Source organism: Carassius gibelio, chromosome A23, assembly GCF_023724105.1.
Source record: "Carassius gibelio isolate Cgi1373 ecotype wild population from Czech Republic chromosome A23, carGib1.2-hapl.c, whole genome shotgun sequence".
Classification (NCBI taxonomy): Eukaryota; Metazoa; Chordata; class Actinopteri; order Cypriniformes; family Cyprinidae; genus Carassius; species Carassius gibelio.
This window is the reverse complement of record NC_068393.1, coordinates 22,964,709-23,108,887: the sequence shown is the minus strand read 5'-3', so window position 1 is coordinate 23,108,887 and position 144,179 is coordinate 22,964,709. Positions and strand designations below refer to the sequence as shown.

The following is a 144,179-nucleotide window of genomic DNA, read 5'->3' as shown; positions in this document are numbered from 1 at the left end:
CACTCTGTATGATCGTGGGTAGAATGAGATCAGAGAGAGTGGAAGTGACACGGTTAGCCTGGCCTAACTGACTGTGATTGTCTCTTTCTAACCTAAGACCTCCAGTTCTTGGACTTGACCTTTAACCTCCTGGGGCTAAAGTAAAGAAAAATCACAGACAGGTCTCTTTCATCAGTGGTTCTCAGTTCCAGTCCTGGCGCCCCCCTGTTCTGCATATTTTGCATGTCTCTCTTATTTAACACACCTGATTCAGATCTCCAGCTCTTTAGAAGAGAGCTCCATGCATGAACTGTGCTTGAATTGACAAGGTCCCTAAGCAGTCTTCATTGCTGCATACTCCCTGAGCACGGGAAATCCATTGAAGTTTACATCACTTTGGAACATTCATTTACGGATTTGTGCTACTGCAGCAGCATCATGGGAAGTCGTGGCCTAATGGTTAGAGCGTCGGACTCCCAATCGAAGGGTTGTGAGTTCAAGTCTCGGGCCGGACGGAATTGTGGGTGGGGGTAGTGCATGAACAGCTTTCTCTCAACCTTCAATACCACGACTTAGGTGCCCTTGACCAAGGCATCGAACCCCCGACTGCTCCCCGGGCGCCGCAGCATAAATGGCTGCCCACTGCTCCGGGTGTGTGCTCACAGTGTGTGTGTGTGTGTTCACTGCTCTGTGTGTGTGCATTTCGGATGGGTTAAATGCAGAGCACAAATTCTGAGTATGGGTCACCATACTTGGCTGAATGTCACTTTCACTTCACTTCATACACAGACAAATTATTGCTATAAAAATGTGAAATTATATACCTCTTTAAATAATTGCAATTTAAATTCTTGTCTTTGAATGGAACATATATGCTTTCTTCAAACTGAAACTGTGATGTTCACTTCGCAGGGCAATTATGGTCGAATAGAACACAAGTCTGAAGTGATAAGAGAAACATACAAAATGTGCAGAGTGGGGTCTGGAATTGAGAACCATTGTCTTTATATGAAAGATTTTCTCAGCTGTTATATTGTCTCCTTTGTGAATATTAGGAAAAAGACAAAAACGCGAACATGAATAAATTATCCCGTGCTGTTGTTTTCAAAACTCCTGACATTATGCTTCACTCTTTTGACATCTCTCCTATGCTCAGCTGCTGTTTTCTTGTGCTTTAAAAGGGCATCAGAAACCCATTTTCAATTCCTTCTTGACACAATCCTTCAGCGCTGTGATTTGGTAGCATCTTTGAAGTGCACCGCTGTGTCCTTCAGACTGTAAATGGAAAATAATGCATCAATAACAGGGTGCCCATTGTGAGGAGACCGGTGTGGTGCAAATTAGTAAAGATGTTCCATACGCACACTTCATGCACAATACTTTCACACAATTTCTCCTAAACACACAGAGACACTGTCATTTTACTCTGGGCCTGGTTGCCATGGTGATGCATTGGTTTAGAGGTCTGCATGGACACTTGCAGTTTTCAATGCATTAAGACATAATGGCAGAGCCTGTGCTGGATACGCCAATTTGTGCCTATGCAGCTCAGGCTTATTGTTGCACTCTTCTCTTGTTATTTTCTCTGGCTCTTTCATTTCTTTTCTCCCTTGATTCGTCCTCCTTATTTATACACACACACACACACATGCACACTTTCATCCTTCCAAGTACCTTGAAAACAGTACTGGAGAAAAAAAATTTTGTATAGCGTAGGCATGTTTTCACTTAAAAAAAAATTCTATGGAAATGTATGGTAATGTTACTTTCACTAAATAACAATATAGTGTGCAAAGCTAAATATTATGGTCTGAAAAATCACACCAACAGAGGTGAAGCATCTGCTTTGCTGTTAAATCCAGTTTAAATGGTTTTGACCAACACACCAGCCTAAGGTGGTCTGTTGATATAGATGGCCACCAAAACTGGTGAAGTTGGATAGTTGCCAGCTAATGTTCAAGTCTCAGATGCTCAAAACCACCTCTATACCATCAAACCAGACCAACTTGAGCATTAGAAAGTATTATGGTGGAAATTTGGTGTTTTTTTGGGGGAAGTCGTGGCCTAAGGTTGTGGTTTCGAGTCTTGGGCTGGCAATACCACGACTTAGGTGCCCTTGAGCAAGGCACCAAACCCCCAACTGCTCCCTGGGTGACGCATTATAAATGGCTGCCCACTGCTCCGTGTGTGTGTTCATTGTGTTTGTGTTCACTGCTGTGTGTGTATGTGCACTTTGGATGGGTTCAATGCAGAGCATGAATTCTGAGTATAGGTCACCATCCTTGGCTGTATGTCTGGTCACTTTTCACTTTGCTGGTATATTTGGCCACCAAACCCAATCAAGTTGGGGTTTAGCTAGTTAAGCTAGCTGCCAGCTGGTCTCCAAGCCTCCTAATAATCAAACCAGTCCTTGGTTGGCATTCAAGACCAACACACAAGCTTAAGCTGGTCAATCTGGTGTGCAGCTAGATAACCATCTGGTCAAAACTCCTCTAAACAATCAGATTTGCTTGTATCATTTTTGAATCAGCCTAACTTAAGCTGTGTTACTAACAAACTAACTTTAACTAACTTTAACTACCAGTAATTTTGAAAAAATATTTTGTTATTATTTTCACAAAAAATTTCATGGGCCCCAGAATATTTTGTTGCAGGGATATATTAACACGCAATACATCAAAATAAAGAACAAAACATTTACTTAAAAAAAAAACTTTATCAACACAGCAGCATTTTGAGCAAAAATCTGAGAAAAATTATTTTTTATAAAATACTGTATCTAAATAATATACAATATGGTGGTCAAAGCAAAGATGCAGTAGATTGCTTGTTACACAGTCCTTTATCACCTACTGGATCGACATTTCTCTCCGTAACATAAGGCTTATTTCATTTATATGCTGTTTATATGTTGTTATATGCTGATCATTTATATGCTGTTGATGATCACATTTTTTTCATATGAATCTGCTTACATATGAGATACTTAGTTTCTGCATCTTCCTCACCTGTGTTTTTAGGATTCGTAATAGCACTCCTCAATGTATAAAAGTGAAAATGTGGAACCCAGAAAAGTGTAGAATGCATAAATAACAGAAAATTCAGTGGTTGGCGGAGAAAGAGTTACTTTTTTTTTTTGGAGCTGGGATGTACCCAAAACAAGCTTAACCACCTTAAGTTGTTAGAAGATGTTTTTTGCATGGTTCTGTTGCTGCAGTCTGACAAATCATCAGCTTCCTGTATTTTATTCTCCATGAATTATCAGAATAATATAACCGAGAGTCATATAACCAAGAAAATGTCTCTTCCAGTTGTATGTCTATACCAAGATGCACCATTAAGATGGGGTGGACTTTCTTTTTGGTTCCAGGTCACTGAAATGAAATATGAAGACTTGGATGGTTGAAACACATTCTCTTCTCGTTAATGACTTTGAGCCCTGAGGCCTCAAACAGGAGCCTGCAGACCTTCGGATTGATCTCCTCCTGTCTCCTTCAGGTAAGCCCTCCAGGAACCCCATCCAATCACATCAAATCACAGACGCCAAGTGGTGCAGTCCCGTCCAATCACACTGATTGCTTTGGAAAGTCCTGACCATCCCTTAAGCTAACAGTGCAATTACTGGAAGTGTCTCATAAAGGGAAAGAGGAGATGGAGGGATGGATGGGTGAAGGTGATTAATTGAGGTGGGAGCTGTTTAAGGGAGAAGAAAGGATGTAGGAGGTAGAAGAAGTGAGAGACAAGGGTTTGAGAGAGGGCAACAATCAGATGGATCATGAGAAAAGAGTTCATTGAGGGATCAGGTGGAATAATGGATGGAGGGGGTGGAGAAAAGGGATCAATCAGCTCCACGGCTCATGTGGGAGAGACTGAAAATGGGTTCTAGAGTAAACTCACCAATTGGTTAACAACTGCTACAGAAAAAAAAGGATTGTGGCTTTAAATTGGAATAAAACAGAGTTATTTTCAACTAATAGCTGACTTGAAAAACATGTTCAGGCAGTTTCAATATTTTAGTGCAAGGACATTGTGATGCTTTAAGGTCCACGAGAAAAAACAAACAGACAGCCGATAATTATCATCATTATTATTAACAACCACAATAATAATTATGATAATAATAATCATGCATAAATTAGAGCTGACTGTGCTAGTGTTTTATTGTGCAACATTGTACATATTACATGAGGTTGTTAAATAATTGAATATTCCTTTACATTCATAGTTCATAGGCCTGATTTCATAAACATTTACCAAAATTAGTTTTTGAGAGGAAACATGAGTCTCTAAATATATTATTGGCTTGGTTGATACATGGATGTTTTCAATGAGACTGCATGTGCAAAAACATTAACACACATTGATAACTCTGATCTAAATATCAAAATAGATTGAAAGATTTACTTATTCTCCATGTGTACACACAAAGTGCTTGACATTGTCTACCAAGGTATATTCAGCCTTTTGACAGCACAGGAATAGTATAGAATCACTAAAAATGACTGTGATAAAACAGAATCGTCTGCAGACAAAAAAAAAAGAAGAAAGAAAGAAATAAGACTTGTAGATAGTTTTCCTTTTACTAAAGTGGAATGTCATAGCAGCAGAAAGAGCTGCTGATATTTTCCAGCATTTTCTCAGGGTGGTTTGTGGAAATGCTGTATGACTGTGACGTCCACAGAGTAAATTGTATGGTGGGACGCTGCTGCTCCCCGTGTGCCACTGAATATGCTGCTGTTGTCGTATTCAATAGCCATCACAATAAAGAGAATTCTTTTAAGATTTTTCCCTCCAAATGTCATGGCCATCTTCAAAGGCCTTGAAGGGCAGCTGTATTTTAAAAGCAATATTGGCAGTAAACACACTCTTACTCTATCTGCCTCTATCATCAGTGTGTGTAGGGGTGATAATCGTAATGGGGAAATGGCACCTGAAACGTTTGAACTTTACTTTCCTCATCTATATGGGCCCGCTTTGCCCTGTCATTGTCCTCCCTTTAGCTTTCTTCAGCTGCCACACCACATCCTCGCTTCCCGACCATCAACGCAACCTTATCATCCAAAGCCATTTCCTGTTCGCATGAATGCGTCGCCAAACTTAGCCAAATGCATCTAGCAAAATAGAAGCGGCTCAGGGAGCGTACAATGCTATAAAGTCTTTGAAGTGTATTTTATTTGAGAATGAAATAAGGAATAGGCTAAACTGCCTGCAGGTGAATGCTAGCATGTAAAGCAGACTGGAGCTAGCTGGGTTTCTCTAGCAATGATGTTCTTGTATGGTTGCTTTTAAACATCTACAATAGTTCAGAACTGCTTTAACATCTATCTATCATCTATCTATCTATCTATCTATCTATCTATCTATCTATCTATCTATCTATCTATCTATCTATCTATCTATCTATCTATCTATCTATGTGTATTTCCATCATGTTTGTCTTTGGATTTGATTCTGGTCTGAATGAATGAATGAATGTTTAGATGTTTATACTTTATGATACGGTTCCATTAGTTAACTTTGGTTAATCTGCATGAACTAATTAACAATAAGCTTTAAAGCATTCGTTTTGCTTTGTTAAATCTAGTTAATGCATTGAACAATGTTAACTAATGCAACCTTATTTGTAAAGTTTACTCTAAATATTTATTTGTTTGTTTGTTTATTTACAGAATCTTCTGCAAATGAAAAAAAAAAAAAAATGGCAGACATAATGAAATAAGATTTATCATTGAAGAAAAAAATAATAAATTATTAAAATCAAAAGTTGTGCCTGTACATACTATTTAATGGACGTAAGCTGGCATGAATTATAATGAACAGTTTTCGTTTTATTAACTAACGTTATCAAAGATTAATAAATATTATATTGCTCATTGTTTGCATTAACCAATGTTCACTCTGTTCTCATGAAGTTTTCATTACTTTTTTACACTTATACTATTTATTAAATTCAGCACTAATCGGTTTGATATTTTGCTGTTTAATAATTTGTGTTTAAATCTATAGCGTAAAATCTCATAATAGGCCTGTATCATTGTGACTACGTAATATAGTGTGACAACATGCCCCATTTAATAACCGTGGACATGTTTTTTTTAATTTGTGAAAATTCACTAGTGCGATCACTATCCACATTTTCTCCTATAGTATACTAATGTATTTTTAATGCTATTTTCTACACCAGTGATGTATCACTCTTCCTCTGCCACTAACTTTTTGCAACAAGTTAACTTTTTTCCCATAAAATAGCTTTCTGTACATGCCATGTGTTGCCATGGTAACTAAATAAATGAAGCGGTGCTCAAAGCAGGTGTTTTTACAGCTGTCAAAGTCACTTTCTCTAAGTATACAACCTAATGAAACAGAGATGAGAAGAAAGAAGGTTGCAGTATATCAGCGAGGCATTTGGTTCATGCAAACACTTTTTAAAGTCATCAAATAGTTCTTAAAGAGAGAGTTTTAGTGGTTTTATCAGCACTTTAGCAAACACTCAGTGTTATTTGATGCTGTGTTTTAAGGATGCTCTCAATGATACAAAGACCTGGAGAGTTGGGCCAAAAATAAATATGAAAGAAAGTTTAACGGGTTTGGAATGACGTGAGGGTGAATAAACCTTAGCTTGTTTTTTTCTTCTTATATTAACATTTCTTCAAATATAAATTATACACTAACCCAAACCCTAATCTTTGGAATCAGCAGGATAGAAATTGACAAACATCGTCAAAATTCGTGAGAATGAAAAACAAACCAACAAAAAGACATGAGTGCATCGCATAAAAATGGGTCATTTGTAGCTACAGAGACAAATCGGCGATATTTAAAAGAAAGCGTCCTCACTGTTTCTAAATGCTGTCCTCCTCAGTCATTACCATTGTCAACATAATTATCATTGTTATCACCATCACCATGATTATTCTCATCATTATCTCTCTCTTAGCTAATTGACTGAGCCGTTCTTGCCTCTCAGATAACTCAACAGACGGGTGAGGAGAGTCAACATCTGCGTAGTGAGGTGGACTCGTCTGTCAGCGTAATAACGGCATCTCAACAAATGCGTGCCATTATTGGAGAGAAATGATGGTCGCTGGAGGACTCGAGGCCTTTTGTGGGGTTTTGTTCTCAGGCTGGGTCAAAGGATTTTGAGATAATGGCTAATCTAAAAAACAAAACAAAACAAAAAACCTATTGCAGCTTGAAAGTCAACAATTTGTGTATGAAGTGGGATGGAACGCTACATGATGGGATCAAACGCAAATTCCGAATAAGCTGTTCTTATTCTAAAGAGTAATTATCACATGTTGCCGAGAAGAAATGAGCTAAGGTGAAACTGTGAGATACTGAATGTAGACTTTGACTTTGAGCAGGATAAGCTTTGACTTAACTTTAAGCAGTCCAGCAGAAACATTTATGGATGAATCTCACAGAACATTGCAGGTCGCATCGAAATGTAAAGTAAAAAATGCTAAATAATATTCTGCATGAATAAACCTATTTTTGAAACCATTGTTATTGAATTGTGTGTCCTTATGTTCAGAACAATTAAGCATATTTCCCCCCAGTTAGCATAATTACAGACATTTTTACAGTTCTTTAATTCATTTACAGTTATTAAATTTAGTACAATAATTTTTATTAACATTACATTACATGGAAATAAAAAAATTTGCACAGTAACTGTTTAGCAATGCATTTTTTTGTGAAAAAATGATAAAACATATTAATTTTATATTTTTTTAGTATCCGTACATTTTTTTTTTTCATTTTTGTATAATAGTGTAATAATATACACTATACAAATATATTTAACAAATATATATATATATATATATATATATATATATATATATATATATATATAGTTCATAAACAAATTTGCACTTTTTTTCGTATTATAAAGTCCACATAAATAAGTTTTTTTTTTTATATTTTTATTTATTTATTTTTATATTTTAATTTTATAGGTGTATTGTTTGTATATTCTGAATTGTTTTTATTTTTATTTTTTCGGCTTTTTCATTTTCTCTTGATTTTTTATAATTTTGTTTTGTCATTTTGCCATTTTGTCATTTTTTTAGTTTAGTAATTTTTTTATATATTACTAATTAAGTTTCATTTATTTTTATTCAGTTTTAGTTTTGATTTTATTTTCAGTTTGTAGTTGTCATGAACATATCAAATTAAGGGACAAAATCTGGCAACATTTTACAAAAAGGTCTCATTTGTTAACATTAGTTAATGCATTAATGAACTTAGAATGGACAATACTTTTCTACAACATTAATGAACCTAATGTTAGTTATTAGGTAATACAAATATTCATGTTCATGTTAGTTCACAATGAATTAACAGATACAACCTTTTGATCTTAAAAATGTATTAGTAAATGTAGAAATTTGAGAACTAAAATGAATGAACGCTGTAGAAGTATTTTTCATAGTTCTTGTTACCAAAAATCTTATTGGTTGTATACTTTTCTATATTACATTTTTGTCTTTGGAATGTTGAATGTATGACCCCGACACATTCCTGACAGGAGTTGTGAGATTCACCCTTGAGCACATGTGGAAAGGAAATAAATCTACACAGACCTCACGAGGTTCAGGGAAGACCTTTTCCATCGACATTGTGTGGACGGTCACGTGAGGTGCACCATCAACCTTCTGACTTGGAGCTTCTCCTTGTCACAGTGAGATTAAACCCGTTTGTAAGTCCAGCGGCTGTATGTGCGCTCAGGGTTATGACATCACATACTGTATGTCCTTTGCTGCTGCAGCGGTGGGTGCCTGCGAGACGAGCAGCATTAATAACTGAGCTAGCACTGGGATCAAGCGTCTGATTCTACCCTGCTCTGCAAATCCTTTACGCTGGAGTCTGGTGTCACTGATAATAGGCCCCTCTGGGAGCCCTGTACAGTAGCAGGGCCTGCAAACTGTCTGCATATGAAAGGGGCTCCCACTCACGGCCTACTTCTGTAAAGCTGTCGGCGGCGGGAGGGAGGGGAGCAGCGGATAAGGAGGAGGAGGACAGAATTAGAATGGGGAAGTTCAAACTCATTGATGCGAGACAAAAGTAGAGTAATTGAGTTCAAGGTGAAGAAGTGCAGCCTTCAACTTTGCAAGCGAGGGCTACACTCTGTGGTGATTACATGTTTGGTAGGTTTGTCATTTTTTATTTCATTTTATTTTTTATAAATGTTTGCGAAAGCTTCCCCATAGCCCTGCCGAGAAGGCTAGTATGATTATTGTACTACACTGAAAAAAAAAAATTATTATAAAAAAACCTGCTAGACATATATTTTTTTTAATTAAAGTATGCTTTTAAATATGATGAATAATATATGTTTGCATTATTCTGAAAATAATATATATTTATTTAATAATATCTCTAGAATGCAAGAAACTAGTTGTACCTATAATTAAAAAAAAATGTGTTTGAGGTAACAATATTTTTTTTTTACTTTTTAATAAAGATTATTTGAATTTTACAAGATAATACTACTTCAGTCTTCTTCACGATGTCACTATTAATTAAGTGTGTTACTTGCCATTTTTTGTAATTAATTGTGAAATTTATTAGCTATTTGTGAGTGAAAATTGTTTCTACACCATTTTTTCAGTGTATATAAATAATTGATAAACTATAATCATTTTTATTATAGATTTTTTTAAGCATTCAAATTGCTTTTATTTTTATATTTTCAGCTTGTAATTTGTATGTTTTTTTCCTTTTTTTGCTTGTTTTACTTTTTAATATTATAACGTAAGGTTTTTTTTCATCAGCTTAAGTTTATTTATTTATTTCAAGTTTATTGCTGAAAACAACTTTCGCATTGCTAGTTAATTTCAGAAACAATTGTAAAGAAATGGCAAGTAACACATTGAATTAAACATTGCATTTAAAAAACAAATAGTATTTGCTTATACACTTCAGTAATTTTCTATTTATTTTAAACTTTGAAACTTATTTTTAGAGTTTATCTTATGTAATGAAGGTTTCTATAAGTTTCTTTCTGTACATTTCCACATCTATTCCAATTGCATCCAAGCACTCATTGGAAAAATCGGACTTTTCTCTCGGCAAACAAAGTGATCAGGTGTTTGCAGAGAGATCATTCACCTTGTTGGTTCAAGAGGTTGTTTGAACAGGGCATAGGGCTCTAGAGGACATACTGGCTATTCTCGGGTTCATTAACACTGAGGCAGGTATCAAGCTGAACAAACCCAAGGAACCAAATCAAAGGGAAATCTCTCCCGGCTAGAGGTCATGTGGATGCATGCAGACCTAGTGGAAAACAGTGCCTAGAAGATCCTAAACTGGAAACACTGTGGAAATTACATGTGGCTTTTAAGGATAGTTCACTCAGAAATGAAACTTCTGTTACTTACAAGTTACAGTAACAGTGAGAATAGGTCCCTACTGGTGTTTCCGTTTTTATTTACATTTATCGATATTATTTATATTTTTCCATATTGGTAATTCTTATTTCTAGAGATGCACTGATTTAAATTCAGCCAATGATCTGGGCTGATTATATCCGGTCAATCAAAAGGGGAAAGAAAACATGGCGGACAGCAGTTTTCCTTTCACCAACCAATATTAGCAATGCATCTCTCATTCAGTTATTACAATTGATCTCTGTGCTTTGTCACTTAAGATAAGTCTCAGCTCTCAAAACCTGTCCATAAATATGAACGGACATCAGTTAATTGACATGTGGCCAAGTAGAGATTTGTTTTCCCCTTAAGAAAATGAAACTATCTGTGTCTCTGTTGGCATTGGCAGGCTTTAAGGCTAAACATGATAAACAATGCTTTAAACATGTCTTTTCCAAACGAGACGTTCATTTTAGTTCTTGAAAAAAAAATTTTTTAAAGTAAATATCTCCCTTTGGAGTTGACTTCGAGATTTGTAAATTTGAAGATCTTTTTTATGCCCAAACATACACACTACACACTTCAAAAAGTGAAAAAGCATAATAGGACCCTTTTAAAATCTCTCTGTCTTGTCCAGTGTGTCTGAGTGTGTCCTCACCCTGTATTTAAGATTACAGTTGGGAGACTTACACAGTGAATAGTGATTGTCCTGTAATGCTAGGTTTGTCAGGAAATCAGCAGGGAGCCTGGCCACAGCGGTCACACTCCTCGCCGGCACTACTGCCAGGACCGCCTGCTTCCTTTTGTGCGAAAGAAAGAAACAAATTGATTTTTTTTTTCTATTCTACACAAACCTAGCGATGAAAGTGATGTGAGAATGAAAATAAATGCTTCTTTTACACCTAATAATGTTCAGAAAGGCACATGCATTCACACACAGTACATCATGGGGACTTTCAGTTGGCGAGGAGATCTGTATGCTCTCAGTGAATATCACCCAATTTCTAACAAACACTGAATAATTCATGCTAGAACTCACTCTTCAGAGCAGAACAGACGCCATGGTCAAAATTTTCCTCTGATGATTGTGAGCGTCCACTTGCCCACAGTAACTTCTGTGCATTGGCCATATTTTTATTTATTTAAATTTTTTTGCTCTTGGAAACCAGTTGTCCGATTGTAAAGAAGAGCTAAGATTTTCCAGAGTCTTGCAGTGAAAACGGAGGGTTCATTAACAGTCAATGAGAGAAAACCCTGGAGCTTTGTAAAGGAACAGCTTGATGATTCAATCTGTCCAATCTCTGACTAAAAACTTATCCAATTAGCCAGACAGGAGACAGCTTTGACCCCCATGTTCCCTGACTTTCCAGGGTGAAAACATCTCTTTGGCAGACATTCCACCCAGGCAACCGACCATTGCAGATTTCAGGTCTGGTTGGCCTTGGAGCAAAGTTAAGAGGGCCAATTACACAACCTTTTGGTTCTCCACAAATTCGACTTTGGGTTTAGCAGAAGAACAGGTGCTGAGGTCTTGATGAGAGCCTCGCATCAAAATTAGTCACAACAGTTAAAAAGAAGAGTCATTTGACAGTTTTTGATGAAATATTACAGAGAACACATTTTGTCATTAGATCAACATCAACTATCGACGATAAAACCAGTAAGAAAAGGTCTTCTTTCGGTTTCATGTTTGCTCTGACAAATACTGTTGTATCATGAAAAACAGACAGCTGAAGTGGGAGAGACATTTAGCCTTAAGATGCACCTCATTTTGCAATGTAGCTGTTTAAATTTGTTTGTAACTTACTTGGCGAATCCCACTTTCAATTACATAGGACGTTAGATGCTTAAAGACTCCGATTAGGCTGTTGTTGATACACAGATGTTGGGGCTGCCATGCTAATTGACAGCTAACTGATGTTGGTGAGAGGTGTAGCTAGACACAAAAGAGTTTTTGGAGTATCTGTTTGTTCTTTAGGGATGATCATTTTCCTTTGCTCTTTCTTGTTCTTCACATCTCAACACACAGCCCACACACATACACAGACACAGACTGAGAATCGCTGAGGGTCAGAGTCGAATTAGCACCACAAGCCAATTAGCCTCCTCCCACACACTCTCCTTTACAGATGCTTCTTAAAGCAACACTAAGGCTTCTAATTAAACTCTGAAGAGTGTCTTGTATTAGCCTGCATATGTGTATAAAGTGTGTGTGTGTGTGTGTGTGTGTGTGTGTGTGTGTGTGTGTACGCAAATGGGCATTGGAGCATTATGAGCTAGCATGCCAAAAGAGCAAAATCCTGCTCTTAAAAAAAATAAGATATTGACTCAAAAAACACGCACCTTTCAATTGAAGGTCATGCTGGTTTAAATAATTGCAGTGCCCACACATCACCTCAACACCTCTCACCTCAACATCAGTCTAATTGATCCAGCAATTATTCCTAATAATGCTTGAAAACCCTTCAAATCAAAGCATATTATACCTGAAAGTTTCACTTTATGGAAGCTTTTTTTCTCTCAGTGTAAGTGTAGAAGGAACCACAGAGAACTGAGCAACTTGAAGACGCTGAGAAAGCTTCAACCAGCTTTAACCATGTTCATGTGATAGATGAAATTCTGAATGACGTTTTCTTCTCTTTGACGCCATTCTGTGGCTTTTTTAGATGTTCAAGGACTTTTGACGTGATAACAGTTGGCAAAATTGTAAATATTTTATCATATTTTCTTTGTTTAGTTGTGCATGCCCAGTTTATAACTCGCCAAGCATTGTTTATATTTACATATGCACATATATAGTCTAACTTGTGATTTTCATCTAGTTGAAAACATGAAAAAAAGCTTTTTATGCATACAGAATATCCGTAAAGTCTCAAACCCAAAGAGATATTCTTTATAAAAGTGAACACTCAGACACACCTCCCTAAAACACCTCACTATATATATATATATCACCTGCTTGATTGTTTATATCGTTGCATAACCATATTAATGTCCCACTCTATTATTCTAAATATGATTAGGGAAGAAAAATATTAAGACATGATAACATTAGCGTCATGATTTTTTGTAAAGCTGCTTTGAAACAAAGTGAAATGTGAAAAGTGCTGTACAAATATAATTTGACTTTTCTTACTAAATGGCATCTATAAATTGTTAGCTTATATGTATTTTGTATTGTTTATGTTATTGTATTTAGTTTGTGTATATTTGAGTCAGTAAAGCATAAGACCTTACATAAGCTTCAATAGCATTAACAGAAAACAGTTAGCTTAGAGGTTAGCAAGCAAATGCTTAGCCAAACAGGTTTCTTCCATCCTGTTGTGATGTAACTACGGTTCTGAATTGAATGTTGATGTTAGAAGGAACACATTGGTAACCACATACATCCACAACACATTATCAATGAAGAAGTGAGTTTTGAATGGCTCTAACGTCTTCTTTTCAAAGACATTTTGAGGACAAAATCTAGTTTTACTTTAAACTGTTACCCTAGTGACTGTTCATATTTAATGTACATGGCTATATCAGATGTCCTCAGAGTGACATAAAATAGAATAAAAAGAATATCATAAACACACCTGCTTGATAATTTGATCAGTTTCCATATAAATAAGCTGAAAAAGGAGATGAATATGTAATTAGCATTCAGTATTTTGAGGCTAGTCTGGAATTGTTGGAATTGTTGGAATTGTTACTGTCAGTCAATACACTTCCACAGTGCTATGTTTTTTTATTATTAATATTGTGGACCTCCAGCACTGGTTTTGAGAGCTCTTACAGAGGGACTACCCAAGCCATCTGTGCCTTTGTGTGTGTGTCTGCCACACAGACTTTGCTTATTTACCATTCTGTCCATGCACTCCCAACACACACTCTATCTTTCTCTCTTGCACCTCTTTTCATTCTTACATTTGAGCATCACCATGCTGCTAGCATCTGAGTGATGGCTTCATTCTTGCAGCTCTTCTCTCGCTCTCTCTGTCTGTCTCTCTGCACACAAATTACACTGAAGAAGAAAAAAGTTTGAGCGATGTTGTGGGAGACTAAATATAATTTTCACTCAACTCTTAATGTTTTATAAAAGAGCATGGATTATAATGTTGACAGTGCTTTGTGAAGTGTACTCAGACAACATCAGTTAAGACTTCAGTATACTAGTGACTGAGCAAAATCCCTTAAAACAGCAACTGAACCCGACATGAATCCTAATGCTATCGTTGACTGTTGAACAGGTACAACAGGACTAAAGCCCTTCCAGAGTAAAATACACTTTTCATTTTATTTGCTCCCATAAAACACTAAATGGCATCCAGCTGCATTTTCTTAAACACCTGTTAGTCGCTACTCACTGCAGAAGGGTCTTGATTAGGTCACTGTGTGCCAGCAAGAGGTTGATTTTAAGACAGAATCTTTATTTGATAAATTAGTTATTATGAATACAATATACACACAATGTACAATGTAAAATTTTCTTCTAGCACATTGCTATCACAAATTAGATTTTTTTGTACCATAATAATGATCATATATTGTTATTAAAGTAATAAAATAAAATGTATATTTTAATGAGTAATAAAAAATTATGATGATAATTATAATTATTATTATCAAAATATAAATTATTGATTGCCGTTAATATAATAATAAAAACATAGTTATTTTTTTAAGGAGGCTATTATCATCATTGTAATGTAAAAATATTTATATTATTGGTATTATATTAACAATATATATGAACACAATATTAATATTAAATACATACAAATATTAATATTGTTGGTATTGTAATTAATAATAAATACATAATTATTATTATTTCATTGGATCTATCCATTTCATACGTTTATGCATTTAGTAGACACTTTTATTCAAAGCAACAGTGCATTCAGCCTATACATTTTTTACAAACTTTGTACAAATAAAAAAATATATATGTGTGTGTGTTCCCTGGGAATTAAACCCTGTGACCTTTTGTGCTGCTAAGGCAATGCTCTACCACTTAGCCACAGAAACGCATGCATATTAATATTGTTATTTAATTATGTGTATATAAATTCATAGTGTTAGTAGTAGACGTAGTTTTTCATGCATTTTAAAACTATAATTTTTAATTTATTTATTTCCCTATTGGACCTTCTAAGCTAATATGTCATTATTGTATGAGAAGGAAACCTCACAAATCACTGTCATTGTCACTGTCTCTGTCAGAAATGAGATCTCAGTGGAGAGCATATTTTGACACATGAAGTTTCTAATCTCACCTGTTTCTCTTTAGAGTTTTCGAATAACTCTCATTAATATGCTTAGATTTCCAGAAATAAACTGTGAAAGTTTTTTCTCTTTTCTTTCTTTCAAGAATTATGCTGCGCACATTGATTCTATAGTTCCATAATCTTAATATGGTATTGTCTAATTTCCATGATTTTTTATTTCTAGAAGAAACTCTGAGGCAAAGTTGATCTTTGAAATCAAACAACTAAGAATTCCATTAAGTCTCTATAGCATCTAAGCAGCCATTTTTCCCTCCTGAAATAAGAAACTAAAATTATTTCATCCCAATGATTTAGTCATTCAAGCAGAATATTCTTCACCACCTTCCATTATACTTACACTTAATCCATGTTGAGGTTTTTTTAATAATTGATGAACATGACAGGAGTGTATCATCAGTTTACACTAAACACTGCTCCATATAATGAAATACGGTGTGGGGAGGAATTCCTGGACATCATCCAAGCAGAGAAGCCTGGATGAGCTCCAGACATTCTCCTTCAGTGTGTGTTCGACAAGCAGTAGTCATTGTGTCTCTGAAGGACTCTGATTTATCCTGTATAATCCACACACCCTTGCTTTATGTCCTTGCCAGGCCACCATACATTCACAGGAAATGGTCCTCTTCTGCTGGGCTTGCCTACTGAGTGGCTAGATTAGAAAATGTTATTTTAATATATTTTAAATTGGTTCATCGGTTTGAACTGAATGGATTAAAATGATAATTAGCAGCACATTCCTTTGGGTAATGAATGAATCTGTCTTTAAAGAGATTATTTATTTATTACATTTTCTGAAGAGCTCCAGACATTCATTCTGAAGAAAATATAAGGATGTGTGGCTATGCAAAACGGGCTGCTGTTATTCTGAATTGGTGTGATGCTTTCCAGGATGTTAATATGCACTTTTTTTTATTTTTATTTTTTTCTGAAAATGTAATCTAATTATGGTATATATGCTACAGCCATGAAAAACTTTTTTTGGTCACATTTCTGGAATAGGAACTGACAAAATTGAATAAATAGAATTTATTCATCTCCGAGAAAAACAACATAAATTTTCAAGCTCAGAGCCTCAGAAGCAGGACTCTTGTCATGCACACACATAATCAAAGTAAAGAAATGAAGCAGCTGCAGTGAAAGAAAGATAATTACTTAAAACAAAAAGCGATCACGTAGCGTGTGTGGAGACATGACATTCTGCTTGTGTTCTGCCGGCATAGGTGTTGACAAAAGATGCATCACGCATGTGATTTTCTCTGCCTGTATGTTGGACTGAACAAGGGACCACAAACATAGATGGATGCGCATATCACCATGTGTGTGTGTGTGTGTGTGTGTGTGTGTGCACGCGTGTTCATCATGCATGCCTTTCTTGCCATCTGTAACTCCTTGCTGTGCCAAATCCACTCAAAGGGACCAAGAGATGACAAAAAACGACAAGCCCACACACATTGCACTTGCACATGGTCACTGTGGCGGCCATCTTGAGTCTTTTAGGGCTCCAGGCATTAAATCAGAGACGTGCTATTTTCAGGGTTTTATCTGCCCGTTTGGCTTTTAGGTCGCTTCTGTTCCTTCAATATTGAATTCTGTCTCAGCGTGGACATAACCTTGGAAAACGCTACCCTGGACGAGTCACGGTGGAGTTTTGTAACACTACTTACAATTCTGATCTCGTTTCACATTTGCTGTACTCTCTCTTTTCCTCCTCCTCTCCTTCTCTCTCGCTCTCTCTCTCAGAAGGAAGCTGGTCTTATTTGGGTGTTGCTGTAGGGATGTCCAGAATATTAACACAAACCTTAGAAGCTGTCAGCCATTAATATGCCAAGCACAGACCTCCCAATTAGTGGAAAACATGGCTTTCTTGCGTTAAGGAGTAGACAGGTTGGCTCAACACCAATGCAGCTCTGAGTCGAGTAAGACAGGGGTGAGCTTCTTGTGTGGAAAAATGATGTTTAGGGAGCTTCAAAGCAGCAGTGTATGAAGCTATCAAACGTGCACAAAAAAATATATCACAACTTTATTGAAGTGCCTGGAGTTGGAGATGAAAGGCAGGATTAATAGATTTCTTTATCATGGGAGATAAAGCATCCAGACAGATGTCTTCAGCGCAGAGATGCCCCGCTTGACATAAATGTGCAAAAAAGACTTGATTAAAAGGTACAATTAATGGACGCATCCACCTTGAGGTCTGTGTGTCAGTTTTTACTCTGCGTCACAGCCATAGAAAATGAACAATTTGTTCAAATTTAAAGTAAGTGTATCTGTGCATGTCTGTCTGTCTGTTGTCTATCTGTCTGGCTTTCGTTTTATACGTCTGTCTGTCTGTCTTTCTATCTATCTGTCTAATTTATCTATCAAACTCCGTCTGTCTGTTGTTCTGTACATCTGTTTCACGCTCTATTCATCTGTCTGTCTGTCTGTCTGTCTGTCTCTTTTCAAAAAGTTCAAATGCTTTGTCAACATTCCATATTTGTCTTGACAAACTATGCATTTCTGATTCAATTCATTTCAATTCATTTTAACGTGGTTTCCTTGCATTCAAATGCTGCATTGTTTTGCTGCCTTGAGTCATATTAAGGAATTAAATTGCCATTTAAACAGCATTCTCAATGCAATTCTGTATGGCATACAAACCTGATAAAATGTTAATCCATACGATTTGTGCACTATATTAAAAGGCTTTTAGCGTCATCTTGGGATTCTATGATGGAACATTTAATTACAGTAAATTATAATTATTCACTAATAATCTCACTCAGAGCTCAATTAGAATTGTGTTAAGATTGCAGAAGAAGAAGAAGAAGAAGAAAAGGTGGCTCAATGCATTGCAATGCGCTAGTTCTCACACATGATGCACTATTTAAATAAAGTATGATTTGAGAGATGGAATGGTTTCTTTTTAGAAAAACTATGCATCAAGGTGCAAAAACATCATGATTAAAAGGCACAATTAATAGACACATCCACCTCAAGGTCTGTGTGTCAGGTGAACACTTCACCCTTGGTCAATGCCATCTTAAACTGAATCCAGAACTTGCAGAGAGCAAGGTAGAAAGGCTGCCTGGCAGTCAATGGACCTCAGATCTAATGTTATCCAGCCGGTTCCCTTTTTATTTTGCCAACAGAGTATTTAAGAGCATTACTGCAGTGGCTTCCACTCACAGTTTCTTAGTGAGAAGCAAAGAGTCTCCTGTGGAAACATTTCTCCTCACCTGCTTCTGAGAGTCATTATGTGCCCCCCGCTGATGTACTGTAGACCATGTCTCAGCCCTCGCAGAAACTCGAGTGCTTGTTTGAAATTGATCAATTTGGCTGAAGTGCTGCCTGAGGTTAATTCCTGGCCTCTTTAGGTGCACAATATCACAGTGTTATGATACTCTGTGGTATATCGACTTAAACAGAGAGCCAACAGAGAGCCATTATGTGGCTGGAAAGTTTAAGCCTTTGTCACTTTGGCCATGTTTTTTTTTTTTTTTTTTTTTTTTTTTTTTTTTTTTTTTTATGCACACATACACCTGTAGGGAAAAAGGCCAATTTCTGTGAAAGAGTCAGAGCTTAGCTTCAATATTTTTTTGATATTATACAGTGGATATAGAAAAGCATCACCCCACTTTAATTTTGTTGATTTGCGGCCAGAAATGAAGGCACAGTTTTTGTTTTATGCAGCTGTATTTACTCAGTGCAACTTATAACATCCAAGTGAAATACATAACACTGTCATATCAGTAAAAACTAACTAACTATCAGTAAAACTAACAAGACAATAAAACAATAATAATAATAATAAAAAAATCACTGAGTAAGGAATAGTTCACCCAACAAAGAAATTTGTTATTTTATTTTTATTTTTATTTCTGTTTTTTTTTTTTTTTTTTTAAACCTGCATGCCTTAATTTTCTCAGTGGAATAAAAATGAGAACATACATTTTCAATATACTGGTTGTTTTTGTGATGCAGGTTCTAAGAATAGGTTCATATTTCTAAATGACTCAGAAGCCGTTCAAATGCCTTGTGTGCTATATTTCAAATCTTTTGAAGCAATAATATTTATCTGAGGAACAAACCCAAATGTAACTTATTTACTGCCCATGTTCACTTGCAGTGAGTTGTTAACGGCTGTGATCAAATTTGACTGAATCCAATCAGTCAGTAAATGAAGAGTCAGTGAATCAACTGAAGAATCAGATCAGTCCGATCAGATGGGTGAACAAATCATTCAGATTGAGGTTTTGAGAACCAGAGCAAGAAAAGTTCTTGTGACACTTGAAAGAACTTCTCAAGGACATACATTTTCGTCTACACACAAAGATATTTTATGGCTTTAAAATTATATATAAAGCATGAAAGTCGAATGGAATTAGTTTATAATATTTTTATGTTTTTTTTTTTTCTCCATTATCTGTTGTAAAAAAAAAAAAGAAAAAAGAAGCCTTTTGTGTACGACACAAGAAAGAGAATTTTAATGGTTTTGGAACAACATGACCTGAGATTTTTGAGTGAAATATTCCTTTAAAGAACCAGCTGAGCTCAGGTGCTGAATACATTGGTATTTGCAAAAAAAAAAAATGTACTTGCCATTTTTTCGACATTTTAAAATGCTTGCTTTTAACACAGAAGGTAGGTGTGTTGGTGGCTAATGGCAACAGCAACATTTGTTTAATAAATCTGGACCTCAGGTCTTATTTTCATCATACCTCTGAAAACCTTACATGTGTTTCTATGGTTACCAAGGATAAACCACTCATTGTTATCGTATTCTTGTGAGTTGGTGTTGTTTCAAGTATGCACATTTTTTTGTGTGTGTTTGAGTGTGTTTTGTCAAAAGCTGTTCATAACAATAACCCACAAACTCTGGAATGCTACAAGAAGTCAGTAAGATAGATTCATAAAGGAACAAATTTCATGCAGACATTTTTTTATGTTTTTCAGAACCTCTACCAGAAAGAGGTCTCTTACAAAAAAAAAAAAAAAAGGTAAAATGACAGTGTCAGGTGGTTTTACCATACGGTATGTGTTTGTCTCAATATACTGTTTGCTGGTCCTAAAATTACAGTTGAACATGACCGCCAGTGATGATCATGAATTTTTATATACTGTGTATATATATATATGTGTGTGTGTGTGTGTATATGTGTGTGAGTGTGTTAATTGAATGAATTATCATATAGTTTGTAATTCAAGTAACTTTTTCAATATATTTTTATAATTTGTTAATATTTAATATACAATAAATGTTAATATTTTTATTATCTAAAATATTAATACAAAAATACCCATTTATTTTGAAAACAGTAATTTTGTTTATATATGTTTGTTGTTGCTGCCTATTTTTCTGTTGTTGTTGTTTAATTGGTTTACATTACCATTAGTACCAATAAGTGTTCTTTGAAACTTTTTTAGCAGTTTGCATTCCTAATATATATAGTTTAAGCTTAAAAGAAAAACACTTGGCATAAGACTTCACATATTTAGATAAAGGCAATCAGTTTTGCTTCTTGTATCCCAAGGAGAATGAGAGTGAACAAGATTATTCACTATAAATTATTTATTGCTGCTTGTATAGATGGCGCACCAGCCTTCATCAGTGGTGTAACTCTCAGTAAAGTTGACTTTTTGGGGTTAGTGCTGCAGGAATCCCTCTGTGACTCCCTGTAAAGGCAAACAGATGAAGAGAAACATCACACAGCTCTACAGCAGATTAAAGATCCAGCCATCGCTGTCTGCTCCAGTGCACAGTCCAGCACTCGTGTTTTCAAGATGCTGTCTGGCTTGTGTTCTTATTTTCAAAGTCAAAACAAAATAAAAGGCATACGTTTCAGGCGCAATAACTGCGGCCTTGTATCAACTAAGTTTAAGAGAATTTAAAGTATAAGTCAACAAACTGACCTTGTTTGTAGGGGAAATGTATGTTACACAGCATAGTTTAAGAAATATTGTTTTTTTTTTTATTATTAATTATTTTATTGTCTCAATTGTAAACATTGTTCTAAAGTTATTTTCTTTAAAGCTTTAATTTTTGTTAATATTTTATATTTGTACAGTATATATTGTGCGTTTTATATTATTTTTAACTATAGCATTTTTCGATTAAAAAATACAATTAATATACATTTTATTTTAACTATTTTCATTTTTGACATCGAGTTTAACTAGACAATGGCAAAAAATAGATATTTTACAGTGGTGTACAGTTTAACAGTCAGACCCCCTACAGTTCATCACTTTGACACAAGAAGACAAGCGTGGCAGTCGGGTTTAAAAAAAAAAAAAAAACGTGCCTTTCTTTGAATACGTCTGGAGGATGTATAAACACACTTTGCAGAAAATATATTAAGGAGACGCTCGCCCTATCTTCTCCCTACCCTCGAGGAGGGCTGTAGGTAACAAATCAAACAGGAATCCGAGCCCCAAAACATTCCCTCCTGGAAGCATCGTCTTTCCTGACAATGGTTCTTGCTTATCTCTGCCCAAACACCTGCCATGTTGGTTCCTACTTATCTAGTGATTACAGCTGTAGCCATTTTGCTATGATTCACCGCAAAATTATTTAGAAAATAAATAAACATCCCAAACGTTCAGAGACTGGAGCCCCATTGACTGAACTGCTCTTTGAAGGTTTAGCGAGGGGTTTGGGGGGAATGTGCTTTATATTAATAGCTCTTTCTCCCTTACACGCATGTTCTCAAAGTAATTACCATGGCATCGGTAAGAGCTCTTCAAGGTGACACTGGTCCTACAGAGGGATACAGACACACATCTCTCTGATCTCTTTAATGGGGGTGCCTGGCTGATTTGGGGCAGAGATGCTTTTTCACCCTGTGAACTTTTTAAAATATTGATGTTTCTTATATTCCTGACTGCTGAAGTTATTGATCCAGTGGAAGAGTCTGTTGAAGTGGGCTTGATGCAGAGCTGCTTTACTGAAACATAAAGTAATTACAGCAATTGTAATTCAGACTTTTGCTACCAATTGGTCACATTCAGTTTCAGTGCTCATCATATTTCTCTTTTGAAATGTACTAGAGTGCATCTTAACAAAATAATCAGTGCAGCACAAATATATTCATAGATGTAGTATAACTGTGTTAAGCTACAATATCACAAATCCAACTATATTGCGACTATATTGCACTGAATGTGCAGTGCTCTTAGTAATTATCCATGTTATATGAAAGCTACAAGTCATATTGCTTGTATTCAACAGATGAATAACTTGGCTAATTTATATATATATATATATATATATATATATATATATATATATATATATATATATATATATATATATATATATATATATATATATAGTTATTGTTATTCATATAATCTAATAAAATATTTTGATATGTATAATAATAACTATTATTTTATTATTATTATTATTTTATTATTTTATATTTTATTATCATATTAGAGACAATTAGTTATTTATATTCTTATAATAAACATTGTCATCATCATCATTATTGTTTTATTACAAAAAAAATTATATTTAATAATAGTTTTTTTACCTTATAAGCATGTTATTGTTATTTATGTTAGCATATTATAATTATAACAATTTTAATTAAGAAAAAATATAATAATAATAATATAATTGTATTAAATTAATAAGAACAATTAATCTTATATATTGTATAATAATAATTATTATTATTGTATACATAAAAATATAATTGTATTATTGACTACTGTATAATTATTATTATTATTATAATTACTATTTATTGAACTATTTACTGTTGCTGCCTTAATACAGCAAGTCATTTGCCATGTGTTACAGTGATTTATAGGCTGGTGGTAAAATATTGCCAGGAATTTACAGGATTAAAGAGTATTATTTTACAATAAATTATAGATGGAAAAATTAATGTCACCAAAAAATAAGAAAGGATATTATTAAGGAGCTGGACAATCACTTCCCCTCCATTTCCTCACAGGTTAGAAACCTGGGCGTAATGATGTTTGTCCAAAGAAATTAATTCTGTCATTGTCGTTTTTATCAATTATGGGTCATCTCCAAACTTGAATAGTTTTTGTCTTTTCAGGATTTAGAGAAGGTTATTCATGCTTTTATTTTTATTTAGTTTTTTCGTTTAAATTACTGTAATTCACTGTACTCAGGTCTTCCTCAGTCATCGCTTTCACGCCTCCAGTTGTTACAAAATGCAGCTGGAAGGCTGCTGGCTGGGGCAAAGAAATATGACCATGTCACTCCAATTTTAGCTTCTCTTTCCTGGCTTCCAGTCCATTTTAGAGTTCTGCTGTTTGTTTTTAAAGCTCTTTACAATCAACCTCCATCTTCTCTTAAAGATCTTATTATCCTTTTTCCATCTACCAGACTTTTAAGATCCACTGACAGGGCTCTTTTATCTGTCCCTCATTCCAGTTTTGAAACCTAAGGGTGACAAATCCTTTTCAGTCACTGCCCTCCGTCTGTGGAACCAATTTCCATTACCATTTTTAAATGAAAGTGACATGACATACAGCCAAGTATGGTGACCATTACTCAGAATTCCTGATCTGCTTTTAACCCATCTAAAGTGCACACACACACAGCAGTGAACACACACACACACAGCAGTGGGCAGCCATTTATGATTGGGGCGCCCAGGGAGCAGTTGGGGGTTCAGTGCCTTGTTCTAGGGCACCTCAGTCGTGGTATTGAAGGTGGAGAGAGCACTGTGCATGCACTCCCCCCACCCACAATTCCTGCCGGCCCGAGACTCGAACTCACAACCCACGATTGCGGGTCCGACTCTCTAACCATTAGGCCATGATTTCCTATATAAATAAAATTTACTTACTAATTTAATTACAAAAGTATATTGCTAGATGGCTAATAACCTACTTCTCCGGTCTTCAAACACACAGAAACATTAGCCTTTACAGACATAGCGTAAAGAAAATGTTGTACTATTCAAACAACATAGTTATTTAATTCCCCCTGCATTAAGAAAAAGGGGGATCTGTCTCTTCCAGGCTGTGTGTGGTGCGTCAGTCTGAGTGGAGGCAGGGTGAAGTGACGAGGTTTCGCTGAGAGCTTGAGGATCCAATGGCATTACAACATTCAACTGATGCGCTCTTTTTAATATTTATCATTGCTTAAATATTTGTGAAACCCACTGATTTAAAATAATGAAAAACGAATTATAATAGAGATATGAAGTTTGGATATTTTTTATGGCACACCTGGCAATTGCCATACTCTGCCATGCGGAAATGCCACCCATGAGCTAGAAAATGAAATAAGCTAATTGCCTGATTTTAAGTTAGTCAAACTATTCTTAGATTGAACGTGAAGATTTTATTGTAGCATGCATTAAGTATGAAGATTAATCAATAAGATCAAAAACTCTACACCAGGATCTATTCGTGCCACATTGCACGCTTTGTGCCTTTGGAAACACAGTATGATGCTGTTTGTTTACAATTCATTTCTGAGAGTGCAGTTAGATACAATAGAAGTCCCACCGTGAAATTACTGTGACATGAAATGAGAATAAAATGAAAGTTAATGTTTATAATTTTTAGAACCAATTGTGGCAAGTTTTGAATTTACACAGGTGATATTATAAAACCATGGACATCCTGAATAAGGATATGTTTAGCTGAAGGCGGGGGCGTCGCTAGGCCCTTTTTAGGGGGGCTTCAGCCCCCCTAAACTTATGCCCAGCCCCCCTAAAAATTATTTGATTAATTAATTAGTGATCGCTTCAGTCCCCTTTAAAAACTCATTTGAGACGGTGGCAAGCTGCATCAAGTTCCGGCTCCTCCCCTTATCTGAGTCTGCATGGATTCAGCGCGTTTTTCAATCCACAGGGGCGCCGAGCAGAGCGAACATCAGAGAGTACAAGGTGTGTGTGTGTGTGTGTATATGCGTGCGTGTGTGTGTGCGTGCGTGTGTGTGTTCTCGCATCCAATACCAGTACGTCTTCGCTGCGTTCACTTTCAGCCTTTATCACAGATGTGTGACAGATGTTTTTTCTTCCAACAAAAATGAAGCGATTAACACCCATGAAAACATACTTTAGAAAACGATCATGATTTATTTTAAATTACTTTTTTAAATTGAAAACATATTATTGTGTATTTCGGCATTACATTATGCAGCCATGCAAAATAAATTATTAACGACACACATCATTGTCTGAAAGTACTAAATGGCACAGAGAGAGAAACATCATGTGGAGTTATTTTGTTTTCTATTATTAAACATAATTTTGTATTAAGTAATAATTAATCATTAGTGTATCATGATACATATATTAGAGTAAGAGTAAAGGGATCAGTGATTTTTTTTTTTTTTTAAGTAATTGATTTATAGAAGTGGCAAATTGATAATTATGTTATTTTTAATAAATATAAATAAATATAGAACAGATTAAACATATTGCCAATAGACAATTACATTAATACATGTTTTGTCTATATTCTTAATGAATATTAGCTGGTTAGTTAAATGATTTGAAATGAAATAAATGTTCAGGGGCGACTTGATGTATAACCAACCGTATTGTTGATTATAAAGGCTAAAAAGCTAAAAATTAATAATAATAATAATAATAATAATAATAATAATAATAATAATAATAATAAAATATAATAATTTATATTTCATTGTAGATGGATATACAACATTTTTTTTGTCGTGCGGGAGTAGGTCTGCAAATGAGCAACAGTCAGGTGAGAATAGAACAGACAGCCTCACACACGCACACACAATACCACTGTGTTCCCAAGATTCATTGCCAATTTCCACGTACATTTCATAAGAAAAAGCAGTGGTATCATCAAAGGATAAACATGAATGTCCTAATACTGAATCAGGAAGTCTTTATTTTACAAAAAAAAAAAAAAAAAAAAAAATCTACATTCCCAATTCAAAATTTTCCAGTGACTGGTCACATGTAAAAAACTGTATTAGTTTTTTTTTTACAGTTTTTTTTACAGTGTTATATATGGCTCAGACAGTACTCCTACTCCCATATATGAAATACAGGGAATACAATGGAATAGTGGATTGCAATAAGGTTAGTAGTATACAACCCTACCCTAATAGTAAAATAATATTTTTTAATCATACCCTTATTGGGGGCTGAGCCCCCCTAAAATCAAAATCTTAGAATCGCCCCTGGCTGAAGGACCAGAACAGAGACATCATTCAAGGATCTTGTCCATAATAAGTAACCTATTAAATTTCAATGGCTGCTATTACTGTTCCTCATGTAATATTTATGTAAGTGTCGACTGAGCTGAATGGAGAAGTGCTGGTATTGTGCTGAATGAAAATATGAAGTGCTACCTCTGATTTAGTAAGCAAGACAGATGAAACATGAAGTAGTTATGATTACGTTCACATGGGATGACTCCAGGGCTCTTTTTATAACACATGCACCGCAGTGCAACGAAGACCTCTGTGTTCTTGACATATTTCCACATTGGTTGAGAAGATCCACCTCAGTTTTGTCCGTCTCCACTGGTTTCCCAGCTCAGATTTTTCTGAAGTTAACACTGCCCCCTGGTGTTCATACATTATTACACCTCTACCTCTGTCCCTACTTGCTGTGAATAGAAACCTTGACAAAAAAATCTGATGGTCTGGAAAAAAAAAAGAAAAAAAAAAAACACCCAGAGAGCACAGACACACATTTTAGTTGGAGATAAGATTGCATTTTGGTGGAGCATGCAATGAATCAGCGTTCCTGTTTAGGATTTCACTGGATCAGCTGTGCTCAGATTATTTGTGCCATGGGAGCTTTTGGTTATCAATTACTTAACAGCGGTGGGAAAGTTTTCCCAAAACATTCCCTCTTGATTGCGACATCATAATCAGAACCGCTGCTTCAACACAGGGACCAATTAAAAGCTTCTTCCTTGATGCATTAAGCAGGCGGCGATTAGCGAATCAACATGCAATCTCGAAAAATTTCCGCTTGAGCGATTCATGTTGGTCAGCGAAGTGCCTTCAACTGAGGAAATCTTTTGAAACTCTAATCTTGTCAGGGCCGAGAGCGGGAAAGGTGTTTGGTGTTAACAGTTAGAGAGAGACGAATCCGGTTTTCTATGGAGCGAGATAAGCACGATGAGGAATGTCGTTTAAAAGTACATAGAGGGTTTAAACCGACATATTGATGTATTACAGGAGGATAAGACGGCAGCTGCTAGCTCTTTGCAAGCTACCGCTACAATTCATTTAATGCTAAACACTTTAATTGATGAGTAGGAGTTTCTATTTCAAAGCCTGCCAGAAAATCTTCACTCGTTAGGGAGAATTAAAACATGTTCAGAGTGGATTCAACAGGTGTCTAAGGGGAAATATTCAAGGTTTACTTCCATACGTTTGAAACGCTGCAGTAGTTTTGTGTTTTACCACGGTGTTTTGGTTCAGTTTATGCGGATGCCTCTAATGAGTATAAAAGCATAGCCACCATCTGTTTTAAATGTGCAAGATTTCTCATCCGCTGGAAGTCTCCATGGCTCCCTAGTTAAAACATCACAGGGTAACTGTTAAGGATGTCACATTTGTTCTGGAGAAATGTTTGTGATTTTCATCCAGTGCCAAAGCTTTCAGAGACCACCACTGTGAGAAAGCATTTGCATATCTCTTCATTTGACACATTTAATTTGAGCTCAGTTATCTCACTCGAGCAAAATGAAACCTAGACCTCTTTTTTTTTCCCGATCGTAGGCATAATGGGTTATGAGCAGGACCAAGAGTGAAGGTGAGGACCTCATGCAAATATGAGACTCATAAACACACAACAGCAATTACTGTTTGCATCTTTTGTAACGGTATCTGTCGTGTGTGTGTGTGTGTGTGTAATGACTAATTCCTTAATTTTTTTCTTATGCGTTTGTCATAGTTGATTGCGTATCTATCTTTGCCAGCGCCCAAATTAGATTCCTGCGTCTGCCTTCAAAATCAATTAATGTTGTCCTGAAACTTTGGAAAATGAGGAAAAACAGACATCAAAGTCAAGTGTTAGACATGGTGATGGATTTTCTAGAATAAAAGTGGAAGTTAAATTGATGCCCAGCGTGAAAGCATGAACAATTAACACTTTGATTTAATTATATTTTCATCTTTTAAACGAATGTTTCATTTCAGAGGAGATCAATTATTTCTCTAATGAATCTTTAGAGAAGCTTAAAAATAGTAAAGTGTTACATTTTGATGTAATAACTTGTCGTGCTTGTAATAACTTGTTGTGACTGTCAATCATAGAAGCACACTGAAGAAGAGACCAGAGACTTTTAATTATTTTAAATATATATATATATATAATTTATTTATATTGTATATTATAGTGCTGTAATGTTAATCCACGAAAATGAAAATGAAAATCACTCACTGCTCTGGACTGCATTACTCTGTCCAGATAGAGTAATAGTTTTAACAGTCAAACCAAAAATTATCCAGACACCAGGTAAAATTTTTGATATATATATAGCAAAACTGTAATAATGTGAGAAACGTTGAAGGTGTCTGAATAAATGTAGGTTTGATTGTATATTTATTTTTTTTACATTGAAGACTATCCAGTGCTTTTTTACATTTAATTATTTGGTTTCTGTACCTTGACACCTAAAAACTAAAAAAAAAAAAAAACATTGGTGTGAAACAGGCATAATGTTGTTTGCACCTTGTGCAATGTGGAATTAGTTTACAGCTTTTTCAAGCACTTTGTGATGCATTTTGGAAACAGGAGATGAGATTGCTTCGGGGATACCGCGGCGGAGTAACCCAGTAGGTACCTTTGTGATTCTTCATAGACATAAACAGAGAGAAGTAGTTCCGGCTACGATGTTCTTCCGCAAGACGCAAGCAGTTCTGTTTATTAACCGCTAGAGCGTCAAAAGTTCCCTACCGCAGCTTTAATTGAGATTAATTAATTACACAAAAAATAACACGTTAATTAAGATTAATTAGTCACAGAGAAAAAAAATCCCGCATTTTTAATATTTTTGCACCGCGGAACGTTTCTCACTGGATGAGTTTCAGCGGACCAATTATACTGAAGCACCAACTAGCGTTCGCATATCACCGCAGCACATGATTGAACCTCAAGTATCACCTCAACGCAAAACATATAGCAGCTAGCGTGGACTTTACACTTTATGTTGAACTATGTATTATTTTGTTTGTGCAACTGGCAGTTTATGTTGAACTCTTTATTGTTTTGGCCAAGGTTGTTGAGAGTTAGACTTGAGTATGTTATGGCCTCTGAAGCAACAGAGAGATGTTTTCTAATAGTCAGTGTTTCCAATGTTATGAATGTAATTGACAGTATTGTGTTATACTTAAAAAAAAACACTTTACAGAAGGTTCCAGCACCTATAAGCTACCTGAATTTCTGAAATTTACTATTTCTAAATTGTTTCTAAATATGCTATTGCTACACTTAATGGCAAAAATTGCACTGGTCTGCTAGACTTGGTTGAACAAAAATAAACAATATTTTGTTGCTTAAGCTTATGTATTCAGTCATTATTCAATGGTATACTATAAATCCATGTGAACAAAAAAAATACTTCTCACTGTTCTCAGGTCAAATATTTATTTCCGATTAAAATGCGATTAATTTCGATTAATTAATTACAAAGCCTCTAATTAATTAGATTATTTTTTTCATTGAGTCCCGGCCCTAATATATATATATATATATATATATATTAATTTTGTATATATATATATATATATACAAAATTATTATTACAACACTTCTGGAAAACGTTACTTGGTTGCATCTCAAAGAAAGAGGGATAATTAATTTTGATCGATTTTGTCTTTGTGTTATCCAAAACTCTGTATGATAACCCGGATGCCTGAACAGAATCACCAGCTCAACATGTCCACAGCGAATTCATGACATGGAAGCAGTAGTCTTCTGATTCATTTGTGAAATTATGTATTCATGGGTTTCTCTTCTGAAATGGCATTTTCCAAACAGAAAGCAGCACCCTGTCAGCCTTGAGTGCTTTGTGGAATTGTTTAATTGGTTTGCGCTTTCGTTCAATTGATTGCAGGATTTCAGGGAGAGTGTTGTGATGCAGGCTAAAAGCCTTAGGACAGTGTGGAGAGATGAATTGTGGGACATAAAAGAAAAGGTCAGCGGCTCTGGTGTAAAGGGCACCACTCACTGTGTATTAGAATGGAATAATTGACAGATATGCTTGTTAATTTGTTTTATATAAGAACACACCCTGATAATTGAAAACCGCATTGAAAAGCATGTTTGTAGTGTACTGCGTTCCTTGTTTCTTTTTCTTTTGTGTACCGTTCGGACCATTTAAATATGAGGGTAAACAACATGAACTAGACTTTCTCATGTTTTGAAGAAAATGTTAGTGGCGCTTACATTTGTACAACTCAAATTGAATTAAGGGAAGCAGAATTCAAATGAATTGAAATCCTAAGAAAAGCATTTAAGTTGCTTTTTTTATATATATATATATATATATATATATATATATATATAAAGCAAAGTTTGTTGAGACAAAACTTTAGATGAAGTGTGTGTGTGTGTGTGTGCGTGTGCGTGTGCGTGTGCATGTCTGTGTGGTAGTAGTAGTAATTGGGGAGTTCTGGGTGGTTGCTTACTGGCCCAAGTCAAAAATCCCAAGGCACTATAAAAAAAAAAAAAAAGAAAAAAAAATAAAAAAAAAAAAAGTTTATTTGCCACATGGAAGTACTTCAGCATTTTCCTAGAAGAATCTGTTCTCATTAGTGTGGGTGATGTGTGTGGAGAGGCTGCCATTATGAGTGAATGTCCAAACTTCAGCAAAAATCCATTAATTGTTTGTCTACAGAATGCATGTTTAGAATTTACAAGAAAACACCAGCCTAATCCTTAAGAAAGAGCAGATAGTGAGCTTTCATCCCTGTCCTCAATTCTAATTTAGCACCTTGGCTGCAACTGGATCCTCGTAGATAATTTGCTTTTGGTTTTCTCTTTAACGGTTTCGCACAGGATGTTTGGATAGGTACAGAGGAACACATAACTAAGAGCTACCAACTGCGGTCTTCATCAAACTCTTTTGTAGTCACAGGAAATTATTATTTTTTTTTTTTATGTTTCCTCATTATTTAAACATTCACATCTGTTTTCACAATGGGTGGCACTTAAAGCTGCAGCATCCTTTATCCCTACTGATGGAATGTTCTGACTTGCCCTGAAACACGCTGCTAAAACATTCAAAAGGGGAAAATGTGTTTTAGAACTCAAAATATGTCTCCATTCAAGGAGAAGGAGATATGAGAGCAGCAATAGAGGCAAAGATTTTTCATTGAGTATTAACTTAAATTTGGTCTATTTTGGGCCAGTGTCTTCAAACCTCTCTAAATAAAAAAAAAATAAAAAAATCTATCTATCTATCTATCTATCTATCTATCTATCTATCTATCTATCTATCTATCTATCTATCTATCTATCTATCTATCAAATAAATTCTAAATAATTCCAAAAGTATATTGATTTAAATATATTGGTAAAATTATATAGACAGTATGTACAGAAAATAATTACCCCCCCCTTTAAGATAATCAAATTTTGTTGCTTCGCAGCCTGAAATTAAGACCAATACAGTTTTTGTATCCGAAGTAAGAATTTGCTCTGAGTAAATACAGCTGGGGGAGAAAAAAATTGTTTGTCTTTTTATTTCAGGCAACAAAATGTGATTATTTTAAAGGGGGGTGATTCTGTTCTATACCCACTGTAGATATAATTTTAATAACTCATTTATTTCAATATATTTTTGTAATTATTTAGAATTTATTTGATAGATAGATGGATGGATAATGGAATATAAATAATATAATATGCATAATGTAACATAAACCTGAATTATTTTTGATATAAAATAATAAATTATAAATAATGTGTGTTTGTGTGTGTGTGTGTGTGTATATATATATATATATATATATATATATATATATATATATATCACATTTATTATTTCTTTTTCTTTACACTAATACACAACAAAAATGGAAACTATATAATTATTAACCAATTATTTTTTTATTACACCATTTTTCTCGCACAGTATAAGTTTATCTTAAAAAATATATCTGCTTTTGCGAATCAAGAATGGGTACTTTGCACAGAGATTATCATGTTTGAGGGTGCTTGGGATCATAAAGTTTGTAAACCTACTTTTATATAGTTCTTGGTCCTTTTGGAGCTTGACTTGGTCATTGTGAACCATGAACTGGAAAATAAATGCATTGACTTTCTTCTCCAGTAAATAAAAAATCATGTGGATTTGGACCAGTATGGGAACAATATTTAGTTCTATATTCTTGTAAGATTTAGGCCTCTTAGATCTAGAGTCTAAATCAATAAAGATGCAGAAAATGTAGGTGCAGGCAAGAAAGAGGCCCTATAGAAATGCATTTATTCACTCCCAGAGACATGGTTTCTGTCTTCTCTATGTCTACTGATGGCTGTCTCAGTCCAGTGAGCTCAAATACTCCAGTTCCAGAACAGCAATAAGTGCCCTTATCAAGCAGTCGGTTTCTTTTCTTGTGTCTAGAATATAGGTGTTTACAGGTTATTCGCTGTGAATCTTAACAAGGACTCTTCATTAAAGTGCCCAATTCTATGTTTAGCACATATAGTAAAATAAAAGCTTTCATTTGAAAGAGATTGCGTTAGACTTTAGGTATTGTGCTGGCATTACAAACTTTAATTTGTTATTTTCTTTACTAGGCCCCATTTATATAACTGCTAGATTGGTTCTAAAGCAAGATCTAAACCAGATAGTTCAGGTCTTGTATTAATCCACTGCAAATTGTGTCAAATAAAGGCCTTGAAAATTTTAAGAACTTATTTCATTTATCTTTTTAGCATCCTGTATTTTCCCCCTTATCCCAGACTTAGACTTTCAATCTTAAAATATGTTAAGAGTTTGGTTCCAAAACGTGATGAACGCCATTTTTTAAAATCATTGATGACTGATGAATGTATTTTTAGTCCAGCGCCTGTATTTAAGATCAGTATTGACCAATTTCAGAGGCTGTCATATGTGGATCAACTTACTATTTTGTGAATTCTCATTTGTTTCAATATGAACAATTACTTTAATATTGATTCAATGGATTAATTGCATTTTGAGTATTGATTATATGTATATAAGAAAATAGTGGTTTTCATCCTGCCACTTTCTTGGTAAAGAAAACACATTTTTACTCAAATTAATAAATAAATGAAGAGTTTGGTTCCAAAATGCAATAAATCCATTTTGAATAATTTGAGTAAAAATGTGTTTTCTTTACATTTACACACACACACACACACACACACACACACACACACACACACACACACACACACACACACACACACATCTTCTATCTCCAACACAAAACTATTTTTGCCCCAATATTTTTCCCCCAAATATTAGTTTTACTTTGTTACCAAGGCAACAAGAACCTAAGATGAGGCATATGATGTGTGAGGAAATATTAAATTACATATCACTTTATTTTCACAATATTTTTATTTGTATGTAATTTGTGTGTAAAATTATGAAAAATAAGTTTTAGTGTGTATTTAGGGAGCATAAAATACTAGCTATTAAAAATTAGTCTAAGCAAGACAAAGTAGTCAGCCATTTAACATTAAACTATTGAGAGTGTAAAAATGTTTTTAAGAGGATTTATTTTCTAAAGCTCGACAGGGCCAAAAGTGCCTGTACTTGAATAAGCACCTACTATAAGTGTTGCCCATCATGATGTATTGTGTCACTAAGATGTTGTCTGCTTCATCTGAAAGGTTTATTTCTCCAGCTTGTTAGAGGATCTTTTCAGAATATAATTTATTTTGCTTTAGAACATGTGGTTCAGCTTAATGGAACGCATGTGTAATATATGGTTACGATGAAAGCTTTCTGTGCATGTGGGTGGAAGATAAACCAGTGCTGAATGGAGTTTTTGTAGCATCTATGAAGATGAGTTTCATAAAGCACAACGTCATCGGCCTCTCAGATATATCACTTTGAGAAATAATAATGAATATTATTGTTTTTTTTTTGTTTTTTTTTTTTGCAGGGCCGTGTTGTAGACTGCTGTGTTGTAAAAGGCTGCTGAATCCTGGTGTGGGCCACTTGTCATTGAAAACGTCCCCTCGGCCGACAAGCTGTCATTTACAATGCTTCGGAGATGACAAAACATGATAGCAATTTCACTCGGCCCCCCTTCCCGTATCCAAACACGCATGCATATTCAATGCCATGGAAAAAACACATTCTAATTAACATTCCCACTGACCCGAGAATAAACATTTATTTTCCCATCTTCTGCACACCTCGAAGATTTTCTGACACTGTCCTTTGATAGCTTCCGTGACTAACATTTTCCTTTCCAAAATTGTACTTCCTGCCTGTAATTTATGCATCAGATTGATGCATAATTCATTTTATATTTACCACTGTCTGATTATGAAAGTAGCCAAACAAATTCCACCATTATTGAGGTGTGCCGGCCACCCTCATTAAAAATGTATGTCTTCTTTTTTGAACAATAAAAAAAAATGTAACAACATTTTTGGCTAATGCATCAATCACAGGAGCCTGATTTTGGGCTCCCAAATATGTTTTTTATTGTGTTTTAGCATGTACATTGCATGGTTGGTTGTTCTAATTGCAACCTGATCCAAATGAAAATTTGCTGAGAACCTACCTTAAAACCTTAGGCCATCCAAGATATAGATGAGTCTGTTTCAGCACCAGTACAGATTTGGAGAAATGTAGCTTTTCATTACTTGCTCAGCAATGGATCCTCTGCAGTGAATGGGTGCTGTTAGAATGAGAGTCCAAACAGTTGATAAAAACATCACATCTATCAATTTATATTGTTTGTAAGAAAAAAATTTATTAATAAGGTGTTTTAACTTTAATCCATTGCTTCCGCCAAAATACCAGTCCATAATCCATAATAAAATGTTATTCCAAAATAACTTTTTTTTTTTTAACAATCCAAAATGTGACAACAACCTTGGGTTATGCATCAACCACATGATTTGTTTTCTGTTTAGTCCACCTGAATTATTTTAGTTTTAGTTTGTTTTATCAAATACTAAATTTTCACGTTCTGATTGACTCCTGATGGGTAAAACGGGGTCAAATATCCTGTTTCACTCAATAATTCTGAAAGTAAAATGAATGTGAACAGGAATTCAATCTGAGAAGCATTACATAGTTGGATGTTTTAATTGCAAATTGTTTTAGAATAAAGTGATTAATCTGAGGAAAACGGGGGTCAGGAACCTTACATGACCATAAAACAATCATTCTGACTACTGAAGCTGGGATGAATGAATGCAAATCCATCATGGGCAGGCTGCTTGTGTATGGAAATCCAGGAGGAAGCGTAATTACAGGCTTTATAGCCAAGGAAGGCTCTAAAATATTAAGAGGTGGGATTACAGCCTGAAACATTCAAACAGCTGCCAGCAAGCTAAAACAAAAAAACTTTAAGGGTCAAGAAGAGAAAGCCTGTGAGGGAAATAATAGGTAAATCTCCTTTTGCCGACTATTGCAATGTTAAATAAAAGTTTTAGAAACAAGAAGCCCAATCAGGAGGATTTGTGTTGAGGCACAACTTTACAGTTCATGGGGGGAGTGTGTTCAAGAGAAAGCTACTTGGTTTTGGCCATGAGTAAGGGGTAAATATAAATATTGATTGAATGTAAAAATTAATCAAGTATTAACCACACATTTTCACATTGAGCTTAGCCCTGGGTTATCATCATTTTAAACCCGCTTTTACCCTGGGTAAAGGTAAATTACATACTTTAGATGTTGGTATTATAACCTGTTTTTACCTGGGGTTAGCACTGCTTTTGTGCAGTGTGAAACATTGCTGTGTTAGAATGTAACGGCTAGATGCTTGGAAACAAACATTCAATCGCATGCCTCACAATAAAGTTTGCATTCACTTTCACAGTTTGCATTCAGTTACGGATACACTGCACATTCATTCAGGAAAAGACTATATAGGCTGCAGTCATACAAGGATGTGCGACGCTAAAGCAATTATGTAAACAGCAGGTAGCGTGCTGCATTCGTCCAGTCAGTAGCACTGACACCTCAAATAAGCAAATAAGAGTGTTTTGTTAAATAATTTTAACACTACATGAATCAAGATAAGGATTTAAATTACCCCTGGATTAGAATGACCTGGGGTTAACTATTTCATGTATAAAAAGCCATTTAGTGTACTATTGATGAAGAATATTAATGAAATTTACAGAAAGTGCTTTGTATTCTGAAGATGTCTTTCAGCACCCTGGACAGCTCCTGCTCTGTATTACCTGATCAGGTGGCATGGGTAGGATGGGGACACAAATTAAACCTGAAATCAAAAGAATTCTGTCATCATTTACTTACCTTCATGTAATTTCAAACCTGTTTGTCGAACACAAAAGGAAAAATATCTTAATGTGTTTTGTCCATACAATGAATGTCAGTAGGATCAAATGCTGTTTTAGACTTAGTTGACTTTATATTGTATGGACAAAACAGTTAATTTTATGTTCCACAGAAGAAAGAAAGCCATATAGATTTGGAACAACATAAAAGTGAGTAAATAATGACAGAATTTTAGTTTTTGGACAAAATTTTCCTTTCATTTGTTTAATTAATTGTCAGCTCAAGTAAGTGTGAAGTGTCAAAATGAGCAGAAACATTTAATTTAACAGCATTTATCCTAATAATTAGCTTTGGTTGCTATAAATTAATGTTTTCTTTGTGCATTGTGGTTTTTCAAACCAGCAGTGGCATGTAGTGGCAAGAAGTGCAAGAAACCAGCAGTTTGTTTTTTCTTTTTTTAACAAATTCATAAGTGCTTCAAACTGAAGTATAGTTTTTAATACATAATACTGTTTTTGCTAAACAGCTTCTAAAAAAGAAAAGAAAGAAAAAGAAAAGTTTTTTTATGACAGTTATATGAATTAATCTGACAGGTTATAAAAACAAAAAGCTAAATTACGCTGATTTAAGCAGCATTTTGTCTGGTTACAAGTTTTAGTGACATGATTTCAAACCTCATAGAAAATTGGAAAGAAATGCACATATAAGACCTCAGAGGTTAACAATTTTCTTTTGCAGACCATGTTCTGGGCCTGTTTTGTACCTTATTCAAGGAAAGTCCCCAGTACATATAGTACCAGGCCTGTGACCTACCCTGACTTTTATCATGGTTGCCTGGTCACCCTAAAATGAGGGTAAGTAAAATGCACAAATGAAAGGTGATGGGTGAGGGCTTAAGTGTATAGAAAATCCAGATCAAATTAAAGCAGTCATGTGTCTTAACCTTGCAATTAATAAAAAAAAAGTCTAGGCATGTTTATAATGGAGCTTGTGATTTATTGGGCCTTACAAACGTAACTCTGACCCAACAGGCCAACACAATTTGTCAGTCACTAATTCCCTTTATTGTTAAAGCCAAAAAGCTGCAGTGTGTCCATTTTCTTATATTTCAAAAAAAAGTCATAGTTTGATTTAATGTGTCATCGATCTTTGCCCAAATTAACATCATACAGCTGGTTGGTTTGCTGTGCTGCATAAATACGAGTTCCCTTTTCTGTACTAACTTCTTTCTTTTTAACTTCTGTTCTTTGGCTTTTTATTTGACTGCACTCTTGTAATTCTCTAGAGAGCAAATAATGACTCTCATATGCTGCTCCTGTACAAAACAGGTTCTTTTAGCCACTGTAGGATAAGAGAGCAATCATACTTCAACTAGGAATGTTTTCTAACCGAGAGTGCTTTAAGTAATTTAAACAATAAGGTACATAAGCCTGCTCTAGACTGCAAATAGAGTCTGTTTTGTAATAGTTATATATGTATATATAATAGAATCACTCAGTTTCCCATGAAAATGTGATTCAAACTGTCATTTTTCCATATACCCTGACAATTCCACCCTAAAGCATTTAAAAACAAGTCATTTTCACTCTTTAAATATATATCTGCCACCCCTCTTTGCTCTTCAGGTGCAAATGGCTTCTGTCTTCAAATTCACTGTTTTAAAATCGATTCAGATATTTCACCAGGCTCCAGACGCGCCCGTCCCATCTTCATTTCCGCATCTGTGTGATGCATTTAGTCTGAGAGCACGCAAATCATTTTCATTCCCCACAAAAAGCAGCGGGCGTCTTGCAGTTATTTAGCGAGATTACATGGTGTATAGATCTTTTTCAAAAACGTTTTATTTACTCGTTCGCTGTGGATGGATGAGCTCGACTGAAGGGAAATGAGCAAGAAAAATGGGTGGAATGTTACAACAGACCAAGCAAAGTTTTTTTTGTGATTTGCATATTTTGAGTGCTGGAATCGAAGGTTTTAAGGCTTCAATGCTTCCCTCACTTGAGGTTTCATGTTAGAATATGTGGCATTAACAATAATCAAATGCTGAGTGTTTGGATGTTATCAGGCCAGTATCATGCCAATCCATAGACTTGTATCAGTATCACATGCTAAAGCATTCACTCCATATGTGCATGGTAATCTGTAATGTTTAAAAGTGTGTTCAAGAGGCGAGGGAGGAACAGGGCTGGGATCATAATTGGTGAGAAACTGAAAATGTCAGTTCCGCTAGCTTAGAAATCTCAGTCTACCGTTTACAAGCTGAGCTTTTTAATTCCCTCCGGCCAGAATGCCAATTTTCTGCTATAGTAGTGCTATGTCCCAGGAATTGCTTATGTTAATAAACCCGGTGAAATAACCGCACAATTAAGCAATTTTAGTGCTTAAATTTTAATTTGGAAATGCTGCCTTTCTCTGCTTAGTCATCCGTGGCATGTACAAAAAAAACAGACATGCACATTTTTCATGTCTCATCTTTTTTCCTTGTATGTTGAGGTGAAGGGTAGGTTTGTGTTTGATTGCACAGATTACTAAAATCAGGCTGCTCTTGCTTGATTTTAGTGTTACCGGCGGCCTTTAATGGTGGAGAAACATTTGAGCAAAACAAATACTCAAAACATTCCTTCATTTATTTTATGCCTTAAAGGGATAGTTCACCTTCAGTTGCCGCTCCCTATTGACTTCTATAGTATGGAGAGAGAAAAAAACACTGTGCAAGTCAATGGAGACCAGCAATTGAAGGTAAACTATCCCTTTAAGGGAACAGTCTGTCATTTTTTATTGTGTTTCTATTATTTTGGAGAATTTTGTCCTGAACCAGTATAGCGTTTTGGTGTCAGTGACAGCGCATGGATGGCTGATATAATGTGCTTTTTTGATTTTCACAGATGTGCTCACAAGTAAAAGGTATTTCATTTCCCAGTGAATCTTTTTAATTCATTTACTCGTATTCATATAAAGCGTTTGGACCAATCAGACACACAATTGTTCATTAGATTTAACAAATAATCACAGACCCCTCACTCAGCAACTGTACCAGGACCCCACCTCACCATCCTCTGCATATCCGCCCATGTATGTTATGCGTAAGTTATGTGTTCGTGTTTAATTAATAAAACTTTTGTAAACAAATTACATGAGTTTCTGGCTCTGTCACTGCTTGTGAATAGTGTTCCTTTTACGGTCCTTTACGATAATTATTTTAATTATTTTAGGGTGACTATATGAGCCATTTTCCCAGGACGCATCCTTGCCAGGATTTCTATATTGCCTAAAACATCCAAAGTAGTTTGACCAATAACATACAGGTATGGTACATAATCAACCAATTGTGGCGTGTGAGAAGTTGAGATCTACAGAGAACGATCAAAGCAATGCAAATACACGTACATGTTAGGTGTTTGTTTGTTCATTCAACTTGAAGTGTCGCTGTGCACCGATCATTGCATGACACCAAAGTACCAAGAGAGTGATTTTAATGCATAAGGAGCCGTCTGCTCTGCTCTCTATAGCTCTTATGAATGTCATACAATGATCGATCTGAACAGCACAAACAGCCAAAATATGTTAGGCAATATAAAAATCCTGGCAAGGACATGTCCTGGGAAAATGGCTCAAATGGTCACCCTAAATTATTTGTATAAATTTCCCTCTTGAGTTAATTTGCTACATATTTGTCGATATGTCATTTGAGTCATTCACGCAACTAAATTCATTCAGAATCGAGTCGTTCACAACCAAAATGACTCGTTCTTTCATTGTTAAAGTGAAAGTGAAGTGACGTGTGGCCAAGTATGGTGACCCATACTCTGAATTTGTACTCTGCATTTAGATTCACACACAGTAGTGAACACAAACACACACACCCGGAGCAGTGGCCAGACATATTGCTGCAGTGCCCAGGGAGCATTTGGGAGTTCGGTGCCTTGCTCAAGGGTCTCACCTCAGTTGTGGTATGACCCTGTGGATGCAATATAACAAATGGCGATACACCTCTCGTTCAGTAATATTCATGTCAGCGTATTCTAGTTCACGAACATGATGTGGCAATTATGTTCACGAATGATATTCCTTGTTCTTTCATTTGTTCATGCTAGAAGTAGGTGATCACAAAGTGATTGAGAATGAATCGTTCTCTTAAATAATTCATTCAAAAACACAGATTACTGCATGATGATTGAGAGCTGCTTGATGTGACATTGAAGATGACTGATTGATAGATGTGACAGTGTGTGTACATGTGCGTCATTCTAATTGAATGATTACTGTACTTTTTAATATACCATTTTAGAATGCTGAAAATAGCTTTATAGTAAACTAATAATGCAATGCATTTCTAATGAGCTGATGTGCTATTTAAAATGTTCCGGAAGAATATAAAAGTGAGGTTTAAAATATAACTAACTGTACTTCAAGAAGTATAAATGTTTTAAATAAGTTTAAGGAAGCAATTAAAATTATACTGAAGATACTTGAAGTTGTTCAAAAATACACAGAGCATAGTTAAATAACAAGTGCATCGAAATAAGCTCAACTAAAGTGTATTTCTCTTTTACCTAATTGCAGACACAAATAATAGAAACGAAAAGAAACAAAAGTTATTTGAAAGGCCTGTCCCCTACACAAAAAGTCTAATCACAAGCCTGAATGAAGGACAAAAATTATCAGGGCTAACAGATAATCAGGACTATCCATAGATGCACTTTGGTCTTTGGGTGGATTTTCAAGCTTCTTTAGTTTGTTAAAGGTGGTGCGTGCTCCGTGCAAGCACAGCAACAAAACAGTAATTATCATTTGAAAAAGAGTCAGCCCACAGCAAATCCCTGTCAAAAGCTTTGTGCAGTACCTGGGACTGGAGCCGCTGATCAAAGGCGTATGATAGACTTCTGCTCTGTCATCATGGAACTTTCATAATCTTCTTATGATAATTCACAGAAGGGGGAAAGGAGGAATTTCAAATGGCCTTAGCACATTCAGTCAGGGTTTGTTTTATTATAGAATGAGGATGTAAATAAATAATGTAACGCGACATCATTCAAACCAAAAAGGCTCTCGAGAACTACACAAAGTCCCTTCACTTTCAGTATCAGCCGCTGACTGTAATCCTCCGTAACCACCTTGGCGTAGGAGCGATTTAGAAAATCTTTGACCTGCTCTGATGTGCCATGCACGTGTTCAATTATACACCGCCCTGCAGTTTATCATGCTGAAGTCCTCTTTTGGTTTTGACATCCACCATTTTGCAGTTCTCAGTATGCGTCTGACCGATTCAGATACAGCTGCTAACCGTGTTTGACTGAAAAGTGTGGTAATTTGCCAGTGAAAAGCCGGTAAGTGAGGGCACTCTGGGCATCTCTCCATATAAGATGAGAGGTGATTTGGAAATTAAAAACCTCAATGATTCCCAAAGTCTGCAAGTGTGTGTTTATCCCCCATCAAATGATGAGCTGACAAGAGGAGCGACGCTCAAGTTTGAATGACACAAAACACTCAACATTTTCCCTCAGTGTGGGGCAATTTGGTCCTTTTTGCACTTCTCAGACTTGCTTACAACATCAGCATATTGATCAGCTCCTCTGGTTACTATGTTGAAGGCACGTTTATTAGACTCTGGCATTTTTAAACAAATTTTTTAAGTGTTGCACTTTAGTCCTGTGTGTACATTTTAGGCCACTGCTGCAAGTCCAATGTCAAAACCAATTGTTTGTTGTCACAGTTATGTCATCTTTGCGTCCATATGGTTATAATACGGTTTGTCAGAACAGTTCACCTCTCGCCGAAGGGAATAATCAGCAAGAGAAAGCTTTGAGCGATTAGACACTTAAGTTTTGATGCATGAAGCACTACTGCCCTCTAATGGATCTAGTATGGACGTCATCAGCTATGTTAAACGCGTGTATATTGCATGTAATGTCTGAACGTCTTCGGAAATATGCAATTGCTCACAGCACAAAATCCAATGTTTTGACTAAAATTACAGCTGGGCAGATAAATATGCTTTTTCAGTAGCTCTAAATTCGCCAGAGCATCTGTACAATTGTGAAATGTTTTGTGGACTCGATCTGGTCAATGTGATCTCAGTCTATCACGTGGATAGACGATGCAATCAAAGGGAATTTGTAGTCTAAAAGTAAATAAATAAGTCACTCTCTAAATGCAATACTGTGATTATCAAATAAAAAATAAAGAAACTGAATGGTTATAAACTCTGAACTTTGATTAGACTGGAGTTTAGTGTTGATGCATTCATTTGGAGACAGATGTGAAGCCTTGTTTCATGAAACGATTCCCAATTAACCTTTTCAGTGAACAGTTTCAAAAAGTAAAAAAAAAATAATAATAAAAAATAAAACATTTTTTCTTACTGTGAAGAAAATTATTATCTGTCTAACAACTTTTTAAAAACCTATTGTGACGTAAGATTCCATGGATGTTAAAGGTTCCTCATGGAACACTGATGTCACTGAGTAGAAAAAGTTAGGGCTAAAAAATATATGGTCATTCCGAAGGACAATTAAAGTTTTCAGTCTGGTCATGCATTGTGCATCACAAACAGTCAGTCATCAACCTGTTCCTTCACCTTTCAGTCTCTCAGTCTTTATCTCTGGCTCTCTAAGTGGAACTATGTGAGTCTGATACATGAATTCACTCACAAGTCTCTTCATGTGCGACTAGTGGCCACCAGCCTGTGACCGTCAGAAGAGCTGCGCTCTGCCCTGCTGATTAGTGTGACTACAGTAATCTCTCGGGAAAATCCCATACATGAAGAAGTTACGTCAGTCTCAGTCAGTCATTCTCAGTCAGTCAGACACTAGAATATCCCAGAGAGACTTGAGGTTGGGCTCTTTTGAACTTTTGGTTCAATACCAAACCAGAAATCCTTCAGCAATTGCATAACAATGTGATAAAAAAAAAAAAATGCAGAACACCTTAGCAACCATATAACTTTTCTCATTAGAGAACTGCCCAAAATGACAGCATAGAACATAATAATAATAATAATAATAATAATAACTGAATATTAAAAGCACAGCAAAAGGCTAATATAAAATATGCAAAAAAGTTATATATTTCTGAATATAAACAGCAATGTAGAAACAGCCTTTCTCTGTGTGTGTGTGTGTGTGTGTGTTTGCAAAAAGCTTATATAAAATATGTAAATAAAGCAGCTATATTTCTAAATATACTGTAAACAGCAATGTAGAAACAGCCTCTCTCTCTGTGTGCGTGTGTGTGTGTGTGTGTGCCTTTGCAAAAGGCTTATATAAAATCTGCAAAAAAAGTAGCTACATTTCTAAATATACTGTAAACAGCAATGTAGAAACAGCCTTTCTCTCTCTCTCTCTCTCTCTCTCTCTGTGCGTGTGTGTGTGTGATGGTGAGAAAATGATGACATCATTTTAATTTTGGGGGTGAAATATTTTCTTTAATAAAAATAAATAATGCATGACTAAAGTTGACTTTAAGCTGTATTATTCCTTGGGAGAATGCTTGAGAATGTAAATACTTTAGAATTCTCACCCTAAATACTTTAACACTTCCACTGAATTGCATAAATGATACAAAACTCCATGCGGGGTTTATTCTGTGGGGCTGTGTTTCAGAAGAGAAGCTGAGAGACACCCTGCAGAGAACAGAAGGACAGCCAGAGCACCTCTTAAAGAGTCACACTTTCATGTTCTATTTGAGAGACCTTGAAAGGGCATTCCTGAAAAACATTTGCTATTTTAATATTGCTGTAGGGTTAGGTAAGTCGTGGGCAAGTTTTCATATAAGGGAAGAAAATGGATTGCATTAACACTTGCAAGTCTTAATTACATTCTACACTGTGTTACACTGTGTGTTTTACTTGTGTCAGCATTATTTGGCCCTGAAGGGATATTTGCTGTCTTTTTATTACTCTTTATGTTTAGACTGTAGGACAAGTTTTTTAGGGCTGTCATTAGGGCGGTGCGATTGGTGTGGCGGCCCGGGTCCCCGCTCCAGCTTGGGACGGCCCTGCATAATTGACATTATGTGAACTTCTTTATACAGATGGTCAGATGTTATAGATTGAATTGAAGCACCGAAAATGCATAAGACATGCCAAATACTAAATCAGTTTTCACTCAAATTGCTATGCTGATCATTTGTATCATAAAATAATGTTTTAGTTAGAAAAAAACTAGAAAGGATCAGAGTCTTCACATCTCTTCGGTTTCTCTCTGAACTTTGTAGTTCAAGTTTATTTCTTCTTTTATTTTATATGGAGGTTCTTGACTCTTATGGGATGTTTATTTAAAGGGGTGGTTGCAATATAGAGGAAGTCATTGTTTACAATACAACCGGAGCACATTCTGAGCTTGAGGTGTGTCATTTGTTTAACACTCAAGCATATCTTATGACATATGATGAGTTTCTTGCACACTTTAATTTTCCTGTGACTCCCAAGGAATTCTCTCTTGTTTTATCTGCAATTAATCCTGCTATAGTTTCTTTATTTAGAAATCTGATATCGGCTGATATGCCCATTGTCAATCTAACTGATACAGTATGTGGTCAAAAAATTTTTTTACAGACTAAGAATAACAAATCTATTCGTTCTCTGTTTTTAAAGGAGGTTGCTACCAAGCCTTGCTCTATTTCTTATTGGACTAAATTTGTTAGAAATCCTAAGTGGGAAAGTATTTGGTAACTACCACTCAAGTTTTTTTTTTTTGTTACAAACAAGATAAAAGAAATCGGTTTCAAAATAATTCATAAATTATTTCCTGTTAAACATTTTTTTTTTTCAGTAAGTTTAAGAAGGATATTGATGTTAATTGCTCTTTTAGCTCTTCGCACTTGGAAAATACCCCACATCTTTTGGCATTGTAGTCATTTTAAAAAATGATGGTATGATGTCTCTATGTTTAGCAAAGATAAGGGACTCTTTAATTTTACATTTTGAAAATGTAGTTTTTGGATATTTTGATTTAAACAAAAAAGTTTTTGTTATTAATCTATTTATTTTGTTGGATAAGTTTCACATCTATAATATGATTTCTGAAAAATTTATTAAAAAGTAACATCTGGTTGAAATTCACAGCAAGGAGTGTTATGTTTTATGAACTGAATTGTTTCGAAGTGACGTAAATACATTTTTGACTGCATCATTATTTCTTTATTATCCTGCTCTCATCCCGTGTTTGTAGTGCCACCTGCTGGCTGAGATGGTGCAGTGCAGGGTTCCACTTTGAGCCTGGTTACCTGACAAATTTGGCCTGCACTTAATGTCGAGCCCTCATAATCACAGCTCATTGTCAGGGGTAAGACCTTATGAACTCAAAATGTTTATCCAGTGCTAAACTGTAGAACATATATATCGCCAACATATGATTGATCCTAGTGTGACATTTATTCTAGATGTGCAAGATTATAGATACTTTGTTTTTTTTTATTATTGTAACATGTGACCTTATAAAAACTCTTCTGGACATTTCAGAATGTTTGTACAAAACACAAAGAGAAAAAAAAAACAAAGAGGGTATAATATCTTTTGAAATTATTATTGATTGCGTTTAAGAACTGCACTCCAGTTCTGATGATAAGAAAATCTTCCATCTCTCACCATTCAGTCTCTGCTCAGCCTGCTGTCTCCTCTGAACCTCTCACCTCTTCACGCTTGACCAGTCTGTCACCTTCTCATAGGAAGAGAAGGTTTCCTAATGCTTCTGAATAATGGGAATGTATATATTCTGAATAATGGGATGTATATATGAGGAATTTTAAAGTGTGGATAAAATGTTTAAGCTTCTGAATCAAGAACAATGTTTAAAGCAAGACCAGGGGGAGGAACCCTAACACTGAGGCATACCTTGAGTTTGTTTCCACAGTCCAGTGCCACTGTGATTAACAGAACTTAATTAAAGTCACATCAGCGTTGAAATTGTGTCAGAGCTCTTGGGCTTCTCTCATCTACTTTTTTTTTTTTTTTTTTTTTTCAGAAGTGGACCAAGCCTTGAAAAAATGCACATGTAAAATGATTTATTTATTATTAAATATATTAATTATTTTTAATACTTTATTTTTTTTTTAATTATAGTACGATTTTTAATTAACAAATTTTTTCAAAAGATTTTTATTCAACAAGTATATATTAAATTAATCAAAAGTGACAGGACAGCATTTTTTAATAGAATAAAATAGAATAGAACAGGAGCAAGGTCTTATTTGACTTTTTTTTCTTTCTTTCTTTTTTTATTTTTATTTAGCAATTTCATGAATTATGGATCAATGGTGTCAGTTTCATTCTGTAAATGCCTCACAAACCAACTTTGCTTAAAATTGTAGCTGGAAAATCACTAAAGGAAAATATTAATTTGAGGGTATCTCTGATCTCAGTGGAAATCTTCAAAGATATGACTTGACTTTAAAAAAAAATTAATCACATTTATTTTATTGACATTTTTAAGTGTTAAAGTTGCATGAAGTATTTTGTGTACGATAATTCATTGAAATGTCAAAAAAAGAAAAAGAAAGTTGCAGATATTGTAAAAAAAAAAAGTGTACTTTAAACAAAAACAAATTAGGGATTTCTTATGAGGTCAAATCTAATTTGTCATTTTAAGTCATTTTTGAATATTTTGTGAATTAAAAATACATTTTAATGCGTTGACTTACATATTAAAGGGTATCTTAAGTACTTGTTATTTAATGCTACATTTAAAGTAAATACATTTTAAATATGACAAATTGCGACTTTCATAGTCAATTGATACATTTCAATAACATTTTAAAACCTAAATTTCAAAAGTAATGACATTAAAGTATATTTTTGTTTACTATAAATGCTTGTCGACAACTTTGAAAGCACCCTTTAATCATATTTCAGAGAAAGCATAAGTAATAAAACGCATATAAAAATAAAGAACACTTAATATAAATAAATTTTAATGTAAATAATACATTTTCATTTAACTGAAAATATATTGGGGGGGAGGGAAATGCAATTACATTACGCACTCAAATATTTTATTAAATTATGTTATTCCCATAAGTAATTTTAAAAGAATGTACTACTTTAAGCATCAATTTTGTGCGCGTGCATCAGTTTGGGTGGTTTATGAGGACACAAATTTATATAATGACATGGGAATGGCATATTACAATGTAGGTGGTTTATGAGGACACTTCCTCTGGCCCTCTAATTCAAAAGCCAAGCGTCCCCAACTAAGCAAGCCAAAGGCGACAGTGGAAAACATAAAAAGCATCTGCCAAGTGCATAAATGGACAGTACATAAAGTGTGTATGTTTAAATAAGCAAACCCACAAAGTATCATCAAACTTGGCCCATGAACTGGATTACTCAGTCCCACAGCGCTGACCATCCTGACTGGAAAGATACGGCCACATATCAAACATTTTTATGATTTGTAAATGTACGTCTTTTATTACTTGCTACTGTAATTATGGTTATTATAATATATTATATTTTGCATGTATATAAATAGTAAAACCCCATTTCTTCTGGGTCATTTTGACTCTGAATTAACATGAACCTGACCAGTTGTTTATGGACTTTGACTCTGACCTGAAGGTTTATCACTATCACTGACCTCCATTGTTTAAAACCTAATATAGGTAAACTGTAGCAACCTGAAACACTAGCATTTCTGCATTCACTATCTGTGTGCTCAAAAGTAAATTATATATGCATGCATGCTTGCTTGAGGTGGACAGAAGGTGTGGCTGGATGTCAGTGATAAAATCATAGAAACACTTCTATGCTGCCTGACAAGTTTTCAGTATCGTGAGCTGTGCTTAGGTTATGCAAGGTCAATTCACCAAACCTCAAAGAGAATTCAGACTCACCATATATAGACCTAGCTAGCTCTTGAAGTTTGAAGACCCCTGGATTAGAGAGGAAACAGTCAGTTAGAATGTTCCTGTATTTTCCACCAGATGTCACTAAACATACATTATTATGACAAAAATGTATATTTTGACACTTAATGTATAGCCTAGTAATTTAGAATTAGGCACGCTTATAAAAGTGTGTGTGATTTATCAGACGGAAAAGTCTGAAATCTTAAAAATAATGATATAGAAACAGGCTAATATAATAGCTATATCTTTAAAGATATTAAAGTAAATTATTCATGTGTATACTTTCATTCAGAAACGTCACAAAAACACTTTTTTTTACGAGTTTTACGTTCGCACGCTAGAGGGGTTCCAGTTGTTGCGTCACATCCAGGCCCCCCTGGGCACTCAGCTCGATGCTAGTGGGGCGTGACGTCATGCACGAAACTTTGATACAATGCCCTCCATATTTTCGGGCAAGTTGAGTTCAAACAGACAAGAGCAACATGTGACGTAGCGAAGGCATATAGATTGTCAATGGAATTTTTGCATAATTGACGCGACCCGCTCGGAAAGCGAAGGCTCGCTGAAACACAGCTGGACCTGTTCGGTTTTTTTTAGGTGAATGGTTCGTGTAACACCCAACTGTAGAGCGGTCTGTTCTCGGGTAGACACGCGGGCTGCTTTGGTAAAGCGTGTAACGGAATCTGTTTCCACCGAGTTGTTTTTGGGTTTCTTTTTAAAATGAGGAGCCCGTTGGACAGACGCTTTTAGGATTGTTCTTCGGTGACAAACAGCCCTTATCGGACCTCTGTCGCCGGGCGAGAGTCGGGCATCGTCCTTTGGAGGAGTATCAGAATGATAAAGCCCAAAGTGGGTCGGATGTTTCTGGCGACATGCGTCGGCTCGTTTTTCATTCTTATATTATACTTCCAGAACATCTCAAGATCAGGTGAGTCTTGATAATAAACTAGCGATGTCTGGTTCATTAAGGATTTGTTCTTTTAAATTGGATCCTTCGAAAGAATTGGGTCACAAAACCGGTGTGAACAGTTTGTTCGCAAACTGGTTCTCGAATGACTCCGACAAGCCTTTCCAGTCTGACATGTTCGATTCATATGATTAGATGTCAATAGTTTGACTCATTAAATCGTACAACAGTTTTGTCAACACATAGGCTAACAGATATGGTTTTCAGAATTTAATTTCAATATGCATATTTGTTTTTAACTGAGACATTATTTTTTATTGTTCAGGGTAAATGCTGAATGTGTTTATGTTCAAAACAACTTCTGCTGAGTTTTGGCTTCAGTCGACGGATGAACTGGACACATTAATTACAATTAAAATCTTAGTATAGCAAGTAATCACATGATTCATATGTTGTAGCGGTTTTTTTTTTTTTTTTTTTTGAGTATTGTACAATGATTTCTGCATTATTCAGTGGTAAACGTATTGGTGTACAGCTCTTCTTCTTTTTCATTCAGTAGAAAAAGGAAGTTAGATAAGTTTCATCAGCCAAATCTAGATTACAAATCAGACTTTTTGTAACAGACCATGACCACATACTATATTCGTTCTTGGATTGATGACATTCATCTTTTTAAACGTTAACTGTGGGCAATGATGATGCAAGTGCATTCTGACTTGTCCTCCCTGGTCCGGACATCCTAAATGTCTGGGATCAGTGCCATCAAGGAACAGCATTGTTATTTTGCTTTGGCCTGTTAAAGTTACTAAATGTCACTTTGCATTAAGTGGTCTGTTGGTTTAAAATCTTGGATGATATCGAAAATGTTGCTGGTTTGAACTCCAAACAGGTCGTTCTACTCTAAACTAAGCTTCTTTTTTTCTTTTTCTTTTTTTTTTTTTTTGCAGGCCCTACTGTTCACTTTCACAGTTATAAGTTAGTGACATTTGGAGTTGCATTTTCACCCTTTCTCCCATTTTTGTCTTCCAAATCCACCAGAATTACTGTTAAAACCCCTGTCAAAAGACTTAAAATGACTTCTTACTATGCGAGAACTATTAAGATGTACACAGTGTTTTCAGTGATATGATCACATTATGAGCTGAGACACATCAACGATTACACCTGGTCTTTACATGCACTTTAAATGCATTTCCTGTGGCCACATGTGTTCGGATTTCCTCTTATTTTTTTCCATCTTATTCTGGCATACTTGTGTGCAGAGCATGAATATGATTGAATGACCAAAGCTATTATGCTGTTTACATGCTAGCAGGAAATGGAAGTGAATGGAAAGGACACGGTAACTACAATTTCAATCGTAATCTTTGTGTGGCACAACATAGCTTAGTTGGAATCAATTGTTTTGGTTTGCTTTCTCAAAACACATCCCATAATGCTCACATGTTAGGTCTACACTACAAAAGGTTGACTGCTTTTTCGACTTCCTCTAGAAGTGGCGGAAAATGTTTTATTTTATAACCCATTTACACCTGTATTTAAACGTGTCCACTTGTGATCTCAATGAAAAGCATCTTAAAACCAGGTGTTGACAAGACCTTAAGCAATGACTGCCTTTTTTGATGTCAAAACTCAAGATGCTGTAAGATCATTTTAAATTCAGTTTGGACAGAAATTTCTTCCGGTGGTAATTGGGTGAAAAAAGGAAGTTAATCCCACACTGAAACTGGTTTAATAATGTAGATTTAAGCCAATATGTTTGACGTTCATTTTACATAAAATCAGTGTCATGTCAAGTGTTTAAAGTCAGTTTGATTTGCATATTTGACCTGTTTTTTGTTATTTTTTTTTGACGTCAAACTGACATCTTTTCAACATCAGTTGCTCACTGGGAAAGATTTAGCGCATTGTCTTCACTTCCAATTGACAAGCTTAAGTAAATAATGCTTAGATAACATAGACAAGCATGCCACAAAAAAGCAGTTCCTCTGACTTATTAAAAAGGACATCAGACTTTAGAGTGCACACATTTAGACTTTAGCCAGTTTAGAACAGCGAACAAAAAACGGCTGTTGAAACCCGCTGAAACAAAGCAGACAGAGAGAAAATCCGGAATGTTTGGAAAGCCCCCACTGGGACACTCTAGGGCATTCTGAAACCTTTTAAACCTTACCCTGATGCTTCAGAGAAGAACAGATCACCTTGAAGAAGGATAGTGTGAGATTTGAGAAGAAGGGGGAATTAAAGGTCAGTGGCTTTGACTTTCTCCAGAGTTTTGGGAAAGGCTTCATGTGACCATGTCAGATTTTTCAACCAGAGATTACTTAGGTTCATGACAGTTTATGGAGCTAAACCTCTGCTGTGACAGTAATTTATGAAAATCACCTGGAAATGATCAAAAACAGCATGGGGCAGTGAAGTACAGTATGTAACCACAAAAGATATGTAGATGGTGCTTAGTTTCCTGTGAATTATAGATAAGAGTCTTTGAACAAATAGAGATAATCTTGTAGTCATAGCTAATTTATATTCTTGTTATTTTGTGTTGTAAACAAAACTTCATTTTTTTCTCTTCGCCCAGGAGAGTTAGACTAGAGCCAAGTTCAGAGTATTTTGGTAAAAATGTTATTATACTGCCAAGATTGCAAAGCTGGTGTTGATGAAGAAAGTTGTTTTTTTTTTCTTCAATTAAATTAATGATCCACTTCCCCTTACTAGATTTGGCCCTATTGAACCATTCTTGCCCAGGCTTGTTAGTATGGAGTAAGGCAGCTTTATGGTCCATGCTGCTCAAGGATAGTTCAGAATCTGACCCTGGAAAATCTTTCTGCCTGGAGCAAATAGATTGTCTATGGCAAAATAACATTGTGTAATATTTCACTGTCTCTCCTTAACAGGTGTTTGTAGATCACACCTGCATTTTTGAAGGCGCTTCTTTTGGTGGACCTCTTTACCCTTCACTTGCTCCAAACCTGTTTGTTTCTTTCCTCTGTTGAACAAGAAATGAGATATTTTGAAGAATGTGGGTAGCCATTGACTTCCATAGTATTTTGTTTAGTATAGAAGTCAATGGCTACTGTCAGCTATTTGGTTACTAACATTCTTCAAAATATCTTCTTTGTGTTCAACAGAAGAAAGAAACTCATACAGGTTTGGAACAACTAGAGTGTGAGTAAATGATGACAGAATTTTCATTCCGTTAATCTCATTTTAATGTTGATGTATCAAGGTGAATCATTCAAAACTGGGAAGCTTTTATATAGGCTTGAATGTGCTTAAACTCATTCTAGGCTCACATTTTCATACTGTGCATTATTTGCTTAAAGCTTTTCTTGTTTGGCTCATGGACAGTTGTTTGCTGAGCCACACCCCTTCAATGGTCACATGGTCACACTTCACAGGAAGTTTGGCTATGCTCTATACCACTGTCCTCTTTGCTTCTAAAAAGTGGTTCCAATAAAAAGAGCTGATACAAGTGATCTTAAAAGTAGTGCTTTCTAGGTGTCTTGGCCTAATACTTGCAGCAGCTATCAGTAATTACTTTAAAATGGCTTTTGTATTTATGTAATTATACTTCACAGAACCACTCATGTGTCATGTGTGGTAACCGACCTCATGTGTTGGCCATTTATTCTGTTTAATTACTGAATATTGAATTTCCCCTTATTCTTCTGCTGATACGTCATCAAGAACAACATCAAGAAAACTTGTCCAGCCAAAAGGCAAATGGTGAGGTTCAACTCATGAATGTTTATGGCCAAACATATGGAGCTGCTTCCCTTTTTGTGCAGTAATTGACTTTGAGTCAGAACACAGGGGGTGGGGGTCATTTCTTTGACATTGGCTCCATCACACGCACTGTGGGCAATTTGAAACTGAGATGATGTCAACTTCATGTTCTCCTCTGATAAAGGCTGTGTCTGCTGTGTGCAGCAGTTTCATTGCTTATCTGACCACCATCACTTAACTGCTGTTTGTGTTTAAAGAGGCAGTGTTGCTGAATTTGCTGCAAGTCACACTTCTTTTTGCTTGTTTAGTTTGACACAGCCTGATTAATCTCAGTCAAGCATTTTACTCCGCTCCCTTACAGCTCGCTCTGGTAAAACTGCTTAAAATAAACTAAAGTAGTTATTCTTGATGTTGACTGTCACAATTGTTTATTGCAGCTATAAGATAGGTCAAGTAATCCAATTTAGTTGTCCAGCTAGTTGATTTATTATGTAGGGCTAGTTTCTTCATGGATATAAAAAACAAAACAAAAAAACATTTACACCACATGGCTGTAAAACATGACCTAATTCTTTACCATCAAGCAAACCTCAAATTATCATACATGGGCCTGTTCGAAAAGCTTATGAAGTCCATTAATCCAGAGGCCTAGAAGTGAAACTCTCTTTGATCTTTGAAAATTGAGTCACATTATGAAGTGATTGAAGGTCAAATTAGATTTTGGATTTGTACTTTCTCCAGTAATTGTTTCCTAAGTTGTTTACGCGTCTTTTAAACATTTTATGCTCTAGTTGGAGTAAACTGGAGTGATTGAGCCTTATCGATTTTAAAATAAGCCACAGGTTGGGACAGTCCAAGACTTTAGATTGAAAACCTACATTTAACAAACAATTTGAAGGGATAGTTCAACCAAAACTATTGTCTCTTACTGAACTTCATGTTGTTTCTAAACCTGTATGACTTTGTTTCTTCCACTATAACACAAAAAGAAGGATTGATTTTTTTATCTATGTTTGTTTTGGACCCATCTAGCTTATGGGCGAAAGGACGCTTTTAAAAAATAACTTTTGTGTTCTAAAGAAGAAAGTCATAAAGGTTTGCACTTATGTAAGGGTGAGTAAATGATGACAGAAGTTAGATTTTTTTTCATTGAACTGTCCCTTTAATGTTTGATCCTCTTTCCAAAGCATGGGTTTTGATGCTCTCTTAAACAGATAAACAAACAGCAGTTTAAAAACCACTTTCTGACAGTATCCTTCAGGCACATGTGTTTAGTATAGCGTCATCAGCCATTGCTGGTTTGTCTAAGCATTCCATTACCCATAAAATGACATAATTCTGGGAGTCGTTCTGCCCTACAGTGCCAAGTTTCCCAATAGACCTGTTTTATATTGTATGAGGAACTGCGCACAAGATGCTTTTGATTTAACATGCTGCCGGGGCATTGGTCTGGTCCCGCCAACCCTCCTGATCCTTCGCTCTTCCTTTCGGACAGCTGAGACTGGAGACAGATTTTAAGCCGTCAGAGATTTGGATCGAATAAACAAATCACGCAAGTGACATGAACAGACTGTTTGATTGCCAAACACTGGCCCTCCTTTGGATAGAAGGCAGATGTAGAACAGCTTGAGGGTCACAAGGTTGTTGTGTCTTCTCTTTTGTTTTCATAATTTGTTCACTCTTCAGGCCTGGGAAGGAGAAAAAGACTGCATCCTTTTAATAAATAAGGGGAAATTTCCAGCCTAAAATGGAATTTGGGGATTTGGGTTGAACAGTCACAGCTCTATGATAGAGTGACACCCTCACATTGAGGCTCTAAGGAGAAAGAGAGAAGCACAGTCTTTCATCAACTTTTCATACTATTTGCATCTCTTTCTCTCTTCTCAATTTCATCTATAGTTTTGAGAGTAAAGCTCGTGCTATGAATGGAATACTGTACAGTAAGACGCCCTGAGCCACTATGAGTGGACATAACTCTATCCAAATCTCTGATTAAGCACATTCCTCACTCGGTAATGGATTCTGCTTTATGGCATATTAAGGCACCCATTGGAGTTCTACTTCCTCTAGTGTACTTGGGGCAGAAAGGAAAATTATTGCTTTAGTTCGAAAACTGTTCCCTTCTTCCCTAAGAACGCTTTATGATAAGTAAGACTCATTTTTACAGAAACGGGTCTCTGTAGGTATTCATTAGAATTTCAAGCTAAGCATTTTAGTAATTTTGAAAACTTATTTGATCAAATCAGTAATTCTCAGTCAAGTTCATTCTTGTTTTAAAAATGTGTCTTTTATAGCTTAACCAATCATAACTGCCTCCATTTTGCAGCTCCCAGAATTATGGGATGCTTATACAGAATATCCACCATAACTGAACATTCAAGGTTTGACCACCATCATTAAAATACTTACACAAAAATGTAAAGCAGCACAACTCTTTTCAACACTGATAATAATAAGTAATGTTTATTGAGCTCCAAATCATCATAATATTAGGATTTCTGATGGATCATGTGACGCTGAAGACTGGGACAATGGCTGCTGAAAAGTCTGTATTGTCAGGAAAAATAAATAAATACATAAATATATAACATTTTTATTTAAATTGCAAAAATTTTTTTACAGTATTACTGTAATTACTGTCTTTTTGATCAAATAAATATAACCTTGGTGATCCTAATTTACTTCTTAAAAAAAAAAATATATATATATATATATATCTTTATTACGTCAATCTTTTTGAATGGTCATGTAAATATGGTTAGTGTTGAGCTCCAATATTGTACACAAAACACCAAGTACTTGTGCCCTACAAGGTACAAGGTACACTGATCAACTCTATAGCAAGATAGTAGAGAGAAAAACAAGGCAAAAAACTGAAATTACAGTAAGTCAGTTTTATTCTTTTCTGCGATACATTGTAATAATAATTTTCATCGTACTACTGAAAATTATTTTTGATGTAGTGTTTTCTTGGAAACATGAGTCAAACAGACACATGGCAGATGGTTTAATGCACATTTTACATGAATAATAACAGCTTGTGAAATGTTCTCATTTCAACATCAGACTGGTTTCACTTCTAATTCTGATGGGTTTCATGACACATACATAATGCTTCCTGACATCACCATGAGGCATGAGCACTTATGTTTCCACTGTTGTTTTAAACAGAGAAACATGACCCTCAAAGTCATTTGAATGTGTTTCCATGTACCACAGTCTAATTATATTTAGACTATAGGAGCGAGAACACCAGCTGTGAAGACTATTGAGAAGATAAATCAGTTGATTTCAGGAGTAAAGCAAAAACTCAAATTTTACCGCACAGAACATAAAAAACTCTCTCCGCACGAGGCCAAGCAGAATTCGATCAGTAAGCGTGCAGTTGCAGTGCCGCAGGAGGGCTTCCTGCCCAATACCTTGTGAACTTTTGATAAAAGCCTGCTGATTTGTGTATTCCCCTCTATAAACCTTCACAAAACAACATTATTGGCCACAAGCCTGTGTAGCATTCCAGCAAACAACGTTTGTTGTTGCCGCCTGGCCTTGGTTGATTTGTGGAACCTCACTCATATTGCATACTTACAAGATTTTAAAAAAGAGACCTCATTGTTGCCTACCTTTGGAAGCCATTTAGTGTTTTTTTTTTCCTACTTCGTAGCTTAGGATTGTTTGGAAAACTCATTTAGTCAAGTCAAGTATTGTTTAGCATTTCAAGCCAAATTAAGTATTTCTTTGGGGTGATACTATGTTATGTCTCGTCATCATTTAACTTCAATTTTGTATTTTTCTTCTAGCAATTCTCTATAGATTACTGTGTCACTTTGAAAAATAAAAATAAAGTCACAAGAGGAAGTTAGCTTGCAAGTCATTCTGTGGTTGTGAATCTAACAGCCTCTTGCACGTACTTTCAGACTTCCTTTATAAAATATTCTCATCTGTTGATTATATGAGTATAAAGTGAAAAGACATAATTTTGCGATGGCAGCTCTGATATGCTTGGAATAGACATCGAATTATGGCATTGTGTAACATTAAATAGTTCTATTGATGACTTTGCACACTACCATTCTACCATTGGTTACCTCACAACTACCATTATCTGTTGAGAGGTAACCAACTTCAGTGAGTCATAAGATTTTGGAGCAGATAGGAGCATTTTAAAATTTTACTTCAGATATTTCACATTTAAAGTATTTGAAATGTGTATGAACAGCACAACTCAAACCTTTATGCTAATATTTTTTTTATTCACTGAACAGGTCTAATGTATTGGCTGAAAGGCAGACATTGTTGAGGGGGCGTAAATCATCTGGCTAATTAAACAATCATGAATATTAATTACGTTTTGTGACTAGATGCTCCCAGAAGGTTACCAAGCAACATCTTCATGAACTAAGTGAACTAAGATTCTACTAGTTGTTTGGAGTACTCACCTTTTCACTCTCTGTTTGATTTTGAAAACTTAGTAAAGACTTGTGCAAAATCAGATCGCTCCCATTATAAACAAGACTATTGGTAAATTTTCAGCATTTCACTTGAAAATGTTGCACTGTCACTCTTTACTGTAATTGTAATACAAGTCAAAAAGCCCCCAAATAAAAAGGCACATTTAGACTTGATTTTCACTGTCGGCTTATTTGCAGTTTTGTATTAATTGAATTTTTCCATTTGTTCGGTTGAATGATGACTGTATATAAAGGCTGGGAAAGCCATCAGCGCCTGCTCGCATAGCACACATTTTGGTCTGTATATGTACTCAACCCCCTCCACTTTTCCTTCTTTCTGCCCCTTCCATGTTATATCATGTTCTTCTTTTCTTCCATTTTCCATCTGATCCTCATATAATCCATGTTTTTCTAGTACTGTATGTCTTCTGACAATTTCCACAAAAGGTTCAAATTGGTGTACCACTAATTCTTTTTAAGCTTTTTTAACATTAGATATTTTTGATAAATATACATTGTTAATCAGTCCCACGTGACCGTATTTTACCAAATTAAGTATAATTTGAACATTTAATTATCATATTTATTTTATGTTTATTGATAGAAAATTATAAAGGATAAGTTCCCCAAAAGTTTCAATGTTTTAAGTTTGTCTGGATAATGATGATCAGCATCTTTTGAGGGTTAAGTCTTTCATAGACCATTAACTGAAAAATGTCCTTTTTTTTATATTTAACTTTTAAAAAGTTATTAATAGAAAGTGCCTTTTCTCATTTTGCCATGAATGCTTACTCCTCCACTTTCTCAGTGTCCAGACTTGCTAGCTTATGCTCTCTGAGTATTTAAAGTATCCCTTTGACTTTGCTGGCACATGTGCAAAACCAATCACTTATGTTAGCAGCCAGGGCCCCAAAGCAGACTGAAGGAGTGTGTGTGTGCGCGTGAGTTTGTGTGTGTGAGTGGGTGGGAAGGGGAGTAAGGGGGGAAGTGGCTTGGACTGAAGAGAACAGACTGTTCCTATAGAGAATACAAATGTGAAGGAGGAATTTTATGGCCTATCAGCTATAGGAGCAGGAGTCAGAGAATGCAGTAACTGTTTGGTCCCAAAATGCTGAAAATGAACTGCTTTAATCTTTTACAGTTTAATAACATGACCATTCAGACAAAGTGCTTTGATATCTGCTCTCTCCACACAAGATCACACAAGTCCCTTAACCACAAAGAAGCTCTTTCTTCTGAGGAAAATTTGAGTGATGCTTGAACATACAAAACTTGCAGTCACAGTGCTGGGATGTTGTGAGTGGTTGTCAAGGCATTGCTATGTGGTGGCTAAGGAGTTCACAGTGGTTTTTAGCATATTGCTATGTGGTTTCTAGGTTCTAGTTTCTTTCTTGCCCACATCAAAAGACCCCACCTCAGAGTCATATTCTGGTCAATATAAGTTCCTTTAATATAAGCTAATGCACTCGTTATATTATTAAAAAGATATTTAGCATAGATAACTAGCCCCAATTTGATGTATCAGTAATTTTCAATAGCAGTGCAAGATATACACTGAAGATTTTTAAAACCTACAATGACCATATTTAATAGCAATATTTTCTGTTGCCTAAAAAGCAATTAAATGTTTTAACGGATGTCTGAATGTTTTGCTTTTGGAGCCATTATTTTAGTTTTTTGTTGCCATTTCTCATATTTTTGCATTTGTTGTGTGCTTGTAGCTTCTGAACAGTTTTCAGGCTGGAACAGTTCTTCAGTTAAATCGGGAAGAAGCCCTTTGCAGTCACTACAAGAAAATGAACAGGTATGTATTTCAGCAATGAAATCATTAAAGATGTTGTTGATTAACGGTTCTAAAATACGTTACGAAATGTTTAAATAAGACAACGTGTACTTGATGATACATTTGCAAGCAATTTTGAAGTATAAATTATATGGATTAACAGAGGACAGAGTGAATTCTTTGGGCCCCGGTGTTGAAGGGACAGATTTTAACAGCAGTGGAGGATGAATTACTAAAATAACAACCTCACATTCCTGTTGGGGCTCAATTCATTCACCCTCAACACCTTATTTTTACACAATCACCATCTTATTAAAACACATGCTAACCATCTGACAAAATGAAATTATATGCATCACTGCTATGCCAGGGTGTGCGCTGCACTAAATGGTGAAAATTCTTTATTTAATTCATATTAAAATGCTTTTGTTTGCTCACATTTTCCCAAATTTTTAAGACCGACTTTCTTCTACTGAAAAGAAGAAAATGCTGGCTGCTTTTTTAAAATAATTCAAGTAAAAGATAGTTGGGTCTGTCAAATTTCAAAATTGGCAAACATAATATAAGAAGATTAATCCATGTGACTTGTGCACCATATAAATTTTTTAAGCCATACCATAGCCTTTGAGATTTACAGACACTGTTCACTGTGTAGTGGAAGCAAACTGCCAGAATGTTCTGCTAAACGTCTGCTCTTATGTTATACTGACAAAAGTAAGTTGTACTGGTTTGGAATGACATGACGTAAATTATGGCAGACTTCATTTTTGGGTGAACTATCCCTTTAAAGTTCTCAGTGGAACGTTTAGATAAGATCCTTCTTGTTGGAACACTACCAGCTTATCAAATCCTATTATATTGCCATTATTAAACACATCTGTGAATCATCCCCCAGGCAAAAATGATACCCTCCTTTTACCGCTATGTGCCTCATTGTTTCACAAGAACTTCCCTCAAACAACAACTGTCATATCATATAAAATCACGCAAAAACTTGTAGTGGAACCTGTCGTGGTGCACTGATAAGAAATCTGGAAATTCAGTTTCAGAAGAAAATATTTTTAAAGCAATAGTTCACCCAAAAATTTTATTCCGTTCTGAACTCATGTGACTTTTTTTCTTTCGTGGAACACAAATGGTGACTTTTTTCCAATTCCATTTCCTCTTATACCATTCCCTTCTGTCATCCAGCTGGAACAGTCTGCAGTGCAGGCCACTCTGCAGGGTCGAAGGGAACTCCTGGAGGAAACCTGTCGCACCCACACCCACAAAAGACGCGTACTCAGCCCGGAGGACCTCCGCCACCTCATAGTGGATGATAAACACAAGTTACTGTATTGCTATGTCCCCAAAGTGGCATGTACAAACTGGAAACGTGTGTTGATGGTGCTAACAGGAGATGGGCACTATCGCGAACCACTTGCTATTCCAGCAAACGAGGCTCACATAGTGGGCAACCTGCGTTCACTCTCGGAGTACTCCACAGCCGAGATCAACCAGCGGCTACGCACATATCTGAAGTTTGTCTTTGTGCGTGAACCCTTCGAAAGACTTGTCTCTGCATATCGCAACAAGTTTACCCGTAGCTACAACACGGCATTCCATAAACGCTACGGGACCAAAATCATCCAGAGGCATCGTGCGGACCCCCAGGCTGAAGCACTGGAAAAAGGCAACGACGTCTCCTTTGAGGAGTTTGTGTATTATTTAGTGGACCCCCAGACTCAGAAAGAGGAACCGTTTAATGAGCACTGGGAAAGGGTTCATTCACTTTGCCACCCTTGCCTGATCCATTACGATGTGGTGGGCAAGTATGAGACTCTTGTGCAAGATTCACGTTACATCCTGAAGTTAGCAGGTGCTGAAGAAGAGGTCAAATTTCCCGCCATGTCCAAGAGCACCAGGACCACGGGTGACATGACTGCTAAGTTCTTCGACAACATCAGTCCATTTTACCAGAAGAAACTCTTCAACCTTTACAGAATGGACTTCTTGCTTTTTAACTACTCTGTGCCGGCTTACTTGAAGTTGAGATAAACAGTTCAGCGAGTTTCAACTGATCATAAAACTTGTACACATGGATGTGAATCTTGCGGGCAATGACTAAAATTTAGCTTGTGTCTGGATTTGAGTGAATCGCCTGAGGGAACCTGTAGAGGATGCACCTTGGATATGGCGTCTCCATTGGTCTTTTGAAGTGAAATTCAGCACTGTGAACAGATTAGTGCTGGGTGGGGTGTTGCATACCATCCCAAATGTTCACAAAATACTGTCTGTAATTCCTTTGGCAAATGTCGACTGAGCTCCAAGTATGTGCCTTTGTCCTTCTGAATGTTGATAAGTGAAGCAGGATTCTTCATCAACAGACAAATGCTATGAATGTTTCTTCACCATCCAAAATTATATTTATGGTATTGTTTACGTAGCATATTTATTGTGGATTTTGGTGTTGAACTGGAACCAGCAAAGCCTTGACATTAATCTCGAAGCGATTCCATGAAGCTGATCTCAAAGCCTCCTTTCTAACATTCCCTGGATATATGGGCCTTTCGCACTACTTTAGTTCCAGAACTAAATGTACAGTTCTAAAGTACTGGGACGATTTTGCGTAAACTATTTCCAAGTACCATTTAAAGGGTTGCATTCGCACTGATGGTGTGTACTAGGACGTGACGTAAGCTGGTCAACAGCGATGCCATTTATGCATGCCGTTCAACAATGAAAACAAAAAAGAACAACGTTAACAACAGGAGGATGGAATATGCTGAGATTGGAGCTGTGTTTTTGTTGTGTCTTGCAGGTTTCAAAATAATGGGAATGGAATGTCGACATATACATAAAGCAATTGAAAGAACGGAAAGGAGGACTAAGAATCTCCAATGACAACTGGCAGCGACAACATTTGCTACAAGTGCCTGCGCTTCAGCATCCATCCATCTATAGCTGTTCATCATACTCGCGAAATAAATTGACACAATGTTTACAGTATGTTTACACAGCATTTTAAATCATGGCGGGTGAGGGCGTTTTTGAACGTGTCTGGCCAACCAATGTATACTTACATCATGGATAGTACCAGTTGTACTGGTTAGACCCTGCTCTGGAGTAGGAGCTAATTTGATTTTCGAAAAGTAGGAGCTAATTTGATTCTCAAAAAAGGCAGTCCGGTACTAAAATCACACCTGATTCCGGCAGTGCGAAAATGCCCCAAAGTGGGTAGTTCCACAAGTAGTTCTGGTACTATGAAAAGGTTCCGGCGGTGCGAAAGTCCCTATAGTTCCAGACCTCAACCTTACACTCAACTCAACATGAAGGTAGTTTCCAAGTCTAAAGGTCAACTGGTTCAAGCAGATTGCTGGTAATATGTTGGAGGGAGTCAAAGGTGAGGGATGAATTTAGACTTCTCTTTCAGTCGCAAACTGGACAAGGCTGTCTACCTTGGGCAGTTTAGATGTTCTGGAAATAAATGGCGTTCTCATAAAGTCTCCACTTTATTTAGCATGCAACGGGCTGTGTAAACAGTGCATAGCTGTGGTTGGAGAAAGGTAGACCCTCATCAGTGCGGGTCTTGTTGAGCTATGGATGCAGGGTGAGGTGAAAACTACTCGCTTGCCATTGCAGGTCAAACATCAGCATGATTCTTGGAGGAAACACTCGTTTTATTAATTTGTAATAAGGGTTGAAGTGCAATACAATTTTTAGAAAGGTACCAGTATGTGTTTGAGTTAGTAGAGGATTATCTTTCCCTTAGAACTCTTAAAGTGAGAGAAAATCAATCTCTGGCAGTAGAGTTTTACATCTTATTAGTTTTCGCGACTATGTGAAATGTTCTTTTAGTTCATTAGCATTTGGTTGAAATGACCCTTGATAATTTAGGTATGTCGTCTTGTCTGCAAAAAAGCCGGTAACACTTTATAATAACTGCACACTATTAATCATTAATTAAGCATTAGTAAACAGATAATTCATAATTTATAAACATTAATAGACAGTAATAATCAGTTTATAAATACAGATATAAATGCTTTATTCTTGATTTAAAAGCATATCTATAATCTGTAATTTCATACTTTATTCATGATCAATTTATCATTTCTCAATGAAGTATAGCATTATTTACAAACCAGTTATTTAGGAGTTGCCAGTGATTCATAAAATCACAAGAAATTTAGTAAATTCAGGTAGTTATAAAGCATTTAGTAGTGGTCAGTTAACTATTTACGTGAGCTCATCTAAAGTGAGGACTATGCCTTGTAAAGCATTTATAAAGGATATTTAAAGGCTCCGTTATCTTCTAAACAAAAAACAGAAACAAACACAACACAGTGATACAGAACATTGAAATATTAACAGCCTTTAAATCTCAGTTGTAAAAGCTTTACAAGGCATAAATAGTCCTCACTTTAGATGAGTTCTCAAAAATAGTTAACTAACAACTACATGAATTAAACCTGAATTACAGTAGAAATACATGTTAATAAACCATTTATTAACACTATAAGTAGCTATTACTAAATGTCTGAATAAAAAAATGTATGAATGCACATTTAAATAGTTTATTAATAATTTAATTACAATTTCTAAGTGATCTTATGAACCACTGACAACTCCTTACTAACTGGTGTGTAAATAATGCTATACTTAATTTAGAAATGATAAATTGATCATTAATAAAGTATGAAAAAACAATTATTAAATACATTATAGATATGCTTTTAAATCGGGATTTATATCTGTATTTATAAACTGCTTATAAATGTCTATTAATGCTTTATAAATGATGAATTAACTGTTTCCTAATGCTTAACTAATGGTTGAAATCATGATGAAATCTTTAGAGAAAGGGATAGAATGAGTCATCTGACTAATATCTGGCGGACAGGTAGACATGTCCTGGTGCACAATGGGTACCTTGTGTGCCACACTGCATAACGAACCTTCCAAAATTGCTCCTGGAAATGTTTTGTTGGAAAATATTTTCTGTCTTGATAGTTAGGCTGTATTTCAGTGTTGAGCTGGAATCTTTCAGGTTTTTGTAAGGACAAAGAGAATCATCTATATGTCTTGGTTTAAAATGCATTTAAATGAGCGATATATATAATCATTTGAAGAGGAACGTCATGTCTTGATTTGAAAGTTACAGGAGTGCCAGTGCTTTTGTCCTATTATAATGTCATTATTCTGATGTAAAGTTATGAATGTTGTTTGAATGGGTTGATTCATATGAGAGATGTGAGTGTGGGAATGCCTGACTGTATGAGCTGAGCTTTTGAGAGTGTGGCAACCGCGAGTGCCATTTGTGATGTAACTAACAGTTTGCACCTGTTTTGAAAGCTTGTGTGCATACATGTGCTGCAAAACTGTGAATGCCAATGTGCACTAGACAATATGGAATCTTGCTTTGAAGGGTAAATTATCTTGTTTTCCATGTTTTTGTTTTGTTTGTTTTTTCCAGGGAATACATCTACCAACAGTGATTTCGTGTGCTTTCATTTTTTGTTACATAACATTTTATAAAACAAACTGCCTGTGGTACGACAGTTAACTCAAATATGTAATTATTATTATTTTTAATGTTTTAGGGACCACAACACTTAAACTGTAGAAAAATCATGAAAGAAGGTTAATTCTAATTCAGAGTAAAGATATTACAAATGTGTTGAATAAAATTGCCACATTAACAATATCATTGTCATCAATTCATTCAAGTGAACAACCAATTACATTCATTATATAAATTAAATTTAAATGAATGCATTTAGCAGATGCTTTTATACAAAGCGACTTACATTGCATTCAGGCTATCAATTTTTACCTATCATGTGTTCCCGGGGAATCGAACCCCCAACCTTACGCTTGATCAAGCACTGCTCTACCAATTGAGCTACAGGAACACTATATAAATATAAGATTTTGTCTTTTTTCAAAGTGTAGTATTTTGAGAAAAAATATTTCAGGTGCAAAAAATTACAAACGGAGAGGTACGTTACACCCCCTCTGTATATGAGATATAGTATCCTGTAAAAATATCTAGCAGCAATTATGATTTTGTATGTAGTTACTATAACAGCAAAGGAATGACCTTTAAAATTTTGAGACTTTCGATCCTAAATCAGACACTCAAAAACAAGATTTGACTAAAACAAACATCCCAGAATCCTTCAAGGTTTTAAATCTTGTAAACTTCAAATTCAGTCTATACATGGCACATAAAAAATTGTGGCGCACCTAAAGTTATACAGTTATCAGGTGGCTAGTGTTTATGAAAGCAGCATCACTGAGGCAACAGGACAACACACCAAGAGTATAATCATATTACAGACTGTCAGATATTAAGTCCATACCTGCCGATGTATTTCATATTTCCACTCAACATGTCCTGTAAGCACAGAAACAATGTGGCTCATTTTCTGTCTTTAGCTTCCCACAGACAAGTTCGCATCTCCAAAGCATTGCAGCCAGGCTGGGTGGCAAAGGTCCTGTGAACTGGGAGGTGGGAGGGGGGGGAGAGGAGGTCTAGCATTTTACAAACCGAGCTACTCCACTAACATGACCAGACGGAAACACAAGGCCAGGAAACCCGTGCCCAACAGGTCTCCCAGTGCAGTCAGGTATGGGATGGAGAAGTTATCTGGGTCCAGACCTTTTCTCCACATCAAACGCACAATCAGGTCTGCTGTATAAATGAGGATCCCGACCTGCGAGGAAAAACAAGATTAAACATTACATATATTGTGACAACTTACTTCAGATATTAAACAATATTAATTGTTTAATAATTTATTATTTTAATAATACTTCACTTCAGCAAGGAGGCATATAAATTATTAAAAGGGACAGTAAGGACATTAATTTAAATTATAAATAAATATTTTTTATATAAAATATACATTTTAAAAATGATGTTATTATGAACTTTCTATTTATCAAAAAACCACAAAGCACTTTTTTTTTTCAGCACTGATAACCGTAAAAAAAATGTTCTTTTAGCACCAAATTGGCATATAAGAATGATTTCTGAAGCATCATGTGACACTGAAAACTGGAGTAGTGATGCGGAAAATTAAGCTTTGCATCACAGGAATACATAACACTTTACAATATATTAAAATACAAAACAATTACTTTAAACTGAATAACATTTCACATTATTACTGTATTTTTGATCAAATAAATTCAGCCTTGGAAATTATAAAAGATGTCTTTTTTTTTTTTTTTTTTAAACCAAGTAAAATATTTAAAAACCACAACCTATTTTAGGGGAAGTTGCCTAATGGCCTAATGGTTAGAGAGTCTGACCCGCAATCGAAAGGTTGTGAGTTTGAGTCTCGGGCCAGCAGGAATTGTGGGTGGGGGGAGTGCATGTACAGTTCTCTCTCCACCTTCAATACCACGACTGAGGTGCCCTTGAGCAAGGCACTGAACCCCAACTGCTCCCTGGGCGCCGAAACATAAATGGCTGCCCACTGTAATTTGTTTTAGAATTCCGTTTGCCAGCACTATTGGTGTGAACATTAAACAATTAAGCTTGAAGCACTAAGGCTCACCTGAAGCAGAGCAGCACTCAGGTAGCAGCAGATAAATGCTGGTGTGATGGCAGTGTGGCCTCCTTGGAGCATATTAATGGCGAAAAGAAACAACAGATGACCTGGAACCACCAGGAGGAACAGCACCCGCGCCGACTTCGAGTTCACACCTGAGGAGAAATGGCACTAGCTAAAGATATCATCATTTTTCAATTATTTTAAAAAGACCACAATTACAATTTTTGTTTTTTCAAAGGTGGTTCTTTACTAGTTTCTGACCTCTCCTTCAATGTACAATTTTGTAAAAGCATCGTCTAACCACTTAAGAAAATAAATAGCACACCACTCCTCAAAATACAGCAAAGTTTCAGATATCACTCATGTTTGAAACACAACTGGTGCAGATGATTAATGTGCTGAAGTGCAAATATCAGAGTTCATGCTTTGTGCAGCAAGAGTGAAGCTTGACTTAGCAAACGCTACTAATGACCCACTTTATCTCAAACATCTGAAGGAGTGAATTAATCTGAGGAGCACAAATAGTTTGGCAGTGATCTCACCTGAGGAGAAGAATGTGGCACAGGGGTTGGGCCAGTGCTGTCTCATCTTATAGGGCAGGACTCCAGGTACGCTCCACAAATGAAGGTAAGTGGAGATCCGACTGGCCTGGATGGCCACCAGATTCCCCCCCACACCTGAAAAGTTCAAGAAGGAAAGAATGTGAGAGCTTTCCAATCATTACACCATAACGAATCTCATATTCTCCTCATTTCAGTCACAAATGAAAAGTGTTGGAACGCAGCATGCAGCTAGAGAAGTATGTACACTGACATTTGTCAAATATACATTGTAAATTTGAGTATTTTGTTCACAATTCATAGCTTTTCCACATTTTCGCTCGATGCAAACCTGGCAAATGACGCTCTATGGGGAATAATACAGCAGGAGGGCAATCTTTGATATGGATATAAAACTAGGTACTGAGGTATCAAATTAGTCTTCATGAATCACAGCCACCTTGTGTTCCTCTTTAAGGGCAGTTTGTCTCAGGATTGGGCTGGGAAAAAATAGGGTGCCAGATCCAGATAAACAACTAGAGAAGACGTCAGAGAAGTTTTTGGCTGAGCAATCACAGCTACTACTGGATTAGGCCGCTTTTACTACACTGACATGCTCTATTCCCATTGGGTTGTGTGTAGTTTCTTCCAAAATACTGTTAAGTCATCGTTCGAGAGGGATGGGATGTTGGTAGAGCACATGTGCAGCTGGGAAGGAACAGAACGAGTGAGGGGAAATCTAAACCAGATTGCTTAAGTTGAAAAATCACCACAAGTGATATTTTACGTAAAAAAAACGGGGTTTTAAGTCTATTAGTAACTCCCATCAAAATACTTGACTTCTTTCATGTGCAATAAAATGCCGCCAGTAAAGAGCCAGTGCTCTGATTTAATGTGATGATTTGGAATGAGATGGTTTTATTTTGGCAGCGCAGTCCAATCGTCTCCCTGAATCCACCAACTGAGCTCCAAATGCAGACAGAGATGTGATCAATTTTACTGTAATGAGGAGCTGAAGAGGGAAAAGGGCCTTAAATGAAGTTTCTGGACTTTTTTTCAGGTTTGCTGTTACTCTGTATTGCCTAATGTACATTAAGCATGATTCAGAGTATGTTCTGATTGTTATCCGCAATACGTCTATAGGACGTTTCCTATCAGATGTCAAATAGACGTTTAGAAGATGTCTTTAAGATGTTTATGAATTAGAGTGTATGTAAAACTGACAGTCTGTCAGATGTTTTTACACAGCAGAGGCTTTCCAGATGAAGCGATCTTTAACAGACATCATGCAGACGTGCGTGTGCTGTCTGGGATTGACATTTACTCACCGTTTATGACTGGTGTGAAGACTGCCATGCCCTCAAAGTTCGGATCGCTCACAGTCTTATCAAGAATAAGGCCACCGAAACTGAAATTGGGAAGAGTTTCATGATAAGTTGATCCACAAATGACATTTCTGTTGTTACTTTGTTTCTAAACCTGTTCTTCCATGAAACCTAAAATTAGTTATTTTAGTGGAATGTTTACAGTACATATTGAATGAGTAATGCCCTATACAGTCACCTTGATGGTATTTTTATTCATTTATAAGCACATATTAGCATGCAGTTATATGCTATGCTATGTTTCAGTAATGTCAAAATCAATAGTCATTTTCAACACAAATTAGTTCTATTTACTGTAATGTAATCTAGCAGACTGCACATTTTAGATAAATACATTAATCAATATTTTAGAGGAGAAACACAAACAAAGAAAACTAATTACATTTTTTCTTGTTGTTTTCTTTTCAGTGAATTTTAAGTATAAATCTTATATTTCAAAATTATTAACAATGTTCCCATACCTTTAGGGCAAGTAATTTTCATTAGTTGTAGTTATCTAGCTAATCTAGCTTTTTAAAATAATTTCCATTACTTTATCAGATCTAAAAGAAAAAATGAAAAAAAAAATCCCTAATATGTACTTTTATTTAATCCTTTATTACAGGCACAATTATTTAGTTATTAATTAATATGTAACCATTTTCATGTTATTCTGACACATTAATAGAGGACTGTGTCTCTGTTTGCATGTTTGTACCTGCTGATGGACATGGCCACTAAAACAGGCTGCCAGCCCAACTTCAGAACCTCTTTAATCTGTGGACTCTTTCTAGCGATGAACACCCAGAGAGGAATGAGCAGCAGGAAGAAGACACACACCAACGGGGACAAGTACCACACATCTGAATACACAAACATTGTAGATTACCCTGATGATGTATGCTAGACATAATAAATAGTTATTTCAGAAAATGTGCTGTGATTTGTGTAAGTCCAGATTTTAAGGACTTTTAAATCTGCATAGTACATACAACTGTGATGTTTCTAAACAAAGCAGAATGATTTTCCTAAGGGGAAAGATTCCCACTATTTAATGTTATCTTTAATCATGGAAACCATGTGAGCTAAAAATGCACATCTTTGTAAAAAAAAAAAAAGTCATATTTTAGTGAATTTCTACTGCCCTCTTCTGGTACATTTTAAACAGTTCACACTCATTTAATAAGCAACATTTAAAGGCTCAAAAAGAAAAAGTGATGTATTTTTAATTAAATATATATATATAATACAAATGTAATTTAATATAATAATTATATTTTCATTTTATCATTTAATACAAATATAATTATACTATTATATATAATTAATTAATAATCAATGAATATATATAAAGTGATTAAGTTATGATTTTTTTTTTTACAATAATTAAGGATGTTCATAAATATCAGTCTGTTTTTTAACAATATGTAATTAAAAAGTACAGTTTTTAGTTTTTAATGTAGCAGTTATTTTTTAATGAATACATGAATAACTAAAAGGCCCCATACCTCTGTACTGGAACAGTGTGCTGCTGACTCCAGCCAATAGAGAAAGAGTGATGAGATCTCCCAGACTGGCTGCTATTGGTGTGGCCACGTTATCAGGGTTGATGCCCACCTTCCTGGAGCCGATGATCACACCAATCATCACCAGACCTGGACACGGAAGAAAGCAGAAGAGTCAGTAACTGACAGGGTAATGTTAGAGTGTGATACTCAAAGAAGTGTAAGATTGAAAGAAAAAAAGACTAAATGTCTGTGTCTTGCTTTTTGGCATGCAAATGCTTTAAATAAAAAATTAGGGACACTGAAACCACAGTCTGGGTGACATTTTTTAGTTTAAAAAATGTTATGCATTATTCAGAAATGTATTACACACATTGTTGCTTTGCACATCATGTTCCAGCTATGAAAGCCATTCCAGAACATATAAACAACATGAATTCCCATCACATTTCCATTCAAATTGTCCAACAGCAGCTATTACTCCTCTCTTCTGTGTCACATGATCCTTCACAAATCATTCTAATTGGCTGATTTCATACTGCTTAATATTTTTGTGGAAACCGTGACAGATTTCTTCAGGGTTCTTTGTCGAGTAGAAAGAACACACATTTGTGTAACAATGTAAAAGTCTTTACTGTCACTTTTGGATTTAATGCATCTTGCTAAATAAAAATATTTTTATGAAGGTAGTACATTTTGATTTAATGTTTTAAAGAGATGTACCTAAGGAGAGAGCTGCCACAAATGCGGTGGTGACACTGCTAGCACACAGGACAGCCGCCTGGTCCAGCTCTACACCCCCTCTGGACAAAGCACCAAGACCTACGGCCGCAAGAGCTGCCAGGAAGCCCACCACAGTGGCCTGAACCTGAGGAAGACAGCAGAGGAGCTCTACAATCACAACTGCTTATCAGAGCCTCTCCTGCAGAATGAAGTCTCATAGAGGAATTGTTCCTATTCTTTTATACAGTATTTATTTAAAGTTAAATGAATTGTTAATTCATGTTCATATTGTCTAAATTATCAGGAACTAAAGTCCTATTCCAGTGTATTATGTAAAATATCAATAATATAAAACCTCTGTGTGTTTCTGATTCACCTACCTGAATGAGAGCAAGATTACAGGTCACCATCAGCCACTGCTGTTTGGGGTCGTCCATCTGTCCGGTGTTAGCCTGGGGAAAACAGGAAACAAACTGCAGTCAAGCAAATTACTTCTTTTTGATTATGAGACTTAGGGCCATCTTAGGACCATTAAAGGTTATAGCATGAGATAGATCATAAGTAATATATACATGCAGTAATACATATATTATCCAGTTTATAAGTATTTTTACATACAGCAGTAGAGAGACGAGATGCGAGAGTCATCTCCAGGTTTCCCTTGAGCCCGACTAGAGCAGGTACCAGGATGAACACCTCTGTGATCACTTTAAACACATCCCAATGCTAAAACACACAAAGAGGAGATATTGGTGACCACAAAACCAGTCTTAAGTGTCAATTTTTCGAAATTGAGATTTATAGATCATATGAAAGCTGAATAAATAAGTTTCCAATTTGTGTGTGGTTTGTTAGGATATGACAATATTTGTCTGAGATTAAACTATTTCAAAATCTGGAATCTGAGGGTTCCAAAAAAAATCTAAATACAGAGAAGATCAACTTTAAAGATGACTTAAGACTGGTTTTGTGGTCCAGGGTCACATTTCTAAACAGTCTGAAACAGCAAGTTCTCCATTACACCAGGGTTGACCTGGAACTGTGAAAACACTATTTGTAAAATGAAAAGAGAAATGTGCAATCAAGTCATTTACAACAACAAAAAATTTATTTCAAGGCATTTTAAAACACAGGTTTCCCCCCTGAGTGTGATCTGAAATTTTGAGCAAATTCAGAAAGATTTGTAAAAAAATTACTAGATTTCAAATATGTTGTAAAATATTTTATATGACATTTATCAAAGTGGTATTTATGAAGACAATGTAATTTATGCAGATTTAAAATACATTTAAAAAACATTATGTAAAAAAGTCATTCAGGATTATTTTTATTATAGTAGTAATTGAATAATGACACTGGGAGGAAGGAAAACATATTGTAAATAATAAATAAATTTATATAATACATATATATAATACATTTCTTCTGATAAACATACAAATTTAAATGCATTTTTCATTTTTTATGGCACCCATTAATTTCAGTATGCTAGTATTTTCTTATGAACATAGCCTAAGAATTTCAATCTAAACTAAAAACCATTTTTTTAACCCATTCATTTAAGAAGTCCGTCGATAAACTAGCTCTCTGAAATGAAACGGAATTACATCACTATTAATTTGGAGTGCAAACCACAATGAGGGTGACACTAGAAAATTCACACTTGAATTGCATGCTGGGAACCCCGCCCCCAGGTCCATAAATAAGTACTGAACTTTTAAAGAATTCTAAGATAAACAGATACTTTACACAGAACAGATCACTGGCTTTCCCATAGATCACTGGTCAATATTTTTGAACAGAGTGGCGTCTCGATGTACATGCCATAAACTGGGATGCTCTCAATCAAATGAAAAATACTTCACAACAGTACTACATATTAATTTAAACTAGGTGTCAGTTTCATTTTTTTTTCTCTGATCCTTCCAGTCAACAACACGCAGACTAGTCTTGAGCACAGTCATAAATATCATCACATAATGGGCAAACTGACAAAAGTGTCACAGTGACTCACTGAATATGAATGGCTTCGTGTGCTGTGCGAGAGTGCGTTTATATTTAGTATGTGTCAGTATACGAGTTGAGCACTCCTCTCTTCACAAACCCACTTATGCAGTTAAAAATAGCCATAATGTTTAAATGAACAGATAAGAGACCGGTGCCAGCCAGCCAGGGGCCGGTATTTTTACCACACACACAGTCCAGGCTGTTTCAAGGGGCTGGTGTCACGTCACAGGCCCGTCCTGGGATCTAGCCCACTTCTCTTTTAGAAACAAGCTTTCGTTCTCTCGCTCGGCCTATCTCACGCACCCCCATGAGAATTCAGTTAATAGACACAAAACACATTCCATGCCAACTGCCTCTATATCTAGAGGACAGGAACACAAGCAACCGTTACTGGAAGATAGCATGTGATTATGTATGTGTGTGTGTGTGTGTGTGTATATATATATATATATATATGGTGCAATTATGGTCACTTTAAGTGTTATTTCTGTACACTGTAAAACCGAACAGTGAAAATTAATTAAAAAATGAAAGTTAATTTCACTCAAATAATAATGAAGTTCTTAACTGAAATGAGTTCTGTAAACTCAAAATGCTGTTGTAGTAAGGTGACCTTAAAATTATTGTGTTTTCTAGTTCCCAGCATGCTTTGCATTAGCCAACAAGGAAAATAAATGTAGAAATTAAGTGTTTTTTTGTGTTTTTATACAAGATTAGCATACAGAGACATAAGTTAGCACTTAAATGTTGTGTTATGTTAGGATTTACATAGTTTTCTGTTATGTTGGTTGTGTAGTGCTACCATTGTTGTGAAGTGGAACCTGTGATTAGGTTGAGGATGGAAAGCAAAACTTAAAGGTTATATATACTGCATGATGTTTAAATATTTATAAGCAAGTATTGTGAGTCTTTTTGATAAATATGTTAGTACATACCAGTGTGCCTTTTGCTAACTGGCACTGAACTATAAAGATCTAAATGAATATGCTGTTAATGGAAGTGAGTTGTATATGATTATCATTGTGATGAGTGGGGTAGGATCAAGTTGAGAAATATCAACATTTATAAGATAACATTGCGATAATTTAAGGCAACTGGAAATGTAATTTTTATTTTATGTAAGCTTAAAACATTTAAAAACATCACTTATTTTTTTTTTTTTTATCTGTTACAAAATATGTTTTAGGATTTTATCTTTTATTAGGGTTTACAATGTAGTACTATTACAAAAGTTATTCATATTTGGATTTTTTTTACATTTACAGTTTTTTTAATTCTAGTTTACACTTTAGTAATTCTGTTGAGCTTTTGTTATTTTTATTATATACAGTACATGTACAGTATGTAAACACATTCTAATCAGCTTTCATTCATTCATTCATTCAGTTTCAACTTAATTTATTTTAGTTCCCAATTAAATGTTTTAAATGCAAGTTTTTCCATTTAACATGTATATTTTATTTTATTACTGCTTTATTTAAACTACATTATATTATTTATTGTATTAAACATTTTTATTTTTGTATCTATATTTTTTTACATATTATTCCCATTTTGAAAATAAATTCATACATTTTATCAAACTAAACAATATTTACAATACAATATTTATTTTTTAAAAATTATTTAGTTATCATGATGCTGTTGCTATCATGTTATTAAAGCATTAAGCCATTCAAAGCCATGCATCACAGTAATTTTACATAGATTACGATATTTTAAGATTCTCTTGTTAACCTGTCTTATTTCTTTATTATCTTACCTTCAATATTTGCATTTTAACAAAGTAAAAAAAATAAAAATTTAATTAAATTAAAAAGTCTTGTTTGTAGATATGTATACCAGAGTATTCTTGAAGTAACATAAACAAACTATGTCATTTGAATATGGTAGTACCAAACCCTGTGGTCCTCCCATGGTATTTACATAAAACTACACGCACATGTAAAAAGATACTTTTTTTTTGTAAGGTATGGAGCCCCGCGCATGACATGAAAAAATAAAAAAATAAATTGTTCGCACAATTTTCTAATTTGTTCCTTCGATGTACTAAAATGTGCACATGATTATTATTTAATTCTCTCGATTTGCTAAATCATGCGCACAATTTTTTAATTCTTTCTCTCAATTTATAAACCTTATGCACGATTTAAAAAATTGAGGAAACAAATTAGTAAATAGTGCACACCATTTATAAATCGAGGGAATGAAATAGTAAATTGTACACATGATTTAGCCTACAATTTTTTCCTGCATGCCATGTGTAGGGCTCCATAGTAAGAGTCAGATTTACCAAAGTACTGTTTTGATCCCATGGTTCTGCCAGTACTTATCAATACTGGAAAACAGCATTATTTACAGCTGCAATAACACATACAACCAAGAAATACACCAAATCTAGATTAAATAGCTCATACTTGGACAATATCCATGACGATGCCGGCCGCCACCATACCCAGCCCGCCCAGAAGAAACGGCAGAAAGACCTGTGCAGCAATGATGTAAGAGCTCTCTGGTAGGAAGCCATGAGCTGACCGGGTGAGCTTGCAGGTGAAACCTCTGAGCTTCTTCCCCTGATAACAGAGCTCCAGCTCTAACTGTGTGACCACCATCTCTCTGTGTGTTACCCCATTCCCCAACGATGAGAGCCACGGCTGAGATTGACAAGGGTTCCTTGAAGCTTTTAACACCTTCTAAGATGTTTGAATGCTACTTTCTTAATGTCTCGAAACTAAATAAGAAACTAAAGACAAACGAACAAGAATCAGGTTGGGAAGAAGAAAAATAATACGCTGACTCCGAAAAAACAGGATGTTTTTAAGATTAAACGATGAGGCAGTTTAGTATCTTCAGATTATCCCATGATAGCAAAGACCCAAAAAGATGGCTAATGCACTCACTATTTCATATATTTCAGTTCTTCTCAAAGATGTTATTTGTTCATCTATCAATGCCACAGGGGTTTTCGAACAAAATCCAATAGGAACCTTCACATTCAAAAAAGTCTCAGCGGAGCATCTGTCTCCACAGTTGGTTCTCTGAATGTCAAAATCCACTTTTAAAAACTTCTTGAGACTCGTCTTATGCCTGATAAGATGAAGCATCGAGTTGTTATACACAGCTGTCCTCCAACAATAGTTCTCAAGCTGGCTATTTTTTCACCCGCAGGTCGCTGAAACATCCATGTACATGAGCACTACGTTCTCCGGAGTGCGTCTTCTCTCCGCCACAGGAGTCGTGACTCACATAATAACAGTCCTTTCCGTATTAACGTCGATTTGAACACCTCTCCGTCATCGGGCCTGGTCTAACAGGTCCAGAACGTGACAGAAAAACATGTTGAGGCTTTACTTCCACTCGTTCCTGTGGGCAGTCCTCTTTGCCCCCTCCTCACCGGTGCATCAGACCCTCGAACAGTCTCTCGTCTAACCTTTATTACTTCCCATCAACCGTTTCATCTGTTTAGAGTCTTGCGTCTGTTCTCCTTGTCCTTCTCTCTGCTAATGTCTCCTCTGACGTATTACTGAACCTGTCTTATCAGCTGTGAATGGGCTGAGTGCTTAGCAGACGGGCTAGAGGGGGGACAGGAAAAGAGGAGAGGAAAAGACAGATCGAGATAGAACAAGTGTGCTTACGAGAGACAAAGAGACAGATTGAGAACCCATGTGGTTGTAAAAGCAGCATTGTTCGATTAGTCACCACTCTACGTTGAGGACACATTGGAAAGAGGGGCATGATTCAGCTAAAAAAAAATAAAAAAAATTGCTTGGATGTGAGCACAGCAGAGTGACGCAGCAAATCCAGCAAATCTCATTCATTAAAACAGCATCAGGACACAGCGATGATAACCAGTTCTATGACAACACATTTTAAGATCGGACATAATATTTAAAGTAATAGCTTTTTTGGAAATATTTACTTACCCTTATATGGAATATTGTTTCCGCCATGGAATACATTTTTTTAAAAAGTAATCGCGACTTTTAATCTCCCAATTCTGTCTCTTATGTCTTGTTATTTTAAGTTAAAATCTTTATATATTATATCTTGCAATTATTCACATTTCACAACTCTTACTTTTTTCTAGCAATTTAGAGTTTACATCTCACAGTTCTGTTTTTATTTCTCGCAATTCTGAGTTTATATCTCGCAATTTTAAGTCAACATCTCACAATTCTGATTATTTTTTTAAAAAGTAATCGCAATTTTTAATCTCACAATTCTGTCTCTAATTTGTCGTTTTTATTTCAAGTGAAAATCTCAAAATTCTGACTTTATTGCTAACAATTTTGAGTTTACATCTCACAATTCTGTTTCTTATTTCTCGCAATTCTGAATTTATATCTCGTAATGTTGAGTCAACATCTCACAATTCTGATTATTTTTTAAGAAGTAATCGCAACTTTTAATCTCACAACTTGTTAAAAACTCAAATCTCACAATTCTGACTTTATTACACACAATTTGAGTTTACATCTCACAATTCTGAGTTTATATCGCGTAATTTTGAGTCAACATCTCACAATTCTGATTATTATTTTTAAAACATCACTTTTAATCTCACAATTCTTTCTCTAGTTCATGTCTTTTTTTAAGTTAAAATTTCAAAATTCTGTCTCTAATTTATGTCTTGTTATTTTAAGTTAAAATCTCCCAATTCTGACTTAATTTCTCCCAATTTAGAGTTTACATCTCAAATCTGAGTTTATATCTCGTAATTTTGAGTCAACGTATCACAATTCTGACTTGTCTTCTGAAAATTCCGGGTTTATATCAAGTCAGACTTATTTCTAGTAATTCTGGGTTTATGTCTTGACTTTTTCTGACTTTTTGTTTGGAAATCTCGCAATTCTGACTGATTTCCTCTGAAATGTGAAGTTTTTATCACTTGGTGAACAAAAGGATCAGTAATTATCACAAAATGTGTTTTTCGTTCAATAAATATTTTGGCACATTTAATTTTGTAGGGACTGGAGTTCTCCAGCTTCAAGAAGGGACACGGTTCACCACCCTTTATAATATCTCGTAACTAAATAAGAAGCTCAAGATGAACAAGCAAGAATCAGGTTGGGAAGAAGAAAAATAGGTCCTAAAAACCCATTCAAAAACTATTCATTTATAGCCTGGTCATCTCAATTTGTGTTCCACAAAACATACAGGTTTGCAATTATTTTAAAATGACATAATTTTTGGTTGAACTACTGCTTTAATACTTTACGATTGGAGTGTTTTTCCAGTTCCTCGCCTTACGAGTGAATTTTAATCATCACATTAATTTCCCTCACACTCTGCTTCCTCTAAGTGAGGACCATAAATATCAGCACTTGACACGCTGGATAATTAAAGTGGGCACATTAACTGCTAAAGCATCAAACTGTTAGAAAGTCATGTCAGGCTATAAAGTGTTACAGAAAGTTGCAGAAAGTTCTTCAGAAGTCTCTTACCTGTACACTGTCCAGCACCATGCCTGCCATCACCATCCCCATCCCAGCCAGCAGGTAGGGGAAAAGCACCTGGAGGCAGATAGAAATGGCAGACTCATCCTCTATCTTAGCCAGGGCTGTTTTGGTCCTCTCCTCCATAGGCTTTTTGGGTGGTATGGTGGGAGGTTGTAACAGCAGGTCATTCTGCCCATCTACACTGCCAGTCCGATCCAAACCACCCTGCCCCTTCCCTTTCCCCTTTTTGGACTTCTTGCGGCCCCCTCCTTTCCTCTGCCGAACTTCGTCTCCTGCCATTTGTGGAGTCTCCGATCCGCTCCTTCTGACTCTGAGAAAAAGAAAGTCAAATACAGCTCTTCAACACTGATACATCCAAAAAAAAAAATAAACTAAGACAAGATACTTCTTTTTTTCTTCTAGTTTAATACATTAATGTTTGTTCTACATGATAATGTCAGCAAAATAATTAAAGTGAAAAGCTGAACAACAAACTTAAATATGTGCTGATTTAATGAACATTAAACTGAATTCTGATTCTAGGATGTCAATGCTAATAATTATTAGTGTTAGTATTATTTTTGTAAAGAAAAACACTGAAAAAATGACTAAATGTGTGGCTACAATATAATTTTAAATACATAAATATATAATAGTATGTAATAAATGTTTATATCTTAAATGTTAAAAATCAATACTTATACAACCAGGTTTGCTTTGTTTTTATTTTTTTCTAAAGAAAAAAATGGACTTTTTTATTAATAAGTTTATTATATTTCACTAAAACTAATAACACACACACACATACAAGTGAGGATAGCAAAATAAATTAAACTGTGACATATTATACCCATAAAATCTCATAGTGGACCACCAGTAAAACTGACAAACAATTTGGGGCACTAAATTCACAAAATTCAGACACTTTGACCGGACCATGCTTAAGTGTTATCTAACATTATCAAAATTAATTTGCTCCGACACAGTTTAACTCTGAGTTTTTTATTTTTTATTTGTTTTATTACCATATTCCGTGAAATGTTTAAGGTGTCTGAATACATCTTGGTTTGACTGTATACATATTGTATACAACTTTAACTACAATTAACATGAATATGAAAATCAGAAACAAAAACCGGCTGGGAAAATAATCACCTACATTAAAACTGTTTCCATAATTATTTTACATTCTGAATCCCAGACTCTCAATGTGGCTGCTAAATGTATAAACTTGTAATTTTCCACACAACATTAATTTTAAGTGATTTATCTGTAAGTGACTTTGAACATGAAGCATTTGTAAAGAGTGGAGATGCAGAAATGTTACTGCATCTGTTAATCCATTCAGTACAATATTAATCAGTACAGAGATTTTGCATCAGCACTTTGGAAGTGAGCTCTTTCAAACTACTCAAAACAGAACTTATTATCAATTTAATCATCTAAAATTTATCAACAGTCTGATCTGAGCTTTCACTTCCATCTTTGATCGATGATGATTATGGTTTGGTCCATAAGCGCTGATGACACGTTGCCATAGCAATATCAAGTCGCACATTCCCACAGATATTATTTTTAATGACAAATCTCAAATCTCACAAAACCGTTCCTCTAGCAAATAAATGTGTCACGCACGCGTTTGTGCATCGAAACTGAATGTTATCGATGAGAGGGATAGATGCGGTAAACAATGATGGGTTACACACGGATGGCTCGTGCTCCACATCAGCAATAGAAAATCACGTAAAGAACCGCCTACCGTCTCAAATTAGCCCTTCTCCTGTGTTTATATTCATCACATTCTATGAAACTTCGCTGTCGATAACGATATTAATCACTATAAATGCTTAAGCGCGTTGAATCACTACTCGAAATGTTTAACTTCCTAGATAGGAAACGAATTCACCAATAGTACTACAGAGAAAGCTTAGCTTATGAATATTTATTAGTCACGTGAGGGGACGCGCTGGAGAGCCGTTGGAAGGTTACAAAGCAACGTCTGCATTCTTAAATTAATATTCATGAGCGGATTCGTGATTTTGGGCAACCTATGCAATTCGATAGAGCTATTCCATTATTCCATTGTATAGTATATTACTTTTGAAAATAATACATTTAAAATTTTAAATTAATTTTTTTTATATAAATCTTAAATTATTTGTCAGTCTACTAAATTATTTTAAAGCGGGTTTTATCAACGCATGCTTGCTTCTGTCGTCAGTCAATAGCGTTTGGGATTTTTTTTTATTGACTGACGATAATCTTTTAACTGCGTTCTCTGTAAAGAAGTATTTCACGTATTCATAAATTCGTTTAGTGATACTTTCTGTCGATTATATCAGGTAGCGACAAGCGAGTATTTTCGTTTTTAATGGCGAGTCGTTCGAATCATTAAAAACTGAAACGACACGTTTAATAATAATAATAATAATAATCGTCTTGCTAAATTAAATACGCCAGTAACAGAATATATATTTTTTTATGTTTCAGTACTGTTCTTACAACTTTTAATTATGTATAACCATCATTTTTATATATTCAGAATCATTATTCATCCGCACTCTCTCGTTGTGACTTGCTAGTGAATAGAACGAATCGTTCAATTGGTCAGAAGATCATTCAGTTTGGTTGAATTGAGAAATTAATACTATTGTCCTTGTTATTTATAAGTTATAACTAATAAATATATTTAAATATTAAGAGTAGTATGCGATTCCTAATCCAGCCTTAAACTAGACACTTCATTCTCAAATCACTGAGACTGGGAGTGAAGGAAATCGCGTGCTCCAAAAGAAAGCGACTCAGTGAACTAGTAACATGATTCATTCGAACCAGATTGATTCATTCACTTATATGATTAAAAAACGAAAGACCGCTGCTTGCTAGCACCCGATTCAAGCTCAAATCTCCTTTAAATTAGGTGATCTTGTAAGTTATAAATTTCGTTTTAATGTTTTTATACATACAGTTGTTTTATTTAGTGCATAACACAACCTTGTAGTGATAATTATATTTGTACTGAAACACGATTTTAAGGGATGCGAGAACAAACATGCTGTCTACTTCTAAAGTTAAGTATAATAAAGTGACTGCTCTACCTTGCATTTGTCCACATCGCAGGTGTCCACACATGCATATAGCTTCCAAAGGTCATGAAAAGTTGCAAACCAGGCAGACAACTTTATAATTGAATGTGTGAACGGTCCATTTCATGGGAAGCTGATAACACAAATCAATCTCAAATACAGCTAATGTGTAAGTACAGCACTGATTTGTCCATGCAAATCGAACAAATAAACGTCTTACCTATCACAATGTGGCAAAGCGAAGGAAAGTCGTAAGTGACCAGCATAAATCTTAAAGGGAACGGAGAATAACAACGTGTGAAGTCTGATTGGAGAACTCACCGATGGGGGGCTTTGGAGAGTGTCTTAAATTTCATCCTGATGGCAGTTTAGAACGGTCCCCTCCTGTCTGACCTCATCTAAAACTGAGAAGATGGTGTTGACAGGGAAACCCACATCTCCTCTCCCTCCAAAGAGCAAGTTAACTGCCTTCCATACACAGTCACTTCACTGCCACCAAATTTAAAATGACAGTGTTTGCATTCATAGGTTTTGAAAAAGCTTTTTACCCACATTTCAATAAGTCCCTTTACCCTGAATTTACACTGCGGCACTTCTGTTGCTTTAAAGTATTGTCTCAATTGGCTATTGCATAAACACATTTTCAAATTCGTGTTTTTATATATATATATATATATATATATATATATATATATATATATATATATATATATATATATATATATATATATATATATATATATATATACAGGGCTCCAGACTGCGACCAAATGGTCGCATTTTGCGACCAAATTTTGAGAGTGTGCGACTGAATTTTACATCCAGTCGCACATGTGCGACCAGTAGATTTGCACACGCACGCACGCACGCACACACACTTGCACACACACTTGCACACATACTAATGAGACGCGAGCACACACTCGCGTCTCATTGAGTGATGCCTGTCTGTGAGGCGGCAAATGCGTGTGAGAAGAATAGGGAATGGCCACTGCAAGTGGCTAAAATGTGTGGATGGGGAGGGGCCTAGAGATAATTGAGCGCGCGTAAACATCTGTGGGAAGGAAACAGAGACAAATATCATCACAACCTGATATGTGCGTGCGTCTGAGCTATGAGCAAGCGAACTATTGATTCGTTCTTCCGACCTGCGGCTAGTGTACCAGTGCCAGAGTCTACAGTGTCACCGTCAGATGATGATTCAGAGTCAGAGGTTGGTGTGGCGAAAAAAAGTCCGCACCAGGGCCGGTGTCCTGACATTTTATCCTACCCTGTCAGATTTTCCTACCGAGGTTTACTGCGCACGCGCACATCAATATCGCGTCCTTTGTCTCATGCTAAACAACGATATTTAATGGATCTGCATTACTGTAAGGGTAGGTTTAGGGTTGGGGTAGGTGTAGACTTTAATAAAAACGCAATTTAATTGGTAGAAACTAATATTTATTGTTGGTTTCCTGTAACTGTATCCCTTCTAGCTACATCCGCGAATATAATACATAATTACTGTATTTGTAGTACTGTAAGGGTATGATTAGGGTTGTGGTAGGTGTAGACATTAATAAATCATAACTTTACAGTAGCATTTTTCGTTGTACCCACTGTTTTAGTGGGAGGTAGGAAAATCTGACAGCGTAGGACAAATCGACAGAACACCGGCCCGCGGCATAGGCAAATGCTAAGGGCGCCACTCATCCATAGGGGCGCCAGAATGAGTGAACTTTTTTTTTATTTTTTTTTACCTATATTTTTTTTATAATAGGATACTATTTAAAAACCAATAATTCGAAACACTTCCAAATAAAGCAAAAAAAAAAAAAAAAAAAAAATCTGGCTCTTCAATCTTCCCCCACCCATCGAGTGCTTGAAGTGCGTCAGAAACAGAGCGCGCGCACGATTAGTTGTTGGTAATTTGTTGTGTAGCGTGCCCGACGCCACATCCAATGTAGACAGCACTGTTTTTGTTAACACACAGCTCGTAGAAACGGGCCTGGCGGCTCGCGCCCGTTCTAGACACGGTGAAAGTTTCCTGATTGTGACGCAAGGCCGAATTTACATGACACATTATAAATGATCATAGTCTGCGATAGATACACTGCCAAAAAGAAGAGAAGAGGATAAAGACAGAGGTAAAGAGATGTAGTGAAAGAACAATTTATTGAATAGGAGTAAGATACTATAATTTCATGGCAGTTATTTTTACCTTAAACTTAATGTTAGCAGTTGTTCTGAGTTCTGAGTCCCCAGACTGTGATTTTGTACAATCTTGTCAGTTTTAAGACGCATTTTTTATTATCACTTTTTTTAAAATAATGTTTTACTCTACAGTTGTGCAGTTTTGGGGGGATACAGTACAGGCCAAAAGTTTTGAAACATTACTATTTTTTTAAGTTTTTGAAAGAAGTTTCTTCTGCTCATCAAGCCTGCATTTATTTGATCAAAAATACAGAAAAAAATGTAATATTGTGATATATTATTACAATTTAAAATAATTTGTTTTCAATTTATTATACTTTAAATTATCATTTATTTCTGTGATGCAAAGCTGAATTTTCAGCATCATTACTCCATTCTTCAGTGTCACATGTGACATCCAGTCTATCACATGATCCTTTAGAAATCATTCTAAAATGATGATTTATTATGAGTGTTGGAAACAGTTCTGCTGTAGTGTGTGTATGTGTGTGTATATATATATATATATATATATATATATATATATATATATATATATATATATATATATATATACATACATGTGCATACATACATACACATGGGGCGCCAGGTAAAATCATGCCTAGGGCAGCAAATTGGTCAGGGCCGGCCCTGATCCACACTCACCATTTTCGAGAAGACTGGCTGTAAGAATTCAGATACTGAGGTACTATAAGCATTAGAACTACCTTTCACCAAATACAAAAGCCAGCTCGACCTTCAAAGGAAGAATGGCTTAAAACTTAACGAAACATACAACAACGATACAGCATGCACACAAACTTTTTTACTATGCACATATTTTATTCTGAGTGTATGGAATTTTGTTTACTATTTGTACTGTCTTGACAGCGATGGTGCTGTCAGTTTACCTTGTTGTTGCATCTTCAAAAGTGCAGAATAAAATGTGACACTGAATTTGAAACAGCACATTGTAATTTCTGCATCTATTATTAAAGTATTTATTAGTAATACAGTGGAAATTAGTAGATTTGGTTAGCATGTTGATTTACGGTGTGCGCCCCTAAATTTTCTGGTTGTGCCCCTAAAATTTTCAGTTGGGGGCCACTGTGCTCCTAGTGAAAAAAGTTAGTCTGGAGCCCTGATATATATTATAATAACAGTATTATTTCATGTCATTCTCATTTGAATTGTTGTCATCAAATTTTGTTATTTATTTTTTGCAGGAACAAGAGAAAGAAGCCAGACTGTAACAGAATCTAAATCTTAGATCGAAGATTCAAGACTGTGTTCAGATGGCAATATTAGCTCATTAAATACCACACAATCCTTCAAAAACAGCATATACAACAATAGAGTAAACATTCCAAAATATAGTATGCAACATATTTGTCACATGACTCACATTATAGGAGTGTTACGCTACGATTTTGGAAATAAAATGGGTACTTTGCCTTTTCAATAAATATATCAGATCAAATATTGTGTCTAAAAAAGATGCTAAAAAAATATTATTTCATCACACTGGAAATGGAATGTCAAGTCAAACACATTGCATTGTGGGATACACTATTCCATTCACTACAGTTATTTGCCAAGGCACCTTTTTAGATTTTTCTTTATCTTTTTAGCTTTAATTTTAATATAAAGCCCTCTTCGGATGGTAATTGTTTCTCAGGGGAACATAAGGGATTTTCACCATTTACAGGGGTTAGTTGGTGATTTTAGTGCGGTCGGAATCCAGGATGTCAGTGTTTTTCTCTCACCACCCGCGTAAAATCCCCAGCTGAATAAACCTACCATTATCTTTTTGGATAAAAACCAAGGTCGTTATTGTTATTATTATTATTAATAATATTTATAAACCATTTAATAATGAGCCTTTAATTACATACAGCCTAATAAGCGCTCAAGCGCATGTCAATGATCATGTGACTGACTGTAAGAAATGCAATTCCGGGTTCATAGGATTACAAACTCATGCTGTGTCCCAATGTGCCTACTTATACTACAGCCTAGAAGTATGTACTTTTTAGTGAAGAAAAAGGACACACTTTTGAGGGAGTAGTAGATTAGGAGGCAAGCTATCGTGTCCATACAGCTGCGTCTTTAACGGACTGCTCTGTCGCAAAGTTACACTGTAGACTGGCCTGTCAATCATCTTGTCACAGTTAAAATCCACATTTTATTTCATTTAACTTCCTATAACATATCGGAGAGAAAAGAGTGTAGCACGTTCATCTGCGAGCCATGGATCTCCATGCAGAGAACTGCTCATATTTTCTGCATAATCTATTAAAAAATGAAAACAAAAAAAGTCTGATCTATTTAAAAGTGCTTGTAAAAGTATCCATTGTTGTCGCAGATGAAATATAACACAGATAAGATTAAATAAATCCTAATTTTGTTGATTATTAGTAACTCAAACCCCTTTATTTAAACCTCTCTACTTTTGTAGTTCTCAACCGAAATATCGTCAAAGCGCAATGGATTGTGGGTAATATTAGCCATTAAAGTGTGCATGAATCCACACTTCGACCTGGAATAGTACACCATATGGGGACTTTTGGCATACTCTTTTCAACATACTATGCTTTCTGGGTCACACTTAGGCTGTGTTCAAAATGGCATACTTGCTTACTGCCCAGTACAAAGGGCATACTGCCTACAATTTTTTTTTTAAGAATAGTGTGCAAAACAGTATGCAATAAGCAATAAATGTTTCAGAGTAGTATGCTTAAGTGCTGTCACATGGCAAACGCTGAACATTAATTCAGCACAGCTGTAAAGGTTGTTACATTAGAAACAAATGAGCTAACTCTTCTTTTTACAAAGGCTTACGGTATTTCTCATTCATTGCTATGGTATCTGTAAACAGCGACTGAGTGTCACACAACTCCAACCGACTGTGATTGGTTGTTAAGGCACACATGATCGAAGTTGACCGTTACACTTTCTTCAAAATTAAGTTATACAGACCATCTTATCTCCCTACATTAAGACAATCTCAGCTCAGACATCCACTGCAAATTTATATTCATCCAAAAGCATGTGTTTAATCACTGAAAAGCTTTAGAGATTTATTTTTACAGACGTCCCCATGAGAATTACCCTCTTAAAGCTGCGGTAGGGAACTTTTGACACTCTAGCGGTTAATAAACAGAACTGCTTGCGTCTTGTGGAAGAACATTGTAGCCGGAGCTACTTCTCTCTGTTTATGTCTATGAAGAATCACAAAGGTACTGGGTTACTCCGCCGCGGTACCCCCGAACCAATCTAAAATAGTCCGAATATAAACACTTATTATAGGTGTACCCTAGTGATTCAGGACAAGCCAAAAACACGGTTTGGAAAATGGATTCATGGTGTACTCGCTTATTATGTTCATTTTTCTACATTTTGAACACAAACAAAGTTACGGACCGCAGCTCTGATTGGTTGTTTTTTACCGGGAGCGCATGACTTTCTGCAAATGGCAATAGGACCACTGGGAGGAGCCAGAGGAGCTTGATTTTTTTCACAGATTATCTGTCTCATATTCTACTGTCAGGACCAGGGTTCTAAATTAACACCCGCCAACCCGCCAAATGCGGGTTAAAATTCATTTTGGCGGGTGTTAATTAAAACTTACTAGCCAGTTTGGCTGGTGATGCATGACATGAGGCTCTGTTCTCGGTCATTTATCCCCCTGGCAGAACTTCCTACATTTCCCATGAACACTGTGCTGTAATGCTACGTGATGACATTTCATATGCTCATTGGCTGCACGCAGTTTGCAGGGAAACCAGCGCGAAAAAACATGGAAACGAATAGCGTCCATCAGAAAACACAAGGAATGGAGCCAGAGCAGGGAGCATAGACTGAAAGAGGAGGGAGTTAGCTATTAAAGAAAAAAATTAAGATTAAACTAAATGCGGCGGTGGTTGGGACAGATTTCTGGGGGTGAAAAAGAGGAACGAGGCAGGGGATGAGGATATGACGGAGAGCCCCGCACGTCACCTGTAGGAGAAAAAAAATCAATCTGTGACGACGGTTTTGCAATCCGTCCCCTCAGTTTATAAACTGTACTCACAAATTCACAAACTGTTCCCTCGGTTTAACAAATTGTACCCAAGCATTAACAAACCGTGCCTACGAATTCCCAATCCGTGCGCTCAGATTTTGTAAACCGTACCCTCGGTTTTTAAATTTGTACTCACGAATTCATAATCCGTGCGCACACTTTCACAATCCGTTCCCTCGGATTTGTATTTTGTAAACTGACACGCATTTGTAGCTCCGCCCCCACCAGCAGATTCAATTCTGTTTATTAAACATTATTTTCATAGTATCCAATAAGTCTTCATGCATGTTAAGAAAGAATTGTACACAAGCATTTACAAAACTGTGAAAGTTTATTTAAAAATAAAGCAATTCATGAATTATTTTCTTGTACTAATTTATTAAGCTTACAAATTAAGATTATTCCTTTATTATTATTAAACCTATTCCACATAATAATATTCAATAAAACTGTGTGTTAACAGGAGCTTGCTGCATGAATCCGTGAGTAAGGTTTACAGATCCGTGGGATTGCGAAAGCGTGCGCATGGATTATGAATTTGTGGGTACAGATTCAAAAACCGAGGGTACAGTTTACAAAAACTGAGCGCACGGATTGGAAATTCGTGGGCACGATTTGTTAAACCAAGGTAACAGTTTATGAATTCGTGAGTACGGTTTATAAACTGAGGGGACGGATTGCAAAACCATCGCTACGGATTTATTTTTTTCCTCCTACAGGTGACGTGCAGGGCTCCGTAGGATATCGACAGAGAAACAAAGAAAAGAAAATTAAATTCCAAATGGCTGACGGGTCATGAATGGCTTGTGTTTGATCACAAGAATGTCGTAGTGCTTTGTCAGGATTGCCACATGTAAGTTACGCGAAATAAAAAAAAACAAAACAAGCAATTTCGTGGTGGGAACTAATCATTTTAAATTTAAGTCGGTGTATATTTTGTTGTATGCTTTGTACTTTATGTGTTTTTCATGCCAACAATGTTAATAAAATTATCAAATGCATTCAGTGGCACTCATAATTTTTTATTTTTACCGGAAAAAAAAATGGCTAGTGGTAATTCTGATTGGCTGGTAACTTTAGAAAGTAACCAGCCACATTGTCTGGTGATAAAAAAAGTTAATTTAGAACCCTGGTCAGGACATAATGACAGGTTTAATAAATATGTAAAAAATATTTTTTTACAAAAGTTCTCTACAGCACCTTTAATAGGGCTTAATATCTATACTTTATTTTAGCCTTATTTCAATTGTCACAGCAAACTAATATAAGCGCGCTTTATACTGCACAATTTGCCAGATGTAGTAGAAAATCTAAATATTGTGTGCATGCTGAAAATGGCCATACTGCACACAGTATATACTGCAGAAATAGGAAGTACATGCTATTACAAATATTCTGTAAATCAGGGGTCTCCAAACTCGATCCTGGAGGGCCGGTGTCGTCCAGAGTCACACCTGCCTGGAAGTTTCTAGTATGCCTAGTAAGAGCTTAATAGTTAGCTGGTTCAGGCGTGTTTAATAAGTTAGTGGCCCTCCAGGATCGAGTTTGGAGACCCCTGCTCTAAATATTTCTGCTTCCTGTGTGATGTTGCAGTCGTCCACTAGGTGGAAGTAAAGTACAGCAGAACATGTGCTTCTGTAGCTGAATGGAAATAAGCCATGAAGGTTATTTAGGAGAAATTGTGTTTTCGTAATTATGTGCAAATAGTACATGAAAATTGAAATGAATCAGGTCAGGACAGTTGAATTACAGGGTTTGCATGTTAATCAAGAAATAGTGCAAAATAACGCATCGGTGGATGAATTACAAATAACAAGAACTCCCACAATGCCTCTCAAGGACCTCTGACGTTAAATACCAGATAAAATGCAGTAAAACAGAAACACACAATCACGTACTGTAATTATGGGTTTGCTGTTGCCTGACAGGAGTGGTGGAAACTTGTCAGAGGTGCTAAATATAGCTGCTGTCCCTTTCCAACAAGACACAGTGGACACCTGTCACACACACACACACACACAAACACTTACCCACAATGCTTAACTTTCACTTTGCACCACCTCCCACACTCTTCCTTTGGCTTCAGACGTCCCAGCTGTTCTCCCCTTCATCTCTAACTTCAAAGCAAAAAAGAAGGAGGAAAAATGAAGGAATGTTATGTCGGGAAAAGCGCACCGATCCTGTATTTATCAGTCTGCAACACTGCTTTACGACAAAGGCATTGCTGTACATGCTATGCCATTTCAAACCCATAAATGTCCATTAAAGTCATTAATTAAAATGATGACAAGTGGCGTCTTCCCAATTCTAAAGCAGGAAAAGATGGCTAATTGCTTCCTCAGAGCAGATCACCTCAAACATACCCCATAAAACTGTCACATCAAAAAAATCAGTGTAACAAGTAAACAGGACCAGTTTCCACAAAAATTACAAGGCAGTGAAGCTTTTAGTAAACCCATAACTACATATGTTTAATCTCTAGCATACTTCACTAATACCATGAAGAGACTCCAACAGAGGGAATAAACTAGACTTCCAAGAAACACATAACCCCTAACCTTTCCTGAAATGCAGTGGCTTCGCACGTTAACAAGGTCTTAGCGGGGAACAGATAAATCAAAATGTATTCGATGGTTTAATAGCGTAAACCGAAATAGGATTAGTGTCAACACATTCCAAGGAGCTTAGCAGCACCTGCACCGGACTCGTGTAAAACCCTCGAAACCTTTCTTAATGAAAGAAACCGTCTCGATGCACATTCTATAAGAAGTAAAGAAATTACTGAAGCAGAAGCCGCACAGTGATTGTGAACACTACATGTTTGCTTCTCCCTGAGCTCAGGGCTAATAACAGTTTCTCAAATGACCTCTCGGTGATCACATGGCTCCGATTCCAGGCCTCTGAGGTCATATTCTGGATGTGAAGTTCAGGAGTGTGACTGACAGCTTTCTACTATGAGCTGCTGAAGACGACGGGCAAACTTTCAACACACACTTTGTTTGTAACTCCATTAATTCATTTTGAGTGGCATCAACACTGGTTCCTAATTGAGCGACGGCAGCACTGTAAGCCTAACATACCTGATGTCTCATGTTTCTGAGTCATAACGTGCACGAAAACGTGATTTGATACAAGTAAGAAGATGCCTGCCATGGCACATGCTGAATGCAGGATATGTTTGGCACACAAGTCTTGAAGCCGTCAAAAAGCCTGCCAAGAAGAAATCAGTGCATTTGTGATTAACAGATTTTGTCTAAGGATAGAATATGGTTATCGGTTATTACCAAATGACCAGCCTGTGAGATGTTGCAATAGAATGATGCCATGATTTTATTATAGTGACAACTCCCATTGAGAAAGCTGAGGTTAAGGGCCTCCTCAAGGGCACAGTGGTGATGAATCTTGGCTCACCCCTTACAGGGAAGGAACCACAGAGGTCTGTGATACACAGGGAAAGTCATCTGATAGCATTCAACTCAATTGCAGTCGCTCAGCTACTGTAGCACATGACCCCCTTGAAGTATGCAACCTAGAGGATGCCATCTTTGTTTCATGGCCACTCAGTTTCAGAAACATGTGACTAATTACTAGTCAAAAGCAAAAAAAGTTCATTTCGTGATTTCAAGAGCCCTGCAAATATAACCGCTCCCTGGGAAAACATTTTCTATAATATAAAGACATATATGTCTTGGGAAAAAGCAGTTTCAAAAAAGAAACATGCTTTTTGACAGCATAATGATGCAGTTATGACTTTTTCAGAGGCCTTGGTTCCAGAAGTATTTTCCCCATTCATTTTCTCATTAAAACTTTTCTTTGATTAAGAGTTCTCTGCTGAATCACAGCATTATAAACTTTTATAATCAAAAAAGCATACTAATATAATGGTATATTAATATTCTGTATTTTATTATATATTATATTCCACAAAAATATTAAGCACAACTATTTTCAGCGTTAACAATAATAAGAAATGTTTCTTGAGCAGCAAATCAGCGTATTAGAATAATTTCATGTGACACTGAATGCTGAAAAGTCAGCATGGCATCACAGGAATAAATTACATTTTTAAATATATTCAAATAGAAAAGAGTTATTTTAAATTGTAATAATATGTCACAATATTACAGTTTTTTCTGTATTTTTATAAAAGAAAATGCAGCCTTGTTGAGCAAAAGCAACTATTTTAAAAACATTTCCAAAAAAATAAACAAATCTTACCAGCCCCGAACTTTTGAACAGGCTATTAAATATTATTATTATCCTAATAATGTTAAAATTACACTGACTGATTGCTTCATCTGAAGCATATAACATTGATTAATAACCTCCAAGCTCATGGTTTGTCTGTTTAAAGGTTTAAACATAATCATTAAAAATCGATTTCTCTATGAAGAAATTTAATGGGATTTTTATTTCCAGAACCCAACCCTGGAATGTTCCGTTTACAGGCCCTGCATTATAACTGCTACACCAAAACACCACCACATTACTGGCTATCTGTTAAACTGAATGTGTACGGAGCGCAAACATTATGCATGGATTCACACATCAATATAAGCGCACATGCCGACGAATTGTTGACTTTGTGCACTCCAGATCTCTGAGTTCATTATAATACAAAAATCATCCTGACTATGCCCATCATGATCTTAGTCGCAGGATAAATGCAGTGTAACTACTTTCCACCCCTACTCCCACATTTCTTCTCTTTCCCACAGCGCAGCTTACTCTTGCTTAGCGTGCTCAGATCGGCCGCAGCTGTTCGTGTTGGTCTCCACCCTCTCCAGCAGAGCTCCATTACATAACATTACAGAGTGATTGATGAGCTCTCAGATTTCTGCGCACTGCCAAGTGTCCATTCTCTCTGTCCTCGGTCCAATCTTCTGCATAAACTTTCCCATCTCCTGTCGCTTTCTCACCTCAGTCTTTTCTTCTTCAGAATTGGACAACGGGGAGAAATGACACAAGTGCAAAATCTTAGTCATCCAGTTTTATGAGCTTAATCTAATTCATGTCACAACATGCACCAAGCTGATTAAAAGGACATATATTGCACTTGTTGCACACAGATCTCCTGAGGAGACTTTTTTTCTAGCAAATGTTACACTTCTTGCATTACTGCTCACTCATTACTGGGTTTTCTGCACTAACCCGAAGTGTTTCTCAATTCTGATATGTGGCCAGATCATTAAACATCAGTTATCAGCTTTTTTACACTCTTATCATATCGTTATCATGATATGTCCTTATCATATCAAATATTTGAACATTACGGTGCAGCAGGAAAGAAACGAACAGAAGCGAACTTTGCAAGAGAAGAGAGACATGGAAAACATCTGTAATGGGTTTCATGGGGACAGTGAGCCGTTCTTTCTTTGACGTCACGTCTTTGAACAGGACACTCACCTTTAGAACAAGCTTTAGTGCTTTTTAGGGACTGTTACGGCACTCAGAAGTGTAGAGAGACATGCTCACTCTTAATCAAACTTTCAGCAGACTGTAATAATTTACACTGAGAGGTGACAGCTGCTAAATCATATTCAGTAGCATTACTATTGCTTTAGCTCATAGAGGTAAGGATTTGAATCTTAACTCTTAAGTACATTACATTTGAGCACATAACTCATCCTGCACTCTTTGTGCTATACGCACATGAGCAGTAGCTCAACTATTTGGCTTGTGGTGTAGTATTACATACATATTCAGGAGATCAGACATAACTTTCACCTAGCAGGTCATAAAACGGCCAAAAAAATCTCTTTATGTCAGAGATATAGAAATAATTGTAAAAGGTAATTGTAAAATAAATAGGTAAATAATAAATGGTGCTTGGTATTAACTAATTAAAATGAATCTGGATTGCATAATCAGATTACAAAATTAAAGTACATGTAATAAAATTCCTGGCATTTTAAAATAATTGGACTACCATTACGTATTCATATGTTGGCAGTAAATTAATAATTTATAAATTCTCTGATGTGGGCTCATGGTCACATGACATAACACATTTTTTAGTTTATTTTGATTGTCTATAATAAAATAATTTCTTTCTTTAATTTAACATTTTTACGATACATTGATTATTAGCTTTTTATCAACTCACAAACCAACTTCCTTCATGAACCCCAATTTGGTGTACATCATGTTGTGGATAAAAATGAAATATCTTTTCTTTCATTATAATTTTATGTATTATATTTTCTGTTTTCATATAGATCTTTTCTAGCATTTCTAGTTGTTTAATAAATATGATACAAAATCATTTTTATTTATATGAAATTTGTGATAAATGAGTATGCAAAAAAGAATAAAAAATAGTCAGAATATATTACTTAAAATGTAATGTACTTCAAATTGATCACGTAACAATAATTTTTGTAATGCAATTTGTATTCAACAATGAAAAAAAAAAAATTTAAGTAATAAACCCATCACTGAAAATAAAACGTTGTGTGACTATTGTGAGATATAAAATCACAATGTGTAATATAATTACATTTAATACAAAGCTAATATTACAACGTTAATCTAAAGTTCTTTATTTATTTATACTCTGAGGCATAAATGTGATTCTATATCACTGAGATTTAGGTGATTATTTTTTCAATGTGCTAAACACCTCCCATTACAACATTTATAGGCAAGAACCACTAATGTTTTCTTCTGAAAAATCAAGTTATACTTAGTCAAATTTAGTCCTTGTGCTGGGAGTATTTGGTAGAATCTTTATGGTTTACACAACTGGAAAAAAAAGTTTTCAAACATTCACTCATCTTCCATTTTTGATAAACAGGTCATGCCATTTTGTCCATCTCAGTTGGGCCACCCAAATAAACACATTTTAATTGGTGCTTGTCCTTTGGTGCAGAAACTTGACTTTTTTTCCCATCATTTGCCAAAAATTTCATGTATCAATGAGGGTCACTAGAGAAAGATGTACAGATTCCAGCTTACAAGAAATTAATAATTTTCATAATTTTAATGTTGGCATCAGCACAGGTTTTAACAGATCTGTCATCTATCTAAAGAGTCTAGTTTCTGTTGTAGTACAGCATTGATTTAATCAAATTTAATTGTTGTTTTTATGATCTTTAATCTGCTGCATTTGTAGCAGTTGTAACAGTTACTGTCCCTTATTTTGACTGTCTTTAAAGTCACCTTGGTAGCAGGAAAACCTGTTCTTCATTTGATAAACAAACAGGCCCAGAATTGACTTTTAAAAGTGCTATACAAAATAAAGTTGTTATTATTATAAATAATAAAAGCATCCGACCACATCATCCAATAAATGGTGAAAAATCAAAGCGTACACAGAGCTTTTAGATTAGACAGAGAGATTTGAGATTATTTCTACAGAGCCAGCAAACATTCTTGATAAGAAAAAGGTTATTTGCTGAACTCAATAACCTGCAAAGGCCATTGATAACCCTTTATTGTTAATAATGTACAGCCAGTTGCATGCACAGTCATTCATAGAAGAAGCAGGCAAATGGCAGAGCGCCTCTGTCTTCTGGTTGTGATTTGCTGCAGTCATTATGACATTAAAGCAGGCTGGAGGGTTGGCCTCAGCCTTTCTCGGAACAGGAACATCAGCATCTTCACACTCTTAAAATGGAGGGGAAACACAGAGAGGGGTATTCAGCACACGGAAGGGTAACATTAACCGTGATATGCAAGATGATGTTGGTCTAAAGAACAGTACGTATGGCTCCATCCAACAGCTGTTACATAAGTTACTCTGAGTACCCCTGCACCCCTCGGCTAGTGCTGGTTGTCTGAATGTTTCAAATCAAAATGACTCTTAGTCCTCGACCTTCATTCATAATGGAAGCATTTGTTCAGAATCCATAGGACCAACGGCCAGCAATCAGACTCATTTGAATCAGCCCCACTATCGCTCCAAACCATCAGTGTTGGACAACAAAATTACGTACAATCTGGTGTAGTTTCAGTCCAAAAGCAGCTAATGCTGGCTCTCCCTTTACATACACATCTGGGCTCCATCACGGTTCTCTTCTAGCCATCTGGGGGTGTTTAATTTCTCTCTCTCTCTCTGAAAGCAAAAGTAGTATGAAGGTCTCACTAGATCAACTGGTTCCAACCATAGCGTAAAATGATCTCACTTTGAGCAGTGCAGCCACAGACTATAGACAATGTCCTAGCACTGGAGAAGCTATGAAGATAATGATTTGAGTGTGCTGATAGTGATTTAATACATAAAATGCATAGTGCCTGAATCACAGAACTGAATTGGGAATTGTGCAAATCGAACACAATCTCTTGCCAATTTGTAACTAATTTATGCTTTATGCAATTATGTAATTATGTTGGTGCACTACAGCAAGTTTTTTATTTTTAATTGGCTCAAGTAACAAAATATAGATGTGAATCATTACCCTAATTTATTTAATTGGATGAATGAAAAAAATAAGTAAAATCAATGCACATTGTAATATACCAAGTCACGTTATGAGATATACTGTATAGTTACATTGTGAGTTATAAAATCACATTGATGTTACATCCCAAGACACAAAGTTACATTTTGACCTAGAATGTACATTTATAACTCAATATCAGCAGTTAGTGCATAATATTTGCTGTCAAATACGGTATCTACAGTTAATTCACAAAGCGTCTATTTAAAGACATCCTGTGAAACTTCACACACCTTTAAGCAGTAACTTCTCAAAACCTTGTTGCTCAGTTGAAGTTCAAAGGTCAAATACACAATCACTGATCCGTTGTTTTGCCCTCATCATCTGAAGGTTGTCTCAGTGGGTGCTGGGAACGGCGTGGCCCTCCATTAGCTGAATGTGATCGCTGTGCTTGAAAATGAAACATCATTGAGGTTTCGCATGAATCAGACTACACAGTTGGAGCTTTGGGTTCTGTGACTTGAGTCTCTGATAGCATTTCCCGAGAGACAAACCTGCAGAGTGAGGAGGAAAAAAGAGCCTTTTAACCGGAGGACTGATCTCTTCTGTGAAAAAGTCAAGCTCACTGGAGTGATGTCAGTGCAGAAAGCACACCCACGTCCCACTCCAACCTAAACAAACCTATGAAATAATGAGGTACACAAGCCAAAAAACGCTGACGCTCAATGAAAAAGGGAAGAAAGAAAAGATGCAGGAGACAGATAAAAATCAAATCTCAGGAGGGCGAGTTGCCAGACCTCCTAAAGCCAAAAGTTGAATGCTGGAAGCTTAATAATGTCACCTTTCAGAAAACTGTGAACAACAACTGTTCTCAATTAGCGGGGTGGTGACGCAGCATATGAATTAACTTTAATTGAAATAGCACTCACATTTGGTTTGACTCGCAAAAAAACTAGTAAGTAGTGTGACAGAGGAGTTAGATGATAAACAGGGTGATCTGATGCCAAGAGTTTTGAAGCGAAAGTGTTAGAGTCCATAGTATTGAAGCTTGAAGCAATAAGCTGTGTTTAAAGAGGCGTTTCAGAAACAAGACTCTTGCAATGCTGTGATACATATGTCATTTAAAAAAAAGGATTTGTTTAAATGCATTCAAAATGAAAATACATGCAACGGATGACCATCACAAAAACACTGCATAATGAACTGGTTGTTCAAAACAATTAAACAGGAAAAATTTGCTAAATATGCAGCTACTATAGTTGTGGCACTTACATGTACAATGCAAAAACAATTGTCTTTTTGATTTTCCAGTAAAAAATATATTTTAAAAAATCGTAATAATAATAATGAAATAAAAAAGAACTATATATATTACAGCTTTGCATTGATTATATCTGTAATAAACAATTCAAATCAAATTCTGTTCAAAAGTTTAGGTAAAAAACTTTTTTTTTTCATAAACATACTTTTATTTAGCAAGAACAAATTAAATTGATCAAATGTGACAGTGAAGAAATTGTTATTTGTATTCCAAATAAAAAAAATTCTTCAGGTCCCATAAATTCTTTTGTTTTCCAGCATCTTTTGCATATTTGAAACCTTTCCAATGATGACTGATTTTGAGATCCATCTTTTCAAACAGGACAATGAGGGACTCAACTATTACAAAAGGTTCAAATAGGCAAAAAAAACAAACCAACAACAACAAAACAAAAGTCTCCCAATCTTCATTCAGTTCAAAAGGTACACACCACTGGCTCTTAATGCATTGTGTTGCATCATTCTCTGTGTAAAAATATGGATCTCAAAATTATACAGTCATTGTTGGAAAGGGTTCAAATATGCCAAAGATTCTGGTGAACCAAAGGACCTGAAGGATGTTTCTGAAGAAGAGCTTAACTGTTTAACTGTTTAGGACTCAGCTGTGGAACATCCAGGTAACAACATAGTATTAAGAATCAAGCACATGTAAACTTTTGAATGGGGTCATTTTTATAAATTCAACTATAATTTTCTCTTGTGGACTAATACTATGTGTAAACATCTTTTCTGTTAAATATCTTATTCAGGTAAGTACTAAGTAAAAATAACACTCCTTTCGTATGATTTCGTATGACACCTCTGCCGTTGTCTGTGGTTCAGCAAATTCCTTGACACGTCTGTGTGTGGTGGCTCTTGATGCCTTGACCCCAGCATCAGTCCATTTCACTATAGAAATTCACTCAAATTCTTGAATTGATTTTGCTTGACAATCCTCATAAGGCTGCGGTTCTCTCTGTTGGTTGTGCATCTTTTTCTTCCACACTTTTTCCTTCCACTCAACTTTCTGTTCATATGCATGGATACAGCACTCTGTGAACAGTCAGCTTATTTGCCAATGAATGTTTGTGGCTTATCCTCCTTGTGAAGGGTGTCAATGATTGTCCTCTGGACAACTGTCAGATCATCCTCCCCATGATTGTGTAGTCTAGTGAACGAAACTGAGAGACCATTCTGAAGGCTCAGGAAACCTGTGCAGGTGTTTTGAGTTGATTAGTTGAATGGCGTATCACCATATTCTAATTTGTTGAGAAAGCAAATTGGTGGGTTTTTGTTAACTTTGAGCCAGAATCATCACAATTAAAAGAACCAAAGATTTAACTACTTCAGTCTGTGTGCATTGAATTTATTTAATGTTTTTCACAATTTGAGTTGAATTACTGAAATAAATGAACATTTATTACTACACATTAATAGTGTAGTAAGAACATTTACATATAATCCAAAAGAGAATACAACAGAGCAGGTATTCCAAAACATTTTATAACTCTCTACTGGAGCTGAGGATGGGATGACTGTGTTAAACCTCACAAAAAGGTGCTTGATTAGGGAATACTGCTCCAAAGATGCCAAATCCCTCCTTTGATCCTCAAAGCAGAGCAAACACTCCAGCTCTGCCTTGGCTTCTAGCTCAGTACAATAGTTCTCAACAACATTATGTAAATTAGTAAACTATTTAGCCTAGGCAACTAAAACGAACACCAACATTTAACACGAACTGTTAAAAAATATAGCAATTTATGCAAAAAGAAAAACAATAATAAATTTGATGGATTTACGAAACAAAAATACAAAATACAAATACAAAAATATGAAACACTGAAGTATTTTGATACAAAATACAAAACCATTTTCATTAACCCTATCAAATAGAAATTACAAAATACTATTTTCAATTTGAAATACATGTATCATAAATACTGCCCATCCCTGATTATAGTAATACCATGTTTTTTATTTTAAGGTCAGTTCAGGATCATGGTGTATTCCAGAGTATTATTACCAAAATATTATTTCTGACACCATCACTGAATTGTGGCTCCTCCATAGTCCTTTTATTTTATTTTTTTTGGACATGTTAAAATTACCTTATTCCTGACATACCTTAGAGCAGTGGTATGTGAAAAGTTACTTTAAAAAAGTTTTGGAGCCGCTTCTGTTCTCCACCATCTCAGGTGTCTTTAGCTGCCCACTCTATTGTACTTTCTTTTATTTCCACTGTAAGTCTGTTTACAAAACTGCCAAAGCCACAATTGTTAGGAGACCCATTGTCAAGATTCCATCGCAAATTATATGTTGTGGTACAAAAAAAGCTTCTCTTGAAATCCAAGTGTGTGTGTGTGTGTGTTGTTTCTCCCACAGACATTCTTATGGAAGTCTCTGGCAAAATATCAGCCCTGCTCTGGCAGCTCCTCTTTTTTTTTAGCTTTTTTTGCAGCAGACTATTCTCTCTGTTCAGTCTGTCTCTCTGTCCCTGCAATGGTCATTAGGATCAGTATTCAAAAATACAGTTTAAAGGATTCAAAAGCAACGGATGGAATTCAGTTTAAGCGAGCTGTTGCGTGACTGCAGAGAAAAGCAAACGCGTGCTTTTATTGACCAATAGAGACACATGGTGTGTTGGCTTGGATCGCTCTTTGTTGACTATAGCCTAACATATGATGTTCAGTATTAATGTTTTTGATCAATTATTCGTGAACAGCTCTAACAGCTGCCCATTTATTTTGTAATAAAACACATCTCTCAGAAGTGAATTCATGTGCGTGCGTGTCTGTCCGCCGATTGATCAAACATGATTGGACACCATCTTATTCTGCTTTACCAAAAAAAAAAAAAAAAAAAAAAGAAAAAAGAAAAAACTTTATAAATGATGTTGGAGCATTGATGCAGACAGAATAATCTGTCCTTTTGTCTTAATGATGCATGAAAATACACGTTCATCTCTCATTTGCAGGATGATGAATAGAGTGTGTCCCGTTATATTCTGTCATTCAGCCCAGTACACACTACAGAGGTTAAAACTATTCACAATTACAAGCACAAACACAATAGAAGCTAAAATGTATGGTCTAACAAAAACCACAAACGTTTCGCTGCTGGAATTAATCTTTCATGACCAGACAACATTTCGAACAGTGGAATATAATCACAGCATATGTTCAGATATCTCCTCTTATATAATGAATACACGTAGACCAATAATGACAAACTACTGGTGCATTACAAATGCTTATGAAACGGGACTGTCTTCTTGCTTCTTTACTATATGTTAAGTGTCATCCACACCAATTTGTGTGGTTCTCACAAAGGTGCATTTTTTCATGTAGACACTGAAATGCACAATATTTACATATTTACAGCATCTAAACACACAGACATTGATTTGTGAACTTTTCAGACGAACAAATGTTTATGTATCATTTGAGGTTCATTGAGTTCATGGTATTAATAGGTTGATTGTGACAGCATAAAACATACAAATCAGTAAAATTGTAAAATCTACACTATACATTGATGTCTAAGCATACAAAAATGTACACTAAAAAGTTTGGGGTTCTTCAAAAATTGTATTTATTTTTTTATCTTTTTTTGAGATAAATTTTTTTCAAGGACACGTTACCTTGATCAAATGTTACAGTAAAGATATTTATAAAATTGTTTTTGACCTTAGATAAATGTTCTTTGTTAACTTTATATTCAACAAAGAATCCTGAAAAAATTTATCACTGCTTCTACAAAAGATATTAGGTTTAACTTTATTATTAAGAAGAAGAAATGTTACTTGAGCAACAAATCAGCATATTGTGATTTATGGAGTAATGGCTGCCCCTCACAAGAATAACGTATTATATATTCAAATAGAAAACAAAGTTTGAAAAAAGTTTAAGGTACTGATGTCAAAACCATGATTACTTTAACAAATGATAACCTAACCACCTGCTAGCCTACATATCAATGCTATTCATTAACTGGTTTCCCCAAGAAGGTCCATAATATCTATAAAAAACTATCCGTTAGATTTCCATTCCATTCATTATTCAGCTGCTGCATGATTCCCCTGCAAATATGGGACCTGAATATTGCAGTCTTTGCTCATAGGCACAGATGCAGGTTTGTTTTTGCCAATGGCACCACAAGAATGTGTGTTTGTGTGGCTCATTTTGATCCCCACTTCAGTCTTGGAAGAGCATGTATCAGATCCATGCTGAGAGCTTATAATAGTGTGTGGTAGGAGTTCAGTTTAGTTTCATTTACACCAACTCCAATAAGTCAAATTGAAACGCTCGCCTGCCATTTCCCCGTGCTGTATATTCAACCCCATACAGTGAATATAAGTGGGCAGGGGGTCTGGCATGATTGTGGGCGCTCAGGAAACAGCACCTCTGCCTTGGGCCATGCTGCGCTAAGCAAACATGTAATGAAGTTATGCAGCCTTAATGTATTTTAGGACTGCAAGCTTTCAAACCACAGCTCTGTTACTGCGCCTGGCAGCTCCAATCCAGATGGATACAGTAAAAAGAGAGAACTCATGCACCACAAATCAGAATTTAAAACCCCATCAAGATAAATGACCATGTTTATAAGGTAAGATAATCCTGGGGTACACAAAGTCCTCTTTTTCTCTCTATTAACCAGGTATATGTATTTGTATTTAGCTATATAAAAATCAAAAAAAAAATTTATGCATTTAGCAGACGCTTTTATCCAAAGCGACTTACATTGCATTCAGGCTAAAAAAATTTCCTAACCTGTGTTCCCTGGGATACGAACCCCCAACCTTGCACTTGCTAACGCAATGCTCTACCACTTGAGCTACAGGAACACAATATATATATATTTATACACACACACACTGTATAGAGATACTGAAATATCTTAAGTATCTTCAATGTAATTAGCTCATTTTTGTCAGTAGCATGAAGAAAAGAAAACACGACTAACTGTATGACTTTAAAATATGAGTAGTTTAGTACCAGTATTGTATAAAGCGCTAAACAAATTAAGGTATTATTAATAATAATAATAATAATAAACTATTTGGAAAGGCAGGAAACTATTAATTTTCAGAGCAGTGAAATGCTATATGTTAGTACTTTGATTGAGTACCTATTGCCAAAGGTCATGAGCGATGACGTGCCTTCAGACGTTGCATGTCTAATGAATACCAGCCCATAATCACATGCTTTTTGTATTAAACAAACTCCTCTTACATCTTCAACATGGGACATTGGCCACTCTCTTATCTAAAGCCCTGATCATGAATATAAAGAGGCTCCGCATGGGACTGCAACACTGCAAAATCTGCAGAATTAGCTTGTGTCTCAATCGTAAAAATGATGCTAACTCTTTCAGTCAGGTTTTAAAGCACCGTTCCAAGGCTTGCAAAGTATATAGGATCGAGTCCCTGTGATCCTGGCATAGGTTCAGAAAGCTTGTGGAAACAGTGGAGAGGGGGAATGTCCACTGCCCAGAAAGCCGCTCTGGTATCCAGCCACACTTATCAGCTGACTGTCACACCACTGGGACTTAGCTGTGCGTGTCCTTACATATTGTGCATTGGTCAGGTACTAGACACATGTGACTGTACTCTGTCACATTCATAGGTACAGTTTCATCACTCTTACATGGAAAAACAAACACTCAAGACTGGCTGCACACTTCGATTGCTTTTTCCTAAACCCAAGTTTGATTGCATTACTCACTCTGTCTCTGCAGGTCTCTTTTCTCAGTTTATTTTTAACACAAAACAGGCATCAAAACCTAGCGAAAAGCGCCATTTGTTTGTTTTTCTCATGTTTCTGGTTCATTGATTTTACTAGCAAAAGAACAGAGGAGAAATTAGTTCATTTTCTTGATAGCTCACCTCCACAAATTGGCTGGGCTCACAAATTGGGCTCAAAAAATGTATTTTAAAATGTTAAATATATCACAAACAAGTCTGTGATGTCTCTTATGCTCAACAAGAATACATATATTTTATTAGCAATACATTAAATATTATTTCAATTTTAAATAACTATATGCTGTTAACATATTTTCAAATGTAATTTATTGAGGTGATGCAAAGCCAGTTTCAGTTTCACCATCCTTTTGAAATCATTTACATTTAAAGGGTTAGTTCGCCCAAAAATGAAAATTATGTAATAAATAACTCACCTTTATGCTGTTCCAAACATGTAAGGCCTCCTTTTATCTTCGGAACACAGTTTAAGATATTTTAGATTTAGTCCGAGAGCTCTCAGTCCCTCCATTGAAGCTGTGTGTACTGTATACTGTCCATGTCCAGAAAGGTAAGAAAAACATCATCAAAGTAGTCCATGTGACATCAGAGGGTCCGTTGGAATTTTTTGAAGCATCGTAAATACATTTTGGCCCAAAAATAGCAAAAACAACGACTTTATTCAGCATTGTCTTCTCTTCCGTGTGTTGAGTTCAAACAAACCAATATCCCGGAGTAATTCATGTACTCAAACAGTACATTGACTGAACTGCTGTGATGAACACCGAGCCGAGCCAGATAACGAACAATAGACTGACTCGTTCACGAGTGAAGAACCGGTTGCATCGGTGTTCGGATCACCAGTAGTTCTTTCGGACAGTTCGATTCAATAAACCAGTTGAAGAAAACGGTTCACCAGTTCTATTGCGCTCGACGTAATGGCGTCATTGGCGATGATTGCCCTTGATTTAAGGCTTTAGTTTACCCGCGCTCATAACACTAGCACAGAATCAGTTCAGAATCAATCACCAAAAGAATGAGTTCAGTTCAGACGCTCTGTGTGTCGGTCTGCTTCACGCTGAATCACACATGCGCAGTATCGTCAGCTCCTCGGTTCACAAATCGGACACGTCTGACAGAAACGGTTCTTCACTCGTGAACGAGTCAGTCTATTGTTCGTTATCTGGCTTGGCTCAGTGTTCATCACAGCAGTTCAGTCAATGTACTGTTTGAGTAAATGAATTACTCCGGGATATTGGTTTGTTTGAACTCAGAGGGAGTATCAGCCACATTAAAAAAGTTAACATCTTAAGTCATTTGTGGATTAATGCCTATTAGAGATGCGAACCGTTTAAAACGATTCAGTTCGATTTGGTGAACTGAATGATTCGTTCGCGAACCGGAAATCCAGCTGCTTTGATTTGAACTCTCTCTCACACAGACACGGAAGAGAAGACAATGCTGAATAAAGTCGTCGTTTTTGCTATTTTTGGACCAAAATGTATTTTCGATGCTTCAAAAAATTCTAACTGACCCTCTGATGTCACATGGGCTACTTTGATGATGTTTTTCTTACCTTTCTGGACATGGACAGTATACCGCACACACAGCTTCAATGGAGGGACTGAGAGCTCTCGGACTAAATCTAAAATATCTTAAACTGTGTTCCGAAGATAAAAGGAGGTCTTACATGTTTGGAACAGCATAAGGGTGAGTTGTTAATGACATAATTTTCATTTTTGGGCGAACTAACCCTTTAAGTTTCACAAGACACATACATAAATACATAAATATATCAAACTGATAGCTCATGATTTTGAGACTGACTGATGAGTCTTTCTGTCCAATTCACTAAAAAGAGTCAATCAGCTCTTAAGGGTAATTTGTGAATCAAAATTGACCGATTCTACCATGCGTCTGTTGTTTGTTATGTCTGTATATACGAAATAGTTCAGACATAATTACAAAGAAAGATGAACAAACAGAAAATCTTCAAAATCCTTTGGTTGCAGTGCTATTGTTGTTGTTTTAAATGGAACCAGTTCTTGATTTCAGACCCCTACTGTCAAGTGGCCTCGGGTGTAATTTCTGGGTGTACAGTACACCTCATTTTGAAAAACAGCTTTTAAACCAATTAAGCTAACTCAACTCTGATGTCAATGAACTGTGAGGCGCACTAAAACTGTTCTTATTCTCAAATGTGCACACGCACTCTCGCAAAAACACAATGCATTTTCTAGTTGGTCTTTAACCAGTGGAATAGTAATGATGATTACAATGATCCATACAGTAAGCCTCATTCCTGCTTAATTGGCCCCATACCCACTGGTGGGGCTTACAAGCTGTTTTACCTAAACACACTGCTGTCAGCCAAGAGCAATTACTGCTGGGACAGTTAAGGCCGCAGGGACCCAGTGGGGAATGGTGTAGCACAAAAAAAAATCCCTCAGCTTCAATTTAAGCTACACAAATGTTCAGAGAAACTGCGATGCTGTGCACTGTAGGAAGTGGAGGCTTAGTTTCAGAGTGATTATTTGAACCACACTGTGTTGCTATAAATCAAGTGTTTTTTTTTTTTACTGATTTAAATTAATCTAGAGTTAAATTTAAATCTAGAATTTAAAGTGTGAAAGTAAGTACCTAAAAATTATGGAATTAACTGAAGTTTCCGGCCAACTCTGAGGAAGAGTGAATTGTAATGCTAAAGATTTGCAATTCCAATAGAGTCTAGTGGTACAGACCTAACTTTTTAACTAGAGTGCTGCAGGGATGTGGGCCAAAAACCAGAAACAGTTCTGGTACCATTTGATCATTTTATTATTATTATTTTAATGAATTATTATTTGTTCTATAAAACCTTTGGTTAAATGCCTAAAATAAGCTGGCTAACATTACAAAACTACACTACGACAAAAAGCATTTACTTGTCTTGAAAAAGATTCTTGCTAACAAGTGACTAAATTGTTCTACAGAGTTTGTCAGAGACAAGTAAACTCATCTTCTTACTAGTCCACTTTCACAGTTTCTTTGTGTTTATAACCCCCCCACCCCATCGACCTTTTTTTATTTATTTTTTTTCATAACAACTGAAAACTGAAGGAGGTGGTGAAGTTGAAGTCCATAGTGCAACCATAGTGTAGTTTGTTTATAGTCTGTGTTTACAACATACCAGAAGTGGAACAAAGTACTATGCCACAAAACCAGACAAGTGCCTCCTCCTTACTCTGCATCTGCTTTTTACCACAACTAAGGCATCAGATTAGATTAGTTCTGCTATCTTCAAAACCAAAGAGCTGCTATGGTACCTTTAGATGAATTTGTATGAGTTAAAAAATCTTGAAAAAAATTATAAAATAATTATAGACGTCTTCCTAGTGGCCGTGATTCAATTATAACAAAATGGAAAAAACATCACACAATCCGTACTGAAACCACACAACTGAACAAGAAGGGCAATTGTCAGAGAAGTGACCCAGCAGCCAGAACTCTTTGGATGGAATGGAAGAAACTGGATTTCTGGACAATCTCTCAGCATGTCACAGATTTGGCCTTTATGTGTGAGTAGTAATAAGGAAGCCACTATTGAGGAAGCCCAACATGAAGTTACTCAGTTTACCGCAAGATATATGAGGATACATTTTACATCATGAGCTCTTTGTCTCGAGAAAAAAGCTTGATGTTTGGTACAGTTTAAAAAGAGCTTTTCAAACAAAATTATGTCCAAGAATTTATCATTTTCTGGAATTGCCTGAACATGAACTTAATCTGATTAAAATAAGTGAATAAATTTGGATACTACCAATGAGCTTAACTCAAGTAAACTTGGAATTAAAAAAAAAATTATTATATATATATATATATATATATATATATATATATATATATATATATATATATATATATATAAATTATATGCATTTCATTTATTTCATTTCATTTATTTTTTATAAAAATCTAAATAATTCATAAAATAACAAAATAAATGTGCAAATGTTAACAATTTGGAACAAAGTATGACTGAGGAAATATATATTTTCTTTTAAATAAAGAAAATACTAAACAGCTGGGTGAAGCTCTTCCCAAGGCACTATAAATGATTTGCAGCAACATTTAAATGAAGTGTAACATGTCTGGCAGTTATTTTTATGCAATATTACAGGTTCCAAACCATTTATTTTGTAAAAACAGGCAGAATTTTCATTAAAATCAAAACGAACCGTGGTTATCAGAGGTTAATAAGTCTGAGGTTCCGGTTGTTTTAAATGACTCAAAGTGAGTGGCCTTTAGTTTAGCATTTACGACAACTTCAAGTATTTTAAAATTACGCTTAATGTAATATACCTGGTGTTGACGTCAATCCTACAAGTCCCTGATGGAAATTTTGCACTGTCTGCCCTGTCCCACACCTCCAGACCCGCATTTCCTCGAAGCTGATGATGATGGGTGCAGCCGGTGCTTTACAGAGACCTGTTTGAGGTGTTCAAAAGCTGCATTCACTCACCGCACTCACCGGCCTGAAAAATGTAGCTTTTAGCATTAACACTCGAGTAATGTATCACCTACAATCTTAAAAAACTCATGATTCAACGCTCCTTCTATTCAGAATGTTTAAAATTAGACCTCATCAACCCTGAGACACAAACGGCCAAGTCACAGAAGTGGGCTACTTATTCTGATATTTCCAGTCCATCTGACCCTCTCGTGCTTGTGTGTAAACAACCCAGAGCAGCGTGTAAGTATGCCACATACCTCCACTAAAAGCTGTGAGCACACCTGTACACCCCTTGAGCACACTGCGTCCTGCAGTGGAGGAAGTGTAAACTCTTAAGATCGCTTACGGACTTTTGCCATATCTAAGTTAGTATAGTACTTGCCTGAAGTTACATAAACTGAGGTGTTTACCTAATCTCAGATAACCTCAAGGTCTGTTCCAAATGCAAACGCTGAGCAAGCACCTTCAGTTAAAACCAACAGTCACAATAACCGACAATATTGAGGGGGAAAGACCACACTGTATTTAACCACATAGATAGCTATGAATTGAAACATAACACATTCTAGAAATGAAAACGTTTTTGGTCATTTTGTTAAAATAGTATTGTAGTGTCATTTGTAGAGGCAACTTGCTGTAAAATCCTTTGGAAACATTCTTGCATACTTTGCAGGACCTTAGCATCCTGGCGAGACCGGCACATCAACAGCAGCCAACCAATGCCATATAGGAAACCTGTCTGAAAACAAACATCACTTGCATGGCATAACTTTGCGTTTGGTTTGAGCAAATTTAGTTTTCGGGCTGAAGAAGGCGAGTTGGTTTTGAGCGGGTTTTATTCAATAATTTAAATATTGCATGAACGAAGCATGAGGCGAGCTAACCAAAGTATTCTGGCTCAGACAACAGATAATAAAAAAAGAAATGCACAGTACTGTTTATTAGAACTCAGTGGGAGTTCGGAACTAGATGGGTCTCCCTCTGTCCGACCACTCAAACACACACATATACAGATGTGCAGAAACACACATGCACACGGTGAAAGAGCTCACTGTTTCCACTTTTATTTTCCACTGAATAAACAAACCTGTTAAGGGCAAACATGAGCCTCACCTTCAGAAAAGCACAGCATGAGGCACATTCATGAGGCGAAAACAAGCAAAAAAAAACTCATTTCATACCATTGCAGACAATCATAAGCAAGACTATTGAATTCCTGCTTGATATGCATTATTGAACAAAACTGATAATTAATTTCTTTCTTCTTTGGCAGTACATTACAATACACAAACACTCACTGTCTGCTTTACATTTGCAACAAATATGCCTCAAAAAACATGCAGCTATAAAGCTGGTTTTGCATTAATTTAACCGCTTCCCCGCTGAGCATATATGAATATGTGTGTGATCGAAAAGCAGCCATCGCGCAAAATGTTTCCCTGTACAAACTGCACACAGTGGGGTCCATACATTCATAAAAGTTCCTTGAGAGGGCAGAGAGCACGACTTTACCGCCCCAACATACAGCATGCATTTTTATACAGCTTTACCTTTGGCTCAAGATGAGAGTTGTTTTGAAAAAATAAATGAAAAGTGAATGTAAATAACATAAAACAGGCCTCATGTCCCTGAGCTCATAAATTACTGTGAAATGCAGCACTTTATGGGCATTCTTTTGGCCTTTACAAAACAGGCCCCCATCCACCCTCACTCACACAGATGGGCCTCTCTCTCTCTCTCTCTTGCTTCCAACTGTTATGTAAGCGGGATCATTATCACCTATCTTTGAAGTGAAGCAAGGGAGGGGGCGGAGCTTCTCCAGCCCCTCGGATTCATTCTTGTATATAGTTACTGTTGTCACAGTGATAGCAGAATCCCTCTATCTCGGTCTTTAGTGCTTTTAATTCCTCGAGCAGTATTTCATTTTCTTTTTTTCATACTGGTTCTCTAGGGATATTAGGTTTCGTTGTTGTTGTTGTTTTTCTCTCCGTTCACCACTGTAGCTGGCAAACTTCCTCTCTTCGCCCAAACTCTTTCCTGTTTCTTGCACTTAATATTTCCATTTCACACTTAACAGCCTTTTTCCTAATCAAAATTTTATGAGTGACTGAAATAAATTAAAATAAATAAAAAAAACAGCGTGGAGACACATTCTGCAGCATTGACAGCAAATAAAGATTCAATTAAAATAGACATTTATGTTGTTCTGGTTACTTTACATAGCTTGAGTCCCCAATTTTTAAATCTTTTTTTTTTTTTTTTTTAGCTGCAGTTAAAACTGTATCTGATCACTTAGAGAAAGACTAGCACGCCTCTTCACAAAAAGCCGTAGATTTTGAGGTATCATTCATGTATGTTGCACAAACATTGTGGGTGCAAGACCTAAATTTAATTCTTCTGGTTAGGGGTTTGTTCAGATCAGTAAACCACACATAAGCAACAGTCACAGTATCGCTTGCCTCAGCAAACACCTCTAAAAATGTAGGTCATCATTAACAGGGATCATTCTAGATAGAAATACACTGTCTAATACATGGCTGTGTTTACTTTTTTGGGTGAGTGACTTTTTTTTAGCCTGGTAACTGCATGGGTTTGTGGTGACACACGTGAGTTTATTTACGAAGCAAGCTTATTTGCAGTTTGAATTTGATTTGAATCCGTGCTGTGCCTCTTGTGTGATTTCCACCACTCCTGGACAACTAATGCTTCACAGAGCTGCTGCTATCAGATGTACTGTAGCAGGAGAGTCTATAACGATCCAATGATAATAATGTAATTAGGGGAGATTCAAACACTTAACAGTTTTTTTAATTTATGCAAGACACCTTTGCCTCAAAGTCTTCTGAGGACATGATGAGGCCGGACCATACAGCATGTTTACAGATACTAACACAGCTTTTTGCTCAGACAACGGGCCTCACAGTACAAGCATTGTGTTTACTGAGAGAGTGAGAGAGAGAGAGAGAGAGAGAGAGAGAGAGACAGAGATACAGACAGGGAAAATTTGGACAGACATAGAGAGAAAGAATTGAGGACATACAGAAAAAGCTGCATGCGGGTCTCAGTGAAATGGTGGAATAGGATCCTGTTGTCAGGAGTTTTGGCAAAGTGCCAAAGTACCAGTGGCCACAGATTGAGACATACTGCGGTGACGAGTCGACACTGAGGGATTTATAGAATACTACCATAAAATGACTTTATGGACTTTACTATTAGGAAGTTGAATCAAATCAGGACATATCAAAGGACTTTTAGTTATGCCACAGTTATGAACTTATATGTGGTATAAAGAGGAGGAACATTCTCACTCTCTACATGAACCTGTGTAGCAGGATGAGTCAGCAAAAGTTATAGAGTTTTCCAAAACACTGTGTATACAGTATATCAGCTGAAGCCTCAAAGCTGAAACAAAACATGTGTTACCAATTATGACTGTATAAGCATGCAAATAGTTCAAATCACTCTAAAGATGATAACTGATCAATTAAAATTAAATTATGAAATTCTATTTAATTAAAAAATCGAAGACATTCTTATTCTAGAATGAAGTTGATTAAGTGTATAGTGCAGAATGAGTCAGCAAAGTTTGTATTGTGATTTTTCCAAATACAAAATTGTATATGTGTATATTGTGAATTTTTGTAAACCTTGAAGCCGGCACAAAACTCACGTTACAAACAGTTCAGATCACTCAAAAGATGCTAACTGATAAATAAAGTAATATTAAATCAAATCAAAAAGTAGAAAAGACAAAAGTTGACTTTTAGTCATGGCATTCATTGTTTTTAAAGACCAAACAGCAAGGAAGGAAATAATTAAGTGAATTCATGGTTAGTAAATTTCTCATGTTTTCCATTTAAAAAATCCCCAAAAACATCCTCAACCCTGAGAAGCACAAATGCATTTGATATTTTCTCTTGTTTTCATTGCACAGCAATTTGAAAGAAAAAAAAGAGGCTGTAATTTTCTTCCTTTCATTTCACTCATTCACTGGAGCCAGACTGAGTTTTGAAGGTAGTTTTCAAGGCACAGACTTTCAAGTCTCTAACGGAGCCAGGACGTGCTTGTTTTGAAATGTGCTGAGTGAAAGACTTGTGGAGCGTGTTTGGGCATGGGGATACAGGGCCCCACAAAACCCCTCCAAGCTATGAAGGGCCCCAGCAACATCCCCCTCCCATTCCTGAGGAGAGACAATCTACGGCCCAAATAGAGCTTTCGATGTGAGCTGTGCTGTATTGTGCTAAGGAAATGTGACTAACCCCTGTGTTAGCGTTCTCTTTCTACAACCCCTTCTGTGATAAGAATAATATCATCAGATCATGAGAGACAGTTCCTTGGCTCTTGATTGGCCCAGAGCGATGACATCACATTCATAACAGCATGTTAAAGGGGGCAAAAATATATTGGAGAAGGGACACAAACAGCCTTTCTTTTGTACCTTTCTGTCCCCGAGAAGTGCACAAAATGTCCCGTACAGCATACACTTTGTATCACAGAGTATTTACTGTGCAGATACTGTGTGCCGCATTTAAAACTGAAAATTTAGATACATCTCAGAGGCCACTAATTCCTATACTCGATGGTCATAATGCCTTGTTTTATTTTTAAAAGCAATGGAGCGGGCAAATACGAAAAACAGGAGTAGGAAGGAACCACAAAGGGCCTCCTGGTGCCCGTTTGTAGCCAAAGACACAACAACACCGATCTAATTTGATGTGTTTGGCAGCGAAGGGGCTGTGGAGGGCACAAAATGTACCAGTGTTCTCTCTCACTCTCAAAAACACGTGAAGACCGACACACATACGTATACAGCAATTTTAATCATTAACTTGTCCAAGGAATGATTTTAGGACTGCATTCACATCAACATCAATCAAACTCCACAAATATGATTATAAAGATAATGATCATTAGCAAAACTGTGTTATGAGCCATATGTGCTTTTAATGCAATAATATTTCTCTCTCTATGTATATATTAATTTGTTTGGTTGTTTTTCCCCTACAGGTCAAAAGTTTGGAATAATTGATTTTTTAAAATGTTTTTGAAAAAAATTATCTTATGCTCAACAAGGCTGGATTTATTTTGAAATATTATAACAATTTAAAATAACTTTTTTTATAATGTAATATATTTTATTAAATTACATTGTAAATAAATTACATAATTTAATATATTTTATTTAATTACATTTTATTAAATGTAATTTATTATTGTCATGCCAAAGCTGTGTCACATGATCCTTCAGAAATAATTTTAATATACACATTTGATTATTATTGGTTCTCAAACATTAAGAACGGTTCTTATAATTATCAATGTTGAAAACTGTTTCTCCTGCTTAATATTTTTTTGGAAACTGTGACACTGTTTCTTTGCTCAGTAGAAGCATAAAAAAAAACCCTGAATATTACTGTTTTTAATAAAACGGGGAAAAAAATGCAGCCTTGGCAAACATAAGCAATCTTTTCAAAAACATAAAACAAAAGTAATTATTCCAGTTTTTTAATGGAAAAATAAATAAACAAAACTAAGTAAACAAACAAAATGTACTTTTTACTTACTGATGAAGCCAATAACAGAAACTGTTAGTAATTTTCTTAGACAAGTAAAAACAAATCTTTATCATATGATACCATATTAGACTGTTGGATCCCAGATGCCCCTACAAGAGAAAAACACTTATTGTCCCAGTTCTGTCCCAGTGTTCCAGCAACATGCAAACACACACACACACACACACACACACACACATACAAACACACACACAAACAGAAGCCTGTGGCCTACTTCATCATTCTTTTCAACCAGCTTGTTAGAAGCTGATGAGGTCAGCTATTTTTGATGAGCTCTGACAGAGTGAATTAAACAGGATGCAATCAAAGTCTTCCATTATCTGTTCAGTGTTTTCTCTGGCTCACATTCTATTTTGGGCACAAAGACTGAAATCCGGAATTCGTTCCTTTTGAAGCAGCACAAAAGCATGTTATGTTGGCAGTACTTCAAGATAAGACATTATAGTTCTAGCCGGGACTCATTAACAAAATGCAGTAATAAGCATAAAAGTGTAATTTACAAAATTATATAAGAGATATGAAGTGTGTCCCCAGATATAAGGTGTACCAGGAGTCTAATCTTCTTTGCAAATTGCACAATGAAAATGTAATATAATAATACATGGGAAGTTATTATAAAGAAATGATAAAAATAAAGGGAAAATGTGTACTATAACAGATTAATGGCATTTATTGTTAAAACATGGGGTGCCTAAATTCTTATTTTCCCTTGAAAGTGCACTGAGAAATGCAATTTAAAAAAAGTTTTTTGCAAATAAACAAACTGCACTTCTGAGAAATGTGATTAGAATTACATTTAATCACCTAAGATGAAGAACAGAGTCCTGTTAGTCACATAAAGCTAACTTTTTTTCAGTGCAAACACAGCAGATGGCCCTTTCACAGACAGTGTCATGTTAAGGTCACATCATAACCTGCCATAACCTGCAGCTGACCAAGCAACAATACAGCCAGTGCACAAGCCACATTACAAAGCATAAACATAAGATTGTTGGGTTGAATCCAAGTAATGTCAATTTGAATAATACGTGTAGTGTGAAACAACAACAGATCAAAATATATAGGCCTGTAGCTTCAATCTGAACTGGCAGCAGTTACTGAATAAGTTCAAAACCACTGGGACATAAAAAAAAAATAGAGATAGAGCGAGCAAAATCATTAAAGCTGAATTAAGTAAAATGAGTGCAGCCATTTTAAATTAAAATGAGCAGCCATGTCTTACAAAACATAAGCTTCAAGCCAACTTACCTCAAATTCCAGTATTTTCAGACTGTGAACTTGTCTGGTTGTGCACAGGCCGACCTGCAGTAAAATCACATAAACGCGTGGATTCTCCAGACCTGATGGAGGCTGCAGAAGGGCTAACGCGGTTTCAGACAACACTGAACTCCTGTTGGAACTGGAACTGAAGCTAAAGCTTCCCTCAATCCTCAACCGACAGCTGCCCAAGTTTCTATACTCTCAAGTCTGAAAACAAAGCAGATTTTACAGTAGTGCTCAATAAACTTGAAAGCACTAGCCAGGATATTTTCTTTTTTCCACTCACTTATGAAAGCATGTTGCCATTAACTTTGCAAATGTCTAATCCAGCTAATATATTTCCCTCAAAAGCACTCATTAAAAGCCTGCTCACTTCTGAACAAATCTCAACTCACTGGAATGAAACCGGCATCAGTATCCACCTTATGTTGCATCATGGAAGTTATGAATGTGCATAAATAATAGCCAAGTGCACAAAATGGTAAAACTATTTACGATACCAACTAGTTTGTTTAAATGTAAAAAAAAAAAAAAAACTGCATTAGCATTACAAGTTTGCAACATCAAGCAGCATATTGTTTTAGTGTATTAAAAAAACATAGCAATAAAAGAACAAGTCTTTTGATCATTGGAAATGCCTGAGGTTGTACGTAAATAATTTTGTATTATTAAAAATGAGCGCTTGCTCATTTATTTCATTGCAACAAAGTATAATTAGTTTCATAACATCATAATCAAAAGACGGGTCCATATGCATAACAGCGGTCTGGCTTAGCTCTGAATATCCACTGACCCTAGAGCCGTCTCTGCTCTGTTCAGTGAGCCAGTAAAACTTTTCAAGATGTAGTCCATCTGTTCTTTGGACCACTAGCTCTCAGTGTGAAATGTATTCAGCTATCACCTCAGTTAGGCCTTCAGATAGCATTTCTGCTATTCAAAGAGGATGAATGCATCACACACTTCTTCAGAAGAGAGATCCATGATTGTGACATACAGCTGCGGGCAGCTTTTGTAAGATCAGCAAAAAAAAAAAAAAAAAAAATGGCAATCACAAACTCTCAAGTGAAGCAAACAAGAAAGGCTGTTATTGGACGTAAAAGTGTTGTTCCACTGCATTTAGTAACTTAGAAAGAGCTTTATTTAAAGTTGAAGAGAGCCCATTGTATAATGTTACACAACACTGAGTAATTCTCCACAAGCTTGTTGGCACAATTGCTCTATTTCTTTCTAAACTGTGTTTCTGTGTTGGTGGTTCAAAACCTTATTATACGATCAGTAGTTTGTCTTAAGGGAATATACTTTGCCACTAAGTACTGTGTTGATTTTGGCTTGTTTCTACTCTTGGGCAAGCAGAGCTATTGTATACATGCTTAGATTGGAGTATTCCATCCTTGCGTGAAGATTAATGAGATAAGATTTATGCTTTTTTTGTGTTTTTGCCAAGTGAGTGTTGGCAGATCATAACCTGGGTGAAAATAACTCTTCATTGCTGTACTGTTTGAGGTACATGTGCACATACAAAAACAGGTAGTAGTATATAGACTTGTACATTATATGGATAAAAAACGTTACAGAAATGTTTTCAGTTGTTATGGATCTATTTTCCCAACAGAAATATTTTCATATTAAGTTATAAAAACATTATTTCTGTATTTCAAACTTTTTTTTCTAATGTTTTAAAAATGTTTTCATGGTTATGCAAATGTTCAATTTCATCATTTTGCAAACATTATGGGAACGTTGCTTTGAATGTTGACTAAACATTTTGAAGCAAGTAGTAGCCTAACATAAAAAAAAAATTAAGTTACACAAATGTCCAATTAATTTAAAACTTGGATATGTTCATGGAACTACCATATACAGATTATACAGGTACGGATATTGAATGACTGGCAATGGAGGAAGATGCTTTTTCTAGTCAGATGTTGTAATTACAAAATCTACCCGAAAAGTGCTACATTGGCTTAGTCAGTGGTGTGAGTTTGGGGGTGGGACTATTTGTTTAGCTGGCCAATGGGAGACATGGGAAGTGTTCAGGAAACCTGCTTGACAACAGTCACTGTTTTTGCAGTTCTCTTTAGTGGCACTTCTAGCACAGAATTGACACACATCAGCATTCGCCATTCTTATAACAATGAATAAATAAATGTAAATATATATATATATATATATATATATATATATATATATATATATATATCAAGACAGCAGCTTGTGATCAAAGAGTGATTCCACACCATACTCTCACCAAAGAAGGAACGAAAGCTGTCGCTGGTGTGGTGCCTTTCTTGATTTCTGAGAGTGTACAGGGCTTGTTCTCATGCATCATTTTGTGACAAAAATCTTTAGCAACCTGAATTGTGTCATCACCATCCAGCGAGGTGAATACGTCCCTATGAACCATTTATCTGCCAGAGAGCAGACTGTTTGGAAATCATTTACGTCACCACTACCTGAACACCAAAGGTTCACGAAGACAAATATTGATTGAATCTGAGCTCTTACCGTCACTGTAAACACATGATCGATAACACAGAGGACTGAGAGAAAGTTGTGTCTGGTCAAGCGACAGAGGTTTCTGTTTGTTTAAAATTATATATTTATAATTTATATATTATATATTTCTGAATTCATTAATCATGGCTGACATGATATATATATATGCTATGTAAGAAAATATTCAAATAATATTAGAAAATATGATAAAATTGCATACTATTTCTACACTATAATATGTATATACTGAAAAAATATAAAATTATATATATATATATAGTTCTTCTGTACTGGATCCAGTCACACTGATGGCATTAAAAAAAATTCCAAGGTCAGCATATATGCTAAATCCATATTAAGTTATGTAGGTCTCCTGTGTGTAAAATGAACCACAGATAATAGTGTTTTCTAGAGCTATGTGTCTGTTATTCTAGTATAGACTTTGATTCCTCAACCATCAAATTATGGCCACCATGTAAGCTGTTGCAAATTGCTTTAGCTCTATATGGGGAAATGCTCTCAGAGACCGGTCTGTCTGCAATACAATATGACCAGTAGCATTTTATGTTAGAAAAATCACAGCCACAATTGCAGAGTTTCACTGAGCAGGTCAAGAAATGTTCAAGAGAACATTTGATGATTAAGTTAATGTACATTTCTTCCACATATCAGGAGAATACTTGGCATGCATCATAGTGCTGAGAATATACTAGAAGACAAATTGCATCTGCTTCGGATATGAATACTTGAACACCAGATGTGGCCAAATGGATCATCTGGAGTTATTGCTTTATTTGATATTGATTGCACAGTTCAAGTGTTGAAACCACACAGTTCCCAAGGGCAGCCCAAATACACTTTGATACACGCAACATTTTTCATCAGAATATTTCTGAAGTTCCAAGGGAGGTCATGGGTTTGGAAATCTTCTGCTCTGGTGTCACATGGAAAATAGCTTTCTTAGATAATTAAAAAAAAAAATCTTAAAGGGATAGTTGACCCAAAATGAAAATTCTGTCATTACTCACCCTCATGTCATTTCAATATTGTGTGACTAACTCTCTTCTGTGAAACAAAGAAGGTATCTATGTTATTTATTTATGCAATGAAAGGCAATCTTGTTTGGGAAACCTGTTTGAAATTAGTCATTACACTTGCAATTCAGTTTTTTTTTTTTTTTTTGCTCATTTATGTACTTCGCCTTTAAATCTAAAACCTTCACCTATCATTATTACTCAAAGAAACAGGTAACACAGTAATGCATTCTCAACACTAATATAAACACAACATACATCTATGGATCAGCTGAGACAGACTAAAGTGCATGTCTCAGCGATGCAAATGTTGCACAGCTGTGTGAAATGAGGCCATCATGTTATGCAATATTAAACAATCTTCAGAATCCCAGCAGTATCTCTCTCTCTAGCCAATAACCTTCAGCAGATTGACGTTTGTGTGTGTGTGTGTGTGTGTGTGTGTGTGTGTGTGTCTTTAATCTCCTCTTGTAACACCATATTGTTCAATGATAACCCTGTCCATGCCAGCCTCAGTCAGCTGGTAATATATTTCTTAATCTGTATCGAAGTGGAACAGAGGTGCCCAGGGGTTTATGAGTTACTTATTCATTCCCAGTGTGAAAAGTAAATATTTATTCTGTGCAGTGAAATTAAATATAATACAGCTTTATATCCAGTTCATCCAAATATTAAGTTTTAGGTTTTTATAGTCTCTAATGCTAACCAAGGCTGCATTTATTTGCTTTATTTGATTAAAAAAAATTAATATAATTTATTCCTGTGATGACAAAGATGCATTTTCAGCAGTTTTCAATGTCCAGTTTTCTCCCGATTTCAGTGTCACATGAGTTGTGCTGCTTTTTATTTTTTTGGAAACCATGATACATTTTTTAAGATACTTTGATAAGTAGCGAGTTCAAAAGAACTTTGTTTATTTAAAATTGAATTATTTTGTGCATGTAAAAGACTTTCGGCCTTCTTTCACTTTTTATAATCCTAATACACCCTTTTTGATTAAAAGTATCTCTTCATACTGACCTCAGACTTTTGAAGAGTAGTGTGTATAGCACTGATGTAAGATATTAGACAGGGTTTTCTCATGCGGTTTGACATCTTCTATTGTGTTGCTGTCCTTTCCCTTCAGCGATCAATTGCCTTTCTTTTGAACTGTGAAAAAAAAGGCTACACAGTTAACAAATGCACTTTTGTTATCAGACTTGTACTCGCCAGGGAAAGGAATGGCTGCCAAGTTTTGAGGCATGACTAAATTGTTGAAGCTTAACAGTTTTGTTCCTTAAACTTAGAGCATTTTATACTGTGTAAGATATATATGTGTTGTTGTTGTTTATTATATGTCCACCAATACATTCAAGTTCATTTCTGCAAACTCAGTATTGTATGTGAACACAGTAAACATTTTTTTTACACAACAAAATATGACTGCAACCACCAAACTGGGCTTAAGCTGCCTCCCATCATCCCTTCAGACTAACAGTAAATTAACATGGACAGTTTTATTTCCGGAAGAAAAGAATGTGGCTCAGGTTGGAAACAGAGGAGAGACGAGCTGCCAACATCTCCTCCATTTCTTCAAGATGTTTCTCGACTTAGACCTTGATGAAGAGATCAAGTTTACACACATTTATAAAATCCTAAACCCTCCTGCAAGACAAAATGAATCCCAATCACATGAAGTTTAGATATAACTACAAGAAAGCCTTCAGAAGACTGACTGCAGCAACAGTGTTCAAATCTGGGTTTTATTATCTGGGATGAATCTGATGGTAATGTTGCGGTCAGAGGTTCGAGTGAGAATCCTACAAATGTTCCCCACAAAGCTGTGAACTATAATGAAATCCTGTGTAGAGGGAACAAAAGCAAGGCAATGTTGTGCAGGAATATTCATAAATCATCTCATGACGCAACACATGTACGCCAATAAGATGTTTTTCAAACTAAAGCTGTCTGTTTCTAATGAGAATTAAACATGCACTGCTTTCTCATTGTTAGTTGAGTCATTCAGTTTAAGGAGAATGGTTAAAAAAAACAACAACAAAAAAAAACATTATATTTAGGCTAATGGTATTAACATATTTGTTTTTTTGTTTTTGTTTTTTTACAAAAAAAGTGTTTTAAATAAATATTTAACAGAATATATACAGTTTAATGTGTATAGACACTCAACAAAAATATATTCTAGAAACTTTATTACAGATTTTCTTTTATCATAGAAAATTATTATTATTATTATTACTAATTTAAATATTATTATAACTTTTCTTTGAATTCTTTTTATATTAATACAGTTAATTAATATAATAATAATAATATAATAATATAAATAATCAATATTTTATTTTAAAACATTTTTATATGTACAACCAGTCAGTCAAATGTTGTTGCTGAATATTGTATTATAGAAATTATGTCATAGAAATATTATAATACAGATTATATATATATATATATATATATATATATATATATATATATATATATATATATATATATATATTAGAAATAATAATATTTGATATATTAATTAAAAGTTATAATGAACTTATACTTAAAAACGGGATGAAGTACCTTTTAAATAAATATTTTAATGGAGCATATCAATTTTTACATACATTTTAAATATAATGTTTAATGGATCTTTGTGAATTTTGGTTTCCACATCAAACAATTTTTTTTTTACTTTGAAAAAATGGCAATAAAAAGGAAGTGATGTCATTTGAGCTGACATTTCGATATTTAAAAGTTCAAAGTTTGTTAGCTTTTCATATTCATCTAATGACGATGACAGAATGTCATAACGCCTGATAACTGGAAGAACTGGAGATTTGATTTGAAACGCTCCACCAGTTTGCTCAGTGCAATTCATTAACACTTAAAAGACGTTTACTATCGAACAGCAATTGACCAAATGGAAAATGCAGCCTTATCCAGGTTTCACCGCATGCCTCATTTGTAAACAGCTGCCTTTTAATTGTTAATAGAATAAGTCACCGCATCATTTCCTGTGGCCGGTCATTCGCTTGACCTAAAGTTACCTTGGTGGCATGACAGATGGATCTACTCTTTCCAACAACAGCAAATGTTCCAAAAATAAATCTGTCAAATGGTTGGAAGACCCTTGCGTCTCCCCGAGCACAGCGCGAGCCGGAGATCTGAGGAAAAATATAGTTCCCTAAACAACAGCAAGTGTTGACGCCACCATATGAAGACTGATTGATAGCTTTAAACTGAAATGAGATCATAAAACACGTTCATTTAATAAGTTGCCAGGATAGTATGATGAAAACTGCTGACCTTAAAAAGAGAAGAGGCTTTCATGAATGAAACAGAACTGCGTTAATTACTGCAAATGATACACTGAAAGGTAATCCTTTATATGAATCTGAATATGGCAGTACACAGTAAACAACCCTCCTCAAAGACCCCAAATGATTCCTCATAGCCCATCTGAGCTGTATGATATGCAGCAAGTTTCTACTTGAAGAAAAAATGTAGAATGAAGGAAACATTTTTTTTGGGGGGGGGGGGGGGGGGGGGGGTTCAAGAAGCAAATCTGGAGTCATCCAGACAGGACTGCCGTTTATGGTCAAGCAGGTCTTAGATCATGTTAGCTAACGTCTGGAGATCCTGGCAGTAGTCTGAGGATCTCCTTCACATCAGTGAGCTTGTATAACATATGGCCATAAAAAGTCCATCACTTCACTGCATTCTTCTCTTCCTGACTCCCTCCTCTCATCTTCAGGAGTGCCACATGTGGCCGGGGGCTCGTGAAGGGAGCAACATAAATTGGAGTCGTCAGCCATAAACGTCAGGGCCCTTCACAAGCATCATGCTCAGTATGTCCTTATCCAAGGTGACTCAGCATAAACAAGCATACGCACCTGAGTTCTGGACTGGACTCCTGTACTATTGGTTGTTGTTCCTGCTGGAGCCATGGTTTAGAGGTTAGTGCATGTCCTGATCTGATTATGTTGCAGACACAGGTTCAAGGCTGGCCTACATAGAGTGATCAACACTTTATATAAATTAATTAATTCATGAAATATATTAATATATATATATATATATATATATATATATATATATATATATTTTTTTTTTTAATTATATAATCTTTATCTATCATCATTTACCTCTTATATATTATATTTTATATATATATATATATATATATATATATATATATATATATATATATGGAATTATAAGGCACAATTTCTATCTTAACCCCTTACATAGTATTTTAAATTGGTATGACTATAATTAGACATCACTGGTGAGACCATGCAGTGCATTCCAATGCAACGGTGTATAAAGCGAACACAGGAGTGACACACTGCAAGCACAACTATTTAATTAAATTAAAGACTCACTGATGGAGTTCAAACTGGAAATAGAAAACCTTGCATTAATACAGTGCATAACTAAGTTTTTGCATTCGCATTAAAATCAATGCAGCTTTTGCATTCACATCCTATTGCATAAAAAATGTTATCGCCTGTAAAAAAAAATACAACACAAATACAAAAACAAGTTCTTATTTTCTATTTATTTGTAAATGCATCTTATGTATATCAAGAAAAATATATTTTATATATATATATATATATATATATATATATATATATATATATATATATATAATTGTTATGTACATTGGTTTACATTTTACAGGGGACATTTATACAATCTAAGACGTGAGACACGTCAGTAGAAGAATATCCGGTACTCTCTGATCCAACGACATTTTGTACAAAGTCTGTACATACAGTATACATACATTCAACGTTGGCCATAAGCACCAGTTTCACCAAGAATTTCATGTAGACGGCAAGGAATGCAACGCTAACAGTACGCAACCTCCGCCTGAGTGTCTGTGTTACTCGAGATGTATTTTTAGTGACTTTTAGATGAGTGGCACTTTAAAAGAACCAATCACGTATGGCCATCTGTTTCAGAGAGCAACAAAAACATGTCTTGAGAGATACTGATCCTCCGTGGCACTGGTTTGTATGTTAAATGGGCACAAACAGCTGCAAAACATCCATATCATATACGCAGACAAATGTGTTTCCTTCATTCCTACAGGACTCTTCTGGTCTGCGAGAGGTCTGAGTTTTTCTGGTTTCTTCCCGTTCTGCAATATCTGATCCGAGATTGGATTTCCTGAACACAACAGTTGCTAAATATTATAAGCAGAGCAGCAAAACGATACCGTAATCATTTCTACGCTTTCCTCCAAACCACAGTCAAACCATAGAGCAAGTAGAGAACCAGAAGAGATTAGTTCCTGTCATCACACTAAACATTTGTATATATATGTGAGTGCATCTATAGTTGCCGGCGGCTGTTGTGCCTGTTGGAGCAGTAGAAAGAGCAATGAGTTGATTCATCACCTGAGGCACTCTGGGTAAAGTTGTAGATGTTTCCATTTGGGCTTTTGTTTTGGCAAAAACAGACTACATCGAACAGACTGCATTGTCAAGCTTGTTCCAAAGCTCTACTCAAAATCCGATCCAATTATACAACCAGGTATAATCTTGTTAAATATTAGCATTAACTATCAGCACCCACTGGATATTACACACATTCTTTAGCGAACACATAGTCAGCATGCCCTATCAGCAGTCAAGCTGTTTTCATGACTACAGTTCCCATGAAGAATGTCCTCTTTCAACTCCAGATGTGTCCCAGACTACATTTCCCAAGCAGGAGGATTTGTCCTGCAAGCGTCCCCTGTACAGGAGCTCGCTGTTGAGAGCAGTTAGCACCTTGCAATTCCAGTTTCTGTCATTCAAGCTCGTCTCGCAGAGACATTTTGGCAGATAGTCCCAGGTTAAAAGGACTGTTTGAGGCAGGTTAGAACAGGTTTGATCGTCTGTATTGACCTAGTTTAGCTATCAACTTACTGACTTGTATCGTCTGATTTCTCAGGTATGAAGTGTGTTGCATTGCTGTCAAAAATATCTTCTAACCGCAAACACTTAACCACAGGTGCCTTGGCCCCAGCCACAAACATTTAGACTAGAGAAAGGCCCAGAAGGTATCTTGTTTTAATTTTTTTATGATGAAAGCAACCAATGACAAAAAAAAAAAATGAACAGGTTTTGTATTATCAACTAAAACATCAGAGAAAAATTCAATACTGATCAGAAGGTCCATTCACATCTGTCAAATGTGCGTGTTTTGACTTCCGTTGATTCGCTCTATGGTCTGTCCAAGAGGCGTTTCACAGTTTGCTAGCATTCAACTGAAAGTCAAGAGGAAAAGCCTCTGTGTTTGCCAATAGCTTATAATGGCACAGTCCTACCAATGATCAGTAGTTCAAATGAACCCCAGTTGTTTTTGTTTAGTTTTTTTGGTTTAGAGGAGCTAAACACATTACGTTGGCAAAAAGAAGCGACTTCACCGTGATTTTGAACAAGGAATGTTGATGACTGGCAGATACATCAACAATTCATACCTCAAAGTACAACAAAAAAAACGTTTTGAACATTTTGTTGCGAAAAAAAAGAAAGAAATTGTTCTCAAAACAAAGAAACAACTATGAACACTACAAAAATACAATCTACGAAGCTTGCGACATCTGTGAGGCCGACGAGTCAAGTAACCGTTTCAGAACCAACTCTTCTTCAGTTCATCCGAGCCTCGCGTAATAAATTATCACAGTACCACAAATGAATCTGTCTTTCCCTCTTTCTTCTGTTTGTTCATTCTTTCTCTCTCTTTCTCTCTCCATGGCGGGAGGTTGTGTGGGGTCAGTGTGCAGTGCGCGCTGTCCTGCTGCTTCGTGGAAAGCGATGGACTTTGATGTGTTTGGACAGGTGATCGCTGCGGGCAAATTTCTTCTCGCAGACGGGGCACTGGTACGGCTTAACTCCAGAGTGAGACCGGCGATGCCGTGACAGCTCGTCCGATCGGGAGAATCTGCAAGAAGAATCCAGAGATAAAGCCAGACATCAATGGTTGTGCACTGATCCAGTTCATTTTTGTTTTTTTTTTGGGAACAATATGCACTGTGGAAAACGCACTTTGGCTTTTTGGTTTCATTGGTATTTAGTTTTATGACTGTGTCTAAAAAAAGCAAAGAGCCTAAATGCCTCAATTCCAGTTATTTTGAAGTCAACATGGTTCTTATTTACTCTGTACATCTTGCTGGTAGGACTGTGTCATCTTGCTTGCACCTCATTGCTCTTTGTAATCATTAATCTAAGTATACCAACTTATACCACTTCTGAACCTCATGATTTTCCTAGTTAAATATCTTATTTCATAAAGAAATACAAAAAAAAAGGAAGGAAAAAAGTGTGATAAGGCCACAGACAACATTTATCATTGACACGCAGTGCCTTAATTAGTCAATCATTGGATAAGCAAAATGGAAATACATAATAGAGAGCAAAACAGATAATAAATCAAAGCCTATTTGGACAAGACAGCTCATTATTAACATGAATAAACCCTACTGCACGTCTTTTTGTTCCCTTATGTTTGTGATATTGTAAGACGGGCAACCAGCACTGTGAAATCGGACAAAAGGTGAAAACGGTGCTGGAGTTACTGAGTAACAAAAATGAAAAGCACTGAATCAGTGACAGTTAAATCTCTTTCACAGACTTTGAGGCGAATACTCTGACACAGAACGCATGCAACGTCAAATAAAACTGTCAAACAATTGCTCCGTGTCTTCACTACCGAGCAACAAATGGTTTGAGCTCAGAGCAGATTTAATGAGCAACTATATTTAACCCGGCGCTTATCCCAGTGCTCAAGTTCCAAACGAAGATTTGCACCACATTCATGGCTGTTAATGTTTTCTGAAAGCAACCAGAACAAAGACCCAGGAGAAGGGAAAACTCACAGCTTGTTTTAGAAAATATGGAAGCATTTTCCTTAACTTAATTTGCAGTTCTCTCTAAATCAAGTTATGCCATATACCCTGCCCATAAAGTAATAGAGACTCCTGGGAAATTAGGTATATAATATCTCTGGTGTACAAATAACTATCAACTTTAATCCTTTATACTACCAATAGACATCTCACTCAATAATACACATCTGAATATGGTGTGCAATTTTGTTTGAAATGAGAAAACAATAAACTCTTGCTCAACCCCATACCATGGTTTCATATGAAGCCATAGGCGAGTTAGTATCTGTTTCTAATGTCCCGGGAACATGTGTAGAGTATTTTCAAGGTTATAAAAAAACAGTCTCTCTCTCTTGTGTTTGGCTTTTCTTCCACTTTTACAAACAGCCTAGACAGGAACAGTACATTTGTAGCTATGCTAACAGTAATGTGATAACTTTGTGCTGAATTTTTTTAATTCTCATTTTATAATTAAAAGAAAACATATCAACATGTTAAGTCACATAGCATATGCTTACTCTGACGCTAACTAAACCATCATGTTTTTTTGACTGACAAAGTATCTCACATGGTGTATGGTATGCGAGCAAGTCTTTGAAGTATGTTGGGATGGGACGGTGGTGGACTAATTGTTGCCCTGTGGGACAGGATGGGACGGGGTACCCCTCCTTGTTGGACGTCAGAGCTCACAAACAGAGCTGTTCTGGCACGCTCTAGAGCACATGCTATTAACTTCTATTCAAATGCCTACATTTTTTCATTTTGGTTGAAGAGTTTTTCCCATGCAGCCAACTATAAGTGTGCTGAGTGCTTGATTCCGCCTTGCAAATCTGTATTTTCCATTTCAAAACAAAAGGAGTTATGCTAAAACAATTTGGTTCGCTCTACTACACTCACATGTTGATACTGCAAACTGTATCAGTTTAAATAAAGCTTTTCATGCAAGTTTTGTCCTCTATTAACCTTTGTGTGCAAGTTGCATAAAGCAAAGTATGCACTTCCTGGTTTGTTTCCTGGTGCATGTGTTTCTAAAGCAAAGCACAGGACGTGTGAGCAAAGACGTTACCATCTAGACGCCAAGCCAACTAGTGTGTTTTCTAGTCAAGTACCAGTTATTGTGTAAGCTTTAAGATCTAAGAAATTTCCAATGTAAGTGTGAGTATGGTTTTGTGTGTTTGTGTCACTAGGACAATTTTATTTGCGGAGTACCAAAGGAATGCTAAAAATGCTGGCAAAGCATTGCCGCAGCCAGGCTTGAGGCAGCCAATGGAGCATTCTTCTATTGCTTTCTTCCCTACATAAATTTCCTGACAGTGTTACGGAGACCTCAGACAGACTCACAGACTGCGGAAGGTCAGTCACTGCCAACTGCTATCCAAAAGCAAGTTTAACCAAGGTCGCTGATAACAACAGACCTCTCAAAACAGTAAGTCTTATAATACTTGACTAGAGGCCTATTTCTTGGCAGCACTAACCTACCGTTCTGATATTGTATTTATTTATTTTTTATAATAATTAGGTACTCTTGGAAAGGTCGTACATGAAACTAAATAGTTAAACCAGGTATACCACTACGACCAAGTGCTTGAAGATTATAATTACTCAAAGTTTATAACTAATGCAATCAATTCAAGATTACACTTGAACACCCCCAAGCATGCAAAATACAAGAACCAAACTCTTTTCTTTCTAAGACTACCACTTAAATCTTTATCTATACTGTCAATCCTGACCTCACTACAACCGCTGGTGCACTTTAAACAGTATCCAGGCCTTGTTCAGAAAGATTGAAGCTGGACATAGACTAAGAGTAAACAATTGAAGCAGTGAACAGGGCAAAGTCTGCCTCTTCAAAGACTTTATCTAATCTCCCCACAGCAGAGATAACACAAACAAGACCCAAAATCTAAGGACAAATTGTGAATGAAATTTTACAGCTGCAATTTAAAGTGATTATCAAGCAATGTTGTGGAGTCACTAACTAAAAGTAGCGAGGCTATTAATTAAACTACATTTATCAGTAATGTGAACATAGTTCAGCTGTTTTCAAAACAGCATATTTTTTGCAGTAACAAGCTAAAGTTTCCAATGAGTAGCAGTGCAGAAAGACCCACCTGCATGCTAAATCACATTGTATTTCTTTTATATGTAACACTGTAAATTCTGATCAATTCTTGTGAATCGGTTCATGTCATACAGGGGTGTACAATCCTGCTCCTGGATGCCCACTATTATGCAAAGTATAGCGCAAATACTAATTGAACACACTGAACCAGCTAATTAAGGTCTTCAGGAAAACTAGAAGCCATTCAAGTGTGCTGGGGCTGGATGGGTTAGAGCCAAACTCTGCAGGACACTGACCCTCTAGGAGCTGGCTTAGAAACCCTTAATGTAACTGGTTCTTGACAACTAACATCACATTATACATTAACATAAATAACTTACAAAATGTCTCAAATGCAAGGGATATTAGTGACAGATTACCATATCTTTAGATTTGGCTAGTCCACATACTAGAGCTCTATCTAGTCCCTGTTTGAAGTCCATTCATGAATGGTCAACAAAGATAGTGATGTACCACAGTGATTTCGCAATAACTACAACTTACTGGAGTGAAAGCTCTTTGTACACAAGCAGACCTTGACAGCTAACCTCTGCTTCAGTGAAAAAAAAAACCTGTACAGAACTAAAACACTCACCTCCAGCCACAGCCAGGCCAAGTGCAGGCAAATGGTTTCTCGCCCGTGTGTCTCCTCAGGTGCGCCTTTAGGTGACTGCTCTTGGTATACATCTTGGCACAGCCAGGGAAAGAACACTTGTGCATTTTAATAAGATCAGCTACCGAACTCTTCTGGAATTTGTGACCCCCAGCTACAAGCCCTGTTCCCTGGCCATCAAATGTTCCGTTCTCTCCAAGACCTAAGGGCTTAGCGGCAATGGGAACAGGGGCAATACGGACAAATTTGGAGGAAGAGCTGTTAAGGCTGGCCGGTGGGGTCACCTGAGGAACCAGAGCGAAGGTTTGACCCTGGATGTTGACAAGGAGCTGGGTTATTTTGATGTCTGAGGCAGGTTGAGGTGTTGGTGTCGAGGGGGCAGTTTTAGGGCTCAATTCCTGTTTGACTTGAATGGGTTGGAGCTGTAGGATCACAGGCATGCTAGGACTTTCCACCATCACTACCTTCCCGGAAGAGTCCTCGTTTTTCAATGTGTTTTGAGGATTTGCAGAACCCCCTACATTTTTAGGCTCAGAGTTGGCATCGACTTTGTCACTTGAGACAGGCACTGTTTGGTCTAAGTTTTGAGGCCAAGGATCTAATGTAGGTCCTTGGATGCTTTCACAGGTCACAAGACCCTCTCCAGCTTCCTCTTTCAAGGCCACCACTTCCATGTTCTCCTCCAGGAATTCCTCGATCTCCTCCAGAGTGGGCTGAAACAGTAGCCCTGCATGGTCCTCTAAGTCTCCAGGGAAAACAGGGAACTCAAAGCACTCCTCTTTGGTGGTGCGGTCCCGTCTCGACTCCCAAGCCAGACCCATGGGAAGAACAGGGGGAACCATGGGAGACACCATGTTTGAGGAGGGCGAGTTTTGGCTCACAGTTAGGGACTGAGAGTGAAGGAAGTCAAGGAGGCCATCTTGACTTTCTCCACTTGAGTTACTACCACAACTAGAGCTCAACGCCTGAGACTCAGGGCTGGAACAGGAACGTTGGCTAGATGAGTCACTCAGGTTATCCTCTGAGAATGGTGATGGAAGCATATAGTACACCCCCTCGTCTGTCACCATATCCGGTGGGTTGTGAGCCGGCAGCAAATACGTGTAAGGAAAGAAAGTCTCTTCATCAAGCAGCAAGTGATCCACCATTCCTGGCTACTGCCTGTCCAATGTGAGGAAACCACTTGTACAGCTCCCTGCTATGATTGATTCAGGTTTTCGGTCTATAAAAGCAAGAAACAAAATCAGGATTAGCAATAATTTGACATTTCATTGATGCATAACATTCAAAGTAATTTACAGTATAATAGTTTTAATGGCTGTCCAACTGAAGAAACTTTGAGAACAGACTTTTAATAAAGATCTCAGTTATTACAATAATTTGTAAAAAGCTTTGGTCCAACTGAATCCATACTAGTCCATCTTTTGCAAAGGGATTAACAAACCCAGATACCTTTACTTCATTCAGTACGTACTGTATAGACTCCATTTAGCACTGGCAGTATACACACATCCCAAAAGCATTTAATGTGCAATGTGCAATGTGCATTTAATCCTTTAAATATTTAATGACTTTGCAAAAAACAGCTGTAGTCATATTATTACTATGCATGTAAACAAACTCGATGCTAGGCTGAATGATAATTAATTGACTCTTTTCCACTTCACAGGGACATTTTAGACCCAAGATAAAGGCTAAGCTATCTTCAATTCCTGCCTTGTGGATGTGTGAGACACTGGAAACAATTTACTGTAATAGCTGTATACGTCAACGTTAAAATAAGGATGTGAACATGTTACTCCCTCACACCAAGATTTGCAATAAAGCTAACCATTTAGACAAGATAGCATTGTGTGCACACAACGAGTCTTAGATTATTGTGTTTGATTGGAAACAGATGATTATTGGAAATCAAGACTCTTGCCAAAGGAGCACATAAAATGAAGCTGTTATGTGTGAGACAACTCACCATTTAATCAATAAACTGTGTTCAATACCTTAACGTTTTCTCCTTTTTTGGTCTGTGTTGTACTTGATACATAAAAAATATATATATTTGGTTTTCTCTCTCTCTTTCTCTTGGTGTTTTTCTTGTTAGCATAAAAGACTAACTGTAGTGCTGCTATCTGCATATCAACCATAAGACATTCAAGAAGGCAACAGTATTAATTTCTGGGAATTTGACCACCAGAGCCTTAAATTCTGCAGCTAGTAATTTCATTATAGCATTCCTTGGCTCTTGCACTGAAAAGAAAAGAAGAATCTGTAGCTAGAGCAATGTAATAACCAGTCCAACAGAGACTTTACACATACTGTCAGAATAAGAAGTGGAATAAGTGGACTGGGGCTAGTTGTCACACTTTTGACTCTAGTGAATACTTTTGTATAGACACAAATTTGGCCACACACACACAAAGGTGTAATAAAAAGATACAGCTAAATAAACATACTGAGCTGTTGAGCCAATAGTGTGGCATGTGGTCATTGTTACTGAGTGACAACTACACCCAATCTTTGTTTAAGAATAAAATAAAAGTCTATCACATCTTTAAAACACCCACTAGAGTTCTAAGTCTATAGAGCGGTCAATAAGCTTGCTCACAGTTTGTTCAAGTAGTTCATTAGTCAGTACTGGAAGACGATGTTTAATCGCGGCGGTGATTCTAGCGCCCCCTGTCGGTCGCAGAATGACCGATAATAACCCTGACATCTACAGGCAGTGTCAACACCCACATGTGTCCACAGCAAACTCGGGAGGAGACATTGTTTTTTCAAATACTCTTAGACACCTTGAAATCACTTTAAATATCCCTTTAATTACATCACATTACACTGTCGTCATCATATATTAAAACTCAAAGTGGTGTAAATATGCAGTGAACTAACTTTCTAACTAAACATTTAAGTTTAAATTTTTCATGTGAAGACTGATACAAAAGTAAGAGAACTACTGAAAATTTGCTACATTATCATCATTGAAATAAATTATAAAACATATGTGTAATTAAAACAAAGTTTAAAATATGCAACATGTGCATGCTTTATGCAACATGAAAAAATGTGATCTTGATCTCTCTTTCTTTAAATGTTTAACTGCATACATGAATCCTGGCTATTCTAATTTATATATATTATTATTATTATTACCTCACGTTCAGACGCAGCAGCTAGTTGCGTGCAGTTTCCGCGCGTGCCACGCGACTACTCGACGCGCTAATAATAATAATAATAATAATAAAAGAATAAAAACAAGCAAACTTACCTCTTTAAATCACGCGCATTAATCCTTGCTGTTTAATGTTCGAGGACGATCCGTTTCTTTTTGCTGAAGAATGCTTCATTAGCCGTCAAACGTGCCCTTGAGACATGGAGCGTCTCGTGGCAGATCATGCTCTCGTCTCTGTAGTATTACGCTGCTGTCACACGATCTCGTCTTGTGGGCTTTAAGAGTAGATTTGGGGAAGGCTGCTGAAGGCTCGTCTGCTCAACACGCTGGTATTGGTGGAGCCGTGGATAGAGGCAGGACTCTTTCCTTTTGTCGTCAATGAACAGCTTTTACTGAAGTACACTGTTGCTTCTGTCAACTGACCGACGGAGCGAACTTCAACTCTTGTTGCAGCGGTGCTGTAATATCAGCGCATCTGGCAAAGAAAGTTGATTTAGACTGCAGAAAATGAGGTGCAAAAGTTGTCATAAATGGGAAGATCATTAATGAAGTGGATCTTTTTTTTTAATAACAGCACTATAATACAATAATCTAATGGTGTTGTGAGATTAAACTGAAAAGATTGCTACTGGCAATTTAATATGGGATTAAAGTAAATACTGACCTCATAAAGACAAACTGCATTCCACACATTTGAATGTGATAACATGTTAATGACTTTCCTATTCATACCTTTTCATTGATAAATAAGACAAGGTTCCAAAAATATTCCTGTGCCTTGGCTTAACTTTTAACCTATCTTAAATGTATGGGAAGGAAGGAAGACTTTAAACCATTTTTATTTATTTATTTTGCAGCCTTTCCAGGGTGTGTCCAAAGATCATGACAGAAGAAAACAAGTCCATTCAGTACAAAAAAGTAATGATAATAGGCACTCAATAAGAAAAATTAAGCATTAAGCATGGAGAAAATAAGCATTACATTAGCTGCTCACCAGTGGATCCTCTGCAGTGAATGGGTGCCGTCAGAATGAGAGTCCAAACAGCTGATAAAAACATTACTTGGATCACTGTGGATTATTGTGATGTTTTTATCAGCTGTTTGGTGTGTCATTCTGACGGCACCCATTCACTGCAGAGGATCAACTGATGAGCAAGTGATGCATTGCTTAATTTATCCAAATCTGTTCTGACAAAGGAACAAACTCATCTACATTTTGGTTGGCCTAAGGGTGAGGAAATTCTCATCAAATTTTTATTTTTAAATGAACTATTCCTTTAATGAAACAGATTAATCAAACAATCACATTATATTAATAGTCAATAGACAAAAAAGTTTTGTTAGGGATCCTCTTGGAAGCAGCTTACACACGAGGTGTTGTTTTCCACTTGTGGCTATATGAAGTCACACAGTGTATTTTTAGTAGAGGGATCAAATCAATCTCAACTCACTCACCTCTTCAGTGCTTACTAACAGAAAATGCATTTTGTCTTTATATGGTTTGCTAGAAGCCAAACAAGACCCAAAGGTCTTGAAACTCAACAGTGAGCGCTTTTGATACTTGTACTGTGCAGCGTGTGATTAAGTAAGGACAGAGGGCAAACACAGACCTGTCAGCTGAAGAGAGTTAACCCTTTGTCTGCATGACTGACTCTGTGAACTTGAAAGCATATCTTTGGTCAGACATAGTCTGAGGTGTAGAACTTTCTTAAACATGGTGTAGTTTTGGTATGGTATGTTTCTGATCTGCCCGTCTAATTGCCCATGCATGTAAAGTGTTAATTTGTAAGTATTAGTAACAGTATTAAAAAATAGTTGCACTGGACAATTGCTAATTTAGCATACCGAAAGCCACCCACAAATTAAGATTTTTTTTTTATTATGATTATTATAAAGGAACTAACAATATTAATAGTGCAGCAATACAGAATTTGACACTATATTGAGCACAAATGCCCAAGCCAGAGCCCGTGGGCCACAACTAACCCTTAATTACCTTTAATACGGCACACCATACTATAGTAAGAAAATAGAGAATATATATAGAGAGAGAATATATATATATTTTCTTTATTTCTTTATTTATAAATATATATTATGCAAAATTAACTTTTGCCCCATGGACCCTTAGTCAAGTTTTATTTTGGCCTTTTGTATTAAAACATGTTGGCATCTCTGCCATAGATGTACCCTGCAAAACAAAAGAGAAAACAGACAGAAACACCTCAAATATGTCAAATTTCAAAGTAAATAAATAAATAAATGATTAACAAATTAACCGTGAATCAAGCAAACACCTTTCTTTTGTATTATCTTTTACTATTCTCATACAGTATAAATAAATCTTAATATACATTGTTGCTTCATCATTATCTCTATATTTGGGGGTTTTGGTCTTAAGAAGTTTGAAATCTGCTGTTTTAGAGAGAACAAGGAACTCAAAAGATCCAGGCGCCCAGATCTCTTAATCAAACTTCTCTATGACTTCTCCATAACTGCACACATGCACCGACTGCTTGAAGAACCAAGAAGGAGAAAGCAGACTGAATCCATCAGCTGAAGAGACATCAGGACACAGCCGACATCAAGAAAGACAGGGAAATCTTGAGTCATGAGTCCAAGTGACTCTTATTGTTCTGAGTCTGATAACAGATTGTTACCAAGAACAGGACAATAAACATCCAAAAATGCTATTGGATTAGCTGATTTATTTATTATTAACTTAATTCTGATGCAACCACTCAAAGTCAAATCTGTCAGTGAAACTCAGACTAGATTTATAGCAGACATCTACTAACATACTCCTAAAATAGGAATTATAGCCTGATAATAATCCCATAATACACACACACACACACACACACACACACATATATATATATATATGTATATATATATATATATATATATATATATATATATATATATATATATATATATATATATATATATATATATATATATATATATATATATATATATATATATATATATTCATTGGATGCTGGAGAACCTTATGAAATTCAGTAGTTACAAAAGAGACGGAGAAAGAATCCAGATGGGCTTCTTCTGGTAACAGATGATGCCTGGAACCTATAAACTGACGTGAAGAAACCTATAATGTAACAAGAAGAACAAGTACAGTCAACTTAAGAACAACTACAGTATATATATATGACAAAAAAGGGTCGTAAAGGTGCTGCAAAGAACCATTTTATAATGTTTACAGAGACTGGAGAGAAGCAAGTTCTCAAACAAGACGAGACCCACATGTTATGTAAGATGTTTTCACCACATGGCTCGTCCCCTGCTGAACTTCCTCTCGTTTACTACACGTGTTAAGCATCTAAGAGTGTTTCTGTATCTGCTTTAAAGGATTACTGTACAGCCTTTCACCCACTTCCTGTGATAGCAGGCCAGACTGTGTGTGTCCAAGTGATATGAGATTACACAAATATACTGTTGTTTGTCATTTTTTTCTATGAAAACAAACACTTTAAACAACAAAAAAACAAAAATAAAAAAAGAGTTATTTAAAACTCAAAGCAACAATAGTTTTGAAGTCAAGATCACTCATTTTATTTCCATAATGAAACAGAATAACCTGCCATTTCTCTCCACAAAGTGACCGTAGGATCTTTTTAACATTAAAAGTGTCTACAAAATATGTTTTTTTTTTTTCAGGCCTCACAGATTTTTAAATAAGGACAAAACAAGAGGAAATGACCACTGTTGTGTTGATGAATGTGAGTTTGTATCATGACACATAAAGGGGGACAGAGGCTAGCGCTTTCAACACAGTTCACCGCAGGACACTCAACTGTCCCCCAGGATACATAAATCCTCGTCCATTACTTTTCTTAGTTTGTTTATACCAGAAAAACAACACACCCTGAGTTCAAGGGGCACGCACACTCTGATTGTCCTCAAGGTCGCTTTTAGCCACAGTCTGGTCAACAAGTAAACTTACATAGCATGAAAACCGCTGTTTTCTCTCTGTTGCCAGGGTTCAAAGAACATATTCACAGGGGGTCACTGCTGTTTTTGTCCCAAAGAAGCAAAACAATAACTATAGATATAGTAAATAACATATATAAGAATAATTATTATTACTACTACCGTTTCATTATTGTGGTTACGTTGGTATTATAGTTGTTATTAATTATGATAACAAATCTTTATATACAACAATAATAATAATTACAAAAATAATAATAACAACAACAACAACAATAATAAGAATAAGAATAATTATTATTTTGTGTTATTACTCATTAATATTAATAGTAGTATTTATCATAATAATACATTTTAGATACATTATTAACAACAAATATTAGAGGAAGAATTAAGAAAACAATGAGTATTGTTGTTGGTGTTAATACATGAAAACAACAACAACATTATTATTATTCATTATTGTTGTTGTCATAATATAGAATATTTTCATCGATATTATAATTATTATTATGATTATGAGTTAATATATATGAGAAAAAAGGATATATTTGGATTATTTGTTCAGTAACACCAACGCTATCTCACGACCAATTCGTACGTATTTTACGAAGTGCCTTATTCGTACGAATTTGGACGACCTCACTCGTACGATTTTATACGATTTGTCTAAACCCCAGTGACGGTTAGGTTTAGGGGCGGGGTTAGATGTAGGTCATTCGTACAAATTCACACGAATTGTGCAACTCGTAAAATACGTAAGATTTGGCAAAAATCGTGTGAATTTGTACGAGTGTGGTCGTACGAATTCGTACGAATAAGCCACCTCGCGAAAAAATGTACGAATTGCTTTGAGATCAGGTTGGTAACTCTGTCAACAAAAATATTCTTTTTGCATTTTTAATTACTGTGATGATTGTTGTTTCAATTATTTAAATTACTAGTATAATAATTTGTATCCAATATATCTTAATTTATTTTTCTTTGTAATAAAATAAAATATCCTGTCGAACCATTGAATCCTTCTGTCAGTCAACCCTTAGTGACCTTTGAACTGTCAAACATCTGTCATCTTGTTAAACCTCTATTACATCAGAGGCATATCAGCAACAAAATCAAGTCAGCAGCTGAAGGATCCTATCTCCAAACATTATCAGCTGACAAACACATCTCTAATTTTATCAGAATTGTTCATATTTTTATTACTGTTGTTAATAGTCCATAAATAATAGAGTGTAATTTAAAAAAGCTCAATTTGCTGGGTGGAAGCATAATTTGAGTCCAGAAGGTACTTATTATGTACATGTCACTAGCAGGGTATCATTAAGAAAGGAGAAAACTTTTGTGTGGTTGAATTCTGGGTCAAAATAAAGTATTTAAGTCTTTCACATACCTATAAATACCAGCGACCTGGACATGTTAATTTCCTCCCCCAGTGAGAGGTGGGATGGGAGGCCTTTCGCAGGTCACAGAAATAAAGGAGAAAATATTAATTATTTTGTAGTTCATGTAACATTTATTGCATTAAACCTTTGGGTTAGAGTTTTTTATATAATACTTTAATATATAACTTTTTAATAAGGCATTTTAAGACACAAAAACGGTGCTCATGTCGCTCAAACAATTGTATGATTTTTCTGATTGAGCTATTGTCCAGGCTGCTCTTTTCCAGAAAAACAAAAAGTAGATGGTGACCAACTGCAAGCTCCAAAACACACAAAAAGCTGTTCTGAAATTAAGAATTCTTCTATAAATCTTTTGAACCAATGCAAGTGAAAAAGTCAATATTCAACAAAAATCCGAATTCAAGGTAAAAAAAAGTGCTGCCAACCCACTCAAAAATGGCACACTTCATCTTTTTTAGGAGATTCAAGTCTTTAGTATGCCTGATAAGGGCCTGTATGCTAAGACGCTGAACTTCGGCAGGGCTTGTGAAGACAGCAGGCCGATGGGAACACACTCTTCTCACACACAGCGAGGCTGAACAGAAAATCAACCTGCTGTTAAAGCAGCATGCTAATGTCACGGGGGGAGCTCGAATTGTTTTAATATTCATTGCCAGACATCCTGTTGTTATACTTTTAATATCACCTTGTTGTTGCTCACACCGGGGGGCGAAGCTCAAACGTTGATTAAAGGTGATGGGGGTTAATTTTTCAATATTAAAATACTTTTTTCATATTCCAGCAGATAGCAATAAAGTAAACAATTTGTAGGTCGATTGCAAGGCTTTAACAGTGAGCAGGTGGACAAAAAGGCTGTTTCTGCATGCAAACATAGCTGTGTATTCAGAGCGGGGAAAAAGATATTGGACCAGGTGACTGGCTCAAAAGATTTCCAGAACCATATGCACCATATTCACTCTATTCCCTTTAAAAGCACAGCATCAGAAGGCTGAGAGAGGAGAAGCAAAAGAGGCCATCTGCCTCCTCAGCAGCCTCGGCTGAACACTTACAAAGCACATCAAATGCAATTATGTAAATTATATGTAACTAGTGCAACTCTCAATTTCAGTGCAATTCTCCTGGTCTGTAGGCTGTACTGTAGCACTAAATTGCCTTCCCTCCTTGTAAACTGTATTTATAATATATCTGTTCGTGTTTGTTCACCTTAGAGCATGTCGATTTGTCGACTCATGCTCTGACAACCAATCAAATACCAATGCACAAACTGAATTTGTATGTGTAAATATAAACATTTTGATGCTAATAAAGGCCCTCTGAAGCAAAGTGATGCCTTTGTGTAAGAAAAATATCCTTTATTATAACCCCTCAGAGTCATGTGGAGTAGTATTTTATGACAGATCTACACACTTTTTTGGGCTTCAAAATCTCGACCAGCAATCACTACAATTATAAGTCTTGGGAGAATATTATTTTTTTCCCTTCAACTCAGATTGTATTTGTCTGAAAGAAGAAAGTCATATACACACGTAGGATGGCTTGAGGGTGAATAAATCATGGGCGAATTTGAATTTTTGGGTGAACTATACCTTTAAATTCTATTTAGTAGCCTTTAGTAGCTTTTACATGTAAAAATGTATTTACTACATATGCTCATTGCAATCCTATTTAATAATGTATCTAAAAAACAGTAAATAATTGGTTAATTGGGTTTCAATTTTGAGCTAATTATCGCTTTAAGAACAGCTCCAAACCAATGCAGTAATGCACAAGTCACAAACTAACACTTGTTTAGTTTAAAGGTGCCAAGAATATTAACAGAGTTTGAGGTAGAGAAGTATGTGGTGAGGATTGATAACATTGTTCCAGAAAACATATAGCAATTTATAGCAGCGACACTAACGCTACTTATTTTGCAAACAATTCTGAGGTGTCTTTGTCTGCATCGTCATGAAAAAATGCCTTCAAACGCATTGTTACATAAAAGCAGTTAGTGGTTAGGTAAGTGGAAACATGCAGCCAAATCTTCTATCATTGTTTCCCACTGACAGAGAGCGCTCTTCACCAGAAGCTGAGTACACACGTCCGTCTCCCTCCGAGGCTATGCTGATATTTGCCCAGTTTCCCTGAGCTAAGCTCACGTCTGACCTACTGCTATATTCTGACAAACAGTTTTTGTTTCAGCCTCTTTAAAACCTTCCATTTTCTACACGTTTGCCTTATTTCTTTCCGCTCCCTCGTTAAAGCAGGCGAAGCTTCACGGGCCTGAATGATGCTGTCCCGCTGTTACTTTTCCAGCGCAAATAAATAAAGTGAAAAATATATAAACACATGAAAACCATCAGTCCACAGGCAACTTAGCAGTGTGCGTAATCAATCTGACTGGAGATGTTGCCTATACTAAATTATTATTTTTTTTTCTATGAATGCACAAGACATTAAGTGTTTGTATTTAGTGTGAGCTAATAATAAAGCGCATGAATATCCATTCTTCACTGCTTACATTCTCTGCACAGATGATGAAACAAGCTGTTTTTCGCCAAGCCAGCCAGTTGTTGCTGGTAATGGGAAACAGGTCAAGATGGAAAACAGCTAGTTTGATCAGGATTGGTAAACGACACCATATTTCTTCTAGAGCCACCCCGCCACCTCCTCAAGGCCCAGGAGACAATATTTCTCAGAAGCTCAGGCACCTCCTGTGTAACGAGAGCTTGTTTAACAAGAACTTGCATTTATGAGTAAACTCTGGAACCCTCGTGTCCTGGGACGTCACTTATGTTGTGCTCGAGTGCTGCTCCCCTGGTGAGAGCTCTAGAATTGTGTGCTAGAATTGTGTTGTCATCAGTTTTTCCAACCATTATCTCGTCCAGTGAAAAAAGACATTTTACATTGTAAAATAAACTTTAATTAAATAATACAAATTAACACTTTATTTAATGACACTTTATTTAAACTTATTGCTGGGGCATTTATCTTAGTTTATCTTGATGTAAAAAAAAAAAAAGACAAAAAAAAAGACAAAAACCCAACAAAATTGCTTTTAATTTAATTGAAAATCGAAAAATTACAAGTTATTCAAAATATTAATAACTATAATAGTATCTCAATGATACTAAAATAATGTGTTGCAATGTTAATGTACTATATATAATATCACAAACTAAAATTACTGATTTATTTTATATATATAATTTAAAAATATGATTAAAATCACTCTAATTCTCAAATGACCTTTTCATGTAGCATAATCCAGTCCCTAATCACCTGCCAAATAGAGACCACTTTTCACAATCCAGACAATTCATGGATCCATTCAAATTTTATTTTTGGCTTTAAAGTTTATATTTAAGACTGCATATGTAGCCTTACAATACTACAGATGCTATTCAATTTTTAATAGAATATCCCTTAAAAAAACAGATCCTGGGAAAACACTCTTTGCCTATCAATCATTTTGTGTGTTCAATATTGCTGTCATAAAGTTTGCTGACATAGGGTGCAGTTAAAGTTAAAAAAGTTAAAAAAAAAATTGCAAATCTTTCATCATTTACTCACCTTCATTTCATTCCAAACCTGTAAGAATGACTTTCTTCTGTGCAACATAAAAGAAGAAATGTCTCTGCGGGTTTTTTGTCTATAAGAAGTCAGTGGGCTTCAGTGTTGTTTGGTTTCCAATGTAACTTCAAAAATAACTTCTTTCATGTTCTGCAGAAAACAAAATATGTTCATACAGGGTGTGCATGAGGGTGAGTAAATGTTAACAGAATTTGCATGTTTGGGTGGAGAATACCTACTGTTAAAATCTGTGACAGCAAATCAGAAAACGTAAACGGTTTCAGTTAAATCTGGAAAACTTTCTCTGTTCCTCAGAAGAAAACAACAGGAAGATTCAGAGTGAGTTATTCAGCGCAATTGATTTGCCGACATAACTTTCCTGACACATGGTTTTTAATTGCCTTTTTATTGCAGCACTGGATGCTGATCCAGACCCCTATGGATTCCTTTGTGGTTTCGGAGCTGGGTTGTGCAAGATGTTCCTCGACAGCACCACAAAGGTCTCAGCTCTAATGAGAAGCAGTAAAGAGTCTTTCCCTTCAAGCAATTTCATCACAGTGGATCTGCCTCTTCACCATCTCCCAAACGTCCTCTGCTGTGGTTGATCAATCTGCGGTAAGTTTTTCAGTTATGATCATTATCTTATAGCTCCAAACATTATCTAATCCGAAGGAAATGGAAGTAAGAGCATTGAGATAATGCAACAGTCAGTTGTAAAGATACAGTGGCCTCTTTGTATGTGTTTTTCTTTTGCCTTCTCTCCATTGAGAAAGAGAAAAAGAGCTAAACTTTAAATATATGCTCATTTAGTTGTAGTTACCACAAACAAACCCTAAACATGCAGTCCAAAAAAAACTGCATTTTTAGAAGTAAAACCCCCGGGTGTTTTTGTTTTTTCAAATGGGAATATCCCCAAAAGTAGGTTGTGTCAAATAAAGGTCACTTCTGAGGAAATCTGTCCCCAAAGTATAGCTAAATATGGGGCTGAAGAACCCTTAACCTCCAATACAAACGTGCCTTAGCATGCACTGCTAAGAACTTGCACTTTGTAAATGTTTTCTGTTACCACTAGAGGACAGTGATCGAACAACATGTTCCTCTCCAGTAATGTATATACCCTCCTCTGTCTCTTTGAGGAGGATTGGTGAGAATATTGTATACAGTAGGTGCTGGAGAAGTGTGTGGGTAAACTTAGCCTTCCGGAGATGTTTACTCATCGAGATCCATGTGGGAGAAACGCTGGAGGACTTGAATCCTCCGAGAAGACCCATGAGAAAGAGAGGAGAGCCAGAATAGTACCTACTGTACATAAAACACACGCGCGCGGTATCTGTCTGCAGGGGAAATGTTTGATTTGTTGAAATCAACTGAGAACAGCAAACGTGTTGCCAGGCACATCGTCCCCAAGATACGTTCGATAGTTGGTTTTAAAACAGGCAAGCCATGAATCATATGATACACTCATAAAAAGTTTTTAAAAGAACCAATATTTCTTAGTGTGAATAATTTTAATCATCTAAAGAATACTTTTCTATCTTTTATGCAATGATGCCAATAAAGAACCTTTTTCGAAGAACCTTATTTTTAAGCGTGTACACATCATGCTACCACATTTTCAAAATTGGTTATGAGAGAAAAAAAGAATAACAATACAACTTTTGGTCTGTTTCTCAGACAAAACTATCCTATGACATGAAATGTAGCACTGTAGTCATATGGACTACTTTTTGGTGCTGTTTTGGAGCTTGACATCTCATAGTTTCTTCTAAATGTCCCTTTTTGTGTTCTATGGGATTGTAGATACATAAAGGTGAGTAAATTGTGACAAAATTAAATCCCTTCCTGTCATAGGCGGTAGAATGAAATGTGCATACCCACAAGCCGACATTGAGGACAGACGGTAAGTTCTAGAGATCTTCAGAAGATGTCAAGAGACCCTTGAGCAACACACACAATCACCACTTCACACTGATCACCACTAGAGACTCGTCCCTATAGCAAGATGAGCTGACTAATGAGGTCTAGGAACATGGTTTGCGATCCAATTCACTCTCAAACATCATACAGTGCAGTTAGAGGATGCAATGCAGTGCTAAATGAATAAATGTAAATTATTATGGGCTTTGGGTGTTGTTTATACCATGGTCTGTCTGTTTACTTGATTCTGATTGGCAGGCAGGTATGCATTAAAGCCATTTAATGCATAGGTAGTTCTAAGTCAGTTTATTCACCGTTCTGTATTAATGTGCTGATTTCATTGACACACACACAGAGAGAGAGAGAGAGGCATGCATGAGCACAGAAACATGTTGCCTCGCAACATTTATTAATAAAATAGCTTAGATACTGGATCGCTGCATTCTATTCCTCAGCAACGAGGAGGTAAAAATGCTGTTTAAGTAGCCTAACTAAACCTGCAGCTTCATTACTTGTAGAGAGAGATGAGCAGATGCGGTTAACTCACTCAGACAACTGTCATCATCATCATCATCTCTCTCTCTTCCTCTCGCTTGACTGGTCGATTTATGACAATTAATTCAAATAAATGTGATCTTACCGCACTACTTCATGTCTGTATCTAATTTGAAGAGAGCAGGATGCTAGAGCTAACCATTTTTACCTTTCAGTTCAAATATTGCTCTGCAAACATCATTAACAGCTTTAACTTGTCAATGCTTGCATATGACTATGGTATACTTGGCCTCCAGGTCGTGTATTAAAATCTAGCCATGCATTATCCTTTACTTGCTTTAGTAATGCTTTGTCATATTTTCAGAGTATAACTTGTATCTTCTCAACTTTTACCTATGCTGACTGACACATCCATCCCTTCCTACACACACATGCAACTAGAGGCAATAAAAAGTTATATATTCACCACCAAGTGCCAGTTAACAGCCAAAGAGCTACATTAGAATTCCAAAAGATGAACAGATGGTAAACAGAATCTAACATACTGACTTCTCGAATAGTTGTCATCAGGATTGGTAATTACGGTTGGTCACAAATTGTACTGCTATTCAACTGAACAATCAGCACATAAACAAAACACGTGGGGTGGAAACA

General features: G+C 36.0%; 3 protein-coding genes across 6 annotated transcripts; 1 reads left to right on the top strand and 2 right to left on the bottom strand.

The window, feature by feature from the left end:
* Positions 1–49,233: 49,233 nt before the first annotated feature.
* Positions 49,234–65,406, top strand: LOC127944525 (carbohydrate sulfotransferase 11). The gene is made up of 3 exons (XM_052540523.1): positions 49,234–49,781; positions 59,659–59,741; positions 60,912–65,406. Exons 1-3 carry the CDS (start codon positions 49,688–49,690, stop codon positions 61,755–61,757), a joined length of 1,023 nt encoding a protein of 340 aa, XP_052396483.1. The 5' UTR covers positions 49,234–49,687; the 3' UTR covers positions 61,758–65,406.
* Positions 65,407–65,954: 548 nt separating this feature from the next.
* LOC127944523 (solute carrier family 41 member 3-like) lies at positions 65,955–114,953 on the bottom strand. 4 transcript variants are annotated; one of them, XM_052540519.1, is made up of 13 exons: positions 114,904–114,953; positions 90,198–90,284; positions 82,248–82,330; positions 78,847–79,171; positions 72,014–72,121; positions 71,776–71,847; positions 71,396–71,540; positions 70,676–70,822; positions 69,886–70,030; positions 69,132–69,211; positions 67,807–67,941; positions 67,268–67,416; positions 65,955–66,418 (listed from the first exon to the last, which is right to left on the bottom strand). In XM_052540519.1, the coding sequence occupies exons 3-13, from the start codon at positions 82,280–82,282 to the stop codon at positions 66,257–66,259; spliced, it is 1,503 nt and encodes a 500-aa protein (XP_052396479.1). In that variant the 5' UTR covers positions 82,283–82,330; positions 90,198–90,284; positions 114,904–114,953; the 3' UTR covers positions 65,955–66,256. The 4 variants fall into 4 exon arrangements, with proteins under 4 accessions (XP_052396479.1, XP_052396481.1, XP_052396480.1 ...); XM_052540521.1 differs by lacking the exons at positions 90,198–90,284; positions 114,904–114,953 and having other exon boundaries at positions 82,147–82,250; XM_052540520.1 differs by lacking the exons at positions 82,248–82,330; positions 90,198–90,284; positions 114,904–114,953 and adding an exon at positions 80,600–80,766.
* An 8,022-nt stretch (positions 114,954–122,975) lies between these two features.
* LOC127944847 (Krueppel-like factor 15) lies at positions 122,976–132,515 on the bottom strand. Its single transcript, XM_052541172.1, has 3 exons — positions 132,295–132,515; positions 129,015–130,254; positions 122,976–125,372 (listed from the first exon to the last, which is right to left on the bottom strand). Exons 2-3 carry the CDS (start codon positions 130,178–130,180, stop codon positions 125,204–125,206), a joined length of 1,335 nt encoding a protein of 444 aa, XP_052397132.1. The 5' UTR covers positions 130,181–130,254; positions 132,295–132,515; the 3' UTR covers positions 122,976–125,203.
* Between the last annotated feature and the right edge of the window lie 11,664 nt (positions 132,516–144,179).

Coding starts and splice junctions, on each gene's coding strand:
- LOC127944523 (XM_052540519.1), bottom strand. CDS start 82,282: ATGAAATTTAAGACACTCTCCAAAGCCCCCCATCG. Junction 70,031..70,675: donor CACACTGTTCCAGTACAGAG/GTATGGGGCCTT, acceptor TTGTGTATTCAG/ATGTGTGGTACTTGTCCCCG. Junction 69,212..69,885: donor GTGGCCATGTCCATCAGCAG/GTACAAACATGC, acceptor TCCCAATTTCAG/TTTCGGTGGCCTTATTCTTG.
- LOC127944525 (XM_052540523.1), top strand. CDS start 49,688: ATGATAAAGCCCAAAGTGGGTCGGATGTTTCTGGCGACATGCGTCGGC. Junction 49,782..59,658: donor CCAGAACATCTCAAGATCAG/GTGAGTCTTGAT, acceptor GTGTGCTTGTAG/CTTCTGAACAGTTTTCAGGC. Junction 59,742..60,911: donor CACTACAAGAAAATGAACAG/GTATGTATTTCA, acceptor TCTGTCATCCAG/CTGGAACAGTCTGCAGTGCA.
- LOC127944847 (XM_052541172.1), bottom strand. CDS start 130,180: ATGGTGGATCACTTGCTGCTTGATGAAGAGACTTTCTTTCCTTACACG. Junction 125,373..129,014: donor TGGCCTGGCTGTGGCTGGAG/GTGAGTGTTTTA, acceptor TTCTTCTTGCAG/ATTCTCCCGATCGGACGAGC.